General features: G+C 38.6%; 4 protein-coding genes across 6 annotated transcripts; 2 read left to right on the top strand and 2 right to left on the bottom strand.

Annotated features, from left to right (window-relative positions):
- The first annotated feature begins 924 nt into the window (after nt 1-924).
- gata6 (GATA binding protein 6) lies at nt 925-8,953 on the top strand. Of its 2 annotated transcripts, none has more exons than XM_014998300.2 (7): nt 925-1,297; nt 1,730-2,585; nt 3,367-3,539; nt 4,162-4,287; nt 4,376-4,463; nt 4,556-4,653; nt 7,001-8,953. In XM_014998300.2, the coding sequence occupies exons 2-7, from the start codon at nt 1,757-1,759 to the stop codon at nt 7,160-7,162; spliced, it is 1,476 nt and encodes a 491-aa protein (XP_014853786.1). In that variant the 5' UTR covers nt 925-1,297; nt 1,730-1,756; the 3' UTR covers nt 7,163-8,953. The 2 variants fall into 2 exon arrangements, with proteins under 2 accessions (XP_014853786.1, XP_014853785.1); XM_014998299.2 differs by having other exon boundaries at nt 926-1,297; nt 1,693-2,585.
- Nucleotides 8,954-47,932: 38,979 nt separating this feature from the next.
- On the top strand, nt 47,933-70,716 carry cables1 (Cdk5 and Abl enzyme substrate 1). 2 transcript variants are annotated; one of them, XM_014998297.2, is made up of 10 exons: nt 47,933-49,221; nt 59,056-59,127; nt 59,219-59,311; nt 61,328-61,405; nt 64,854-64,956; nt 65,935-66,091; nt 66,186-66,289; nt 67,576-67,682; nt 67,855-68,062; nt 69,175-70,716. In XM_014998297.2, the coding sequence occupies exons 1-10, from the start codon at nt 48,647-48,649 to the stop codon at nt 69,313-69,315; spliced, it is 1,638 nt and encodes a 545-aa protein (XP_014853783.1). In that variant the 5' UTR covers nt 47,933-48,646; the 3' UTR covers nt 69,316-70,716. The 2 variants fall into 2 exon arrangements, with proteins under 2 accessions (XP_014853783.1, XP_014853784.1); XM_014998298.2 differs by lacking the exon at nt 61,328-61,405 and having other exon boundaries at nt 47,936-49,221.
- A 6,394-nt stretch (nt 70,717-77,110) lies between these two features.
- npc1 (Niemann-Pick disease, type C1) lies at nt 77,111-96,941 on the bottom strand. The gene is made up of 25 exons (XM_014998296.2): nt 96,779-96,941; nt 94,373-94,501; nt 93,224-93,330; nt 92,244-92,389; nt 91,875-92,042; nt 91,531-91,780; nt 91,365-91,447; nt 90,715-91,085; nt 89,685-89,911; nt 88,185-88,285; nt 86,365-86,467; nt 86,052-86,241; nt 85,640-85,822; nt 85,392-85,506; nt 84,243-84,370; nt 82,966-83,100; nt 82,741-82,830; nt 81,922-82,112; nt 81,664-81,779; nt 81,175-81,304; nt 80,868-81,053; nt 80,388-80,619; nt 79,831-79,944; nt 79,541-79,703; nt 77,111-78,721 (listed from the first exon to the last, which is right to left on the bottom strand). Exons 1-25 carry the CDS (start codon nt 96,869-96,871, stop codon nt 78,639-78,641), a joined length of 3,834 nt encoding a protein of 1,277 aa, XP_014853782.2. The 5' UTR covers nt 96,872-96,941; the 3' UTR covers nt 77,111-78,638.
- A 2,599-nt stretch (nt 96,942-99,540) lies between these two features.
- On the bottom strand, nt 99,541-142,325 carry egfra (epidermal growth factor receptor a (erythroblastic leukemia viral (v-erb-b) oncogene homolog, avian)). Its single transcript, XM_014998295.2, has 28 exons — nt 141,943-142,325; nt 123,505-123,656; nt 121,101-121,287; nt 120,868-120,999; nt 120,692-120,760; nt 120,319-120,437; nt 119,849-119,990; nt 118,087-118,203; nt 117,333-117,459; nt 117,167-117,240; nt 116,992-117,079; nt 116,512-116,711; nt 116,271-116,403; nt 115,747-115,837; nt 113,859-114,016; nt 113,088-113,126; nt 111,191-111,335; nt 110,964-111,086; nt 109,708-109,806; nt 108,343-108,528; nt 108,066-108,221; nt 106,819-106,894; nt 105,886-106,032; nt 105,369-105,466; nt 105,109-105,276; nt 101,939-101,986; nt 101,723-101,816; nt 99,541-100,927 (listed from the first exon to the last, which is right to left on the bottom strand). The coding sequence occupies exons 1-28, from the start codon at nt 142,043-142,045 to the stop codon at nt 100,584-100,586; spliced, it is 3,615 nt and encodes a 1,204-aa protein (XP_014853781.2). The 5' UTR covers nt 142,046-142,325; the 3' UTR covers nt 99,541-100,583.
- Nucleotides 142,326-144,179: the final 1,854 nt, after the last annotated feature.

Raw genomic sequence — 144,179 nt, 5'->3', positions numbered from 1 at the left:
AAATATCCAGCTGAGAAGAGGTGGGCCCCTTTTAGGGGTTCAAATAATTTTGGACCGGGCCTGTGGTAGTTAACACAGTTTGACAACATGGCAGGTATTAGTAATAGTAGTTCCCTGCAACTTCCGGCTTGTAGAGCCTTTATTAGCAGTAGCATAGCTATCGCCATTTAGTCTCTCTCGGCGAGGCACGTGTTAACAAAACACGCTGAACGGCTCAGCGTGTTGGTGAAAGCGGACTGAAAAACACCGGTAAACGAAGAGAGAATGATTTAATTGACACCTCATCGCTTCTTTCTTTTTCATCTTCTTTCTCGATCACTTCACTCATCATCACGATGTATATTCCAGCTGAGCGAATCATTGCGGGTCAAAGGGACATACAGGGAGCAGTTAACAAGTTTGTGCGTCCTGAAAAGCTGCTTAATCCTCTCAGAGCGCCTTGAATAAACCAATTAATTAGGAGTTATTGATTAACGTGATGAATACAGAGTGGAAATACAAACCTAGAATTAGTTCTTCGCATTAGTATTTCTTTGCAGTTTGACTCCATTTGTAAAGACGATATATAATTTGTAGATAGATAGATAGATAGATAGATAGATAGATAGATAGATAGATAGATAGATAGATAGATAGATAGATAGATAGATAGATAGATAGATAGATAGAAAACGCAGTTTTACAGCTCATTCAGATATGAAATAATATAAAGCCTCCATATACGATTTAAAAAATAAATTATGGTAGGTGGATGAAGAATCCAAGTCTACCATAATTTATCTGACGATTTTAAAACAGTTACATTTCTGCAACAATGCGTTACATTAAGTTTAATATAATATGATGTCGTACAGCAAAATAAACGTTACCAGACTTTACATGAAAAAAGAATTAAACATTCTATCGCTTAAAAAATAATTATAGTAATAATCAAGCAGGTTAATGAGTAAAAAAATAAAAACGGAGACTCAATCTTTAACCTCTCTCTGATTGCATCTTGAATTCAAAGTTTTAGTCGCGATCGAGTTTCTCTTTTCCCCGGCCTCTCGGTTGTTTCTCGGTGTGATTGATTGGAGGAGCTCACAGGCTGGCACCCCTACCGAGTTCCCAGCAGCTCCTCCGCGGCAACCTGATTGGTCCTCCCCCTTCGGCCGCCGCCGCTGGAAGCGCCTCCCCTCATAAACCCAGTCAGAGCGCACCGACGCTTCCCATTACTCCCAGGAGAAGAAGCAGCAGCGGCAACAGCAGCAGCGCAGTATTGAGAAACTTCAGCGACTTTATGGCAAACAAGTAGAAGGTACAGGCGTCTTGTTGCGTGTTTTTTTTTCTTTTATCCCTTTTCTTTCTGTCTCCTCATTTGGGTTCAAACATCCGACCGAGTTGGTGAGCGCAGCGGGAATGAACTCATCATTTCGGGGGTATTGTTTTATCGCTCGGCCCTTATCTCTTTTAAGGTCTTATCAAACGGTTATCTCTGTTGCTGTGAAGACATATTGCGTTTTGTTTCCTATCTGCGATGTGGGTAAACTTGTGAGTGGGAGTGGAGCTATTTGACACGGATGAACCTTTTACGGGCGCTTGATGTTCGCACAGCAGTCATTGCAGGATGACCCTAATATTACTTTAAAGGATGGATTATAATTTGAAATCTACTTGATGGTTCCCTTACACTTTCATTTCTTTTTCTTACAGGGTACACTGCCCTCTGATAGTTTTTTTTTTTTTTTAGTACTTTGTGTATGGAAAGTGCTCCTGGATGGACCTGGGTGAAAACAGCTGGTCCATGGTCAAGCGAGAAGTTTCCAGCAGCCCAGGCTCGCCGGCCGAGCAGAGCTACCTGCCCGGTGACAGCAGCAGGAGGGACGGGCCCACGCCTCCGAGCGAGCTCGACGCTCTGGGCCACCGCCGCCCGGACGGCAGGTCGCTGCATCCCTACCTTCACTTCGGACATCACGGCAACGCTGCGACCGCCGGCGAGGACATCCCGCTGTTTACGGACTTGGATCAGGGGAGCAAGCTTGTTCTCTCCGCCGGAGCGCACAAGGCAAGCCTGCTGGTGGACCCCGCCGACATGTACCAAACTTTGGCAATCGCCGCAGCCCAGAGCCAGACTGGATATGATTCCTCCACCGCTGGTTACATGCACTCCAGCCCAAACTCCCCGGTCTACGTGCCCAGCTCCCGGGTGAACCCGATGATTTCCAGCCTCTCCTACCTGCAGGCCGGTGGTTCCGCGCAGGCCGGCCACGCAGTCTCCAGCCATTCGGTGTGGTCGCAGTCCACCCCGGAGAGCCCGTCGTCGTACAGCGCAGGAAGCCCACACACCTCCAGCCGGTACCATTATCCTCCGAGTCCGCCCATGAACAACGGGACACCCAGGGACAGCAGCTACACAAACACGCTGAATGTGAGCAGCAGGGACCAATACGGCCTCTCCCGACCCCTAAGTGGGACCTACGCTAACCCATACTCCCCTTATGTGGCACCTCAGCTGCCCTCACCTTGGACCGGGGGACCTTTCGATAACACCATGCTGCACACTTTGCAAAGCAGGGGTGCGCCTTTGATTAGAGGTCCAAACGGAGGTAAGAGAAAAATGCAAGCGATGATGATGATAACGTTTAAAAAAAAAACATGATTAACGTTGCATAAATGCTTGAAATGAAGCCAAATAGAGAAAAAGTTATTGGTCTGGTGAAGACGGTCAGAAAGGTCTCAGATGGGGTGACCTGTTGAGGGCTACTGGGAATGTTGGGGGTCAGACCAAAACGAAAACGGAAGGACTTCTATAATGTTGTGGGTAGGACTGGGGGTCTTGGGTATTAATTCAGTCCAAAAGAAAAAAAAAAAAAAGAAAAAAAAAGTTAATGAATAAATAAGAAAAAAAATAAATGTAATAAAGATATTACAACATATCGCACCTTATTCATTCTATTTACAGCATATGTTCACAAGAAATATAATCTTAATGTACTTTAGTGGATAAGACATTTTAAATTCTCCCACCCCACCCACCATTTGTTGTCATTCTTATTATGTGTGGGCAACAGTTAGCATACTATAATAATAATAATAATAATAATAATAATAATAATAATAATAATAATAATAATAATAATAAACTGTAGTCATTGATCAACGGTTAAATTGTGTACATTTATTTAATTTGTACGTAAACGTTCTTTTTTTTTATTTAGTCAAATTTTACTTTGGATTCTGCTATCGTATATAATATTGCCCGGATTTCTGAATTACGAATTATTATTAATAATAAAAAAATCTATTTTAAAAATAATTAAAATAAATATATTTTAACAATATTAAAATAAACGCGTGCTTTCTTTTAACCTTTGCGTTTCTGCTCAGTTTCAGATATCCTGGACGACATGGCGGAGAGCAGGGAGTGCGTGAACTGCGGCTCCATCTCCACGCCGCTGTGGAGGCGCGACGGCACGGGCCACTTTCTCTGCAACGCCTGCGGCCTTTACAGCAAAATGAATGGCCTGAGCCGGCCATTAATTAAACCGCAGAAAAGGACGGTAAGGAGACAGACAGACAGGGGCGCCGCCTGAGCACTCAATTTCCTGCCTAATTGTCCCGAACAATTCCTGGAGGTCATCGCGAACGATGAAAGCAAAAATAGTTATCCGTTCACGGTTTAGTCTTGTTTCGTTGTCAAATAAATAAGATGTTAGGAAATGTACTTTTAAAGTAAATCGCTTGAGCTGATCAGCACCGTTCATCTCAAAAATAATCTCCAAATTCCCCAAAGCCTGTTGCTCCTTTTGCGCAAATGGTTTGTTAAACTATGCGCAAATTGAATATATTTTGCCAACCTAATCGAGACATATCACTTGAATTTTTTTTAAATCATGAAGTATGTTTGACAATTTAATCTAATAGAGACAAATACTTCCTAGTACCATTACGGTTAGTTTTCACAGGGAAATTAGATGTCACGTACCGAGCTCCTTGTGAAGTAGCATGCTGTTAAAAGACGTCCACTTAAAGGGCATATCACAATAGAAAATCTATTTTTGTAAGGAAATTGGGTCTGAATGGGCTAAAGTGCCATTTTAATGGAGAACGGTGATTTTCTTCACAGTTGAAACAATAAAATAAAAATAAATAAAATGATTTATTTTCTATGTGTACCACAAGTCAACCTCCAGAAGAATCGGCCTCTCCTGCGCAAACTGTCAGACCAGCACAACGACCTTGTGGCGCAGGAACGCAGAAGGAGAACCGGTGTGCAACGCGTGCGGACTCTACACTAAGCTTCATGGAGTGAGTTCAATTATATTTAAACATTTCCCTTAAATCCAACTAAAACCCTTCAATTGATGTTAAATTTGCTCCTTCTGGCACAATTCAGGTACCTCGACCGCTCGCCATGAAGAAAGAGGGAATCCAGACACGAAAAAGAAAACCTAAAACTTTGAGTAAAAACAAAGGCTCCTCGGGTGAGATTTTAGCTGGTGTTTTTCCCCTGCGCCTACGCTTTAGGCAAACTGTTAAACCATGTGTAATAATGTAGTTATTGTTTCTGTGACAGGCACCAACAACTCTGTCTCCATGACTCCCACATCCACCTCCTCATCCAATTCTGAAGACTGCTCCAAAACCAGCTCTCCCTCTGCACAAGTGTCAGGGGTAAGATCCTTTTTTTTTTTTTTTTTTTTTTTTTTTTTTTTTTTTTTAACTTATGCTGTCTTGACAGTGTAGACAAGCTGCATGGAGGATAGTGGCTGCATGAATGCAGCCTTTGGAGAGCCCCTACTTTAGCATTCAGAATATAATAGATACACAAAGAGATTTGAACAATATTTTTGGGGAAAAATAAGGATTACATTTTCATTTATTTTGCAAACACGCCTCACAAATCAAATTTGTGCTTAAAGAATCTCTGCAATTAAAATACAATTTAAAAGAATAGGACCCTCTCTGACAGAATGGTGCCCTGGGAGCGAAGCCCTACCATAAACAAACTGGACACTGATGTGTCTGGTTGCCTTACTTTGTTGGGCCAGCTTTAACTCTATGAAATTGGGAGAGAGAGATTTTCACCGTGTTGCAAATTTGTTTGTGATACGTTAAAACTGTATTTAGATCAGGCTACAAACAGGCACAATGGGTGGAAATAATTATTGGGGATACAAAAAAAAACTGGACACAACTTCAATACGGTGAATGTAGTTTTTTAAAAAAGTAGCATAATAGTCCATCACTTAAAATTGTATTAGTCAGATGTCTCAAAACCACATATTTTGTGCAATGCTGCTAAAAGCATCAGGGTGATGCATGTATACTTAAATCGTGTGTCACCATTTTACAATACATATGAACTTCACATTTCTCATCAACTGATGCTTTTTTCTTTCCCAGTTTGCTTAATGCAAACTCACATGTTAGGTTTTCACAAAAAACACAATTTAAATAGGCTTCTGTTATTAATTGTATTGTATTTGTGGCTATAGCAACATAACAGCATTATGTAGCAACATAACAGCAGAATTTATTACAGTGGCGCTCTTAAATAACCCATAAAAGCGCAGGGTTGAAGGTAAACTAACTGTGAAATAAAGTTTCCTTTCAGATGACATTTTGGGTTTTTAATCCTTTGAAAAATAAAGAGTTATTGGGACTAGTATACGTTAAATTTATGAAGTTGTTTATTCACAATTCAGATTTTAAATGTACACAGAAGACTTTTCTGTAAAACAAACCACTCTTTTATTATTTATTTGTCACCTTAATAGCAACAGGCCATGGTTAGTTTTTGATTCTCTTGCCATTTCTGTTGTAAAATATCATTTAATTAAAATACAATTTATGATCCTAAAAATAAGCTTCATTGGTCACCTGTGTCTGGTGACATCACATAAGGCATAAAACAGCTATTCAGGTTTTTATTATTTCTTATTGTCTCATTAAAAGAGAAAAAAAGTTTTTAAATTAAATCTCCTATTAAAAAGGTGCTAATGTGTTCTGTTAACAGCTTATCCACTTGAATCTTGTGCCTTCATCTCAACCCAGATATACACAAAGCACAATTAGCTGTTTTATTCTCTGTTGTACTTCTGAAAACGTTTCTAAATTATTAAACCTGTCAGAGGAAACACGTATTTCATTATCCAGATGGGTTTTCTTTATCAATGCCCAGGTGCCAGTGAGCAAGCTTATTTAAGTAGCTGCTAACAGTAACCAATAAACCAAAAGAGATGGGCAGTAATTTTGTAAATCGAGTAAACATAGGAACTGTACAGAGTGTGATAAAATTCACAATGCATGAATGGCTGTTATGTATCTGCTAATTTAATGTAATTTTCAGAAATATGTTGTTTTACTCTTTTACTTACATCAACAACTATGGATAGAATTACAACAAAAATACAACCATAAGCCAAGTCACTATAGTAACACAACTAAACTCCTATGCATGTGAGAAATCACTGGCAAATTAGTTCAAATACAGCATGTTTCTGTGTTCTGCAGGTATTTCAACAGCTGTTACTGAATTAAAGTTAAAACAATAACTGAATTGCAGTCAGGTTAGTTTAAAATTACACACGTGTTTGAAGCCTGTCATTTCAATATTATGTTAAGGGCTGATGTTCAGAGGGGCCTGAGGAGTTTGAATATTGGTGAATGTTTGCTCTGTGCTAAGATAATAATGAATAACCAGATGAAAGACCTATTTTTATTTTTTGAAGTGAGGGTTAATAATTAAACAGGTAACTATACCTAGGTTGCTTTAAAATGTAGAGCTTTATATATATCAAAACCTACTCTGGATAATGATGAAGTTCTTTTTACATTAAGTAGATTTGAGATGTTTACACTTGAACTATTTTGTAAGCAAAGTTTGTTGGATCCAGCCTGTGAAGTGTTTCTCAGCAGAAGTCGACTGTATCTCTGACCTATACTTATCTCTCTCGAAATTAGTGCTATACATTTTGAATAACGTTCCCAGCTGACATTGCGTTCGCTGCTGTTGCAGGTCAGCTCGTCCGTGCTGCCGGCCTCTGGGGAGGGAGCCGGCTCGGGCTCTGCGGTGAAATACCCTGGACAGGACAGCCTGTACACCAGCGTGGGCCTGACCCAGTCGTCAGATGTAGCTTCAGTGAGGGGGGAACCCTGGTGCCCCATAGCTTTAGCCTAAACACTCAAAGGTTTTGTGTGTGTGGACAGAAATCCCTGACCTCTCCCCCGTTCTTTCTGGACGCTGCGGCGTGGATGTACCTGGAGGACGGTGTTTGCTCCCTACCACCACCGTTCGGCCCCAGCAAGAAGAGTCCGACATGAGGGGAAAACGATGGAGAGACGAGCGTCAGTCACGGCTTAAACCTTGATCTGTGTGTGGAATATCCGGGATTGGTGCTGGCGTCTTGCAGTCAGTGGAAATGTCAGGCCGGACAATCAGTCAGGCGGCCTGCGCAGGATGGTTTTAAGCCTGTTGTTCACTCTGATCTCTCCCGTCAGGGGTTCTTCAAAGAAAGCCATCGTGTACATAACGGATTTCCTCTCTACAGAAAACACTGCTGATTGGACACGAGTGCTTGATGAGGCACTGAGGACATTTAGATTGTTCTTCTTTTTTCTCCCCACAACTGGAATCATGCCATAAGTGCTGAGATGACTTTGATGAATCAAAATAATAAAAAAAAATATATATATATATATATATATTTATAAATCTCCAATTGTTGAGAACGTGGCTATGATTGTTAATAAAGATATCAATATAGAGCAGATGTTAAACCATTCTGATGTCTTTTTTTTATTTTTTTTAAGTGTTTGTTGGATCTGCACGTTTTCCATTGAAAGCTCTTACTGCTTATGTTGAAAGTAGTTTGGTTAAAACAGGGTATAAATGTCAGTGTTTTTTTTTCTTTAATAATTTACTTCAAAACATACAAATTATCGATTCCTTCTTGTTTTATGTATTAAAATGTTGTCAGCTACAGAGAGGAGGAAGGTACTGTTCTTAAAAGATGTTTGCATGCAATTGGATGTTGTGTTTGAACAAAGCTCAGCCGGCATAACTAAATGGCTGCACTACCTGACTCAGCATAAAATTTACACGTTTTGCAATTCTCTACTGTTTCCTCATTTTCAGCACAAAATTAGAAAAAAAAAATTTAGAGAGCGCAGTCACTGAACTTCTTCATGATTAATTATTATAGTGAATTTAAAATGAGCCAATAGAAGATCCTGTGATTTATTTTTAAGAAACAAAATGGCTGGGATCCAGAGCCAGCCCAAGGCATAAGCAAGACAAACCCCTGCAGAGGGCTCCACAACCAACAGGAGGCTGCTGGGAGCTCAAAAGCCATGCATCAGTGCTATTTGTGCAAATTTGTAATGTTTCAAGTGTTTTATGCAACTGAATGTAGCCAGATTTTTTTTTCCTGAGTAAAATGTATTGTTTGCCCTCCACCTTCATACAAAAAAAAAAACAATCACCTGGACTGCAGATGTTACATAGCAAAGGTTATGTCTAATATCTAATTGCTATGACATGGTAGCTGAAATATCAACTTCTGTTCAGAGCCGCTCCCCTGTGTCTCAGAACGGCCTTGGACCGGCTCTGCTGCGATCACATTTCTGCTTCCCGAAAAGAATTGACAGCCTGAGAAGTTTTTTGGATCTTTGTCATTGTTTGTGACTATTCTTGCTAAAGAAAAAAAAAACAAAAAAAAAAAACAAATTCAATTAATTCTAAAGAGACTGAATCCTGGAGGCCGTCTCTTGAGTTTAATGTAAGCTTCGCCCCTTTCCAGAACTTGTTCCATTCTTGCAGAGATCTTATCATTCCCTCCCCTGAACGTATTTATTTCTTTGAGTACCAGGCTCGCTTTTACGTTTCATGTTTTATTTTTTTTCTGGAACATCATGAGAAATTATTATATTTAAATCCAGTCCAATAAATTGTTCTGATGAAGCAAGTAAATTTAGTGTTTGTTTGAAAAGAAGCACACTATTTTAAGGGCAAAGCGTCAGAGATGGGAATTTATGGAGGGAGCCGTGGTGTTGGACATTCAGGCATTCCTTATGACTCACCCATGTCCATGCTTTCACTCCCTGTTTCTGTTTTGACGGACGAAAGCTTTAACTTATTAAATCTTTTTAAGATTAACTAATGGAAGGACAGAATTTTTTTTTTTTTGATAAATCTAGTTGTAAAAAATTATCTCTAGCCAAAAACATAAAAATTGAGTTTTTGTCCCTCATTTCACTTCTTGTTCTATTTAATTAAAAAAAAGACTTTATTCCTACTGAAAACCCTTTCACCCCAGAGTTTTCTTTCCCCACACATTTAACAAAAAGTTTGGGGGTTTTGACGTTGGGATTTGTTAAAATGTTAAAAGTAGTCAATATCTTAGCTGCAGTAAAAATTATTTACTTTTTAAAAAAATGACAGTTTGTAACTTTTTCCAAGTGCGTTTTTTTTTTAACATTGAGTTCCCTGTCTCTGTTTTGCTCAGTTTCCCTGGCCTCCAATATTCCATTTGTTACACTCGGACCGTTCCCTTCCTTCTTTCACATAGTTTTAGCCTCCGTCTGTTTAGATCTAGCTTATTATGCAAGACACCTCGTCCATAAGGGCTCAAGACCAGAGCGGACTTCTGCGGTCGTACAACTCCAACTTCAAAAACCTTGGTGCAACTCATGCAACCTCTGTTTAAAAGCCCTTTAAACTGTTGTTACATTTGCCCTAATTTACACAGAAGTATGACTATTTGTACAGAAAATGAAGGTCGGAGGAAGTGCAGCACCTGTGATCTTCCTATGTGAAACATTACTTAGATTAAAATGTGTTTGTAAGATTAAATGTCTTATATAAAGGTTAAACTTCCCATAGTTCTGAATTTCTTTTCCTACATGTATATCATTCTTATGTGTTTCACCCAGGAAGATCATTGATGGCACACAAATGATCTTTCCAATTTCTACTTTCTGCGTAACTAGTGACAAACTTCTCTGTAAATAACCATTCAAATAAATGTGACAACTTATGAGTAAAAAAAATAAAATAAAATAAATACTATTAGCATAAACTGCTATGATGTTTTGCTCAAGACAGTATGAGTTGGCGGAATAGCCATTAGCTTTAGCCTTTGGGACCAGCTACCATGCTGGTGTACAGGCTGTGCTGTCCTGGGGACGTCACCGGAGAACTGACAAGCTGGTAATCTAGATTCATACGAATCAAAGAAACAAAAAGAGTCATCAACCATGGGTAAGATATTGAGTGCTTACAACCTTTTGACAAAACCCAAACTATCTCTTTAAGGCACAAACCACTTTTCAGTGTCCTCTTGAACCAGCAGCTCAAAGTACCCATCACAATGTTTACTGTACTTAAGAGAATATGGCCTGTGAGTAATACCACATGAAAAGATTTTAGCCATGGTTAAGATTTATTTCCAGGCTTAGCGTTATCAGCCTGCTCTTTGACACATTGATCTAACAGAGTTTATTGAGTGTGGAGGAATGCTCTTTACTGCACCACAGTCTGCAAAGTGTGGAACTTCATTTGCTGCCTTTTGACAGCCGACTGTTATGATTTTGACAAGAGATTATCCTTCATATGGTTTTCCTTTAGCGTTTACGTCTGACTGAACGTGCTAATTGGAAACATTTATTTTAATTTGTTTATCGTTGTGACGAATCCAGCCGAGACAAGGGAGACCACCGGTAAGTCATTTAGTTTCCACGCAGATAAATTAGAAAACCACCCCTAGATATGTAAATTGGAGCGAGTGTTGTACTCAAAACACCAGCAAATATTTATAGGTCCGTGAATTTATGAGGTAGTTTTACCTTGGCACTGCCTGACTGGTATCCACGGTGCTATAAGGGAGATGGGGGCGGATATAAACACAGCAGGAGAGAGGAATCCTCCTTGTGTTCTGGACCGAGCCGAGGGTCACATTTATTCTGTGAGAACGTTGGGAAGGGATGAAGGCGAATTGGATCTTTGGTGCAAAGGGAGGGAATTGTGATCAAAAGCTGGGAAGCTAGGGAAACAGATAGGAACAGTTGAAACAGACGTTGGATAGTCAGACTTCATGGCTGTGCAGGGTTGAAAGTCCTTCCCAAAGTAAACAACCCAGCCTGGCTCAGCAGCAGACAACAGGCCCCATGGCTGTTTTGGCCAAAGGGGCTGCACCGCAGTGCATTGCGGTGGCTCCCTCAGGAGATGCCCGCTGATCTTTCCATGCTGCCTTTCAAACGAGAGCTCTGGCAGGCCTGCCTCCGGAAGAGATGGGATCTCTGACTCAGCCCTTTTGGGTTTCCTCGACAGACACAGTGGCACATTCGGGGATAGAAAACACTTAAATCTGGGATGGTTTTCCACCATTCTGGATTTCTATGAAACACGCTTGTGACTGGAAACATCGGATGACTTTTACTGTTGTTATTATTAATAACCTATGATTTATTATCTTTGACAAATTCTTAGAAAGCTACTCTGGCCGTTGAGCTCCACGGAGTTGTTTGTCCTCTCAGTTAGCAAACAAGAACTGGAGAGAGACGCAGAAGCTCCTCCCTCCGCTGTGTCCTAAACTCTTCCGTCCGTTTGATACACCCAAAGCAAAGGTTCAGCTCAAAACCATAAAAACAACTCTGAGAAACTGTCTATAAAAATAAACTTACTCTGCTGCTTAAAAACCAAATGACAGTAAAAGGTGACTCCACATAAATGCAGGTGTTACATAATACGGCTATGTATAGTCAGTTGTGCAGCTTACGGAAACATGGGAGTTTGTTCAGAGAGGGCTTGGTGCTGGGGAGGGAATGACACTGCCTTCAAAGACTCAAACTCACATTGATCATGAGACCTCGGGTAAAACAAGTGTAGTGAATAACCAAATTGTCTTTGTGTGTGTGTGTGTGTGTTTGTGAGTGCAGCTGAGTTGCAAGAAATAAAAGGAAGTTGTCAGACATCATGTAGGAGTAGCAGGTGTTACTGAATCCTTGGATAGGAAGATTCAGATTTCATTTCAGAGCAGTTATGCAGCAACTTTGGGGAGGCTGTGAAATTGGTACATATATAAATATATGTATACACAGTATGCACATATACATAACCTTGACAAAGTCTTTTATCCAGAAAGTAACTGAGTAACTCTTCTTGTCAAGTTATTGTACACAAATGTGACACAGCAGATTGTTTGTAGCTGGACATCAGGGTTGTGTGAGAAGGTAGGGTGGTATAATTCAATTTTTTTATTTGGTAGTTAGGGGGTGATTGATCTTTTTGGATAATTACAGAAATAGGTATAGTGCAAAGATATTTATCTGATTAACCAAAATAGAAAGATAAAGAATTTTACAAATAAAAATCCAAGATGCTTGCTTATTAAAATGCCCTTTAACCTGGCATCTATACATAAAATCCATTGCAACCAATTATTAGATTCTGCTTAATTACAAAATAGAATCTAGCTCTGTGTAAACTAACACAGAGCTGGATTAAATCCAGCTGCTCTGTGAAGGCTTTCAGATGTTTCCTTGAAAACGGTTTTGAACAAAACACATCATGGAGACCAAGGAACACAGCAGACAGGTCAGCGAGACACTTGTGGAGAAGTCTGAAGCAGTTAAGCTACAAAACAATATCCTGCGCTTTAAAGATCTCACAGATCTGATGGTAACTCTGGAAGAGCTGCACAGTTCCACAGCTCAGGTGGAGCAAGCTGTGGACAGGATAACTTCAAGTTGGATGTACAATCAGAAAATCTGGCCCTTATGTAAAAGAAATGCAAGAATAAAGTCATTCTTTAACAAATGCCATTTTTTACAAGTCCAGTAGAACATGTGCCATGTGAAAGATGGTGACACGGACCCTCTTGCAAAGCACTATATATTTTTGGAAAAAAATAAAAAGTACTTTAAAACTTTTTTTTTCATATTCTTAATATGACTGCTGAAGATCCCATGCAGTGTTTTTCTTTTAAATAATCCAAACTTTATTTTTTTCTTAAGCGGTCTTCACCATATTTTTGCTCCTTTTCTTTGTTTAGTTCAGTGTCCATTAAATATTTAAAATTATATATATATATATATATATATATATATATATTTGTTAGTTTTGTAAGCTATGTAACCCTGAGTCCTGAAACATTTAGGTATAAAAAAGGCTTATCAACTGGAGGATGAACCAGCAAAACACAACTTTAAATCAGACCTTTTGACACTGTTATCAGAACAGCAACAATAACACAGTTTAATTAATAGAGATAAAATAGTATTTTGGCACCAGCAAAGTAATTCCCAAAGAGCCAAATTGCTGAAAACTTTGATGTATCAACTGAAGAATGATGCATCTTTTAGATCCAATGTCAAGTATTATTTTTTTTCTCCCAAAATCTTTACATTTCAGTCTTCTTAGATCCTGTGCATTTACTTCATTTCAGGCCTCTCACTTCATCATTTGTTTCCACTTGACTTATTCATAAGGATACGCAGCAGCATTTATTGTGGAAGAATAGCTATTTTACCAGATTACTGACCAGCACAGCACCAAATTACAGAATATAATTCACATGTGTGACATTCTGGTTATTGATCAGATGTTTGAAAAATAAGTCAAGCTGTGGAATTCATTAAATTAGAAAATTTTTAATGAATTTTAATGGTAATGTCTTACCATCCCATGCCATACCTTAAAAACATGTCTTAGCTAAAAAAAAAAGAAAAAATATTTGTATTTTGTGCTGCAGGTACAGTTAAAACTCTAGTCTCATATGCAAACATGCAAAGCAAATAAAATATGCTTGGATCAGTCTGCCAAGAGAAAAAGAAATGTGCACATTTTGTGTTTGTTCAAGCTGTTGTTCCTCCTAAAAAGGTGCAGGTTTCTGGGAAGTTCAGTTCAGTGCCACACTTGCATTTATTCACACACAACAAAAGGCTTGAAGTGTGAAAAAAAACAAAAAAACACAGTTACTTCTGTAAACTGTTAATTCAGCAGAGAGAGTAAAGGGCTTTCTATTGCTTTGGTGCCATGGCTTTAGTTTCAAGGCTAAGTAAATCCAAACACAGATTCTCATGAGTGGTCAAAGAGAAAAATATTTCTTCTCTTTCTTGCTCTTGATGGTTGGAGAAAAAAAAAATCGTATTTGTTTTTCTCAACCTCGTCTTCTGTCCTTCGGAGTTAATCTTCATATTTTTATTCTTTGTACAATGTTTTGTCGTGATAAAAGTATTCATGAACCCTAAATATTTTTCTTATTTTGTACATTACAGCCAAAAGCATGAACTTATGACACTTGGATTTCATGTGGCAACACAACACAAAGTGCAGCATAACTGTGAAGTGAAGGGAAAATGAAACATGAAGCTAAGCCCTTTTACAAATAATGAAAAGAAAAAAGATGTATTTAGTTTGTATGTGCACCCCTGAATTAACCACCTATTGCTACAGTGACAGCTGCGAGTGTTTTGGGGAAAGTCTTTATCAAATCTTTATCACATCTAAAAACTGAAATTTTTGTCCAGTCTTTGTGAATACCACTGGCTTTGGCAGACTGGATGCAGAGCGTTTGTGAACATAAAGTTTAAAATTTAGGTCTGGACTTGAAATCGTTTTAACACATGGAAACACACTGATTAAACCATTTGATTGTAGGTCTGTGTGCATGTTCAGGATTGATGTCCCATTCAATTGTAAGCTTGTCTATAGCAGTAAACCATTTTGAAAACCAAGCATATTTTTGATTGTGCTTCAGATATAGGCAATCCTAATAAAATTAACAGAACTATGAATCATTTTACAATATGCTATATGTTGTGTTTCCAACAAGACAGAGCTGACAGATATTTGTTTTGTCCTGTTGTTTATGAAGAAGCAGTGTATGTTCCTCACCCCTCATAATACTCTAAGATCTAAACGGATCCGGTTTTCCTGCCTAGACGGACATTATACCTGTACCACGACAGTAAGCATTTGCAGGAACAAAGTATGTAATGCATGTAACAACAAGTGACTCTATTTGAATTTCAAATGACTTCCCCTTTTAACACAATGTAGCAGCAGTGTTGCTGGGTTAGAGCACGGTTACTAACTAATAGAAGGGTTACTTCACTACAAAGCCCAGTTTTAAAGAGGAGTGCAGGCTTTGAAACTCGGGCCGCAAATCATCCAGCTTGTGTAAGTATTTGCTGCTGTCATGATCCGAGAAGTACGCTGGGATTCTTCGGGAGTTCAGTGCAAGGTTACAGCTATCCCTCCTCTCCCGCCAGCCTTGTGTCCAAGGCGTGTTGAATTAAGTTCAGTGCTCTCGTGTATGGGAACTCAAGCTCCACGCCAAATGCAATACTTCCCTGAGTATTTCTGTCAGAGCTCTAGCCTTTAAAAACAAAACACAGTGAAATCACAGCGGACCCTTTTTAATCAATTAACCATATGTCAACAAGCAATATGCTAATCACTGTCCCAGCAGGGAGAGAAAATTCTCCACCGCTGATATATGTTCAGAAGTCAACCATGACGTAAAAGGACAAACAGGCAAATCTGGGTTCAGGTTCAGTTTTTAGATGAGAAGGAAGCAGTGCATTGCCAAAGCTTTATGACAATAGGTAGTGAACCCCCACCACCATACCTTTAACGGATTAATTGTTGTTCTAATGTCGATAAAACAAATGAGTCAGAGATGGGTGATTTCCATGCTCACATGATCTGCCCATGTTTTCTGTTTTTGTTTGTATGTCTGTGTTTGACTTGGATGAGGACACAGGGAGAAACCATGCCTTGCTGGCTGGAATATATTGTTTAGCTAAAAGTCTCCAGGCTTCAAAAAAAAAAAAAAAAAACAACCCAGGACATTTTGGTGGGTTTTTAGATGCCACTCCAAAAAGTCCAGAAAAAACACCTTGATGTCCTCAGCATGAGGCATGGAGTAGGATTTTGGAGGTGCAACTGATTTTCTTCTAAAGCTCAAAATATTTAAATAAATATCATTTTTCAAGGCTTACCACTGATTCTTAATTAGGTTTAGGTCTGGACTTTGTCTTAGCCGTTCCAGCACATGTATCCTTTGATCTTAGCCATTCAATTGCAGTTCTGGCTGCATGTGTAAAGTAGCTGTCTTATTTTAGAATGAAACCCTTCCCTGGTCTCAAGACCTTTGCAGCATCTAACAGGCTTTCTCTCATAACTGTCCTGTATTTAACACCATCCATATTCCCTATCAGTGCAAGTTATACCTGAATTACACACAGATGGATTCTATTTCCCAACCTAGTTTTCATCGAAGGTGACTGGTGGCGCTGGATTTTATTTAGAGGAATCAGTAAAAGGGCCCGAGTGCAAATGCACAGCACACATTAATAGACTGATGTACTGTTTTGTAAAACATGTTGGAAATAATGTAAATGTTTTCTTGCACTTCATAATGATGCCCTGCTTTCTGTGATGGTGACAGGTTTTTGTAGTTATGAGCACTGAAATTCAAGCTCTAAAAAGGGGTTTATTTTCTTCATTTTTCTACCAGATTGAAATCCCTGCAGATTGCTAATTTGTCTTTGTTTTTGTAGTTTGGCTGGGAAGATCAAATGTTGTAACACTTGGCAAAATGTGTTATTAGCTAATGCTGAAAGTTAAACCAAAATACAAATTTCTATAAACAGGCACGTGGACCGCAAGAGAATGGCAAAAATCCCCCCAAAACCTCCAGTAGATGACGATATGTTCCCAAACTGAAATGCCAGTAACGCTATGTAATTCAGAATAATAGATATTTTTATTTTTGATACAACAGAAATATCAAAAATGTCCAGATTACCTTACTTTTAGCTACTTACAAACCCTCTGGTACGCAACAGGTGGAAGAAAAGCTCCATTTTGCCTATGATCCATGGTAGCATGGTCGTCCTGTATTGTCTTGTGTTTACATCGGCATTCGTTGTTTGAGTTTTGCATTTCCATTTCCATTTTGTTTTTATCGGCCTGGTTATCCTTTTGATGCATTTTTTGTTTTTATTCGACATGCATGAAGCAAAATGTGTCTTCGGTTTTTTTAATGAGATGCTGGCAGTGTGCAGCTTAAAACTGAGGCTTATCTAAAATCCAATCATGACACAATACATTAAACATCTATGGCAACTTAAATGTTGCCTTATATGTTCATGGCAAAACAGCCACTGCTTTTAGGAGAATTACAGAAGATTTCATTTGTTGACTCTCTGCTATTATTAACTAAATTACCTTGATTTAACCTGTGGACCTTTTTTAACCATTTTTTTTTCTAAAATGGGATTTATTATAAGCCAGTCTATAATCATTTAGCTAAGTCAAATTGATGTATTTAGTGTCCTAAAAACTGATGTCAATGATCTTTAATTAAGAGGATGAGTTATGCACAAAGAGGAGATTGAGGATTTAAAAATAATTTTGTTGATGTCTGAAAATGGATTTTACATGACATACTTGCTCCAGGGAATGACTGTGCTTATGCAAACAGGAAGCAGAGGATTGGTTGCTTGGTTGTGATAGACACGTCATGGGGGTGCGACAGCTCAAGGAAGGCCCTCAGTGATTGATAACACAGTCAGGAAACCAGTGTGTTGGTCTTTGGCACAGATTGGAGAGTTCTCCAGGTTTCCCTGACATCACAGTAAGAGAAGAATATCTTAATTGTTAAAGACATTTTCCAAAATGTTTATGTTCCAGTTAGTCATTGAAAATCAGAGTTTATTTCACTGAAAGGGCACAAAACGTCATCAAAACTTTCAGTACTGATCGTTATGAACACAGAAGTAAACCTCATCTCACCATAAACTATTTCCTTTTTTATGACAAATGTCATAACTTTGGCAGCTTTTCCTTTTCATCTGTGCTTTTGGCTTGAGGTCTCAAAATACAGTTATTTTCATGTCCAAAGTCAAGAAATCTGTAGCGTCTGAAGAGTGAAGATCTGGCAAGCATAGTGTGACACAGTGGCTACAGAGGAACATAAAAGTCTTCAGCTACAATCTGAGCTCGACGTGCAAAGTGGGGATTTTTGGCAGTTTTCCCGTGTGGAGGGGGAAGTCAGCAGAAATGTTTTGTGAGAGCAGGAGATCTAACAGATCAGCAACCTACCTAGGGAAACATAAGCACTTTGCAAAGTCGACTCTACCGTAGTAGCAAATTACCACTTCTGAAATATTAAGGTTTTAAAGTAGCCCAGATAGAGGCCAGACTTGAGTCTGATTTGGAATCTGTGAAAGTTGGCTTTAAGCCTCAAAGGTTCTGATTTCTCCCCAATTAAATCATTGAATTACCAGTTAAAGAAATCTGGTCTGCAATTACAGCAAAGGTTTGATGGCTCTTTTGACAAAATATATTTTTTTCCATTGATTATTGACAAGGGATGATCTCTGCATGCGATTATTATTTTCTTTTTTATTAAACATTAATTTTAAAAAGCATATGTCTTTTATTAAAACTGAGGCTTCTTTTCTGTTTTTATTTACTTTTGGTATGAAGACCATGTAACGTCCTATGAGAAACAAGCTTTTGTCTTCTCTATATTTTCTGTTCCTCTTCTCACCAGCAATGTCACTTTGGTCAGCTGAGAATCTCTCTTTTCTTTCCATAATCAGTGTTTCCATAAGTTTTACTCAAGAGCAACCATCTTGCATTGTGCTACAGTAAGTACACTGTCAAAACACTGCTTCAAAAACATTCTCTTTCACACCATTCAAATTCGAGAAGTCAGTGCACACTCAGTTTTTTAACAATAACATACATTACATGGTTTTGGACGATATATCTTCATCCACACATGGAAATACCTTAATAAGGGATTAATCCAAGACTTGTTATGTAAGAAGTGTTTTTTAATCTGCTTTTTTAAACAAAAATGGTTCCAGATTGAAGTATCCTTTTTTTCATACTTTGATCATTTTTGGGTTTTCTGGCTCTAGAACACGATAATATTTGCCCTTTGAAAAACTCCTAAAATAGCATACACACTGCACTGCAAACCCAGGGATCGAGTACAACATCAGGCTGCTTCTTTGTGCTCCCTTGACCAGCCAGACCGTTTCTGGCTGAGGCGACCAATTAATTATAGACATGACTTTAAAACTTCCTGTTTTCCCTCCGGTTAATTAGGCCAATCTGCCCTGCTTCTCCGAGCAGAGGAAATGCTTCAAAATAGTCCCCAGTTTCAGCACATTCTATTATTTTGTGCCAAGCACAGATTGCATCAGCTGTTAATGTACACATCAACAGTGTTTGATCAAAGGGAAATTAGGTCTGTCATTTCTTCCTGCTTCAACTGGGAATAATGTGGGAATTGTGGGCAGTTTTGGTGCCAGAGCAGGGCACAGCCAGTGTTCAGATTAGCTACTACGTGCCCTCCGTCAGGCCCATCCAACATCAATCTCCAACTACGATGTTTATTATTACACTCATGAGGTCACTCATTTTGAGAAGAGGTGGGGAGGGAGGAAAAAAATCCCTGATTTAGTGTTACTCTTTCCTGTCCTCGTCTATGAAAACAAAATTCCAGTGAATTCCTCCCGGTTTTAACACTAAGCAGTTATGAGGTCAGGTTTTCCTCTTACACTGCACATAGATACTGGCAGGGCACTGTCCGTGTCACTGTTCAGTTTTTCAATGCATCTTTGCTGGATAATGAGCAATTTATCATGCAAAGTGACAAGAAGAGCCTCCACGAAAGCTTGCAGGCTGATTCTGGCAGCAGACAGACTTCATATCTTTCCGCAGCGTTTTTTTCTTTTTTTTTTTTTAGTCACACTAAATCTACAATGAATGCCAAGTCGACTCCACTGTTATCATAAATGCAGCACACTCTCTGAATACCTGCCAGTGTTTTCCAGTTGTACACCCTTTTCAACTTTGAACTGAAACTCACCTCCACGCCTCACCCTCTGTGTTTTTCACTAAGAAACAGGAAAAAGGAGGAGAAAGTGAAGAAGAAGAAGAGTATGCAGACGAAAAGGAAGGGTTGTAACATTTTGAAACGTGGGGGCGATGTCTACAGTATGAGTTGTATCTGTTTGGAAAGAAAAAAAAATGGAATTAGGAGATCAGGATGAGAAATAATCAATTCTTTCAATTTCCGTATCTGACATATGCAGCCTATTGTTATGTTCCGTAGTTTCCTGACCTCCTTGACCAAAACTATTTAACACTGTTTCCAGAAAGCAGGTAAAACAAACCCTCTCTACTTGACAAAGTTTAGTTTTGATTATTTTTATTGCTACTGCTTAATTGCATTTCAGAGTTACTACTTTCTGTCATAATTCTCATCCAAGTGGTCAAATTCCTGCCATTCTTGAGTCTGAGGAAAGAGATAACATTTTTATTTTTGTTAATTTATACTCAAAGCAACCAGTCTCTGATTAATGATTTACTTGGCAGGTCTCACGTCATATTTTGAGGTGGTTGGTTACCCAAATGTAGCCTGGAGGCAGTTGGAATCACAATGACAGTGACTTAATAAAATGAAAAGACAAAACATTTAATAATAAAACCAAAGCTCCACAGACCATAACAACTCCTCAGGGGATGTCTCTGGATGTCACAAGACAAGATTAGAAAATAAAACAGGAGAAAAAGGCCCAGAAGAAGAGACAGTAACAAAACAACCCAAAAAACTGAGTGGCCTTGGTGCTTGCAACACCGGAGTTCAGGAGGGCACCAAGTGGGTTGCAAGAGTCTAAGGGGTCTTAACGCCCAATGGGTCAGCCAAAGGTTGCCAGATCCAACATCAAAGCTCTGGGTGGTTTAAAGGTAGTTAAAGAAATTCAACTAAGGCTTGACGTCCACTGAAGCCATTGAGGATGTTCGAGAGGGTAACCTGGACTTCCTCAGATCCAACAAGAAGTCTCAAAAAGGCCAGCTAGAGGTTGCTGGATGCAAAGAGGATGCTCTAAAGGGTGTTCTGAGGACAATAGGGAGTGACAAAAAGGTTCTGGAGGGCAACCCAAAGGCTGCACACAAATGAAGATGGAAGTCCAGAAGCTACGGCGTCAAACAGAGGAGCTCGAGAAGAAGATTGGTTGGTACTCTCTTTGGTACAGATGTACACAATGCTTTTGTATTTGGGCTTGTGAATCATCCATCCTACTATCTGTAGGACAAACAATGAGAAGAAAAAGCAAAGTAATTGTTCCATGCTGGTCATTTGCATTTGCATTTGCATTCTATGTGTCAAAAACTAACGAAAAACCTCTGCTTATTGAAATGGGACAAAAAAAATATTTATCTGTAGCAAAAGTAGCCACAGACATTTTCATACTTTGTTAAAGTAAATTATTATTTTAGTTAATGAACCTCAGTTAAATGCTGTTTTAATAAAGTTTGATCAGTTTAAATCTTCATTTTAATTCTGAACTTAGACTTAAACATTTCTTCAGGTGAATCCATTACTTTTTCTATATACTTCAATTGAAAATTAACCCCTATTCATTGTCAGCTTTTTTACAGATAGCTGAAGGTTTTCGGTCCAAACTGATTTTGATGATTTTATGCCCCTTGATAAAATGTCCAGTTCCATCTGAAGAAAGGTAATCCCAGACCATGATTCTGCTGCCACCATATTTTGCTAAGGGTATATATATATATATATATATATATATATATATAATTATTATTTTTTCTTTAATTTTTTTTTTGTCTACTGCATTGATTTTATGCCAAAGATATGTCTTGGAATTATAGTCCAAAGTTGAGCTTTATTCTCATCAGACCTTTACAAGCCTTCATTTTAAAATAGAGATGCAGGAAACTGTTGTCACATGGAGAATACAATCAGTACTCCCCAGATATTCTTTCTTGTTATTTCATGAATTATGGAAAAACAAGAAGTTGCTTCATATTTTCTGCCTATTATATAAATATAAATGCAGACTATATACATCACCAAAATCTTACATTTTAAAGGAATGTACAGACTTTCACTTTGTATATCAGATATAATGTTTTCTTTCATTGCTAAACACTTATTGTCATTTCCTACATTTCTCATTTTAAGCTAAGACTACACAATATGCTATCATGGTTGGTGAACTATAAAAAAAAAAAAAGTTTAACCTTCAGAAGGCTTCAAACATTTACAATGTGGCTACTTGCCAGCAAAGTAACAATACATTTTGCTGTAGTGTAAATATTTTTCACACTTTCTGAATCTGCAAAATTGAAAACGAGGAGCTAACCACGATAGCTCCATTTGAACATCTAGTTCACAAACAAACTGATGGAAAGAGGCACATGCCTGATCAGTTGGGCTGATGGTACGATATCATCAAAGAGGAAACCCAAGCAGGCCGGCTCGCTGTGCTGCTGGGGGGCCCCTTCATAAACAGGCTGGTTATCACATCACTAACATTTATTTAACCCTTCTGCAGGAGGTGTTCACTTAGAGCGTGTACAGGGGAGAGAGCTGTTTGTGACGTCTTCAGCTGGAAGGCTGAAAACTTCAACAAATTCCATACACGCAGACAGTAAATTCAGGCAGATTTGTTTTTAAGTCCAGTTTAGAAACTGAGTGATACTCTTTTCTTAGCAACAAGAAACCGACCTCCATCTCCAACAGCAAGCTTGCTCTCTCTCTCTCTCTCTCTCTCTGTCTCTCTCTCTCTCTCTCAGGCAGGGAACTGAAAACAAGAGAGACAGAGGCTCTCAGGTCAACAAATGAAAGGATGAGTGGATGAAAGACTTTCGGGGTATGCTCCTGTCCTTGCATACAACTCCCCAGCACCATTCCTTACCCATTTTCAGTGAGACAGTCTGAGCAGCCCTCTCCCACACATCTCCTCATCCCCGCGCCAGGCCCCGTGTTTTCTTAATTCATTTCTTAAAGGAAAGAAATGTGGCCCATACCAAAATAAATATAGTGCTCTTGGATCAGGCCGTGCATCACAGCGATAGCTCCTCAGAAGCGGCTGTTGTTTTAACCGGAGGAGGATGAAACTCTTTGGCTCTGCAGAGTGTCTGTCACTCAGCTCTCCGTCTCTGTCACACGGCAAAGAGGAGAAACATGCATGACTCAGACTCAAGCACATCATTTTAAAGCGGAAAGCTCAAACACTTAAGGCTGAAATCGTATTCGCTCTGCCTCACATGGGAATAATCATATGAATAGCGTTGTTTGAGACTGATTTTTTTTTTTTTTACACCTTCGCAGAATGCTTCTGCTAAATATGATGAAATGCAGACTGTAGATTTATGGTAGATGCAATTTCTCTTTTGCTGAATAATGTTTTCGACTGATAATGAACTTGGATCACATAGAACATCTTTGTTCTAAGGAGAGATAAACTTCTCTCAAGTCCCCATGAACTTATGGTTTGGAAGCTGATAGTAAATATTTATTGTATTTTTTCATCATTTTCTATGTATTCACACACATATATATATATATATATATATATATTTATCTTATCTTTATATCTATATATCTATCTATATAATAGATATATATAGATAGATATATAGATATAGATATATAGCTTGCATTTAGTCACCATAGTAACCAAATGCTCCATAAACCGGTGCTTATGCATGGTTTTAGTCTCCCACACAATCCAATCTGTCTACATGCCCTGTGGCAATATGGGCTAAAAGAGGACTCCGAGAGGACAGAAAAAGCCAAATTCAGAGACAAAAATCTTAATGCTTGGAGGGAATATCCTTCAGTCTTGTCCCTGTTTTACTTTTATTCAGTCCTTCCTTAGTTTAAGATCTTTATTTATTTTGTCTAGTTATTCTTTGTTACTCTAGTTTAATCATGTTTCTTAGGTCTAGTTATTCTGTACTGTAGGTCATCTTTTTGCAATATCTTTGTAATGAAAAGTTTTCATCACTTCATATTCCAGGTAGTCCTCAAGGAACATGTTACTGATATCATGCAGTTCAAATTTTTAATTTACCTTTTATGCATTTTAAGAAATAGCATGTTTTATGTCACTACCCCATTCTTCCGTGAGTGGGTCCAAAATGACCCGCATTCATTTCCTATAGAATTTAATGGGAATCTTTGTATTTTACCCACTGTGACTGTCAGGAAAACATTATTTTGTGAACCAAACACACTGAGACCTAAGTGTCACCTCTGAATAATATTATTTTACACAGCAAGAACTCTTACATGTAAGTATTATCTTTATTTTTTATCTCACGAATGTGTTTGTTTGTGTCAATCATGAGTACTGTGACAGTGTCATTGTCATGAATCAACATATTAGCCTTCTTCAAAGTTAGCTAAAACTAGTTATCTAACCAATTAGCCACCTATACTTTATTGTGCATGTGTATTAAATTGTGTGTGCGTGTGTGTGTGTCTCTGTGTGTGTCTGACACCCTGAATGAGAAAACCAAGAGAGAGTGTGTTGAATGACCTGCAAAACCTGTTGATCAATGTGTTCAAGGTTCTTTCTTTTATCATCTCAATAAATAAAATAAAAATTCATACCTATAGAAATAAATGCATAAATAAATGAGCCAGAAAAGTATAGAGTGCCTTCTTTGGGTCGGGGAGGATGGAGTGCCCCAAGTGGAGGAGTTCAAGTATCTCAGGATCTTGTGAGATCCTGAGAGGATGAGGGAAAAATGGAGCAGATCAACAGACGGATTGGTGCAGCGTCTGCAGTGAAGCAGGCGCTGTACCGATCTGCTGTGGTGAAGAGAGAACTGAGCCAAAAATCAAAGCTCTTGATTTACCGGTTGATCTAAGTTCCTACCCTCATCTATGGTCATGAGCTTTGGATCATGCCCGAAAGAACGAGATCACGGATACAAGCGGCCAAAATTAGTTTTCCCTGTAGGGTGTCTGGGCTCTCCCTTAGAGATAGGGTGAGCAGGTCAGATATCCTGGAGAGACTCAGAGTAGAGCTGCTGCTCCTTCATGTCGAGAGGAGCCTCTTTCACAGCCCCTCTCTCCCCTATGCCCACACACACATAATGGATGTTAACATTGTCCATTATTGACATTTCATCATTGTTGTTGTAAAATTGCTGCTGTTGTCATTTTGTTTTAAAAATGTTCTTCAAATTGTCACAAATATTCTACAAATTGTTCTGAAAACGTTTAAAAAAGTGAAAAATGAAAATATTTCAAACATGAAATAACTCTTGTGTGAAATAAAACACAGTAGAAAGTATTATACAAAACATTATTTTGAATCAAAATGACAAAAGTAGCATAAAAACACATTGATAGCAACCCGGGTCAAAAAGGACCCACTCACGGAAGACTGTATAGTCAGTCACTCACGCATCAGAGGGTTAATCCTATTTCTTCTCTTTTGACCCTTGTTCCTATGTTTTTTGTTCTGCTTTGGCTCCCTGTGATTTTTTTGCAAGTTTTTCATGAAAATATTCACCATCAGACTCTCCATGTCTGCCACTTCTGCATTTGGGACCTACCTAAAAACAACACGTCATGACACATTAAGCGTAAATATACAAGCACCATCTCATCACATCGTCCAGAAAATTGAAACTTGGGTGCAAACAGGTCTGCCGAGCAGAGAATAACCTCAAACATGCAACTTCAGTGCAGAAATGTCTGTATTTCTCCCATTTTAAAGAAAGATGACATCGGTTCATCTATTGCAGGGAAGTGCTGCCATACTTCCTGATGACATCATTGTGTACTTACATTATCTGTTACATCACAGATGGTTCCTCTCATGTTGAAAGACCCCACTCTAAAGTAGCAGCTTAGAAAGACCATATGAAAAGGACTCCAGGAACTACAATCAGCCTCTGTTCCTGCTTTCTAATCACAAAGTTGCTTGTATTTGTCATTTCCTCCAACTTTAGTCTCGAGACCTTTTAACAGCTAAAATGCAGCATCTTCCTGATTTCTTAAGTAGGTTTTGCATAATAAAAACACTTGCATGAAAATATGTTGAATTAATGGTAATAGAAAAATATCTGTTTTTGATAAATCGATACCGCACACCATGATCAGGATTTAACACCAAACAATTATTACTATTATTATTTTTTTTTTCTTTTTTAGTCGGAGGAACCCAGGCACTTGTCTTAAGGTGTTTATGCTGTATTAACTTCGGGTGAGGTCTGTTACACGGCCAATTGGACGTTCTGTCAAGCAGAAACTTAGTGTGACCCTATGACACCATATCGCACACAAACACACACTCTCGTGCACAAACATTTACTGCACTGGCAAAGCCCTGCGCAGTCCTTCGCTGCAGCATCAATAGTTTGTTTATAATTAGCCCTGGCACCTCTTGACTACTTAAAGAGAGTGATTGTTTTTGAAAATGGCCCCTGGGGTCCTGTTGACTGATTGGCCTGATGTAGTTTGTGGGGAAACAAGGGCGGAGGGTGGTGGACTGAGGGTCTGCAGCTCAAGGAGTGACTCTGTTGCCGGCCCAGAGATTCAGACCGCATTCCTCCTAAGCTGCTCGGGACTCTCGTCTGACAGGCACTGCGATAATATCCCAGTCTGATAGAGAAGGGGCAGCAAGTCTGAGTCCTGTTCTGAATCACTCAATTAGTGCACAAGAAGGAGCCTGGGGGAGGGAGGACTTTTAAAACCCCACACCAGCAACGCAAGCCAACATACACATGCACACACACACACACACACACACACACACAAACAGCATGAGCTCAATTAATGGTGGCAGTGTTTAGGCCAAGATATGTGAGTGGTAAATACAGTTTGTGTGGTCTGGTGGCAAACTCTCTGTTGGTGGGACGAGGCGTGAGAGTGTTTGTGTGTGTTTGTTCTTACTTTTCGTACTGTTTATGAAGGGAAGCATCATTACACAACCTGACCTGACTTGGAAAGAAAACTCCCACTTGCATCTCTGCAAGGGTCAGATGCCTTCATCAAGGTGTGCCGAGATTTTTTTCGTTCCATCAAACTGCACCTGCAGTTCTAAACAGTACACTTCCCAATCTTACAAAGAAACTAGGTGTTGCAAATATATTTAATTTAAAAGGCAAGGGCAGTCAAGCTCCGTCCATCAATGCGGATAATATAATGCTGCTTTAGTGACTTGCTTTGAGCAGTGTGTCTGTCAAGCAACAGTCTTCAGGACAGCAGGTTTAACGCCCAGTAATGTAGCTTAAATATTATGACTTCATGTAGCTTTAGTTTACAACATTTAGCATGTTGAAACAGATAAAAGACTATTTTTCCACTATCTTAGCTTTAGAGGAAATGCATAGCTGTGTTTCACAAAGAGATGTGTATTCATGACCCTTTTTTTTTCTTACAGGGACATTAAAAGGAAGCGAATCATCATTAAAATGAATAAATCTAAATGTGCTTTTCCTGCTGAGTCAAACTGAAATGTCCATATTTGGTTTTAAGCTTCAGGTTTTCTTTGAGTTCAGTATTTTGGATCAACAAGTGTTTCATGTTTTGTGAATATCACCTTATCGGGAGATTTATTGTAGAACTGCCACATTTTTTTTTTTTTACCCATACAATGAGACCTCGACCTGGTATTTGACCAAGATGGAGGTCTAAATTTAATAACTTACTAGCAGATTGTTGAAGGGAAATTTCTGACAAGAATCATGAGAAATATTCAAAAAAGACACTTAATATTGATCGATCTTATATTTTCCATACGTATCAAACCTGCATATGTTCTGGATGTTGTCAGAATGCCTCTGATAAATAGAATTACACGTTGTGACAACTTGCGCATTAGAAAGTTGAATTCTCTTCTCAAAACAGCTGCCCCCACAAATAACTCCCAAAAACTCCACATTAAGTAATACTTTGGCAGCAATTAAAATTTGAAATATGTAAGAAGAAACTACCAGAACTATTTGCCAGCTCAGCTCTCTTTGATTCTCCCTTTCCCTGCTCAGACCTGCTGTTCTGTGCTGCAGCCGGTGACCGACCCCCTCACCTCCCTCTGACCCGTCACCTGCAGACACCCCCTGTGGCTGCCCTTTGAAGAACTGTTAGCTCTTATGTACAGTAGGGGTTAATCACACACCTTAGGAGAGCCACAAGGCATTCCATACAATGGATCCTCTGGCATTTGTTGTCTGAGGCAGAGTGAGGGATTAGAGATTAAAAGGCAGGCGGTGTTTGAGGTAAACAGCAGAGAACAATATTTTACCTGCTTCAGGTTTAGTCAGCGGATGTGGACGTCGAGGAGCTGGAGGCCGCCAGGTCTGCGAATCTCCTCTTTGTTTTCTGGTTGTGTTTGTTTTGGACCTGGAATTTTTTGAAATATCTTGCACATGAATGAACAGGACTTTCATAAGTATTCACACCGCTCGAAGCTTTTCACCATTTTCCTCATTACAACCACAACAAGCAATGTGAAGCAAAATGTTTTTTTTTTGTTTCACAAATAACATTATTTTGTGTTTGTTGAAGATAAATGCATGCCAAATTATACCATGTTTTCCTTCAACTTTCTATATATGCTGTATTTTATGTTCTCTCTCACATAAGATCTCAATAAAGTACATTTACATTTGTAGCTGTAATGTGACCTGAGTTGAAAACCTTAAATAATTCTGAATTATTTTGTTGGACACTTCAAACTAAAGTCACATAGAAAATTTTACTTTTTGGCAACAAATTATTATATTAAGTACCTTTCAAGATTATATGCTTAATGGTGCAAAATTAATTGCCCTGTGCTTGTAAATCGCAAATATTTGATAAAGTTCAGTTCCTGGAGGAGTCGCCACCTAGCTTTTAATAGGTTGAGCCTACCGACCATTTATGGTTATGCTTTATTCCAGTTACACTTGGCTTAATTCATCCATAAAAACAGCATATAATGCCACATCGGTCACACTAATGTTCCTCTCCCAGTCTCAGAAGAGTTTAGAAAAAAAATGGAAGATAATTTATCCTGTTATCTGGGACATAACCCAACATCTTAGCAAAATTAATTCAGTCTTCTAGCGAGCTGAAGCTTGCCAGTGCTGAAAGATGACCTCTTAAGAGCAGAAAACATATTTTCCTTGATTGGCGAGCAGAGTGCAACAGAATGACAAGTTAATTGTAACATGACACCCCCTGAAGAACCGGGTCATTGGTGTGCTAATTGTGTTTGAAGCACGTGAATGATGGCATGGCAGAGACTCTGAAAACCCACAATTAATTTTTGTGTCGGCAGAGAGAAAACAGTCGATATCATGTTACAGGAAGTCATCTGCAACACACACAGAAGAGAGAGACATACAGAGAGAAGTCCCCAAAGAGGGTCTGATTAAATTAGATTCATCGTCTCTGTAATCAGCACTTTTTTTGCCCTGCAAACCACCTCAAATTCAGATCTGTTCAATTCACGGGAGAAATCCTCACAGCAGCATATTATGAGAAGTGATACTGCATTCAGTTTTTGTAGTACAAAGGAAATTTGCTGTGCCAAGGGGGGGAAATCTGTGATTTATATATTATTATTTTAATTAATGCTGAGTTAATAAGAGGAAATCATATATTATATCCAGTATATTTTACACCTCGAGTGTGGAGAATGACCTCAAAATACATGAATATTTTATTGTAATAAGAATAATTTCATATTGATATATTTATTGATATATTTATTTATTTGGTAAAAAATTCCAATGTTCAAAGAAATACTTGTTTTTAATTATGTTGACAAGTATTTACAGCCCTGGTGTAAACACCTTCTACAACCCCCTTTTACCAAGACAACAGCATCGATTGTTCAAATATCAAATTCTACAAAGTTGAAGCACACAAAGATGGATCTTTGACCATTAAAACTTTGCACAACCCTTTCAAAGGCTGTGCAACCTAAATCTAAATGACCAATTAGTGGTCATTTAGATTTAGATCATCTGAAAGGTTTTCTAAAAGATTTATGCCCCGTATACTCACATAGACATGTAAGAAAAACCTTGTAGAAAACTTTGTACATGTCCACAAAGACTGATATAAAAGAGAAGGTTGTGGCGCCTCAGTATCTGGATGATTTGACAGATGAGTATAGAACAACTCACAAAAAGTTACACTTTAAACATACATATTTAACAAATTAGAACTAAAAAATACATTAAAAAGTAAGAGAAATGAGATGTGTTTCTTTTATTATTATTATTATTATAAAATATGTGAGCAAAGACAGACATTTTCTTTAGAAACAATTTATTCCAGCAGTAATTTTATCAAGAACTAATGTCGATCATGCGCCTGAGCCCTTTTATTTTCTACTTTTGGCTCTAGTACCCAGAAAGTTCCTATGTTAAATCAGCCTCTATTTGTTTTTCTCTAGTCCCGAAGCCTTAGAAATAGTTAGTTTTTTATCCCATAATTAAAAAAAAGCAAACACTTTTGTTCAATTACTGAAAGCATTTAATAAAACAACAAAAGCAGAAATAAAAAGTCTGCAGGAGGGCAGATGCTTTCTCTGCTCTGTAGCAATTGCAATAAAAAAAAGGAGGCTGGATCATTCTTCTTGGAGTGGTGTAATGTAGAAACATTCGTTGAATCCATTTTATAACCCACAAAAGGTAACCTTAAACAGAGTCATATTATTTCCATATATTTCAACCTGTCAGTCAATTCACTGAACAAAAGGAAAAATCCCATTCATTGTTTTCAGTCTACTGGTCAGCCTTGATTTGATCAACGTGTCGATACAGAGAAACACATCATGCCGTTGTCATGGCTGACAGAAGCCTTGGGATAATGAAACTCTGTTGTACGTTAGTCACTATGTCACCAGTGGATTTTTGAGGTTGAATCATGTTATAACAATATTTGCTTTGGATCACAACCTCTCACATGTTGAGCAATGAAACAGGAAATTCATGAGAAGAGAAAAGGGAGTGCACGCAACTTTACATCTGCTGCTAACAAACTGTTTATAGACTTGAACAACTGCTGAGCAGATCATGGTTGATGCATACATTACATGCTCGCCTAGTCACTGTTTGGTTTTTTTCCTTGCAAGTACATTTTTATTCTTAGCTTGTGGGATTAACTCAACTTTAAACAGTTTAATGGGCGATCGTGGTCATACAAAATCGTAGTTTAGTCCTTTTAAAACAATGTGATCTACCAGACAATGTATTGAACCACAGCCAAAGTAACCAATTAACACCTTGTTTGACACACAACGGTGATTAGGGAGGCGCCAGGAAGCTGCTTCACGAGTCCACTTGACAACATTCACAATGAATTTTAATGTTTTTCACATAATGGACGAATGTAAACATTGGGCTTGTCTGAGTCACTCTTGATCGTTTCCCTTCCTTTTCAGTCAGAGACTGAGAGTGCGGGTGTGCAGCAGCAGGGATGTGATCTGAACGGTGACCTCAGATCTAGAGGTGTGGCTCTCGCTTTTCAGTATATATATCTGATATAGTATAAAAGTTATTTTTGAAAGGATTTTTTATTTAAAACAATATTTAACAAATCTATTTATACCTTAAAAGTGAGTGTAACTCTCACCCTAATTAGTATGATGAAAAAGAAATTAGTTTGCCAAATAACTCCAATTTTAAATATGTCATGGCAGATTATGTTTATACCATACAGCAGTTAGCTTCAGAAATATTTGTACAATATCATCACAACGTTATCAATTATCATCAATGGCGATGGAATGTTTCACCTGTTTTATAATTTAAAATGAATTGCCTCCATAAGTCTTCCATTAGGACTTTACTGCATGTAATTTTATGTTACTGGTCATCCACTCCAGAAATTTGGTCTTTGAAGAAAAGTAGCAACAGTAATCTAATTGGTCTAAATAAAGCCGTACATTTCTGTGGGTTGCTTGTCCTGCTGGAAGGTGAACCACAAAGTCTGTGGTTGCAATGTGATAAAATGAACAAAATACTCAGTGGACAGGAATTTTCAACAAACTGCAAAAACAAAACCGACCTACTGCTGATTTGACCAGAAAGTGAAATATCAAGATATTTCATTTGGTAGAATGCATTCAAACAATTTACCTCAAACTCTTAATTTATGAATCAGCACATAAAACTCGACAGAGTGCTATATTTAAACTGCTATAAAAACCATAAAATAATAAACAAAAAGAAAGATTTGAACTGGTTAGCTTGTTTTCATCTTTTTTCTATGTTGTTGGCATTCTACAGAAATCTTAACTTGCTGTATGAACAGTTAACATCTTGTAAAATAAGCAGCAACAAAACAATAATGGAAGAACTGCTAAATCAAATATGGATTTTAAGGTGAATTTGTTTATGAATTTCCAGGATGAGGTTTCAGTAGGAGTCGTAGCAAGTCAGCGAGCAGACCAGGTTGTTCTTTACTCAACTCCTTCATCAATGGCTCCCTCCCTCTGGAATCTGATGACAAACTAGGTTTAACCTCCCAGCTATGAGGAGCTGGGTTCAGTTTCTTATTGCTCCGTGTGGAGGAGTAGCTTGTCCGGAAAGAGATGTATTCTAGTGGTGGGCTACGATTCCCAGCAGTTTGAACTTGCGTCACTTCCAGTAAACCCTACAACAAGCTAACTCAATGTTGGTCCTGCTGAAAACAGGCAAAGAAATTATTCTCTGTTGTTTCCTCTGAATGAAAAATATGCACACCTTTGCTGCAACGCATTAGAATGACTTATAAAGCTAATTTTAGCGTGATGACAGACAATAGATACAATTCAAAGCCAGATAAACAATAATAAAAGTCAACCATCATAGGATTCTAATTAATATAGGTTGAACCTTTTCACTTTTCACCAGACTCGGTGTCTTCAATGTTTTTATTTGCTAGACCAACACAAAAGAGCACATCATTTTATCGCATCAAGTGAAATGAAAATGATGCATGTCCTAGAAGAAAAAAACAAAACAAAAGAAAAGCAACTAAAAAGTCTCTGCAAGCAATACGTATTTTTACTTAAGCCTTCTGAGTCACTACTTAGTAGAATGGATTTTATTAGAGTATTAAGTATTCGAGACAAATAGGCTAAATACAAATGCACACCACACGTTTTATAATCCATCACAAATTATAAAATGGCTTTGTGTTCATCTACCACAAAAACGATCTCATTGACTTCTCAGTGAGGTAATTTCTGTTGAAACTGAGGTAAACTCCTCCTTTGGTTTTTCTCCACCTGCTTGATCATAACAGGATTCCAGCTGTGATAGTGCATATTTCCAGTGACAATGCAGCATGCAGCACTAATGAGTAAGTTTTGGTTAGGAAAACATCTGCATCAGCAGTGAAGAGGTGAACACACAGCTGTGGGTCTTTTACAAGCTGTCTTTTCTCCTTTTGTTATCACTAGGAAAGCTGGAAAGACTTTACTTCCCCTGTTGCATTTTGACCTGGCATTGTGTTAACAGTTTTTCCCCTGTTGGTTTTGTCACTGAGAACTTTAAGTATTTTAGTTGCAAAGTTGTGGCCTTTTTTGAAGCAACAAAACATAAGATAGACTAGGAGGCTTTTTGATATAATAATAATAATAATAAAAAAATGACAAAGAATGGTTATGAAACATTAACTGGGAATTTATTTTTCTTGTGGGACTTTTCTGCTCATGCACATCAAGAACATTTGCTGAAATTCTCTGGGAGGGGCTGCATGAGAATGCAGAAGTCCACAATACTCTTTTAAAATTTCTTGCTGAGATTTTCCATCCATGTTTTTCATAAAATCTGTCAAATTCTGGGACATCCTGGGAATGTAGCAGGTTCTCTCAGGCAAAAATGTTCACATTTCTTATGTGTGGCCTGGCAGCTTCCTGTTCTACTAAAATCCGTTCTACTTCCATTACTGGTTGTGAGAATACAAAATCTGCTGATGCATAACAAAAATTCATCTATATCAATTTTGGTAACCAACACAAAGTAGCATATTATTATGGAGTGAAATGAAAATGATACACAGCTAGGGAAATGTACCACAAAAAAAAAAACAATCTGCAATGTGTGATGTGCATTTATATTTAGCCCAATAACAACATTTTGGTAACAAATTAATGAAAGTCCTTTCAGAACATTTTGCACACTCTACATAAGCTGTTCATAATCACGTGGTTGGTCCAAGTTAAAGTAATCTATAACATGCTCAAAATTATTGTTGGACACATTTTTAGATGATAAAGTGATTCTCTATCATTCTGAAGCCCTTTGTTGAAAAATACATCATATTTAAGCAAATGTTAAATTTGACCCTCTGTCTTCTGCAGTCCTCATCGTATTGTGCATGGATTGTTGGTAGAAGTTGCTGATGGAGGACGTTTTTACACCTTTCTTTACTCATACATGTGTGCTCAGGTAGAAATGTGATTTTCCTTGGATGAGAAGCAACACCATGCATGGAATGCATCAGGATACCTCCCTGTTGGCATGGCACAGATGGCACACATGGTCGTGTTTTCTTTTTTTTTTTTTTTTTTCCTCACACAAATACTTATTTTAGATGTCCCACACAATCAGATGTTTAGCCATTTGATTCAGATGTCTTGCCGAAGTGAGACACTTCACTCGCCTTGCCTGCTGGTGGCGGACAGAGGGCCCGGTGGTGCTGCTGCATTACAGACTTCCTTCTGTCAGACTGTCTCAGAGCAGCTGCAGCTACTGTCCAGTAGCTTGCCACCATCAGTGTGTGAGGGTGTGCGTGAATGGATGACTGACTGGATGTAGTGTAGTCTGCTTTGAGGTCCTATGGACTTAATAAAGCACTATACAAGACCAAACCATTTACTATTTATTTTGAAGCATGAGGAGCCTCTCTTTTCTAATCAACTCATTCAATTTTCTAAGAACTGTCAAATGATTGTTTGCATGTGTAACAGTGATTATTTACATAGTGTTTTTTCTTCTGTTTGTGCCACATAAAGGATAAGGCTAATGTCATGAAACATGTGTGCTCCCTTCAGTTGTATTTGGCGTAGAAAGTTCTCCTGGCTCCGTCACTCTGTCTTTAATAGTCTTGTTCCTGAACAGTCATTAACCAAGCTACTGCTGTCATAAACTATTTGTACCCTCTTTACTTATCTTTACTTTCCAAAGAAAGTACCCCTGGCTTGGTAATTTTGTGTTCAACCGTGTGTCTTTCATGGGTGGAGCGATTAAACAAGAGATTGCTGCCATAAATTGTGTCCTCTCTTTGTTTATCTGTGACGTAGACAGTGCTCCTACTCAGTGCTTCTGTGTTTAGTTCAGTTAAGTCTTGAACAAAACTGGCCTCTACTTATCTGGTAATGAACTGAACCTGTTTGAGTCGTGTTTCTTCCCTGAACAAAGCTGATGAGAGCCACTGTTGCCAGTGATGTTGTGTACTCTTAGCTTTTCTTCCCCATAAAGCTCTCTCCTCACTCAGTGCCCATCTGTTTCTTTACTGGATTGAGCCAATCACAAAGCTTTTGGTGCTAGTAACTCTTTTTATTCATTATTTTTTATTTCCCATACAAGTGCTTCTGGCTCTGTGCTTCTGTGTTTTTTTTTTTATTATTTTTTACTTTACAGAGATTATAAGATTTAATACCTGCACTGAATTGAATCATATATACAGTAATTGATCGGCCTGAATTACACTCTATGAGTAGATTGTGCTGAAAAGAACTTGACTGAGTTGAACTGAAACTGAAACTGAACTAGGTTCTGTATCTGGATATGATCTGAACCTGTTTGAACTGTAGAGTTCATTGAGATAACATCCGTTGTGAATTGGTGCTCTATAAATAAACTGAAATGAATTGATTTACAGTATTGTTGTTTGCAAATGTATGTCTACTGAGCTACAGTCTAACCACTTTTTTTAAGGTAAGCGCTAAATGAAGCTGGCCAGTGCACACTGGGTTAAAAATAGTCTCCAGAGTAGATAAAAACCAACAAAAGCTCAATTATCTGTACTTCAAAGCAGCCAAATTGTCAATACTCTTGCATGGTATTTTAAGTTGTGCCAGTTCTTTCATCTCTGCCCATGGTCCTAGGGGGCAAGGCATTTAAATGGAGCCAGGAAGCTATTGGTACTAGTAGGGATGTGGAAGGACTAGCAGTACTCTGAGGATTTAAATAGACCCAACCAACCATAATTCAAGCATTTGGACATACTGTGCTTCTGTGATTTATGATTTTATTTATTTATTTTTTATGTCAGCTTTTTGTCTGATTGACTAAGTCTATTCTAAATTGAAATATTGTTGTTAGACAAAATATATATATATATATATATAAAAACTTTGAAGATACGCAAACTCTTGCAGCTTTCTCTCACATTTAATGTTGCGTGGCACCAGCTACGCTTTGACATGACAAATCATTCACATTTCCAGTCAAGGAGCTTCCTTTTAAACCATTTCAGGGACAAAAGAAACCTAAAAGTGCTGATGTGGCATGAAGGATGGTGTTTTTGTAAGAGTTTGGCGTCTCTGTCGCACAGTCCGATCCATTCTCCCTTCGTGGGACAGGGGAAGTGATCTTGGGGACCTATTGTGTTTTCTGATTAAGTTTTGACTGGCTTTAAGTGTGCTGGTGGGACACTCTCAACTGGGGGAGCTAGTCTTCCCTTGTGTCCCAACAAGGGAAACCAGAAAGAAGGATGGAGGGGGTGGAGACGGGCAGACCTGAAGTAAATGAGCAGAGGAGGTGCTGCGCTGGCTCTTGCCCTCTCACTGACAGGATCTGGTCAATGTCCTGCCGCCGAGGGTCGTGGCCCAGCTTACGCACACAAACTTATCTCCAGTGCATCTGCCGGGCCGCCTGCGCAGTCAGGCTGTCTCCACTGCAGGCCACGAGCGTTTTCCTGCTGGGGTGGGGGGGTGTGAGTGGTGCACGATGGGAGGATAGCAGAAGGAAGAGGAGGGGGCTCAGGAGTGTCGAGCAGAGAGGGAGAGAGGGTCTCAATGTGAAACTGCCCCTTCTGAGACCTTCTAAGTCACTGAGTTATATGGAAAACACAAGCCGCCTCCAGGGTAACAGGACCACTTCTGAATTTCTGCTTACAAAAATAGCTCTGATGTCTGGATTCGACCGTTCTGTTCTTTGGCCCTCGACGCTCTCGTCGTGTCTGTCGCGTAGAAATTCCCACACCAAGACCAAGCTCATTTTCAGTTCCTAATAACCCATCAGGAACAGCTTCGCTCATTGGAGAGTTTAGGAAAAACACACAAAGTAATGCAATAACTGTGCCGAGTTGAGCGAATTTATCATTCTTGCCCTGAATGGAAATGACCTCTGGGTGACCAATCATGCAGACCTCAGCCGAGGTCCCTTTGGTGAGCCATTTCATCATTTAAACAGCACAAGTTCCAATTCTCATGACCTAATGCGTTGTAGAATGCCTGAAATCTGCTGCTTGTGTTTTCTCTTCTCTCCCTCAACCTTCTCTCTTTATCTGCTGCTGCGGCACGGATAACAGGACAAAGCGGTTGGCAGGAATGAGTTGGTTTTGGGACAAGGTGCTAATGAATGACATGTTACAAACTCAACTAAGTTAAACTGAAAAAGTGATGTTTTGCACTCAGAGCGAACATGTAGTTACATGGAGTTTTGACAGTAGAATGGCAGATTTGGTTTATGTTTTTTGTTTTTATTTTCTGAACATCTTTGAATTACTTAAGGATGTTTTCACTGGAAAAACAGAAGCCACAGTGGGGTTAAAAAAAAAACAAGGAAATGACCATACAGCAAATGTCCTCTCTTGGCTAGCTTGGGTCTCAAATAGCAAATTTATGCTCAAAATTTTGTAAACATTTGCAACATTAACCAGAGAGTTTGTTTTCAGCAGGTGATATATATATATATATATATATATATATATATATATATATATATATATATTATTTTTTTATTTTTTTTATTTTTTGCAGTTTCTCCCAACTTCTCCCTGCATGCCCACCTTCCACAGATGAAGAATATGAAACAAGCAAATGATTGAAGTATTTGTTTCTGTCTTCAACAGACATGTCATCAGGAAAACTGGTGCTATTCTTACTGACAGCTCTCACTCTTTTACATGCTGAGTTCCAGTTTATGCCTTCTGGCCTCCGGCTCAGAAAGGTAACAGGTACAAGCACTCCGATTTCTCTTTTTAATGCAGAACAAGGTAGGGGGTTTCCATCTTATTGTTGGGATTCATTGGTTGATTTCTGTTTTTATTTGTCCCATTTGTTTCTTATAGTATTAACTATCAGTCAACGATGATATTCACTGCTGGTACTCTTGCTGTCATTTACGGACTAATATTTGATATTGTTTTGACACACTTTATTGACTCTTTGTCATGAAGTGCGGTTGGTGGTGGTGAGGAGAGACGCTGAGACCCAGGTTATAGTGATGATGATGAAGATATTTAATGATGAAGATGCTCAAACAGTCCAACAACAGGCAGCACGGCAGAGAGACAGGCACACAGCCAAATACCGGTAGCAACTGATAAACAGGACTTGGAGACGAGAGCTAACGCAAACCAGGACTAAGCAGTACAACTGGCGCGAACATAAGACACAGTAGTCAAACGACGACGACCCGACGAGGAACACAGACGACAGGTGGGTTTAAATACACACGGGGTAATTAAGGGAATGAGACACACCTGGGAGACAATCAACGGGGGGGGACAGGACAGAGACTCACAGGAAAACAGGACTGAACACAGAGAACTCAAAAATAAACACACAGAAACACGGATCGTGACACTCTTACTTTATTCTAACTGATTTTCTCTTAGTTTTTATGTCTTAAAATATATCTGGATGGGTCTAAGTATGTACTTATTGTAACATTATTTGCTCATTTGGGATTTAAATAAACCTGAAATGAACTGGTGTTTTATGATATTTTACAATCAGTTGCTAAATAAAGGCCTGTGAAATTAAAAGATTTATCAAATTAATATTTTTTTTTTAAACTAAGAATGTGTGCCTGCACAGTGTTTTTGATGTCTGGTAGAATTCATGTTTGAGTCTGTAATAAACATTGACATTTCCACGTCCATGCTTCACGGTTGGTATGAGGTGCTTCTCCTGGAATGCTGTATTTGGTTTAAGCCGAACATGCACTCTGTTTTTGGTGTTCAAATAACTCAGTTTTGGACTCACCTGTACCAAGAACATTATTAACATTCCAGAAGTTCTGGTCTTTCTCCAAGCTTTGTCTGACTTTTATGTTTTTCTTAGAGAGCAAAGGTGAAAGTTACATTTGTGCAGACGTTTTCTGATTGTACAGTGCTTGTACTTTCATGTTGAAACCCTGGTGTTTCTTGATCCTCTCTCTGGCCATTCATAAGTCACAAATGGAGATGTCAACATGCTGCACTCCTTCGAGCTTTAAGCAGTGAAAATACCAGCAGTGTTGGTCAACTTCGAGGGGTTGTGTTGCATTGAATTCAACACTGTATAAAATTTGTGACTTAAATCATCTCATATCGCTCTTTTCAAAGTAATAATAATGTGACAATCAGTGTCACAGTCATACTTTAAATTGTGTATCTTACCTTCTTACTGTTCTCAACAGACATTCAGAAGTTATTTCTGGCACTTGTTTACACTTTTAAATCCTGAAAAAAATGATGCCATTAATCTCGGAAAATGTTGTCAGGCCTTTGCATATTTAATAGCATGGGAAATGTCTAAAAAGCATCCATAACAAAATCTTCTTCTCAAACTCTGCGCAGCTCTCAGGTTTAAACCTGTGTTTTAGGTTTAAATAGTCTACACTTGTAGCACCATTTAACTTTGTCCATATCTTCTCAGTCTTTTCTATTTACTCTCAATGATAGTGATTGGATGCACGGGTATAAGATAAATGCTATTTTATATTCATGCATGACAGTATTTCAGTGCTGAACATTCAGCACTTATTCTTTTCACAGAAATATTTAAAACATTAATTTAATGTTTTCTGCAAAGCAGTTTCATAATAAACTGCACATAATTTTAAATCCCCTTTATTTACTAAAGCTTTCATATTGGTTTCCTTTTGACCAAAAACGATTAAATTTAACAGCCCATGTAAACATATATGCATACTTCGTAGGGTTGTGCTTTAATATCTTAACATTAATTCTAATAGAAGCTTGCTACGTACGAGATGTCCCTCTTTGCTGCAGTTGTGCAGAGTGGAAGGTGACAAAATAAACCTGAGTGTTTGTCACAGCTCCTGTTAAACTTCTTATCTTACTCCTCCATCTGTAGATAAGAGTAAATTAAGGTAACCAGCAATTTTCTTGTTGCAGTTTATTGACTTATTAAGATCAACACACATTTGCTTGATTTAGACGACACACTTTCTCTGCTGCAACCACCATATTTTCTTGTGAGAACAGTTTGGAAAATGCTTGACACATGCTTGCTTGCAATGATTTTACTTAAAGGAAATAGAGTAAAAGCTTGAACACAAAGTACGCTGCAATTTTATGACTAATTTGGAAAAGAAAAATGAAAACAGTGTGTCCTTGTACTCCCACTGCATAATAATTCATTTAATTAATTTTCTTTAACAACAAATTCCTTGCTTCTACAGAGTAATATTGTAGAGTGCAGCTCGTCTTAAGGTTCGGTAGTTCAGCAGAGAGTTACCTGATCTCTGCCAAAGTCTGGGCAGACACAACCCAACCGCCGGTCAGGTGGGTGAAGCAAAAATTTGCGTTGCTCTATTTGTGTTCGATGCATTGAAGTTTGTGGTTGTAATGTGAGAAAATCTGAAAAAAAAATAAATAAATAAATAAATAAATAAATAAAAAATCCAAAGGGTATGTGAATTTAAGCAAGGCAGTGTAAAGGCAAGAAAATTTCTGTTTTTTTTTTTTTTGTTTTTTGTTTTTTGCTTTGGATTTCTCTGTGGTCTCTAGGTCATGTACCTTTAGCAACAATATTTCACAATTTGGCACTTAAACAGAGCATCACTCATCCGCATATTAACCCCAAAGTCCTAAGACCTGGATCCAATCCTCCCAGTGCCCACACAACAGCACTACCTCACACTGAGACATGCACACGCGGCTCCACTCATCTGCTCCTCATTGGGCGCACAGTTAAACGCAGGACCTTTAACACAATGGTAAAACCCTCAAAGGGGTGTTTACAAGACAAAGTCTCATCGTGTGACCTCAAACGTGAAGCCGTTTGACAGTGACGGAAAGAGAGGGAAGAAGCAGTAGGGCGAGGGCTCAGTTATGGCAAAGTGTTCTTCAACCTTTGCTCACTCCTTCTATTGCTCTTGTGCCTCTTTAATTTGGGATGCGAACCCTTCCAGATGTCTCAGACGTAATTAGTATTAAGCTAAACATTTAAAATATATTTGGAGTAAGTGTGGCTTTCAGAAGAAAGAAGCGAGAAGAAATGACCTCCTTAATGTACATTCTGTTCTGCTTTGGCTGTGATTCCCAAGGTTGCCTCTCTCTCTCTTGTGTGGGTGTGTGTGTGCGTGTGTGTGTGAGTGTGCGCGTGTATTTGTGTATGTGTCGCCGTGCCAGGCACTGCGTCTCCTCCGGCTCGTACTATGTTGACCCTGCCATGTACTCTCCTCCTACTCTGGGCGAGGCTTGGCGATGCATCACGTAGCAACACTGTGTTAACATTGATATGTGCAGACGCAGAAAGGCGTGTGCACTCGGGCCAACAGACACAAACACACGCCTACACACTAAGAGAATATGGATCGTGGAGTTTGCTCCCGCAATGCATTTTAAGACGTTTTACTGCAACAGTCCAGCATTTAGCGCTAACAGCAGCACTAGCGTAGAGGTGAGACTGACCCAGTGTGGGTCACATTTCTTCTCTCCTGCTTTAGGAGAACAGCAGAAGTCAAATAAAAGTAATTTTTCTCCAGTTCCTCACTTCTCCATTACCATCAGCAGACACTCTCGAGCCCTGATTTTTATAAGTGAGACAAATATTCCCATGTGGACTGCAAGGTATCATTCCACCTTGGAAGCTACATTCCTCGGGATGCTTTGCCCTGATTTAAGGCTCTCTTGCCCAAGTTCGGGTCTTAGTTCATTTAAACCCTGCAAGTTCCACTGCCTTGATTGTATCTCACCCATGCACCACTTTGTCCCTCACCCACTCATTTCCAAATGAATATAAATGAGTGTTTTCATTGTGAGACAGACCAAAAACAGCAAAGTATGTTAGCAAAAACACTGGCTAATACGTATAAAAGGAGCTAACTCTCGTAAAAGGAAAACAAAAGTAGGAAATTCTTGGGGGGAGGAAAAAAAAGAGACTGTTTTTTTATGTCTGCATTTGACTTTTGAAGCAGGCTGCAGAATAACCCGGTGGAGAAGAGGACAATTAGGAAGACAGTTTATTTAGCTGACACATTAATTTGCTCTACACATTTGAGTTTGTTTTTGCATGCAAACTGTTAAATTGTCCCTGTCCCTGCAAAAAAGAGCAACAGTGAAACGAGCCTGCATTCCTTGACCAAAAAACTTTACAAAGTGACTAATAGGCAGGAGTGTAGAGGTCAGAGAAACAGGAACGAAACCACTGGATGTGACAGGGCTTTGTAAAAAAAAAAAAAAAAAAAAAGAAAAAGAAAGTGGTTCAAGTTTCATGTACATGATTAACTGTTACGTTCCTGCTTACAATTTGCAAAGCAAACAGGAAAAAATAACTGACCCTAATGTTCCCAAAAAGAGATTTCATCATGACTGTGGAATCCTGAAAGATGCCAGGAACATGTCAGTGTTCCAAATAATCCGGGCTGCATTAAAGATTAAAGCCTGACAGAAAGCATGCACTAATGTGTTTAGAGTGTTGTACGATGGAGCTCTGCATTTGCAAAAAAAACAAAAAAAACACACACATATGTGCATAGGCAACTCCCTTACCATTCATGGCAGACAATCATGGTAAAATTTAGAGGCTGTGGTCTCTTTGTTTGGGTCTTACTATGCTCTGAAGCTTGGATGAGTTTAAATCTTTCAGTTTGAGATTCATGTTGACCTTCAGAGCTTGAATTTGTTTGGCAGAGGCCTTGGCCTCCTTTAATCTCATGAAGAGATAAATTCTTTGACGGAGTTGTCCTCATTGGGTCTCCATAGATCAATGTAATATGGAGTATTTGATGTCAGGGGCTGTGACACAAGGGCAGGCATTTCTTTTTTTTACGCTATGACCTTTCAGAAAGTCGCAATTACATATTCTATCACCTCTCATTGCAGCTTTCTCCTCCAGCAGGTTTCAGTGCCAGCTTCTTGAACAGCTATGTGCCTCAGCACCAACAGGCATTGCGTCTTGGCATAAAAAAAGTTGTCACTAAACACGCACAACCATTGAAAAATAATATATATTTAAATACATAGACATTTAAAGGGTGTAGAATGCTTTATTCAAAATTTCATCATGTGGGCCAGTAGAAGTTGACTCCACAATCCACCTGAGCACTGTTGTTTTACTTTATTTGCCATACTTCCTCACTTTTGCTTTCCAGGATATAACTGAGCTAAATTTCAGTTTCCATAGTAATGCCGCAGAGCTTTCTACTGAATAAAGAGGAAGAGTTTATTGCTTTTTGAGGGTACATAGTGGCACAGTTGTGACTGCTACCTTGCAGCAAGAAGGTCCCTGGGTTCACACCCTAGCCTGGGTTCTTTCCTGTGCATGTATGGGTTCTCTCCTGGGTACTCCTACTTGACAATCCAAAAACACAACTGTTAGATTATAATTGGTCTATCTAAATTCTTCCTGTCTACCACATAGTGTATCATCTAAAAAAAAAAGCATTTTCTTCCACACATGTGTTGTGTCCTCTCATCTCTGACTCATCTGGCAGCGGGTTTTTGAATGCATTTGACGTAATTTAGATTAAAAGATGAGGAGTACATAATAAATGCCACACTTTTCAAATGTTTCTTCTTAAGACAATTCAAAACACATTTATTATTATTTTGTAACTGTGTTACTTTATCACATCAGATCCCCCAAAATACACTGAGGTTTTTGACTGTACAGTAAAGAAGTGAAAATGTTCTGCGGTTATGAATACTTTTGCAAAGTACTGCAGGTTATCCACAGGTGTGTCTGGGATTTCTTCCAATTGTGTCTGTGACTCTGCCGTTGGTGATCTTCGCAGGGGGAAAAGGACTTCAGGAAGTCAGAGCTCCAGGAAAAAGTTACAAACTGGAATGTGACAGACAGGATTCATCTACCATCAACCATCCATTAAAACAAACATCCCCTAGTTTCCTGGATCCTGGTTCCAACAGCATACATACACTGCTGGGTAGTTCTTAAACATGCACATCAGTCATTAACCAAGAAAGCAACTTTTTCCATAAGCTCAGCGTCACGATCAAATAAATGCAAATACTTTTTTACAACAGTTTTATTACAAATTTGTTTTATGTTACAGATTAGAAAACCAACTTTGTTGTCTACAGAGGACATATTTTCAGCTACAGCAAGTGCCTTCAATCGTATGGCTATCTTTACAACACTTGTCCATTTTGTCATATTAGAACTACTAATTTTAATGTGTTTTATTGGAATTTTATGTGATAGACCAACATGAAAAACATGATATGCATTTCAGTATTTCTTGCTAATAGAAATCTGGAAAGTTGTATTGTGTCTGTTTCTATTGAACCCCTTTAATAAGGTAAAATCCCATGCAACCAAATGTCTTGAGAATTTTTGTCCTATTAGATTATATTTAGAGTGTAACTGATGTGCGATTTCATCTCAGTATAAAGCCAGCTGTTCTGCGAAGGTCTCAGCAGACAGGAAGTCATGGAGAAGTCTGAATTTGGGTTAGATGATAAAACAGTATCCCAAGCGCTTCATCTTCTGAAATTAGAAGGGATTTGGCTCCACTGGAAACCTACTAAGACATACGGCTGAACCAGGCGGCTGGACAGAGAGAGCATCATTTAGGGAAACAGCCAAGAGGCCCATGGTAAATCTTATTCACATCTCAGGTGGGGAAATTTGCCACAAGAAGTTTGGTTTGGAGTTTACCACAACCCAAGTAGAGGACACGGTAAATATGTGGGAAAAAAAACTGAGCTGGTCAAATGAGACCAAAACTTTTTAAACTTTTTCGAACTACATCCCAAACACTATATGTGATGGGAAAACTAACAATACGGCACCCTAGAGAAACCAACCACATGACGAAACATGATGGTGTCAACATGATTTTGTCAGGATTCTTTTCTTTAATGAGAACAGAAAAACACATGGAAATGTGGAAATACATGAGACTGAAAAGAAGGCTCACTTTAAAGCTGGCCGTACAGTACTTTTGAGATCTTATACTTTTTGATGTAAAAATTGGCCTATCAATTTAAACCAATACCAGGTTGTTGTTATGGTATGAAACGTGAAAAAGTTCAAGAGGTGTGAATATTTTTTGCGAGGCGCTGCTTGCAAAATGAATCGTATGCGTGTCCTCTTGTGAAAGTGAGTGGTCCTCCCTCCAGACTACATCACTGGGCCATATATGTGTCAACCGAAAGCTTGCGGTTAAACTGGGGTGAACTTCAGGGAGCTCTTTAGATTCCTCTGATAAGACCCCGGTCCCATTAAGACGGGCCGTCCCCCGTTTGAGAGATCAGTGCTGACCTCACACGCTCACCCTTATCTAAATCCCTCATCACCACACACCTAATCTGATCACGACTGCTAATGTTGATAAAATTTGATCCTGCGTGGGGAATATGAAAAAAAAAATATTGTCAGGAATTAAAGAAGAACAAAAGATTTAACTGAGTAAGAGTTAGGTCTTAATGTTCTGTCCATTGTGTGTGTGTGTGTGTGTGATATGTGTGCATGTCAGCAGTGTGTCACAGCAAAGACAACTCAGGCCAGCAACAACATTAGCACCCCTGAAATAGCTTGGCAGGCATTTTAATTGCTTTACTCTGCAAAGCCTCAAAATATTGCTCAAAAGAAAACATTAAAAGGTGAAACCTTTCCCAGGGATGGCATTTCCAGTAACAGCGACTTCACATCACCATTTCTAAAAAGTGAGAGCCAAACGCCACGATTCTGATTAAGCAATAAATATTTAGATGTCAGAATTTTATTTCCCCATTGTTGCCTCTGCTCTTCGCCCTCTTCCTTCCACATTCTGTCCTCTCACCTCAGGAACATTTTTCTTTCGGGCCTCTCCTCGGGCTGTCGTGATCCTGCACCTCTGCGCAGCTTCTCTGCACCCATTAACGGCCGGTGAGTATTGTGTTTCTTCTTCTACCGCAGAAGCATTTTTGTCTTTAATCATTGTGAAAGTAAGAGCAGAGTCATGTGCATGGAGCCTCACAATGAGGTGCCGAAGCACTTCATGAGTAGGAAACTTCACACAAACACAGGAAGCTCAGTGTTTCTCACCGAGGGGCAGGAGTCCGTACTGTGGAGCTGCAGGACCGATGGGCTGCTCAGATTAACGGCAGCCAGCGATCCTGCAGGTCCTGCTTTTTTATTGTTGCCAAGCCAAAGATCCACAGATCATGCACCACAGATCACTGTTCTTAAGAGCTCAATATTAAATGTAGAACATACATTTTCAATTAAAGTTCTGCATTAAAAATGTAATGTTTTTAGGAGAACATCTTGAATAAATTTATTTTTAATGCAGATTTTTAGGGACAAAAATCTGCATTATGTCTGTGTATGCCATCACATAAGAAATGAATAAGACAATGAGAGTCTTTGCGATCCGATTCAATATCTGTAACTTGTATGAGTCCCAGAACAAACACAGATTTTAAATTAATGGTTCTGATTTGTGCTATTGTAACACACATACTACAACTGTGAGATTTTCTACCAACAGCTAAATGCACTTTCAGGAAGCAAGACACGTAGTGCAGCAGGGACCTCTAGTGGCATTGTCTGCATGTTTTTAGCAGAACAAATATGCACGTGTTTGACTTTAGAATGTATTAGACTAATTTGTGCAGTTGTGGGGCTGCATGATTGAATGTTGCATTGGAGCAAGAAGGTTCTGGGTTCGAATCCTGGCCTGGGGTTTTTCCGCATGGAGTTTGCATGTCCTCCCTGTGCATGCATTGGTTCTCTCCTAGATGTACAGTTGTGTCTGTTTTACAGAGGTCTTAACAATGTGTCACCTGGCTGGGACAGATTGTCCTTCCTTACAATGTTGCTTCAGCACAATCAAGTTTGTGCAGATTTGTTAATGGACACGTTTCCCAACAAGCATTTCTATCACGTTGAGATCTGGACTTCAACTAAATCATCGCATCATGCTGAATATTTTTCAGCACCTCTGTTGTAGGTTTCATATTATGTTTGGTTCTGTTGATGACCCAGTTTGACCAAACCTCAGCCGTCCAACACATGGCCTCACATTTGACTCTAGATTGCTTTGGTATGCAGAGGAGTTCATGGTCAACTCAATGGCTACAAATAGTGAACGTCCTGCAGCTGTAACATGAGCCCAAATTATTACCTGTTTGCTGCCATGTTTAATAGTTTACAAAGGTGTTTGTCCTGAATTGCTTTTTGGTTTTCACCAAATGTGTCACTGAACATGTGGTACATTTAGATCTAACTTTCTAAATAAACAAATATGCTACACTGCTCTTATTAGCAGGTTTCTAATTTTTGCACATGCTGATTTTTGGAATTATTCAGTCCTCAAACCTGCTTGCAGGGTTGTTGGTGCCAAACTCCAACATTCACCTCAAACATTAGTGCAACAAATCTAGGGCTATTGTTCTAAGGGTCTGATATGTGAAAAACCCTCAAATTAAATCCCATGCTTTTCCAAGACTGCATGAATCCTCAAATTAGGAAAATAAAACATATGGCAATAAAATATGGTAAAATTAGGAGGTTTGCCGTATTTTAAAAGCAATAACACAAGATTTTTCAGGGACTAACAAAGATTTTTCTAAGACATTAGACATAGACGTTTTTAGTTACTTTAAGATATCAGGTTACAGATCATTAGATTAGATTTTTAGTCAGACCTAAATTTTAAGATCAGATAAGCCAACAGACCTAAATAAAACTTATCTGTTCTGGCTTTTGATTTAGGCGCCCACACAAAAGATAAGTGGCCCTCTTCTGGTCACCCCAAACAAAACTTTCTGGAAGCGTCCTTGCTCATCCATTAACATTTTCTCTACACCTCTTTGCAAATAGTACCACTAGATGGCATATTGAAGCCAGTGAAAAAAAACTGCATACACAAAGCATGTCAAGCAGACAGATGGCGCAGTTGCTCCAGAGATGCTGACTCGCACAATTCAGAAAACGATCTATTTTCTAAAAACAAACTAAGTCAGGCCCCATTCTGCCAGCGCCCATTGATCACAGTGCAAACATCTGTACCTTGTGGGTATTAAGCAAGCAGAAGGTATATTTAATCAAGCCTGAGTGGAAAAAAAAAAAAAAGAAAGTTTGATCACCTTTGTGTTTAAGATTTACTGTTTAAACGAGTGGACTTAAATTGTTAATGAGGAAGGAAAATCTATCTATCTTATCCATGCTTGAAAATATCCTGATAAAGTTCATGTAATTTTGGTATGCTCTGTCAGAGAACAGAGAAGCTTCAGCAGTCAGGAAAAGGTAACAAAAAAAGAAAGAAAAAAAAACTGGACTTCCTCAAAGCTCATTGGTCCAGATTTTCCCTGTGCTGCCACAATACTGCACACACGTGACCTCCCTGTTTTCACCCAGTTAAACGCATGTACTTAAAAGACTGGCTCCTCCATTCACCCACACAAACACGATCAGAACAATATCCATGTCCACAAGGTAAGATCGACACTCTGATCGCTGGGAGCGGACCATGGCGGCTGCCACGAGCAGCAACACATCCACAGCCACGCTTCAGCAGATAAAGCACCCCAGCATTGAGCATACACGGAAACGCATAGACCCAAGGAGGAGGCAAGCAGCGCTGTCCTTTCTCAGCAACATTTCTTTAGACGGCCGACCCGTGCAAGACGATGCAGACGATCAGAACCAGGAGGATAACTCGCTGGAAGCACGGACTAGACAGAGCCTGGTTTCTCTGGAGCCCTTCGGGGCGCATGGCGCTGCTGGCACCGCCGAGGCTGCAGCTGCCTCTGCGGCTGCCGCTGCAGCGACCACGGCCACCCAGGCGCTCGCTTTAGCAACCCAGGCTCGGCTCGCCAGCTGGGGCAGCTGTGGGACGGGTTCCGCCGCTGCCCCGGCGGCTGCAGACACGGAGGGCGACGCTTTTATGCCCTCCACGTTCAACTCGCCTTTCTCCGCGGTCCCAGTGGCAACCAGAGGGAGGCTGCAGACGTACACTCAGGGAATCATTCCTGCCGCCTATTCCAGGCAGTTCTCCCCGAGCTTCAGCCTGGAGGGCGGACAGATAGAGCAGCAGAGGTCAAGGTAAATGTAAATAGTGGCTTTTCTGCACTGAGTGGTGTGTGGAGACATTCCTTGCAACACGCCTGCAAAATTTTGTTTGTTAGCTTAATACTTAATATTCTGCATTCTCACATCTCAACTGGTGTTTCTAACTTCTTAAGTGTCTTTGCATGAATGCATTGTCCCATTGCATGTTTTCCAAGAGTGGCTCAAGGTTGCATGGGTCCAAATTTAACATAGTGATCCAGTTGAAATCACCATCTACCATAGCATCACTGTTGCATGTTTTCGACATTACATTTCTCTCAGTTCAGTTCAGGTCACTCGTGCAAGTTTTTCTATAACACATTTTTCTTATTTTTTTTTTTTGTGTAAATTTCCTTCTTGCTGGACAACTGAAGTCATCTCATGTAATATTACAATTTACCATTCTATGGTGTGTTGCGAAATGCACTGCAATCTGTCTGATAATATTTCTCTGAAAAGTTTCTTGATCATTTTAAACGATGTTTCCAACCTGTAATCCTCACATGTGTTAAAAAAGGCACAAGCTTTCCCAAGGTTGCATGGGCCCATAGCAGAATTTTATTTTCAGGGGGTCCCAGTTAGACAGTCGCTCTGTCTGCCATGATGTCACCATCACGTCTGCCTGATAGTAAAAAACACAATTTGTTTGCAAAATTTTCAAAACTTTTATCAAAACAAATATTTTCATGTGTTAGAGCAAAAAAAACTAAACACACAGACACCGAACGTTTAAGTGACACAGTAGATATAAAAATGATGACAGTTCAATGAAGGACTGACTGCAGCTGCAGTCCAAGCCTCATGAATCTTCCCCAAACTGTTGAATGTGCTTTGCTTCACAATCACATCCAGGTTGTGATTATCCATGTTGCTTTTGAACTTTTTGTGCCACACTTTGTCCTTCCGTTTAACTTTCCATTTCTTGAATAAAGCACTCTGGGGACATTCAACTTCTTTAGCAATAACCTCTTGTGGTTTAATATTCAGGTGACGGGTGTTTGTGATTACTATCTGGACAGTTGTCACATCAGCTGTCATTTCTACGTCTACGTCAAAGCATACAATTTCTCTAATAATCTATTATTAATTAATCTTAAGTAATATTTTCATTATATACTAACTTCCATGCTCGTAAACAGACACGTTCTAATGAGGTATTGTTCATTCACAAACCTGATGTCTGCCTTCTTTGACAAACTGAAAACACAGAAAACTCATAACAAAGAGACATCAAGTACCTTTGGGGCTAAGATAAGTAGTGAAAAATAAATGTTTCATTTTATGGGTTTACATTTAAAGTTGGCTCTTTTGTAACCGAATCACAATATCTTCTGACGGATCATTTGAAACCGTAACAAACCAAAGGAATTTTCAGCGATTCTTGTTTCATTTCCTGCTTTTCCACATGAATGAACGACCGTTCTGACCCGTTTCCGTGAAGATTTGGTACAGTCACCCGCTTCGAAAAGTTGCACTCAGTTCCAGTCAACACACTACTTGGCTTGGACACAACAAAGCGCAGCAGGACAAGAGTTCAGCTGCACTCCATGCAGGTGCTGTCATGGCCATGACTCACCAAACTTCATTGGCTCCACGGGGAATCAGCTGGTTTCAGTTTTATTTTGTTCTCTTTTGCTTTCTGTGCATCTTTTTTTTTTTTTGTTTCCCCAGTGTGTACATCTTAGCACACACTTGCTTTTTGCTCTGTGTGACGTAAACATCCTGTAACTCTACACCCTTGTCCAACTCTACGTGTAGCAGGGGCTAACCGTTTCACGCGCCTCTCTTATTTGCCCCCTTTTGTCTACTTCATGTTTGTGTTGGAGCGGCGAGGACAGATTGAGGGAGGGTCTCGGCTGACCACAAAAGCAAGACAGATGTCAGTCCTCTAATGACTCTCAGCCTGCTTTCATCTCCTTTCTCCTCAGTTTTTTTCCATTCAGAGCCCCTCTGGTCAAACCCCCACCCCACCCATCTGGCTAGATCCTCTCCACCCTCTGGTGTCTCTGCCACACTTCTTCAGGAAGCTCTGGTTCATGGCGAAACACTCAGTAAACTGTTATTTCCCTTTCTTGGCTGAGTGGAAGTTACACAAACTATCAGGCTGTAGTCCGAGGTGAAAATATGCTTAAAACTCTAAATACCTAAACGTTCTGCAGTTGTTCTGACTCAGAAAATGCTGCTAATGAGGAAACAAAAGCTCATGAAATAAATCGCTGTCAAAAGATGACTTTGGATAAGAGCAGTTTTTCAGCTTGCAGTCTTTACATTTTCATCATTTTTGTGCAGAGAACAGTGGAGGATGGACGCTGCCAAAGTCTAGCGCTGCTTTTTTTTTTTTGCCATCATTTTTGCTTTTATGCATCTTTAGTGGTTTGAGCAAATGGTGAGGAGGTGAATCTTTCAGATCTTGATGTGGGCTGAGATTCTCACCAAAGTACCACACTGCATGAATCTATTTTTACAAATCAGTGCAAGAAGCTGGAATTAAAACCATTTATATTGTCTGGACACTATCTTCCTTCATGCATAATGAATATATGCAATCAAGTAAGATGAATGATATAGAAATAAATTCACACCATGTGAAATAATAATGTGAGAAGATGCAGGGAGAAAATTTAATTTGTGCACATTCTAAAAAAGCTTACAGTTAAGTTATTAACTTAACCCTAGTACAATAATAACTACACCCATCCATCCATTTTCTTTTCTCCCTTGTCCCTTAGTGGGGTCGGGAGGGGTGCTGGTGCCTATCTCCAACTAACGTTCTGGGAAAGAGGTGGGGTACACCCTGGACAGGTCGCCAGTCTGTCGCAAGGGAACACAGAGACAGACAGGACACACAACCATGCACACACACACCCCTAGGTGCAATTTGGAGAGGCCATTCATGTTTTTGGACTGTAGGAGGAAACCAGAGTACCCAGAGAAAACCCACGCATGCACAGGAAGAACATGCAAACTCCATGCAGAAAGACTGAGGCCGGGAATTGAACCCAGAACCTTCTTGCTGCAAGGCAACAGCTCTACCAACTGCACCACTGCCCTAATAACTACACAAATATCTTTAAATATTGGTCCTCTAAAACCTTTGCCCTATATCTTATAGATGTCCACCTGGTGCGTCATAGACAGGCTTCTGTTTTCACTGACAGCTAGTGTTGCAGAGTCAATGTAATCAGATGTCCAGTGATATAACTAAGACACACAGGACACGCATAATGTCATGGAAAAAAGGTGAATTCAATAAGGTTGTTGAACGTCTCCATCCATTCATCCTCCCATTCCCACTTGTCCTGGCAGGGGGGCTGCCTATCTTCTGACATACATCTGATCACCAGACAATTTACAGGGCAACAAAGCACACACACGCACACACATTAGCACATTGAGGAGCAGCATGTACATGAGTGTGATTGATGGCACTAAGACCTTCCTCCTGGCATGATTGGTTGTTTCTTACCTGGAGCGGTGCATTTCTGCATGCGGCTTTTTTTTTCACGGATCATTTGCCTCGTGGTGTACTATCACAAAGTAGTGACAGTTTTAACAAATATGTTAAAATATATTTTTCTAAACATTACATACTGCAGATTTAAGTAGTTTCAGAGTGTTATGAAATGATCAACAGTGGATTGTAAACCAGACTGTAGCTCTTATCTCCTTCAAAGAATACAGAATTTACGCTTATTGCAGTTGCATCTGTCTTTGAACTTTGAAGTGACCATATCATTTTTTCAAAGTGTAATCACCTTGACAAAATTGCCAGTAATATTTCCATAGATTGGTAAAAGACAACTAGTAAGCTTTTACGAGGACTACAGTATTCATGAATTTTAACTTTAAATGTCTATTGAAACAAAGATTAAGAAAACAAATTAAAACTAAATGCCTTACCAGAAATCTCAGGATTGATAGTTGTCCATGTAGCCTATAAAACATTTCCCAGTGTCCATTATGACCCCTAAACCTTGCAGAAGAATAACTTTTATTTAAGCTGAAACTACATTTATGCTTACTTTAAAAAAATAAAATAAAATAAAAAATTCAAGTAGAATTTTACGAGACAAGATATCCTTAACGGAGACCTGGATTTTGCCAACCCTACTACTCTCACCCCGCAACAACCTCAGTTGCTCCATTAATAAATTCAGTATGCAGTTGCTAAACTCTTGACCGTGTCCTGCTTTTGAAGGACATTCGCATAAAAGGAATTCTAATGCCAAGAAATGAGTAACCTGCTGTGGGAGTTCGACCGCGTTCTACGGGTGCGTGAACAGACGAGCGCTCTCCACACAGTGCCGGGTTTGTTTTTCCCTGGGCAGCTGGTGGAAACATGACGAGAGGTCCCTGGCTGGGAGAGGCAGGATGCCCATGCTTTCTGAGAAGCAGCCTGGCTCTGTATTTTCTGCTCTCCGCTTCCTCCCTCTGAGGAATTAGAGACACACTCTCCCTTCAGAGATTTTGGCCTCGAGTCCTGCTCCCATTCAGGAAGTCGCAGAGGCTCAGATGTGTCTCCAGAATAGATTCACCTAGAGGCCAGGGGCTTCTTCAAACCCTCAGAATCTAATGTGGAAATATGATGATTAACTTTATGTTCTTTACACTCTTCAGTATATATTCATCATAAATTGGTGAGCCGAGCTTTAAATATAGCACCCCATTCTTCCATCTGGTGCTGTATGCTGGAGGTGTAGAACAATTATCGCTATTTGTCTTTTACTCCTGCATCACAGTCAGACAAAAGCTTCTCGCATCCTGTTTTAATTTCATTCACACCAAACAGCAGCAATCCAGAAACTTGTACTTTCAGTGATTTAACAAGCTGGCTGGAAACGAGGGAGTATGAGCCAACATAATAGTCCGCTCATGTTTTGTGTGATTAGGTCACATACCTTTGGTTATGAGGTCGATTGTTGCGTGGTGAGGTCATGGTTGGCATAATCACAGAGTTATATAAGAAGGCTTTATTTTCCTTCAGAGTGTCTTGCAGTGTCTGGGCTGTGAAACATATGGTCAGAAAGTCCCCAAGGAGCTGAATATGAGACAGTGTAACAAGGTCCAGCATGTGTTTAACTATAAACTTTTTTTTTTTTTTTTGAATGTGTGAATTATTGTAGTTTTATTTTTGCTTTATCACTAACTCATTTCTCATAGTTTGTGCTTTTTAACCATTTAGCTTCTACAATATTCCTCTTATTAAATAAATATATGCTTTAACTTTATACGTTTTCTTTTACATTCTTAAAAAACTTTTTCTCATAAAAAAAATTTCAGATCATTCCGAGACACTGCTCACTTTGAAAGTTAACTACTTCTTCATAACTTTATGCGGAAGCACAATTTGTACTTTAAACGGATCAAAAACAATTACTAAGCGATTTAATTTTTTAACATATTTTGCTATTTTATAAAATCAGTTTCATTTTCCCATCACATGCGACTTTTTCCTGCCACTCTACTGTTTAGCTGAGTTCCAACATTCCACACATTTTGCAAGCAAGTTCTTATTGTCGCCAGACCATCAACAACACATCAATAATTTATTCAGCAAAATGTAGGAAAAATGTTCCCCTTTCACATGGTGTGAATTTGAAATAAAACTCTTAAGTGATTTGAACTACATGCCTCAGACCCAAGGAATCCCCTCCACTTCTCTACAGAACTTCATGTAAAAATTGGAGCCGGTTTTCTTTTTTTAGATGGATAATCGCTGATTTGTTATTTTCATAAACATCAATGCCTAAATGTCTTTTGTGGCTCCAACTGTGTCAAAATATTGGTCATATATGGTCCTACTCACAAAAGTATTATTTTTTTCAATTTTTCCCAGATATCAAGATTTTATTATTATTATTTTTTTAATTCCCATCAACATTTTAAAAATTTTACTTTGATGAAGGGTTTTTATTTAGTGGTTAAAATAATAATAATAATAAAAAAATCTGATAACATTATTTTCAAATGAAATTAATAAATGTCAGTCGACACATAATAGTCCTTTTTCAGTCCAAATGTTATGTTTGTTAATGTACATTGTCTATTTAAAAACACTAAAAGAGAATTTTAAAGGAAATACATTTTGCTTCCATTATTTTTAAATTATATTATTCATGTCATGCTTTTTTTTATTTGAGTACATCCATTTATCTCAAAGCAATCACACTTTCACTTCATTCGTTTTTTTTTTTTTTTTTTTTGTCTCCACTAACAGTTTCAGTTGTGGATGTTATAAGACGCTATAATGAACTTTCCTTATCGTCTTTTGTGCCCAATTATTTTTTTAAGTTGCCTCATGTATCCCATTTGTTCCGGTCCTTTCGAGGATCAGAGAGGCTCAACTCCCTTGGATTATTTTTTTTTTTTGTCCTCTCATCAGATAATCAAACCCCTCTTCCCCCTGGGCAGGGCCTTCTATGTGTGAATAAATCCAGACCTTAACATTTACTTTTACTCTGTTGCAAAATGGAAGACTGTGTCCTGTGGCAAGCTGCCAACAGGTCGTACGTGTGAAACCTTCTAATCTCCACTTCCAGCCCTCTGTTGTTTTATAACTCTACACTCACCTCCTGCTCACCACTGAGCAGGATTGGAAATCCCTCTTATGCACATTTTATTACAAGATAATTTCATTGCATTCACAGCAGAACTGATGTAACGCTGCATGAATTGAGGTCATGCATGGACAAAATTACCTTGGGCAACAATAACAGGGACTGTTTAAAAGAGACTGGAGGCTACAAGCCATTTTTGAAGCGCCGTACTCAAACCAGTTAATGTCTAACTGAAGGGCTAGACACTGATTGTTCTGACCCTTGCTCTTAGACCCTTGTGTTGAGAATGAATGAGTGGCCATGCTGTTGTTTTTTGTCTCCAGGACTTCTGCTGGCCAAGAAAACATCTTTTGCATCAAGAACACCAGCTGTTCATCCACAGTGGTTGGATCAGAGTTCAAATATGAAAGCTGGAGTTGCGACAAAGCAAACACGAAACATCACGGTCGGCTTGCTAGAGAATAGCTTTTCAAAGTTTTCTATTTACAGAGATTTGAATTGGAAGTGGACAAAATGTCTCACAGAAGAGACTATTTGTTGCAACCATTTCCTATCAAGATCGGTTTTTGTCACCTAAGATGAGGCATTTGCAGAGTCCCCAGTCTGATATTACTTTAAAATGAATACAATATATGCCATGTGTACATGCGGAAAGTCTGCATATTTAAAATTCAGCAAGATAACCATTTCAACTAAAGTAACTCCCACGCCAACTAGCTTTACAATTAAGTTTATCTATAAAACACTGAATTTCAAAGCAATTTACTGGAGGAACAGAGTGAATTCATTTCTGATTACACAAAAATATACAATAAATCAGATTTATATAACTACAGTGCAAACATACGAACAGATTAAATCGTATGTGGTGTTCCAATCTGATTTAATGTAGTATTAAAGTCTACTTCAGTTGGTCAAAAGTTACCCAGTAACAAAGCTGATAAATCATATTATAACCTGTAATCGATCTGCAAGGGTCTTTTTCAAATATTCAACATGATTGTTTAAAAACCAACCATTGTCATGTTAGCTTGACGGTAAACTTTTAAATGGGAAATTCACCTATCTCTCCTTATCTCTGTGATACTGAGAGCAACAAACCAGTTAGACAAACAGGAACAAAATTAGCTTTTTGTGCATGCAACAGATATTGCAAAATTTTCTTAGAAGAAACATTTGCTTAATCATACATTGATTAAGCAAACCCACATGTCCTTAATCCTGAGGCTGCAGGAATCCAGAGATAAAAGTTAAAATACCAAAGCAACAAACTGTGTAGCAATTGAGAAAATGTCACTGTTTAGTTATAAATGCATTGCAAAATACCAAGCTAAGGATCATTTAAAATGGCTCCAGTGGCTTTTTGGAAGATTAGGCAATTCCATAATTAAAGTGATTCAGTGAAAGAAAGCATGCCCCGTGAGGAAGGCTGCAGCCATGGATCATTACTTTGCCTGTCCGTGTCTGAGAGGAGGATGATTAAAGACTGGCCATAAATCACATGATCATTCTCCTTCAACCCTGGGTCAGAGGTCAGGCCAGGCCCTCTTCTATTATGACGCATAAGCAGAGTCCCAGTGGATGTCTCTTCAGTTCTGTTGTTCTCACCGAAGTCAGAAGAAAAATGTAGTATTTCAGTTCTTTAGATCATTAACGGGTTAACTTCTCACCATTTAAATTTTGGGGGGGTGGGGGGGGTTGTAAAACCTTTGAGTCCGACTAAATCGTTAGACAGCATTGTTTTTGTGACGCTAATCGTGCAATTATAACCTAATTTTGGAACTGCTTTGGGATACTTAGCTTTCACATGTGGGTTTTATTTTCTGAAATTGGCAGCTGATCACATACTGAAAGCGTTGCGGCAGCAGAATTTAGTCAAGCAGCTAAAGTGTGAAATAAAGGCCATCTGTGACCAAATGTGTTACACAAAAGGCTCGTGGAGCCAGCTCGTTATCCTCTTAGCAGCTCTGGTCCTGGGAAATACTATGTGCTCTTTATGAGACTGAGGAGATCACTGACCACAAAAGCACACAGTGCTGATGTAACAGATGGCAGACATGATAGTCTTAGTATTAATCAACAGTCATTATTTGTCTTTTAACTTTTTACGTGAGAGCGTTTAGTCACATTCTAAGCTATGACTTTTTAACAAAGATATCTGTCTACCAACATAGCAAACAATTAAAGGCAATTAGCCTGGTGTAGCTCTACCTGAAACTGACCATGAATTCAGGAATATTGGCTTTGTTTTGCTTTTAGTTTAATTTTCACAATATCTCTAAATGTAACTTTTATCAAAACATCCATTTTGCGGTCATTTTATATTTACGATCATTTGGTAATAATAGGCTTGTCGCTCTGTGATGCTGAAACTTGATCCTCAAATTCTGTCAACAAAAATGCTTCTGCTCACAAAGAGTGATGGAGAAAATGTGATGTTGTGGAAAACAAGAAGGAGGAAGAACATTTGATAGTCATAATTAATATTGCGTTGTGTTTTTAAAACAATCATTTCTTTTCTTTGTATCGTGGAGCTTTAGTTGAACACGAAGCCACCTTCACATGTCAATATGCATCTATTAGTGCCAAGTGTTATGTACAATCATGTTCAATATATTAGAAAATTAATTATTTCAGCGGGTCATTTCCTTTTGTTCTTTTGAAGAGTTGGCTTTAATCTTTCAATTCAGTTCTTTGGAGCATATTCTGATTTATTAAATGTATGTTTTGAAATTTCCCTATGTTTTGGTTTTTGTTGGAAAAATGAAAAGAAATGTAAAGACTCATATCTGAGTTTGAGATGCATGATTTATAATATGTAATTATTTGGTGAATGTTATGTTAACAACATAACTTTAATAAATAAACAGATATTTGAAGATTGTGACAGTTTTTCGTCTTTGGTTCCGGGGCAGAGATGGGTCCCAGATTGTGAGTTGAAAATCTAGCTACTGAAAAATAAAATTATTATTTCTAGCTCAACCAGGATTTCTTGAAAAGTTTGCTTCTGGCCAACAACTGATGTTTGGGAATGTTTTTTGTTTCTTAATGAGTTGGCTCCTTACTGCTTCTTTAGCTTCTAAAACATTTTATGGTGCATTCGACATTGTTTGGCCTTCAGTTAAGTTTCTTTGCCGTGTCAGTTGTGTCATATTTGTAGTCATTTTGCTGGAGCTATTCCACAAAATCTAATTTGTTCTGTGTTAATACGATGGGAGGGAATTTACTTCACATCCTCTTAAGTTTAAGGTATTTCTGCCTGTTTTCACAGGAGGAGACTCATCTCTCAGCGCTCTTCACTAGAAACTCTAGAAGACATTGAGGAAAATGCTCCATTACGCAGGTACAAGCAAAAGTCCCCCACATTAACTTGAGAAATGCCTTCCACTTTTTCCTTTTTCCTGTTCGACTGTTATGTTTGTTTTGTGCTTTAGATGCCGAACCCTTTCGGGTTCACCCCGACCAAAGAGCTTCAAGAAGATCCACTTCATAAAGAACATGCGGCAACACGATATGCACAATGGAAGGTATGAAGTCAAACAGAGGCGTCCTCCAGTCAATGCAGAGTTCTCACTTAATGATGGCAGGCTGCCTCAGTCTATGAAGTGCAGCTTGTTCTTTTTTTTTTTTTTTTTTTTTTTTTTTTTCTTGCATTACAGGCCCGGTCCATTCACAGCATGGTGCTCTGACTCTTAAACAAAACTGGAAATCCCATCCGGTTGTTCATTTATGTAATCCAATGAACTTTTTTTTTTTTTTTTTTTTTTAAATCTTGATCACTTTTGAGTGTTCTTTAAAACCACACAATATGTCTCACTACTGAATGCTGAATCACATATTAGTATCACAGTTCTCATAAGCATGTTTGCAGCACAGAAATCCTTCACGTCAAACAAATTCTGCTGATCTTCAAACGAGTACTGACTCGTACTATTTCAGAGACTTTCAGTATTTTATTGCTGGTCAGATAGTCTCAAGAAGATTTGAGATCTGGTTGAATGCTGGTCTTTCATCCAAATAGTTTATGTTCTTTTTTCTTTAGAGCATTGTTGAACATTTGGCTTATACGAAGGGAGCAATCTTGTCCACAGCTTGTTAGAAAAGACGGTGACTTTGATTGTATTTTTTAAGATGAACTCATTCTTGCCCAATTATGCTTAGTGTTAATTAATGTGCCAAAGAAGTTGGCAACTTGGTACTGGTGTTGTTTACGGACTGGATTTTATTTGATAGACTGACCTTATGTCTATGAGAAGAAATTCTTCAAGTAAGCTTTTCACATGTTTTTAAACATTTTGGTCAGCGTTTAATGGGAATAATAAGTCATTGGAAAAATGCATCATGTTTCTTTCTATTTACTGACTTGCCATATAAAGTCTTTAAGCAACAATTTTGCTTCTCTGAAGATGTTTTCTCTTTTTTTCATTTATTTTTGTTACAGTCCTCATGTATGACAATTTTCAGGGAAATGCTGTTTGTTTAAACCATTTATTACTTGCATACAATGTAGTTAAAAAGCATTTTCTCCCATTTACAGGTTTTTGTTTTTAATTTTTTTTTCTCACTTATAAGTTTCAGCTTTTAATATCTGAAGAAGATAACTTGAGTCCAATTCTGGTTGGCCTAATGTGGAAAACGAATTATCCCCAAACCTAATAACTGGTTGGCAGTGCTACCAATGTTTCTGTTTCACCAAAGGGCCAAAAGTTTATGTCATAAACTTTGAAAAATATTATTTATAAAGTGCACTTGAAGCAAGTCTTTTATCAGGGGGAACTGGCAGAACACTGCAGACCAAACACCAGTGACGGGTACAAAAAGATGAATTTACTGAGTGACTCTCTGTGCAGGTCGTTTAGAAATGTCCCGATCTGAACACCGTTTCACTTCTAGGGATTGGATTGAGACGCACAGGAACCAATAGGCATCAAATTCTTCATCGCAACGCTTAAAGATACCCATTGTATAGAGTATATTTTGGAAGAGATTCCAGAATATGGCACATCATGCTGTTAAAAGCCCAGTGTTGGGGTAGGAATAGTGTTATTTTTTCCAAAATAGCATCATCTTTGTTTTTGAGTCTCTAGCATTTTCAGGGATAGCCATAAAACATCTAAGTTAAAATGTCTTTGACATTTTCTGTATTGCATACACTCAGCAGTAGCTAACTTTTTCATTGTATGTACCGTTTGTTCTTGAATTATGTTTCAAGCAACTTAATGACAGCATTTCTCTGACTATGTCAGGTATGGGGACTTGTTTTCAACAAACCATTTTTTTTGCATCTGGCTTATTGGGTCTGAAGATTTGTTGATTACTGTAAAACAGTAAAGTATTAAGTATTATTTCTCATTAGAAGTGAAATATTGAGAACTAGTAGTGATGCAAAGCTTTTGCACACGTCACATACCAAAGTTTCACAACGAAGGTTTCCAATCTTCTCTTTACTCTGAAGTTTTACCTGCCATCTCTCTCCAACTTCAACCTGTGGATCTTCACCAGATAGATGCTCATTAGCTTGTTCACCATTTTCTTTTTCATAGGATAGTCCTTATCAGTGGCAGAAGATCCTTCTATAGTGTATTTTCTGTCCTGCCCTATCAAGATTGTAGCCAAGCAGGGTATGTATCAGACGGCATGCCGTACTTTTTATGACTCCGCCCACCCTGTGCTCCCTCTTTCCTTTTTTTCCCCCATACTTCTCCTTTGTCGACACGCTCTCCCTTCAAAGCTTGATTTTGGCCAATGCATTTTTTTTTATCATGATGGTGTCATAAATAAAAAGTGGGCTGAAAAATGGCTTTAAGGGCTTAATTGTGTGCATACATGTGTAAGTATTAATAGACTCAATAGCTTTTCTGCTTGTTGCCTCTGTTGCTTTTTGTCATAATTGCTCTGGTGGCTTGTGGGCACTCATCCTTCCTCCCCCCCACACATTATTTTTGTCCATAGCTGGCTTTGCTGTCCATCCTGTTTACCATTCCTGTGGTAATAGCTCCTCTTAGATGTAGTCCTTTTAAGCCTGAAACAATAATACTGCATTATTAGTTGGCTTAATTTTAAGCCATGCTTTTTTTTTTGTTTGTTTCTTCTCTACCAATTTTGAGATCTCCGCTGTATAGAAGAGCTGATTTCTAGCTAACACATTTCTGTTTTTAGAATTCAATATAAAGGGGTTCTACCTGGTTTGCATAGAGATCGGTTGTATTGCAAAACTGGTTCTGACCCCTATCTGGTGACACGGTTTAGAGGAAGCGGAAAGGGAAACAGGGCAGGTAAACAACCGAGAATACAATGCACCGAAAGAAAAGCTCCATGCTGAGGTTTAGCGCAGAGCACAACAGGCTCAGAGTATTTGTGGAATGTCCTAAACCAGCCAGTCAGTGGCAGGGTCAAAGGTTAATAAGCCCCCTGTGCTCTGTCAGTGTGCACATTTGGCTGCGTTTTGAGGCACACTGGCAGTTTTCAGTTAGACGTCTGCTGCTTGTTTTGTGCTGAACAGAACTGCATCAGACAACTCGGTTGAAAATGTTGATTGAGATTTAACACCAACCCATCTTCTCTGAATATTTGCTTTCATGTTGCGGTAAAAATGAACTCCAAAAAGAGCTCTACTGAAGATCAGCATGTCCTCCTCACATTTTGTAATTAAGTTCTTACCATAAATTTGATTATTTCATTCACCCTTTCCGTTTGAGCTTGCATCTATGTATCATAGAAAAGCCGTATTGAAATCAATGATTTGTGCGCTAAGTTTAGCGGCTGGAAAAGTCTGCTGTACTGACATCATTTCTGCTAGCTTAGAAAAAATATTTATGCTAACTGGGCTTGTATCTTCCTCCCTGCCTGAGTAAAAAAAATATTTTAGCTATTAAACAGTTGAAATTATTGCCTCTTAAAAGCATGTCTTTAAATATAGTTACGTAGGCTTTTGCAGGTAAACTTCATCATCAGGGTTCTAAAGTTCTGGTTACAAAAATCTACTGCTCTTCTGGTCAAAAGACAGACAGTGCTGGAAGAACAAGAGCTGTCTCTGGCTGTATGTGCATGGCAACATGAACTGCCCCCGCCCCCCCCCCAATACTTTGCTGCACACTGTTGGTCAGCTGGCTGAAAAAGAGCTTCTAAGCTTTTCCTTCTCTTACAGCAACAAAACTATTTCAAAATCAACTGTTTACATGAACAGTCAATTAAATTATAGCTAAAATTACAGCCGTAAGACTACTTTGCTATATAATTTTAGCATTGCCTTTCTGCTAGTATATAATATATTACGTTTTGATCTTAATTTTTTATGTTAATGCTATGAAAGGTAGTTTTTTTTTAAGTTTTCTTTCTATCTAACGAAGTCCAGACCATTTCACCAAGTCAGTGACTTGGCCACAACCCCATACTGGCAGAATTTACAAGCCCCTGCTTAGATGAGATAGGTTGCTTGTAACGGTCTGCATTTGGGGAAAATGATGGCAGAACAACATACAAAACTGAACTGAACTGAACTCCTTAGATCAAGAGTCTGTCTGTTCTTATAAGAAAATGACGAATAAATAAAGATCAAGTTTTAAGTTGAGCTGAGGGGAATCGAATATTTATGTTTAATGGGATTATGAAACCACATATTCTTAATCATGTTTTCATGCTCTGGGTCGTTGGGCTATGATGTTGGTTGTGGGCTGTGGTGGAAATGTAATCCTATGTAAAAGCCTTAAACTTGTACAGATGTTGGCAATAAACGCTCTTACAGGTGAAGTTGAAGAAGCTCAAATCTCCTGTAATTGGGGGGGTTGTGACTACTCTATATGTTAGAGTTTCTTTAGATTGTAAAGTGTTTATTGAGATATCTAATAGCTTGAGATTTTTATTACCTTTCTTGTGATTTTGCAACATGATAAGAACTGAAACACCAACAAACAGATTACATAAAGCCTGAGATCCGTGCATGTTGCTGAATAACTTTTTCTTCTCATTAATTCATTGTTCGTTCTCAGATTAACAAAGGAGAAACTTTTTTCTGTTTTCCGTCTTTATCCTTGTTCTTGCTTGTATCCATTCATCTTTTTCCACATTCTTTTTTTTATTATTTGGTTAAAGCTGCCATGCTGCACTGGGATCTCCTTTCCTGCGACGTGTCAACATTGTGCCTTGCCCTGCTTGTCTGCCTGATAACACAGTTTTTATTGCGACTGATTAGATGCCGTGTGTCGCCAAAACACAGGATTTATGTGTGTGCATATGGATACAGAGTTAAACAGAAAGCGAGACTGAACCAGGGACGATAAGGGGTCAGAAGACAAACAGGACGGTGTTAGCACGTCTCTTTGGCTGTCGAAGTGCATTTGTGCTTAACATTAGCGAAAAATTATTTTGGCCGTAGGCATGGGCTGTTTGTTTGCTTTGGATACCAAAAGTAAGAGTGATTCATTGCCTAGTTAAGAAGCTATTTATTATTAGTTTGTAATCGAACAACTTACTTGGAAATAATAAAAAATATACTTATTGAAAAAACTGCAGTTGCTTTTCTATAAATAGTTAATTATTTTAAGCCCAGCAAAAAAAAAAAAAATCTGTTCCATCGGCGTGTGGCCGTAAAACAAGTATTTACAAACATCGGTATGGGTATTGTGTGTTGTGCGCAATCTTTTCACAGAAATATTTAGCTTATTCAGCATGTGTACAGTCTCAACCTGCCCACACGTTGCCCCACTGACACACATTTGGCTCTGCAGCCATCTGTTTTAGGACACACTCCCGCATCAGTATGGCGTCTCAGGCTTGGGAGAGGCAGCAGCTGACAGAGTTTGGCTCAGTTTTCTCCTCCATCCTGCCTCCCCAGGGCACAATTTATTTAAGAGTGCTCAGAGAAGCTCCTGAAAACACGAGCCGTTAACAGAAACTAGGCCGGCCGATGAGCGCAGATCGATACCGGGTCTGTATGTGTAAAGCAGAACTTGAGTGTGTAAGGAAGATGAGACGGAGCAGGGCTAAAACGGGAGGGAGGGAGCGTGGGGGTTGAACGAAGCTGCAGCACAATTTGTTTGGTTTGAGTTCTAAAACTCTTGTCCTCACTAGGGACATAAGGGCGGAAGGGCGTCAGCGTCACCCGTCAGGAGGCGTAAGTGCCAAGGAAATGGTGATTGGACTGGAGGGAGTGGAGTTGGGAGCAGATGGAAAGGTGAGAAACCAGCAAAGATCTGCGAAGATCAAACTTGTCTTCTTAACTTGGATTAGAAGGTATCCAATATTTTGAAGTATGTGCAAAAGCTTTCATACACCCTACATGTTGTTGTTTTTTTTTTGGTTTTTTTTCATTTTGTCACCTTACAACCATAAACCTTAATAATTTTAGTGAGATCCTGGGTTATAGACCAACACAAAGTATTTTTTCTTGTTTTTTAAGAAATGTTCACTGTAGCTTGCATCTGTATTCAGCCTAATAAAATCTACCTGACACAAACATGACCTTCAAGACAAAGCCGCTGTTGAAGGATGGACTTATGGGCAGCAACTGTTTGTAGTCTGGCAATTAAAAAAAATAAAAAGTTATCTCAGTTTGTGGTTGTAAATGAACAAAGTGTAAAAAAGTTTAGATGGTATGGATGCACTTGAGGGATGTTTCATGTAGATATTTTAAATAAATGACCTAGCTACCCGGACATACTGATGTAAAGCCGGGTGTAAATGGGATGAATGCATTTCAGGACAAACTGTAAATAAACCTTTTTGATACTGTATTATGTTGCATCATATGCGTATGAATGTACATAATATCAAATGTATGGACTGTATATCAAAAAGCGATGTTGTGCAAAATATCGCTTAAATAATTTTGAATATCATTTAAGCGATATGCACATTCAAAAATCCCCTGGATCAGATCATAAATATCTACTGTACAAATCATAAAATAAGATTTTAACATGCGTGACATTTCAAGCACACTACTGTTAGTCTGAAGACGTTTTGTGGGACCAAAACATCATGGGAGCTTGATCTGGTGTGCCTATCTATTCAATGCTGTTTTTTTTTTCTCTACAGCATTGAAAACAAATTTCTCTGGTATATAAATAGGCTGGGATGTCTGGAGTTTAGCATTCCACCTCAGAAACCTTTTGGTACTTTCTTACTCAGAAAAACACTCTTTTGTTTGCAGACCGTTTCGTACACCCAGTTCCTGTATCCCACCAACGTTCTGGGCGGTCGAAGGAACACCATTGACTCCACCTCGTCCTTCTCTCAGTCTCGGAACGCGAGCCACCGCAGCCTCAGCCTGGGCAGAGCCAACAGCAACCAGAGCAGCTTAGACACAGGCGAGTGAACTTAGGCACTTTTTAAAGGAAGCCGTTCACACGCAAACTCCGGCTTTAAGCTCACGTGGTTTTTGTTTGTTGGTCCTCGCTGCAGGGAACGACTTCGGAGACTTTCGCGAGTATGACCCCAACCTGCTGGATGACCCTCAGTGGCCCTGTGGAAAGCACAAGAGAGTGCTCATCTTTCCCTCTTACATGGTGAGACGATGCTACGTCACTACAAGCAGCAGCAGCAGCAACAACAACAGCCTCCGAGCGGGTTGGGAAGGCTGTTTTCATTCAAAACAAATAGGAAGAGGCTCGTCTCCGCTTCGACACGTAGCCTCAGTATTCCACTGCGGTTATTTTTTGACCTTTTGTGCTCAGCATCCCCCGTCTTCACCAGGAACAATAACACCGGAAAGATTTGTCTGCAGTTTATTCCTAAAAAAACAACTTAAAGTATCAGCTTTTTTTCTTTTTTTTTTTTTAATATTTTCAGACAATTTCTAATCATCAAGGTCAGTGATTCTGTTTCCCACCCAATGGAATGCAGTAAATAGAACAATTTATCTCTGCTATCGTTTAGCGGCTTTAAGAACCAGATCATCTCCGGTTTTTTTTTCCTCATAAAAGAGCGGATGTTTTATTGTGGAAAAGGGATTACAGGACTAAACTCCCTCCGCATATTTTCCTGCTTTGCATTATTTTTTCTCTGACTTGCTGAACGAACAACAAGGACTGATATAATTATAACGTTAGTCAAGGCCACTTTCTCTTCCTTCGATAGCAAAAGCCAGCGTCCAGCAACAATGGCTATTGTGTTTACTACTGGAATGGAACAAGAGCGTTCTCTGTTTCAAGAGCATGGGGTGCTTGGTAGACAGTGGAAAGCATGGTTTGGAGATTGGAGGAGGACTGAATTATGTGTGAAGTAAATGGTTGCTGAAGAATTTCTATTGGTTTTTCAATATTAGGCTAAAGATTCTCACACAAGTTATAGGAACCCAAAATCCTTATTTGTAAAAAAAAAAATATTAAAAAAATGCATATTTACCTTTAACTATACAATTCTGCATTTAATTGTGTTTGTCTACAACAAAAATTCCCAATATCTTAAGTTTGTGACTCTAATGTGACAAAAAGTAAAAAAAAAAAATTAAAAAAAAAGGGTGGAGATATTGATACTTTTGCACAGCAGTGTTCATTATATCAAACATTCAGCAGCTGATGTGGCCTGTTGTTTCATTGACAAGATTTAAGAAAATCCTGGAAATAAAACAAGGTTCTTATCAACAAACAGAAACAGTCAAATGTTCATTGGTTCTCTCACATTACTAAAACATCAGTGTCCCAGATCGACCTTTAAGTGTTCTGGATAAAGCCAGCATCCACAGAGATTCTTCATCGGTGCTTGAAATCCAACACTCACACGTGAGCATGTTGAGTTATCCACAAAGATCGCTGGGTGACACCGTCTCCGTTTCTTTTCTTTGGCCTTCCAGACCACGGTCATCGAATACGTCAAGCCCTTTGACCTGAAGAAGGACATGAACGAGACCTTCAAGGAGAAATTCCCCCACATTCGTCTCACTCTAAGCAAGATACGGAGGTAAAACAACCAGAATGTCAAGAATTTAAGTTTTTTTTTTTTTTTTTTCTTTCAGTTTGCATTTGAAGTTAAATTAGCATGATGAGCGTCGGATGTGTTACTTCTAGTTTATCTTAGTCAGTATTGGCTTTTCTTATACCCTTCTCTCCGTCAAACTTAAACTTTTTCACAGCTTGAAAAGAGAGATAAAAAAACTGGCCCAGGATGAATGCGGGTACGAGGAGCCGACTGTGGCCATGGCTTTCGTCTACTTCGAAAAACTCGTTCTTCAAGGCAAGCTGAACAAACAAAACCGCAAACTCTGCGCTGGAGCCTGCGTCCTCCTGGCAGCCAAGATCGGCGGTGATCTTAAGAAGCACGAGGTCAAGCTTCTTATCGACGTAGGTGTTCTCGTCCATACGACCAGAAAACAAATGTTTGCAGTTGCAATCATAAAGTCCACTGAGGTGGCTGCTTAGTGCATTCAGTTGCATCACCAGCTGCAGGCTAGTTAATGGGAGAAAGCAAGCTAAAGCAGGAGCTAACATGTACGGGCAGATGCAGCTGAGGGTAGAGCACAAATTGCTCACTTTGATTTATTTGGTGAAATAAGTCTAAAGGGGGTAATAAGTGTAAGAATTTTTTTTATAGAGCTCAAGCAGAAAAGGAATGGAAACATCTGGTTTTATAAATTTTAAGGAAAAATACTGACGGATGTATGTCAGCCAAGGTGTTTCTGAACCTTCTCCAGCTTAGCAGAAGTGACTAGTTTGCTGCAAGACGTGCATTTGCGATTTCAATCTAGCTAAGTAGTGCACAAACAGGGAGAATTAAAAGTAGAGGTTTTAAGGATGAGTTTCCCATGTGGACATTTTTTAATATGAAAGTCCCCGTTGATCTTTATCACATTTAGCCATTTTATGAACTGGAGGACGGGTGGCGAACTTCAGTCATCGAGGGCAGGTGTCCTAGAACTGAATCCGATAATTAGGTCAACAGCAGGACTCTGAGCAAACTTGGTGGATTCAGCCACACTTTAAAGTTGCAGGACCAAACCGCTGGGGGTTTTGATTAGAAACCAAAGCTACACGCCATCACAAAGTAGTACATAATTGTGGAGTTGAATGAATTCATGGCTTTCAAAATTCTTACAAATAACATCTTTACAATACATTTGATTTTTTTTTCCTGCTAGTTAACTGAAAAGAAAACTGGATAGACTATTAATAGAATGTGTTATACATATCCAGGGTCTGAACTTTCAATGCTGTTGCATTTTTGATTCAAAATGGTTATTAACAGCTTTCTGGAATTAAAATACAAGATTTAGTCTAAGACAGTAGACGGGTCCATAATAAAATTGAAACGAGCACAGCCGCAAACCTCCCACCTAAACCGACAGACAGGCAAAGACAACAATAATGAGAGAATCTGCCATAAAGGCCGTGGTGACGCTGGAGGAGCTACAGAGATCCACAACTTGAGTGTCCTCTCGTGTCAATTCTCTCTGCAGAAACTGGAGGAGCGATTCCGGGTGAACCGCAGAGAGCTGATAGCGTTCGAGTTTCCCGTCTTGGTAGCACTGGAGTTCAACCTGCACCTGCCTGAACACGAGATCATGCCTCACTACAGACGCCTGCTGCAGACCTCTTAGCATTGGTAAACCATCAGGAGGACAGCAGCTGGGTTCTCCTGATCCGCCCGCCCCCCAACCCTCTAGGATTCATCCTTCTCCTCCTTGTGACCACTACAGATGAAACCCTTCTATTCTCTCATTTCACTATGATTCGCCAAAAAGACTCATTTTTATTTTTTGATACTTACTATCACTACATGAACTTCTTACCGGTTTGTATCTCATCTGCTTTACTTCAAATACATTTTCTCTTGTTGATTAGGAGAACATTTATTTTTTATTTCTTTATATTGTTTTGCTTCTTCATAAATCTTGTCTTACCTCTTCAGCTGCATTAAAATATCAAACAAAAGCCTTTTTTTTTTTTAAAGCTGCTGTTTGTAGCAGGACTGTTATTCCTCGGGAGTGACTCATCTTTTTGCAAGTGTTTGTAATGAAAGTGCACTTTTTGGCATACCACGAGATTTTCTTACCCATCTCGGGAACTAACCCAGAAGAACAATAAGCTAAACGTGTGTAATTTAATTGGACCTTTGATCCTGTCAGAACACTTTCTAGCCAGAGAAACCTGCATGGACATTTCTTAGTATTTGTACACGGGCAAAGAAGATGCGGCCTCCTTTCCGTTCGGATCGTTTTCTACCACTTAAATGTTTGCTACAGACTCCCTGAGGCCAGACACGCTTTTATCAGTGTCAGATTTCCTGTGCTCTATGTTAGAGTGTATTGCTGGCACGTTTACGGTGCTTTTGTTGCGGGAGCTGTTAACGCGTGATAAAAATGCCATTAACCAGCAGACGGGACTGGCAGTGGTGCGCTCGGACGTCGAGGGTGGGGGGGAAGCGTTACGATGCAAATACATGTTCTCTGCTGAAGTGTCCTTGAACAAGACACCGGGGTTCCTACAGGCATAAAGAGCCATTTGTTTTTAGCCCGCTGATGACCTCTGTGAGGAATCCGTTTAAAACGAGGGAGAGCGGAAAAGTCGGATCAAACATTTGCTTTAACTTAAATGTGTTGCTTTAAAACGTGCAATTAATTTTTTTTTTTTTTTTAAATCAACTTCAGCTGTGTAACAGTTACTTTTACTGGTCTGTTTTTAATAAGTCTTTAAAATGTCTCGCGCACTACCAGAGAGGTCACTGCATTAGAAGTGTAAACTAAAATCTGCTATTTGGTGCTGCTATACAGATAAATGGTGTTTTAAGGTGTAGTGATCATAAAAGCGATTTTCATCAGAGAAAGATTGATTGTGTTGTTTTTAAGGTAAAATAAAAATGCTTCTTTCTGTCTGCAAGCCCAAAGATATTGTTGTATGATGCACTCAGAGTACTCTGTGAGTAAGGGCTCATGGGTGTCATGCTTAGCCTGTTTGTTTGTAAATAAAAAAAAAATAATTCTTTGCTTGTTCAATCCAAACTAGACTCTTTTTTTTTTTTTTTTTGGTGCTCATTTCACTGCACTTTATTTTTTTTTTTTTGTCAAGAATTATATGTAATTGAAACAATGAAATGCTGTCAGAAGCAAGTTGACCATCACTGGCAGGTCGTCAGACTATTTTAGAAATTATGGGATGTTCCATTCATTTCAATATGGACCAAGATGATCACAAAAAGCTGGATGTTTCATTAACTATACCGAAAGATTGTAGTCATAATGTCCTGAATTAACAGAATACGGGAAAAGCTGAATGCTTGAAACAGCACAAAGTATGCAGATATGGATAAGTTGCGAAAAAAGTGGAGGAACAGCATTCACACTAGTTATCGTCATTAGTCCCCCATATGAAAAAATACAATATACACTTTGGTCTACTTACAAAATTTTGTGTGGCAGAAAACTTGCATCTCCCTGAGCGTAAGGTCCCAAGCTGTGAAGCACAGTAGCGGCACCATCATGCTGCAAGAATGCCTCTCTTCAGTTGGGGCTGAAGATTAATCATTATTAGGCAGGTAAATATAATGCCATGCTAAGATTAATTTTGCTGGATGAAGGTGGAAGTTTATCTTACATATTTATGATGTATATAATGCTTATATGCACCATGTCCTTTGCAAACAAAGAACAGGAAATTATTTCAGTCTGTAGATGTGTACAGGTTACAGAGACATACACCAAAACACTTGCAAGTATTCTTAACCACAATAAAAGGAAGTTTTGAAAAATGAAAGTTGTATATCATTTCGAACTGTATGAATCTGCATGCAGTTTGCATGTTGTCTCTGTACATGTGTGGGTTCTCCCTGGGTACTCTGACTTCCTCCCATAGTCCCAAAATAAACAGGTTAGCTTAGCTGGTCATTCTAAATGGCCCTTTAATCTTAATGTGCACGTGTGGAAATCTTTCTATGTGTTGCTCTATACAGGTACAGAGCGTGGATGTATAATATGCCTTCCTCTTCACAATTATATATTACTTCATAGAATGAACCCTCATTAGATGTTCAGAGAAATGACAGGTTTTCAAAAAGTGTTGGAAGGTGTTGGACATAAGAAACTGCTCAATGTTAAAAGTGAGCCCATTTAAAGTTTAGATAAAGCTTCAGCAAATGCTTGATTCCTTCTTTGCAGTTTAATCTTTTCCTTCCAACATCCAGGAGCATCTGCTCTCCCACCCTCAGTGATTTTTTTAATAGTGTGAAGAGTTTAAATGTCAGGGAGTCAAGAATGTGCTAATCCATTTAGTGAATCCAAAAAAAAAAACCCTGAAAGACTATATAACTTTATCTGAAATCAGTGGGTAAGACAGTAGAGGGGCTCAGCTTCACTTACATGCGTCTGTCTAGAGGTTCTTTGAAGGTGGAAGAAAAAGGTTTTGCATAAATTCAGGGAGAGAAAAGACAGCAGTGGACAAGTAAAAAAAAAAAAACAGAGAACATTACCTGGAAATGAAAACAAAAGAAAAATGCATTTCACCAGGAGAGAAAGCATTGGAGAAAATTACTTGACCACAAAACTTAACAAATCTCCTGCAGCCAACGACAAAGAAATCAAAACTAACAAAAATATTTTTTTAGAACACACACACAAAAACATATGTGGACTAACTATTGTTCTAAAACTACATGGAAGATAACTTATGAAGGCAAAACCACATCTTTACTTGTAGTTGCATCCAGGAACCCAGTCAGGGCCATTCACACAACCTGAACTTTGTTCATTTGAATCAGGGGTCCCCAAGCTACGCCCGTGGGGCCGGATCTGGCCCGCCTCCTCATTTGGTCCGAGCCCCTGAACAATACCAGAGAGCATTCAGTGTTTTTTTTCATATATATGTGGATCTATCTTCAACCACCAGGGGGGCTCTTGAACAGATATGAAACTTAGTTTCCCTCAATGGAATATATACTAGTCAGTATCAGTCACCGTTTTGCTCACGGTTGTTTTCCATTTGCATTCTGGGTAAAAATCTATCTACAAACGCGAATATGTGGTCGGCAGTAATCAACCCCCCCCCCCCCCCTCCGTCCACAGTTTCACTCTCCCTCCACCCTCCCCCCTCCAACAAAACTTTTCTAAGGTTTCTTTCTCGAAAAACTAAGACTGGCCCCCGACCAGAAAAAGGAACAGTCATGTGGCCCTCGCAGGAAAAAGTTTGGGGACCCCTGATTTAAATCCTTGAGACGTGAAGATTTAAAGGAGTTTATCATATGTCTCAAATATTCTAAAATAGACACATTCATTCATGTTTATCACATCCGTGTAACATCTGACTGGATGCTTTTTCCCAAGGAGACTAAGTAATCCTGTCAAACCAGCTCCTGATGAGGTCAGTTTTCAGCTACAACAGTTACTATGTTGCCTAACTTCAGGGTGAACCGGTCCTAAACGTCTGTCTGCCAAACTGAAATGTTATTTTTTCCCACATCTTTCATAATCATACCTCTTCCAATGTGGCTCTGAATGAATGCTTATCAATCCCATGACAGTGGCATTTCTTCTTTTTTTTTTTGACATGAGCTCCTACTACTTATTGAAAATCTTGTGACCTGCATTTGAAACAGCACGTATCACCCTGAATCACCATCCTTTAGGTAAAACATGAGATGCTTTTCTTCAGCAGCGACAGAGATGGTGGTCAGATTCGGTGAGAAGACGCATGGAGCTCAATACAGGATTAAATAGATAGGCTAATGTACACTGGAGTGGTCCAGATCAAAATGTTCTCACGTGTTAGAATGGCAAAGTCAAAGTCTAGATTAATCTGTGCCAGGTTTAGAGAGCTTAAATACACATAAGCTCTCATTTCTGTGAATTTACTGATCTAATTTACAAAGAAGAAATAATGTAAATTTTAAGATGTCCAAAGCTGCTTTTATGGGCGTAAACCATAACGTGGTTCTTTAAGGTAATCGCTCAGTGAAAGCCATGCCTTATTTTCTTTCAACTTTATGCACTACTATGCATTGGTCTATCACCTAATTTTCAAATACGGTACATTGAACTTTGTGGCTGTGATGTAACAAATTGCAAAAAAAAAAAAAACGGTCTTCAAGGACTACTAATTTTAGTATAAGTTTTAATTATTTTTCTCATTAAAAACAAATGAAATCAGAAAATTTTACTGGTAAAAAAAAACAGAATTGGAATTTTGCTTTAAAATATTTTCTCAGAAGCTTCTGTGTTCCTGTGACACTTGAAACTCATTTTCAAAAGAAAACCCTGGGATCAGGTGAGAGATCAGGAAGAACGTGAACAAACAGATCTCAAAATGAGTTTGCTGTTTATATTTTTAAAGAAATAACTTTTTTTTTTCTTACTTTATGGTCAACCAGCCAATTACATATTTTTATTTATAGATCTTCAGAGGTTGCGGGTGTTTTACCATTTAGAAAAAACTTTAGTCATGAATTGGTTTCATCAGACATATTCGTTTGGATTTTACTGGAAATGATTGCACCTGTTGTTCTGATGCAATCTGAGAGGTCAGTTTCTCACCAGGTGGGATCTGTCCTCAGCCTCACACACATCCAACGTAAACACCGCAGTCCCGTGCTGCCTTCAAAACAAACAAGCCGGCCCGATGGTGGACCAACACCATACATGGCTTAGTCCCACTCTATTGAGGGCCTAATTCCCCCTCACTGTCTCATAAAGGGGGCTATTGACAGGCCTTCCTGAGTCCAGCTCACACATAAGTGACCCTCATTGTGAAAATATTTGCTCCAGGGTTGCGAGAAGTCCACCGCTCTTCATGTTAAATTAACAACACACAGCTGAAATGGCATTTTTGAACTGTTCTTGTCACAATACAGTGACTCGAGTTTTTTGTTTTTTTTTCTTGCACAGTTTGTAAACATTGCTGCTGTGTCTATTTAGCTGCTGTTCATTAAAAAAATTTGATTAGTTGATTTCTGGTTAAAATCCACCACTATCATGCAGAAACTGAATTGATTTTCTGAAGCTGGTCTGAGTTCAGCAGGGGGTAAAGCACTGCAGGTGGACCTGAAAATCTGATCCGCTCACAAGGCGGCTACCTAATCCCTTCTGTTCCAAACCAAGGTTCAACTGAGCCCAGTGTAACTGAAAACCACTGACGCAAAGCAGACACTTCGAATACTTATTTATTGATGGATCTTGGATTGAAATAACAAAAATATGTCTGCCTCCTTTGAAGGTGGAAGTAAAACCAACCTATTTGTGAGCCTAGAGCAGATGTTCTATAATGTATTAGAGGGTAAAATATAAAACTGGGGGAGAGGGGATCCCATAAAATCATAAAATCTTGTTTACTTGTTTTCATTGTGTCTGGGATGTAATTGTTGTGATAAAACTAATATTTGGTCAGTGCTTTGAGCAGATGTTAGTTTTATCTAGTCAAACCTTATTAGTTAGGGTTACTATGAAGGGCCATTCGATGTCAACCACATACTTTTAGCAGCCATCAACAAACTTAACATCATTCTGTTTGGTTAATTGACCACTAGTATCGGTATAACGAACTTAAATTGGTCGGTCTCCTGGAAAGGCCAAGCTTTTTAACACAGACCTCCAACAGAACTGCTGGAACCATAACCTGCTGGGCACAAAGGCATTTCTTTACACGGTGTCAAAGTCAGACAAATTAACAAAAAGCTTTTCGATTTTGATTTTAGTTTTTTATATATTGTTAAAATCTTGAAAAAAAAACATGCATAAGAAAACATGTTTGTGAAATCAGATCCTTTAATCAGCAGACTTCTGTTAACTTTCAGGTTTATGAGGAAACGAACTGAAAGTGAATTATTGCGGTAGAACAAACCTCATCCCTTGAGATCTGACTTTAGGAACTTTATGTACATTTCCTCTGGGGGGCGCTATGTTCTGCATTTGTCTCCTGATTTTGCTTTCTAGTCACACAAACGTTTCAGAAGATCAGACAAAGATCATTCAAATACAAATATTGAATATATAGAGAGGAAGACGGAGCACCTTAAGAGCTCACGTATGCATAACATGCCAACTCCATTAAGGCACATCCATTATGGAGTTGGCATGACTCCATAAAGGGTTATGGACTGACTGTGGGCATTGACTGTGGGTTCTAACACACAGTCAATGCAACAGTGCTGTTGTTTGTGTCCGGGCAGCACACTGATGTTTCAGTGTCTCCCATTTCTCTGCAAACTTCGATTGCTACTGGTGTCTTCCTGAATTTCTAAACCAATTTGGACAGATTATCCCCGCTGGTTAAAATGCGGTTGCTCCAACACGACAATAACTGAACTTGTATATCAAAACAGGCTTGGAGATCGTCTTCTGTGAGCCCTGATCACTTTAATAACCCATATTAAACTGAGCTGCTATTCTTTGCACTATACTACACCTCTGTTGCCTTCAATTCTGGAATTTTATTTTTGTTACTTAATGTTTAAAAATCCTCTTCGTATCCATGCAACTGCATAAGTTTAAGCAAACGTGTCACTTCCTAATACTTTCATTTCTCACATGTCGGCAAAGACTGCACTCCCCATGCTGTGCGTTTCTCTCCTCCTCTGCTCATAGTGTTTTTCATGCCTGACTGAACTAGAATACCCTCCTCTGTTCAGTGTGCCTGAGCCTTGATGGAAGACAGGGAACAGGTCAGAGTCAAGAGAGAGTGGGGAGCCTCTCCCTTCTTACATAATAGCACTCTGGCAACCTGCACATTTTCTCCTGTACACAGCGCCGCAGACCTGCGGAGGAAATTAATATTTTAATCTCTCAGTCACACTGAAAGGACAATCCCGCTCCCACGGGGGGAGGAGGATAAATAAGTCATGAGCTTGCGGGGTTGTGTGACAACAGGGCTGAGCAGACAGTCACAACAACAAATGCTGAGAGGAAGTGGACAGGTCTCAACTTGGCAGCAACTTTCGGATGGGATGTGAGCGACTCGACGGCCTGTCAAGATTTGGGGAAGCAATACCAGGGGGTGACCAGTTATCATGGAGAACAATGGGTTTTGCTGCAGCTGATCATTTGGAAATATATTTCTGCACGTGTGCGACCTAAAAGCACTTGCTGCCCTGCAGAAAATGTAAGTAAAAGCACTGCCAGCCTCTCTTACAGTGAGAAAAAAAATGAGGTCACTCCCACTAGCACTACTCAGAGATCATGCAGGCTCTTCTCAGTGAATGGGTTCAGGCGCCACGCTGTGGTTAGACTCAACTATGTCAGTCAACGTGTTCTGCATGCAGCAGGGAAAATAAGCTCACAACAGGTCAACGTTTACCCAACCAAAACGTTTTAGTGGGATTGTGCATGTAAAAATTTTAAAAACCCAAAGTAATACAAACATACAAAGATATCAGAACAAAAGAGTTCATAAAATAAACACAAAACAAGCTTTGCATTTTTGTTGAGTAGTTTAATAAATGTTAAAAATGGTTAAAAACTAAAGTATCCCATGTTTCACTTCATCAGTTTTTTTTTCCAATGTCAGACAGGATTCAACAACACAAAACGATAACCAAAATTGTTTTTTTTTTTTGTCTTGCACATTCAGGTGCAGCTTTTTCTCTTATTATGCAAATTATTACTCCATCTCTACTAAGTAATAAAAACAAGGAAAGGTTCACTGCTCTAGCAGAACACAAATGGCTACAATGTCAAGACATGTTGAGGTAAAGGTGGCAAACATAAACAATGTAAAGCTCTGATTGGTCACATTACGCTTAAATTATCTGAAAACACTCGTTTGTTTAAAGGGGCCTCTAACCGTAAGCTAGAAGAGGTTCAAAACAATATACAGAAAAGCAACGCTAACAGTTAAAACAATAATTTAAAAGCACATCTCAAAACTGCCGTAACTGTAATGACCATAGAACATATTTTAGTTAGTCCTGTTAGCTTTTTCCAGTTATATATATATATTTTTTTTATCCTCTTTCATTTATAATGCTACAAATGTTTTGTTCAGTAACCACAAAGCAAATCAGATACACACCAATCAGAACCGTTCAGTCCTACATAGTCTTCAGGGAAAAAAAAAAAAGGACACTTCTATGTCGGCACAATTTAAAGTGAAATTTGTTGTTTTGAAATAAATAACACGTGGGAAGGAAGACGTGAAGCAGCATCTTTGGGACCGGCTGCATGTACCTGGAAATTGTTTTTTTTGTTTGTTTTTTTTTGTCGCCCCGATTATCTGATTTTTAAATACGGAAAAAAAAAAAAAACTGAGTATGCATTTAAAAGAATTTATCCTCATCAGTGGAAGTATTTTATGCATCACCAATCTGACGTAGATGTCGATGTGTCTAAAAGCGTCACTGTTTGATTGCTACTAGCTGCTGAGGAAAAAGCTGATCTGCGTCACGACAAAGCAAAGAGACGAGTTTTCCAGGTGTTGCAGGAAGAGTCGCCGCTGTTACTAGTTCCATTAGATAAATGTCTAATAATAGTTGTACAAATACTCAACGTTTTCATGACAAAAAAGAAACATTTCATATATGATTAATCTGGTCTGGACAGCTTTATGAAAACTGACCAGTTTGTCCCCTTTTGCATCTTCTCAAAACTACCTGCTCCTCTCCATCAAAGTGTCTGTTCCTTGGTGTGTTGTTCCATTTGCAGATGCTAAAGCCTGTAGTGCGAGAAGGTCGACGATGACGACAACGATGATGACAGCAGAAGAGGAGGGCAGCAGTTTTTTTATTTTATGTCTTAAGTCCTCTAAGGAGAAATCTACTTGTGCTTGTGGACTTGGCCTTCAGCGTTCCTCATTTCTGATATCATTCCTGAGTTAGATCCACGCATAGTAGCTGGGATGATGAAGAGTGTGTCAGTGGTTGCAGAAGCAGCTCGAGCTCACACTCTCGAACAAGTCCCTCACAGGTAGTTAGTTAATTAGTTTGTTGTTCGCCGTCTCAACAAGCCAGCTAGTGTTTGATGAGGGGCTCCCTTTCTGTGCCGGCGAGGCGCTGGTTTGCGGCAAACACCTTCGCTTTGTTCGCCGACGGACCTTTGGAGAGGATCACAATCTAAGTAAATCACCCAGGTCAAGACTGTCCAGGTAGGAAATGTACGTACACCAGTCATGATCATTAATGAGATATTAAATTAGAGCTTTTGATCGTTTTAAGCTGCTCTTTGTTTAGAGGGAGGAATGATCACTTGATGTGCAAATTCAATGAGTTTGGTGCTTATGTTTCTGTATAACAGGGATTTACTCCAACTCACGCACGCAGTCAAAATTATACATCAACCCCCACCACTGTTTTTATGGGATTTCTCCTTGACCAAATGGGCTTTTTAATGAACAAGCTTCTGAAACAGTTTTGTCTCCATATTATATGACATTTTCTAGATCCCAATCAGCAGAGTTAAAAACTTAAAAATATCAAAAATCTACATAGCATTCACACTAGTGATAAGTGTATGAATGCAATACAAAAACACAAAATCTTAGCAAGTATCTTTTGTCTAGTTTCTACTAGTGTAAATTTTGAAAAGGACAAAACTAACTCACAAGTAACTTCAGTAAAATATAAGAGCTTGTTTTAGGTGAATAATTCCTTAATATTGATTTAAAAAAAAGTATAAGTTCCACTGGCAAATTATTTCATTTATAACATGGGGAAAATGTCTTGTTTTTAGAACTAGCGCTTTATCAGTATTAAGGAATTATTTAAAATAAGCTGCTACATCTTGCTAAAAAGTTACTTTTAAGTTAATTATGGACTTTTCAAGTATGCTACACTACACAAAAAAATACTTGACATAATTGTGTGTTTTTGTTGTGCAGTATATTATATATTGCTTGTTGTGTAATATTACTGACCTATATAGCTTAGAAGAACTGGGAGGAAGACGAGGCCGTGCGTTGCCCCGAGCAACACGATGGCCAAGTACATCCTGAAGTAGAAGACCTGGAAGATCTGCGACTTGGACAACGCCAGGATTAAAATCCCCCCAAACTTTGTTAATGTGATCCCACTGAACACCTGTTGAGATTTAATAAAAATACAAAAATAGAATAAATTTAAGGTAACACTAAAAACACAAGACGACGACATTTTGACAGAATTAACGTCCTGTTGTGCATTTAAAACGGCGGCGGCTTCAACTTACGGAGCTGCCCATATGAGCCAAGGCCTCCTCCGCTCGCTCCACTCTGCTCTTCTTCGTGCTGACGGAAAACGCTCGCACAATGTGACTGCAGAACTCCACGGAGATTCCACAGCTCTGCAAGTCCAGGAAAAGAAACATACAATTTAGAGCAGAAGAAAGTCACACATCTGTTTTATTTCCCCCCCTTTCAAACTGATTATCAGAGGTGACAGTAGGTCATCTGTAAACTCTAGTTTCCTTTCGGTCATTCTGACACGACTTGGCATCATAATTGTTCATGTGACATTTTCAGAACAAAGTGCATCAAGTGAGAGGGTTTCACTTTATACACATTTACTGTAGTGAAATTTTTTTTTTTTTTACCCCTTTCACAGATTTCCTCTGTATTTTTTTTTGTCACATAAAGGGTTTCAGATGAAACAAATCTTCATATTACTTAAAATAAAACACAGAATTTTGTTTTCCCAAAGTAATTCCCGTGTCTTGGGGGGGGGAAAAACTTTTGCTCTCCCATTGATGCTCCTTAGAAAAATTGCTGAATGTTTGTTTTCTCTCACCATAACCAGGTTCACTAGAGACACCGCGTTGAGGCTGATGTCCCACAGCCACATGACGCCGAACATGTTGACCAGAATCATGGCGATGGTGATGCTGACCATCAGCGCCGAACACAGCTCGAAGCCCAGCAGCACCGTAGTGACCACAAATATGGCCCCCAGCGACACGCACAAATTCAGAGCCGTGTCGTAGGCAATGGTGAGGTACTGCTCATAAAACACGTAGAAGACGCTGTAGAGGAGGAAAACATTAATAAGTGAGCACATAGTGAGTAAGATACTTCTGAAATATGTAAGCCAGAATTATTGACACCCTCAGTAAATAGCCTTGTATTTTATTTCTATTACAAAGAGACAAACAAACAAAAGATGGACATGTAGAAAAACAAGTCATGCCTACAGATAAGTATGGCAGAGGACTTGGTATCATGAACAAAAACGTATTATCCAAAAACAGAGCAGCTCGTCAGCAGAATGTACCTGTAGGCAAAGACTTTGTGATCCATGGACTGACTGATATTCTTGGCCAGGATTCGGGCCATTTTCAAAGCATCTATGAAGTCTGGAGACTCCTTTAGGATGGTGTGGTACGTCATGAAGTAAGTTGCTCCGACGCCCGTGTTGTTGGGATACAGATCGACTGCTGTGGCATAAGCCGCATGTCCGCTGGAGAGGATTAATGGAGAGGGGTAAAGAAAAAGTTAAAGCGAAAGGATTTAAGGACACATGAAGTGTTTTTGTTTTGTTTTGTTTTTGTTTTTTTTGACAAATGCATGTGATCAATTACCCTTTTCCACACTTGGGGTTAGGATTGTCGGACAAGAACATGGGCAGAAAGTGCATGAAGTCTTCGCCTTCAGGTCTCTGCTTCCCACTCGGAGTCATGGGCCGACAGGATACACAGGACGAGTTCACAACTAGTGAATAGATTTAGAAACACGTTAATCTGTATTCAAAGGATTTGAGAAAATATATGACTGGCCTACGATGAACTCAAGACCAGATATTTCTATTTACACTTAAACGTGTAACCTGGAAAAAACAGAGACAAGAAAGGAGGGAAGGAAGAAGACAAAGAAAGAAAACGAAAATAGAAGAGCAGAAGAAATTAAGAAAGGACAGAAAAGTTTATGATTGCCTACGAAATGTATTTTGCTGCTTTAAGATATTTGACAAAAATAATTTTTCCACACAAAAAAACTGGCTAAAATGTTGCATGGCTTTTACATTCTGATCTCTGAATCCACTAGACATTAGTTTGGTCGCTGGATAATACCTGAGGCATTGCAGAAAGCTCCAGTGTTGTTGTAGAAGCGACAGCAGGTTGACTGAGGCTTCACCCAATCAAAGTAATCATCCAGCCAAGACGACGGCGTGTAGGCAATGGTTGTGCTGGGAGCAAATAAAAAGTGAAACTGGTTGGATGAAGCAACAATTAAGATGAGATAAGCAGTTTGTGAAGTTCTTTAAAGCTGAACAGCTGACCTAATTAGTCCTACATACAGTATTTAAAGTTTTTACAATGTCGACTTACTAATTGCTGATAAGTGAGGCTGAATAGATCTGCTGCACCAAAGAGTCGTTGTTACATCCCACTCCTCCACACACAGAATTTTGGCCCTCTGGGCTACTGTAGTTGTGTCCATCCTCCACTACAAAGTAAACCGGCGCTCCGGTGTGGAGGTACTCGCTCAGGTTCTTGAAGTAATCCAGAACATACGAGTCCTAAATGAAGAGACGAGCTGTCAAAACTAACTGTTTATGATGGGTATAATAATTAAGGATGAGCGGAAATGGACTTAGACTTGAGGACACTGTAAAATCAATGCACCTTGAAAACAGTATCCCAAGCTTTAAACATCTCACAGAGTTCAGTAAAAGTGATAGATAAATGATAAATGATAGATAAATGATAGTCTGGAGGAGCTGCAGATCCACAGCTTAGGCTTAGGTCTTCTGTAAAGAAGACGGGGCAAAATGTTTGGTCTCCAGATGTACAAACCTGGTAGGGACATACACTACAAAAGACTTGCAGCTGTAAATGTTCTGCAAAAAATGTCTCAGCAAGGCACAATGCAAATGGATGAAGATTTTCATTTGACTTTCATTTTGAAATACATATTTAATTTTCATTTACAATTATGAACTTCTTTTAGTTGTTTTTTTTTTTTTTTGAAAACTTCAGCAAAATACACTGAAAATTTAGTTTGCAACGTGACAAGATATTAAGTTCAATGGTTGCGAATACGTCAAATAAAGAGCAAGGCAATGCAGCTCTGGCTTCTTGCATAAACTCAAAGTCTGCACTCAGAAATGGTGAGAAAGAAAAATATGACAAAAACTAAAAACTTACATCAGGCATAGATAACTTCTGGTCTAGTCCAATTTCCACTTTATTGACAACTGCAATACTGAAGGACAGCATACCCACAAACACCGCCACCTGTTGACAGGAACAACACGGTCACATCCACTCAAAAAAGAAAAAAAAAGAAAGAAAAAAAAACAATGGTTCCACTTGAACTCATTGGTGAATTTAAAACAGGAAGGCAGGGACGGTTACTAAGGTGTGACTCACAATGATTGGTCGAACCCACTCCTTAAGGATGAATGGAGCATAGAATTTCTTGAAAAAGCGGAAGAGCAAGCCTTCTGTCTTGGCTTCCTGACGTTCGGGCAGCTTCACGCAGCAGCAGATGTCAAGTCGATTCCCCTTTTTAAACATGACAGACACACCGCAGTGTTTAAAAAGTGTAGTGTAATGAAGAACCTGTTGCTAAAGTTGAATTATTATTGTACACGCTGAACAGGCCAGGAGGATCTGGAATAAGGGAATCTGTTATCTGTTTGCAGATAAATCTGTTCACATTTAGTGTGATTTGTAAATTAGAAAGTTTTAGATAATAAATATATTTGCACATTACTTCTTCATAGAGAATTTCATAAAAGGAATCACTAAAAAGTACTTTAAAAAAAATTTGATTCCGCCGAGTACAAAATTTGTTCCAAATGTGATTAAACAAACAAAACTATTAAATTACTCGTAAAGCCTGGAATGGTTTCTAACTTTATGGTGCATAATAGTATACCATCACTGTTTACTGCTAAAATGTCTAGAAGGAAAAGAGAAACATGACTCAACAGTTTGGTTATAGAGAAAGACTCCTGACAATTAACGACCTTTAAAGAAGTCAAATGAAACAGCTGACATGGAAATGAGGAAGTAGAGAAAAATACCACTAAAACATCAGAGTTTCTGTTAAAATGGTCTTCAGAGTTTTACTCAAATCTAACTGCAAATGTCAAAAGAAAAAAAAAAAAAAAAACACGTTATGCTCAGAAGTTATATGGTCAGGATTTACGACCCCAAAAAATTTCTTCTATTTTAATTTCATTAAATGTTTGTGTTTTTTTGAGGAGTTTTAGTCTACTTCATGATTTTTATACAGGTGCAATTTACATGACTTCTTCAATATGCAGGCCGTACAGTAATCAACTCTATGGGTACTAAAAGCAGGACACAAAATGTGTTCACCCACAGTTGAGATTGGGAATAATTACATTTTCAGACACGATCAGGTTGTTTTTAAAGCTTTTGTCCCCATCATTTGAAAGATGTGTTTTTGTATTTTCTCAGGTTGTATTTAAAATCTTTCAAATCAAATACAAAAATGTGATTTATTTTAGAGCAACATAAAATCTGGAGGGGATGATTACTTTCTTGGCAGTGTAAATCATTTGGCAGTTAAGTTATTTTTATGCTAGCAATCTAATTGTTAACGCCAACTAACGTCCTTTTTTTGCATCTAGATTAAAAACACAACAACAAAAAAAAGTTTGTTGCTGAACTCCCACCTCCTGTCTTTTGGCGTCCAAGCCGAGCAAGCTGACAAAGCAACTGATCTGCAACAGGAAATCGATGAAAACAGCCAAGCCAGCAAACAGTGAGAAAGTCCTAACAGCCGGCATGTTGGACAGGGCACCTGCATGATAACCCAAGAAAAAAAAAAAAAAAAAATAGGTCAGTTTGAGGCTCGGCAGAAAAATGAAGCAATCCATCTGTTAAACGTTGTCATTCTGGTTCTTAAAATTCAAGTTTGTTAGTTTAAGCTTAAACATTTGCAGTTCGGTCTGTAAGGATTTTTGCTTAGTCAAATAATTAGGACACGTTTTGTCAAAAATATGTAGACAGGTTCACATTAGATAGTTCTTAATGGATACAATCCGATTACTTTATCCTCCAATCCATAAATCCATCTGCAATGTCAGAGATATAACAGTGTAATATGACACAGACGCTGATTCGCATCCATTTCTGCTGACAAGATCATGCAGCCACAATCACTGCCACAATCTGGCAAAAATGTGTAAATAGCCTTAAAGGTGTAGTTCATGTTCACTGTGAAAATTTTAGAGATAACTCACCTTTAAATTTTTGGTAAGCATAATTAAGCTTGTAAAAAACCCCAGACATGACGAGGGTAAGTTGCTAACAACTCATTTAAAATAAAAATATTTTGTCTTATTCATGCTTTCTTTTTACGCTAATATGAATTTCTAGGTATTTCCAATTAGTAACTCTTGGCTCTTTGTGATCCCTGATCCATAAACATATAGGCCCAATTTCATTGGAGAGCTGCAGCAAAGAGGGATGAAATATCATAAAATATCCATAAAAACCACAACATACTATCTAAATACCAACAGGTTGGAAGTGGTTCCTATGCAAACCTAAACATGGAGATGTTAAGGTAGAGTAAACTCTACAGGAAGTTTAAAATGAAACCATTTGCTTTCCTCAGATGGGACAATGACTGACCTTTTTGTCAAAAAAAAACTGAAGTTGGGTTTGGTTTGAAGCACAGAATGGATAGGTGGAAAAGCAGTCCATGCTGAATGTTAAGTATGGTGGAAGATCTGTAATACTGTGGGCCTGCTTCACCAGTGAAAGCCCCAACAGTTTAATGAGTACGTTGCACTCATTAAGCAGGAGATTCATCTTACCCAGGAAGAAGGCCACAGTCTCTGAGAAGGAAGAGAGAAACATGCTGGGAGCTATGTCTCCAAGGATACGGCCGATCTGATGGTGAAGCTCTTCCTGAGGCATCCGCTCATCTCTCTGTTCGCAAATGCAAGCATTTTCAAATTTAGCATCTCTTCTTTCAGAGGAAGCCACGCACAAACATTATTCCTTACAAATAAAAGTTACGGATCAATGCTCGTTAAATATTAGCACAAAAGATAACGTTTACCTGGTAAGTCTGCACGATGATGAAGATGTTGTCGACCCCAACAGCCAGAACGAGGAAGGGAATGACCTCGATCACGATGAGTGTAAGTGGGACACCCGCATAGCTGAAGATCCCCAAAGACGAAGACACAGAGCTGAGCACAATCAGGATGCCGGCTATACCTAGAGATATCTTCGAGTCCACCTGCACCGATTAAAAAAACCCCAAGATGAATCATCTCCATCCTTTCGCCAGATTAGTTCCATGCATGAGTAACAAGAGACGTGACCGTGACTCGTGCTGCTTCATAGTAAACAGGCAGGACAAGCTAAAGGTGTGTCATGTCTGAAACTATTTTAGCTATGTGTGGCAGCAAGTGGCACCGGAAGCTCTGATTAAAATGCTGAAATCATGGCAGGGTTTTTCCTATTACCAGCAGCCTTCTGAAACTGTGGATGTGGCCCAAAGCCAGGGAGATGTAGATGAACATGATGGCGTAGCTGATCACGATGGTGCTGATGTCACTGTTGCTCTCTCTGTCGATCTCATCTTCAACGCTCCTCTCTGCACTGAAGGCTACGGTCAGATTGGGATTGTTGAAGTTCTTCATAAACTTGATGAACCTGAAAGGCACGGACACACACAAAATAACCAGACTGTACAAACAACACTATATGGAGAAAAAGAGAGAAAAAAAAAGATAAAACTAAAGGCAAAGGAGTTTGTCGGATGGATTGTCATCTTACTCTTTTTCCCAGGCGAGAGCTTGGCCCATCTTGACCGAGTCGTTCAGGTAGTTGTTGAGCGGGAAGGTGATCACAAGAGCTGTGGCATTGTTGTAGTTTGTCTCTGGAATTTGAAGAAATACAGCGTATATTTACTGTCAAAATGGATTTTTTTTACTTCTTTACCATCCATTGAAATAAGCCTATTTGAAGTCTGTTATTTAAAAAAATAATAATTAGAGAGCTCCTAAAGTGTTACAGTAAAACAAAATTAATAAAATCACAATAAAAATGTTTTAAACAAATGAACATTTTACCAAATAAATTTCAAGTTGACTTATTTACTCCTTAATTTAATACTTAGATATATGTACAAAAACACATAATTCAGTTTGTACTTCTTTTTTTATGTTGAAGGTTCCAGTGAGGTTTTCACTACTTATTGGTACAATAAGGATCTGTGATTTTTCCTTTTGACAGGTAGGTAGAGATAGTCTTTGTTGTCTCACAGAGAAAATCTATTTCACACTCATTACATATTCCAAGCTGCAGATACAAATAACTTGGGCTTCTCACAAAAAGTGTGACATCACAAATATAAATTACAACATAAACCGCATTCAACTCATACACACCTTTACAGATATAACACACATTGCTTACTCCCCTTATGCACACCCACATACACGTCACAAGAAACAAAAAAAGGAAATGGACGATTCTCTCTGGAGTTTGTTCACTGATAGTTGAGGGGACAAAGCTTTACTTGCATCTGTGGCCAGAAGGGAGTAAAGTGAAGAACTGGTTCAGAGGATGGCATGTTCTGTTGGCTACAGTGGATGCAAGACGTAAGGTTTGTGAGTCATTTGTCGTAATCAACGTTTCTGTTTTGTTTTTCTTTTCATTTCCTGCCAAATGTTTCACAATTTTGAGTATCTTACTCAGACCATTGATTCTATTTGTGTCCAATTAAATGCTTTCTAAAAAGTTATGGGCAGTGCCTGGTGATCAGCCCACAGAAAGCTGGCCAATCAGAGCAGATGAGGCTTTTACGGTGGAGGAGGGCGGAGCCTCCTTCACCTTTGTTTTTATTGGAAAAGGTGTGACGAGGGAGGCGGCGGCATAGCAGGCAACAGCTGCTTGACAGTTCCATACTTTTTAGTCTGGGAAAGAGGTACGACTTGGTTTATAGAGACACAACTATGGACAAACACTGCGACAAAGTTATGGAAAATGTGCTGAAGGTGAATGACCAGAGGGGTGCTGAAGTTTTCTTTGTTTGCTCTTTCAAAACAAGTACCAACTACAGTTTGTCACAGTGCCTTGCAAAGTTACTCCTGAACTTTTTCACATTCTGTCACACTTCAACCACACACAGTGTGTGTTATTGGGATTTCATGTCACTGAGCCAAAAAAAAAAACAAAAATAAAAACACAATGCATAGTTGTGAAGTAGAAGGAAATGTTCACAAGCAGAAATTAAATCTTAATTTTTCTTTCCCATCAACAGCTTCCCTCTGTCATGATACCGTCTACACTGCACAGGAGGTCTGTGCTGGGTGAAGTGCTAGTTTCCCTCCAATACACCCAAGATTGTGGTTGCAGTGTGACAAAATATGACAAAGAATACTTTTTACTGTAGTTAGTCACCCTCTCCTGTATGCAGTTGTGCTAAAAACCAAATACAAATATCTGATTTCCATAGGATCCAGCGAGTCCTATCGCCTCAGATGAATCTACTTCCTTTACAGGGACATGCTTATGTATGAGTTTTATCAACCACTCATAACTGTGCAAAACAGCCTTAAAAAAACAAACAAACAAAAAAAAAAAAAACTTACCATCATAACCTCCGAGTGCCAGCCAAGGGAAGACGGGGCCACCAAAGGTTCCTAAACAGGGATCATGAAGGAGAGTGGTGTCGTTGAGTGATGCTGGAGCGCTGCAAGAGGGAAACATATGTAGTTAAGGGTTTAGGACAAAAAACCTAAACACAACAACAAAGTCACTGAAGCCCTAATTGCAGAACTGAAAAAATAACCCTACATGACTGGTAAGGAGGAAATCTGCAAACACTATTCTAAACAGGAAGATTATCTGAAAATGTAACACAGGGGAAAACCCTTGAAGGAGGAGGTGGTTCATAAACTTTATCAACAAAAAGAAAAAATATATATACATTCAACTAAATAAGACACCAAGCTTGTAAGAAAGGCAAAAAGATCGTACGCAGTGCATGGCCATCAAAAACGTCATTGAATTTTTTTTTAGGGTTTTATGTGATAAACCAGGAAAAAGGTTGGACATTTGTATACTGCCCGCTCTACTCGCATACTCCTAAATAAAATACACTTCAAAAGCTTGTTAGAGAGCATTCGAGAAGAAATAACATCATGAAGCACTGGCACATAAGAAACAAGCATATGTTTCTTTCTTATCTTATCAAATTTTCACTTTGGACCCAGAACTTTTTTTTTCTTATCGTCAGCACCAAACACCTAGACAGAACAGGAATCCTCTCAGTTTGCTGCTCTCTGGTTTTAGAATCATTTGTAGGCTGATCTGAAACTAAAGGAGCCAGTCTGATTAATGTCTGATATTTTGGGAGCAAGAATTTTGCATGATCAATATACTGATGATCAGTCAAAGATAAGCTTTAATTTTTAACCGCTCTGATGCTCAAATGAACTAACATGTAGACTTTGATTAAGTTGTTAGAGTCTGTTTTCTAACTCTGCATCAATACCAGTCTTGGCCAGGATGGCCTTTTAAAGAATTCTGCTGGTAAAGGAACAGTGGAATATTCTTTAATCATAAAAATAAAACGAACAATAACACAGCAGAAAATTAAGGATAAAGTTTTGAAATCGCAGTTAAGTTATGAAACAATATCTAGAGATTGTAAACATCTCATGGATAACTGTTCTAACACCATGCCACACTTTTCAGATTTTTATTTGTCATTTTCTTTTGAAAATGGAGTAATATTTATTGGTTAATTAAAAAAAAAAAAAATCTAATGAAACAGAATTCTATGGCTGTAAGTTGAAAACATACTTTTGTGTTCTCCAGGAATGACTTTCAAAACGCCAAAAGGTGAACTGAAAAATTGCGAAACAAAACTGAGTCGGTGGCTGTCTGCTGACTATGTTCCATGTTCGAAGCGTTCCTCTACAATTCTATGAAAACGCAATGAGGAACAGGTGTTTTTAGAAGAGTGCTTCTCCAAAATAAGGACAGTGAAGCAAGAGAAGATCACAATGAAAGATTAAATATAATACAAACTGTCAGCTTATAGAAAAAAAACAAAAAATACAAAACTGAACTAAAGTAAAAAATACCTGACGCAGTAGAGGAAGTGGCTGTGATAGTCGGCGTACACGTAAAACTCATCTCCTATGCTGTGGTCCAGCACCGAGTGGCTGTTCTGAAAGTAGTTGAGAACACTCAGGATGGTGCAGTTGTTGTTGTATGGCGCCAGAGGAGCCAAGCAGATGTCCTTCAACGTGACGTTTTTGCCGTCGTGTTCAGCTACCAGGTTTTCGATTTCAAGTTGCAGGTCCAGCACCTGGAAAAGTGAGGTTAGAAAAGAAACATGAGTGCACAAATAGAAAAAAAAAAAAAGAAAAACTTGGAACCACAGTTCCAAAACCTTAGTTGCACTTCATCTATATTAGCAGAAAGAAAACAGAAATGCAATTTTAGCGGTTCCAGGTGCAAAATATTAAAACTCTCTCTTCTTCTGCACTTTGCAAGAGCTGATTTGAGCTGTAGGAATAATTATAGAACATGTAGGTGCTTTAATGCTTAGAAATTGCAATTTGACTCTAAACCTGATTTTAAAACGTTTATTAAAGCTGCCTTTTATAAAAACAGATTTTTTTTACATAGTTCTTAAAACTGTCACTACACCCAGACAAACAGTCTAATATGAGACAAATAATTTGAGGGAGAAAAAAAAAGAAAGATTTTCTTCCTCTTCCCAGTGATCCTACTGCTATCTGCAGAGATACACCACTCCCGGTCAAAAACAACCGATCAGAACAGGGAGGACGGTGTTAGTTTCAGTCACGCTTTGTGTAAACAGCAGAGCAACAAGGACAAGGATTAAGCTGTGGTCGTTCAAATTTTAAGGCCAAGTCCACAGTTTAAGTTTATCTAAAGATTTTAGGTTTTGCTGAGCTTTTTTCTTTGGAAGTTCTCTGCTTCACTGTGACGGAAAGATAGCAGAAAGTCTTGCACTTTAGTTTTCATTTACAGAAAAAACAAAAAAAACAAAACAAAACAAAAAAAAAAAACTGATGTTTTCTCCAAACGTCAGAAAGATGTTTCAATAAATTAGTGTTGCTCACTGTTTCCTAAACCACCAACCTGGTGCAGGATGTCTTTGAACAGGATGGCTTTAAACGGGACATCTGACCCTCCGAAATACGGGGAGTAGATATAAGTGTCATTGATGGGAGTGGTTATAATGAGCTGCGTTGTTCTGAAGAACGGTCCAAAGTGCTCATCGAAGTAGTTCTTCTCTTGGCGAGCCTGGCTGGCGGGCGACGACCAAAGCTCAACGGGATCGGTGGTGATGCGCATGTAGACCAAGCCTCCGCTGCAAGCGGTCACTAACACCAAGCTGCCCAGCAGGACCACAGATGGATGACGAACACAGAAAGAACCCCAGGAGCTGAAGAAAGTTTGCAAGAGATTCTCAAAGCGTTCGCCCAGCGTCTCACAGCACGATGCATTTTCTGAGAGGAGAAAAACAAAAATAACAAGAAGAATAAATCTTGTTATGTGTATATCATTTAAAGAACAAGAACATTATGGATACAGGGCCTCCAATTTGGTTCATTCCATAAAACCACAATAAAGCATTCAGGTCTGTGGTTGTAGAAAGGTTCAAAAAGTAAAGATAACTTGATAATTATGTTGCTTCTATGTATTGTTCATAATGCAAGGAGACTTTAAGAGTCTTTAAAGATGCCTATAAATAAAATGAATTATTATTATTATTAACTTGGCCTTACCTTGGTTATGATTATCACTATTGAGGGAAAGCGGGTTGTTGCTGTCCAAAATGGGGCCGTACTCTGATGTGATGGTCCTTTTCCTACACATCAGTTAGCAACCAGTTCAGAACAAACGTATGCATCGAATAATATTCATCACACATAACGTTCCGAAGCGCGTTACCTGAAACACCAAGCCCCGACTAAAACTCCGGCAAAGATGAGCAGGAAGGCCATGTAGGAGATCCACATGATGACCGACATGGCATCCATACCGAGGATGGTCCAGGGAGGGGGCAGTGGAGGGGGGACGGGTTTGGGGCCGCATGCCGCCGCGCAGTCCTGACAGGAGCACGGACCCGAACCGTCCTCTAAGCCTTCCGTACAGGCATACGTTTTGTTGTTCATGGGCGTGTAACCGGAAACCTCCACATCTGGAATAGTAACAGAAGATCTGCCTTAAGAAACGAACCCATGTAATGGTTCTGAATGTCAGTTTGTGAGTCAGTGGTATGAAGAGGTGCTTACCAGAGAACACGGGGATGATGGGAAATGGAGTCTGGCCATTGTCAGTGCTGAACATGTACTGGATCCAGTTGGTTGCATTGCATTCTTGAGCGTCCTTGCCACACAGCAGCGATAAGGCTTTCACATTGCTAGAAGGTGCCTGCACATCCTGACAGGCATTGTACATAGCTGGAAGAAATCATATAGAGAAAACTATTAAATGATTCATAAGTTCCCTTCTGTCTTCTCTCGTTTGCCACAAAGCAGAAAGTTATGACAGGAAGTTTCCATTGGCATGACTGAGAGCTCAGCTTCAGGAAATAATTATGTTAACTCAGCAGATTTCTTACGCAAGCCAAATGCTTGCATGTCAACAGTTGAAAAACTCACCATTAGCGAATGTCTTTCCGATATAGTACTGCACTTCTACTACATTATCCTTCTCGAACTTGGTGGCATTCATAAACTGACTCTGATGCGGACTGCATGTCAGCTCACAGAACAGGTTCATCAGATTGTAGAAACACGAAGGACACCTGTGTGCAGATGGAGAAGTCAGAGTAACCCGAGTTCTTTTGTGACCACCTGGATGAGTCATTGCTCATGAGCTCCTGGAGCAATTTGAGGAGGCTAGCAACTCCTGGGAAGATTCGCCATCGTTCCATGTTTCTTAGTGGCTTCCAAAGATGTGATAAATAGTTTTGTAATCCATTCCAGACCGGGTGTTCATGGCTGATCTTTTGTTGAATTTCTTTAGATTGTGCCATGATGTGTTGCTTTTCAGGGTCTTTTATCCACTTCATGTTGTCTGACTGGTTGATTTAAATTAGTTTTTGATTCTACAAGTCTGGGTATAACCTTGCCTGAGTGTGGGAAGTGAAACTGATTGAAAATAGGAATTACTCATGGTTAAGTCATGATGCAACAAAGTGGGAAAATTGCTTGTTTTACACAAGGTCATGTTATTCTGGTTTGTTTGGTTTCAGCTCATCTTTTTTTTCCTGGTATTAAAATTTGTTTGATGATCTGAAACAATTAAGTATGATTTTTTTTTTTTTTTTTAAAGCAACAATTGAATAAATCTCTAAAGTAGCAAACACTTTTTCACAACTTCGTACATATAACAGTAGTAAGATTTTAAAAACGTGAAAATGAAAATTTGAGGTGAAGCGAGACAAGCTACAAGTGATAGAACATGCTAGCGTTAGCAGATAACCACAAGGCTATCTATACTTAAAAAAAAAAAAAAAACATATTTTGTTTTTACCGGCAAATACGATACATTGACGAATTTATCTTCAGCATTTCACGAAGGCAAAGATAATGCTGCAGGAATGTCATGTGCTTCATCGACTAATCTTCTCACATACCGAGACAAGAACTGAAGGGGCAGCTGGAGACTCCCTTTGAGCGTGCGCAGCTGGTTCTCATCGCAGCAGAGGCTTCGGTTTCCATAGTTATACCCAGGACAGAGCTCCTGCACATATAAAGCACGGGTTGTGAAAAACACTTTTATACAATGCCTTGCAAAAGTATTTATAACCCTTGAGCCTTTTTACGTTTCGTCTCATTACAGCCATTGGGATTTTATGTGATGGACCAACACAAGGTACTGCACGTACAGGGGAAGGAAAATGACACACAGTGTGGATACATGACCTCCAACATGTATCCATACTGGACGGTATTATAAGATTATTTACAGAAGCATCCAAGATGCTCATGGTAACTCTGAGGGGGATGCAAAGATGCACAGCTCAGGTGAGAGAATGTGTCAAAAGAACTATAACTAATCATGCTCTGCAAGCCTTTCTGGAAGAATGGCAAGAACAAAGTCATCCCTGAAAGAGAGCAATAAGAAGTTTCCCTTACAGTTTAATGCAAACCACGTAGGGGGGACAGCAAAACATGTGGAAGAAGCTGCTCTGGTCAGATAGAACAAGAATGGTATGTTTTGATCTACATGTAAAACTGAAACATGGTGGTGGCCGCATCATGGTATGGGAATGTTTTTTCTTGAGCCTGGACAGGGGAGCTCAGCAAAGTTGATTGGAAGATGGATGGAGCTACATACAGGGCAATGGAAGGAAATTTGTTGGAGTCTGCAAATAGCTTGAGGCTCAAGTGAAGGTTTATGCTCCAGCTGGATGTTGCTGACTCTAAACATTCAGTCAGATCTACAGCAGCATGGTTTAGATCAAAACTTCTTCATGTGTCTGAATGGTCCAGTCAAAGTCCAGACCTTAATCCAACGAAGAATCTGCAGCAAGACTAGAAAAGTGACGATCACGGATGCTCTCTATCCAGACTAAATGAGGCTCAGCAATTTTGAAAAGAAGAATGGCTAAACATCTTGCTGTACAAAGCTGGTAGAATGAAACTTTAAAAACAAAAGCTTCTCATAAAATCCCAATAAACTGAGGCTGCAATGTAACAAAATGTGAAAAGTTGAAGATGCATGAACACTTTCTCCACAGAGCATCACCAACAAAGGCAAAGCATTACAGTAGTGAACGTACCGTTAGAAGCTCGTAGCCCTCAGGTTTTAGTGGACGAGGGGAACCGGTGTAGTTACAGTTATATTTTTTGCCAGGAACCTTTTCAGACTCATCACACTCGCCATACCAAACACAGTGCTGGGCCTCAACCTGACAGCGAGACAACAAAACAAACAAGATTATGAGTGAACAGGATGTTGGCTGGTGGATGAGAAATAACTTTTAAATCGTGTAAAACGTCATCTATTTTTACCAAGGCTGAAATGTGTCATGTGCCTTAGTTCATTAGGCTTTAAAACGTCTTCAGAGATATAGGTGAAGAAGCACTTTATCTTTCTTCCTTTTAAGAATTGATTTCCTGTCTTTTGAACATCATATGCTCCGTGTACTTAAAAATAACATTTTCACTTCTGCAAAAATATATTTGCAATACAGGACTTCGAAAAAAACCTGGTGACACCCAACGCAGAACATGTTAGATATCGATTTAAAATGTGACATGTGATAGCCTACTGTCTCCAATAAGAGTTAGAATAAAGCTAAACATGTTCTTTAATCTGCCTGTTCAGCATCAGAGCCATCACGTGCATTTTGTTACTAAGGTCATGTTGGGGAAGTTAATTCACTTACTCCACAAACTATTTTATGACAAGACTCGGAGTTAAACTTTGTCCTATTTTTGTGGGTTTTATTCACAAGCATATGATATTCAGGTGAAGTTATTTCTGGAAAACAACCTTTATGAAGCTGTAGGCTGCTCCTGCTACCTGGACTGTGGTACCATTTGCTAAGTCCTGTTTATCTAGGTTACCAAACAGGTCTCCATAGTGATCCTGGGCCAGAAACGGAATTTCTGCCTAAATACTCATGAGTTTTCTTTAACTTTTCTGCTTACCCACAGCAGCTTTCAGGTAGTCAATATTTGCGCTGATTCTAGCATTCTTTTCAGTTTTTTTTCTTTCTTTTTTTTTACCTTATCTTAAAACAGTAATGATTAATGACATTTCAGACGTTTTAGCTCAGTTTCAAAGCAGATCTGTGCGTTGCAGAGGATCGAACTAATTGCATCATGTAAAGAAGTGCAAATAATGTTGTGAGAGGTCACTGAGAACAAGTGAGTATTACCTACAATTGATTAAATTAAAGCAAAGGGACAGAGTCACTTTCTGTTTAGCAATACCCCTGAACTGGACAGACATGTTAAAGTTAATGAAACAGGACCGCCAGACAACAACGCTGTGCAAAATCTGGCTTTTGCATTTAGTTTAATTTTTGTTTATTCTTTTGTGCAACTCTTAGCTGCAGCTGTCCGTCTGAAGAATTTAAACTACAAGGATGACCGTCCTTGATGTAGTTTCTATTGAAGATTAACCAATCAATATTCCAGTGATTTTTGTCTGCATTTCAAATACCGAAAAAACAAACATTTGATGCCCATCTGTTAAATGTATAAAAACAAAGACCTCCCAACATCTTCAGCCTATAAATCATTCAACCAACATTGTACCTTTGATGCACCTATTTTTAGTTCATTATAAGGTTAGGATAATATCCATAAAGCAGAAATAAAGGTTACAGTATTGTTCTAATCTCTTAATTTTCTAGTGAATTTCAAAACTACTATCACAATTTAAGAACTTGTAAGATGTCTTTTTCGTCTGTAGTTAACAGGAAAAATAGAAGGGGTACAAGGTGAGAATCACAGAACATGATGTTTTCAAAAAAAAAGTGGGATGTGTTGCTTTTCACGATGGATTTACTGAATAGATCAACTGTGATTAATGAAATATCTGGCCAATTCTGATCACTGGATGACCATGCATTTTAAATTCACTGAAATAATTTGTTAATTCAGCTTCCAACAAAGACAAGCGGTAAACATTTTATTTGCTTTTTGTCATCAAAAAAGTGCTCAGTCTCCAGAAATATACAGGTTATACAAGATGGTGTTTTAATACCCGCCTGGTTATTTTATATTTAGCAGTGAACTTGTGCAATGTTGCGTTTCGCTCAGCTAGCAATTAAACTCGTGTTTTGAGGTTTCAATAACTAATTTCTTCTTCCTAAAAAGCAGTTTTGCTTTTCTGATGATTATAGGTTTCGACAGCCGCGAATTTAAACACAACCAGTACAACCAGTCTTTTAAAAAGTAAAGCCCGTCTCCCTGAAACGATTGATTTCAATCAGCTCTCAATAACGAAAGCACGGCTTGTCTTAAACCATTAAAAAACATATTTTCAAGCGAGCATAAATCCAGTAAGTTGAAAAAGCTATCTCCAGTCTACATTAGGTTATAATGCAGACTGGATAAGCATAATATGTTTATCCAGTTTCGTTCTCCGCCTCGGATAAACATCACAACAGCAGCTGTAGCCAAGGCTGAGTCACGGAACAGTCACGAGTCCGGGAACGTTCAGCCACACTCACCCATCGATAGTATCCTGACAGCAGTATAATGAAGAAGAGAACAGTGAAACCGAGCCTCCCTGCTGTGGGCCCCATCCCTCTCTCTGAAATCATCGAAATGAACTGACAGTCCGGCTAAACTTTTGCATATCTTGTTGATGGTCTCTTCTTCCTGTGACGTTTTCTTTAGGGGCGGAGGCCAGTGCTGCCACCAAGCGGCAGAGAATGTTCAGCGCTCACAGTGGAATCATGGGATTCTGCAAAGGGAAATATAAAGCGACATCTGCCTGTGCTTGGTTGTCTAGCCAATATTTGTCTCTTTTATTCTTGTAGAAAAAAAAAACACACACCAAAAATCACATTTCATTTATTCAATCTAAACTTTGCAGCATAGAATCAACCTCCAAATTTGAACCCAAGAAAATGTAAAGAAATAGAACAAAAATTTGTCAAACTTTAGACTTAAGCAGTTATCTCAGGATAGTCCATAATATTAACATTCAACATTTGTTTCATTTTACTAATCAATTATTTAATTAACTTAATTAAGCAATTAGATTTAAATGTTAATCAATAATTTCCATTTATAGAATATTTTCGAGAGTGTTTGAGCTGCAATAGGCATCCATATGCAATACTGCTTATGGAATTTTTAAGATTCTATGTTCATTTAACGGTAAAAACACTTAAACTCACTTTACCTAACTTCACTGTAAACATCATAAAAGGAGTAAATGTATCATCATTTTCCAACCCCACATATACAGTCTGTCCTTTTCAAGCTACCGTTCAATTTTGTATTTTAAAAACAGTATTAACTCACTGATTACTGATTAATTTATTGCTCCACAAACACAGATTGATCAGATAGTCAGTTGCATTTACTGTAATCAAATAAGACTCGTCCTTAGACAGGAGATGTTTAGTCAATCAGGATCAGAGTCCGACTTTAGACCTGTAAAGCATTCCCTGTTATCAGTTTCTCATTGACAAAAAGGGTCATAAAGGTCTTAACTGATATATTGAGTTTTTCATACAAACCTTGCTATGTCTTGAGATGATAACACAATATGGTGTTATGCAGTAAAATAAATTAAATACAGCTACCTAGTAGCTACTGGTTACATATATTGACTAGTTCCTATTCAGTAAATATTTGGTAAGAAATTTAATTTTCAGCATTGAGACTTTTTTTGTTTTCAAAAGAAATTAAAACATTTTAGAAATATTAAGGTAATGACCATCAATAATTTGAAATTGCACTGAAATTCACCGTTCCCATTAGACTTCACTGCAGCATGTTCAACTACCACTTAAAAAAGTGGTACAAATAGTGTTTTTTGTCTTTTATAGTATGATAGGGTTAGTAGTAGTTTGTTTGAAGTATTTGCTTATCAGAACTAAATAATGTTGACTGGTGGTTTCTAACTCCTTATGTTTATGAAGTTGTGTATTTAAGTAGTCCTATAAATCTGTTCAACAAAATAAAAGACCTTGACCTTGATTCTCTTTCAAGTGAGGGTGAATATACCCAATTAAACCATTGACTAATATTTTCTACTTGTCTAAATTGTTGCACTTTGCCCAGAAAACACAAAATGCCTTCCAGCCCTGCGTTATGAGTCAGACAAGAAGTTGATGTTGTGACACTGATCTTCTTGGAAAATAGGCTGATGTTTGTTTTGAATAGGTTGGTGTGTTGTTATGCCTCACATGTTATTCTGTTTTATAGTGCACATCCCCTTTTGATGTATTGTAACATTTATTTAAGTTTTATTATGAAGAGAAGTAAAAATAAATTTCCCATTATAAAGGAGTGTTTTATACTCCATCTAAATCTACACCATATGACTATAAAACTATCACTAAGGGTTTCAAGAAGTGTGCACAGATAAGAAGTGGCGAGGCCTGGGTGGGTGAATAACCTTAATGGGAAACACCATTTTCTTCCTCCTAACAATAATGATTAACTGTGGTTTTGTAACTTCCAAAGACTGTTGCTGTATTACAGAACGAAACCAGCCATCCAGAAAACTGACTGCTTTTGTAACATGAGCAGTACAACAGTTGGTATGTTCTGGCATTTATAGAAATGTTATGTTTGGCTATCTTAATGATAGTTTTTTTTTCTAGATTGTTAAACACACTAATGCTTTTAAACAAAAATAAATAGGACAAATGCAAAGCTGAGAAGCCTTGTGATCTCACTGGAACAGCTTCATTCGGTTGCATTCTTCCATGTTTTCATTCTAGTTATAGAAATTTAAATAAATACTTGTACATGTGATAATTAATATTTTACTTTGTAAAAGCTTCTATGTCTCAATATTTTTTATTTGCACTATATTAACACAACTAAGGGCTACTAATATTTCTGGTCACCACCATGTCCAAAAATCTCAATGTAATGTAAAAAAGACAAAAAAAGACAAAAAAAAACCATTTCGTTAACCTTAAGTTGCTGCAGCAAGCCTAGTCAGCATTTTCAACATAAATACAAACAATTCACAAGTTCTTAGCTAACCATAAATTAAAAAATCATTACCTTTGATAGTGCTGGATAAGTTTTTATTTTATGGATATTCTTAGTTGCCTTGTAGCCTAAATTTAAGACAGCAAGAAAGTGAATAAGGATTTTGAAGCTGACCATAATATGATTAAAGACTTCATTAAATGGTTGACTGAAGTTACCATATATAACAGGCTCAGCGGTTGAATAAATCAGGTCCTGTGTTCTTGCATTTCAACATTCACATGCAAAGCTGTGACACCAAAAACATACCTTTCTGTAGAAAGAAAATTTATTCACGTACTTTGTTGAATTATATGGTCACAATCAGAAACAAGTGCATATTCACATAGATGTATGACAAAACTTTATGGAGTATTCATGACAGCTAATTTTGAGTATATTTAAGGATATTAAACATTGGCTGTACATGTACCTGTGTAAATTATTTTTTTTAAAAGATGCTACATTAGTTTATTCCTTGAAAACTAGGAACAACATTTGCAGAGGACTGACTATAAAGCAAAGAGGCGGTCTCTCACATATGGCGTCAACACCATGTGAAACATCTATCTTATAAAACAAATAAGAAAAAGACTTTTGAAATCTTTTTTTTTTTTTTTTACACAGTCTCATTATTTAAAATACCGCACAATGAAATTCTACACCTAAAAATTACACGCGCATGGCCTCAGACTGTTCACCCAGCTTTTTATAAACATTATTCAGACAGAAAACAAAATGCATCTGGGATAAAAACAAATGTTTTTGTGCTTGTGTTTGGCAAGCATAAAAATAAAGACAGGCTCTGATTTTAGATAATTGTTGTAGGGAAGCCCTCTGTCAAATCTGGAAAACAAAAAAAAAATATATATATATATACTTTCATGTTACAAAGTGCTGCAAATTATGAGCCACAAAACATCAGTGTGAAAACCACCACAGTCCCATCAGTTGCATTTGCTCACATATTCAGTGTTTAATGGACACCAAACTGAGAAATTTTTGAGTCCAACACAGGTCTGCAGCAATGTGTACCACTCGTTTCAGTTTCAAGCAACAAAGGTTCCAATCCATTCTGCAGCCGTCCTTCACAGTTAGAGCCAGCAGTTCAAAGGTTGACTGAGACACACTTAACCCATTCGTATTCCTGCTCTCAGGCGAGAAAAGTCATTTAAGTTTGGTGCTGAGAAACAAACTCTTGCATATGTTTTCACTGATGGTACAACATACTGAGTTTCCAGCCACAGAAGATAACTTTCCCAAAGGAAGAAAAAAAAACAGACTCTTATTCACAGATTTACTCAATTTCCTTCCTCAGTCCGGACCAAGGTACTCCACGTTCTCTGCTGCTGGTATGTGTCCATTTGTGTGCGTCTTGAAAGTGGGAATGAAATCCTGTTGGTAGTCTGGGTTGTCCATGCTGTTCTGAGGCCTGTAGTTTTGACCGCCGATGGCCGTGTTGTTGGAGTTGAGGGGTAGGGCGGTGGAGGACGGGAGCTCATTGAGGTATTCAGGTCCATTGGCTCCGTTCTTAAAGTAGTTCAGGTACTCTGACTCTGTATCGTCTGAAGAGATGGTTGGAAGAAGGGTGCGAGGTGGACCTGAATGTTGGTAGACGGGATTTATCACATTGGAGACTCCGTTCTGGTTCATGTAATCTGCAGAAAGAAGAAAAAAACAATTGATAGCTTTTATGACACATTTTATAGTTTTTCCTTCTTTTTTTTAGCTGAAATGACAATCAGTGGAAAGATATTTTCAGTGACAAACAAAGGGATCTTATTGGATAAAGCAGTAAGATGATGCTGCTTGTTGTCAGGGTACTCCACTTTTGTCTTGTTACAACAGCAAACTTTAAAGTAAAGTATTTTCTTGAACTATAATGTGATAGATTAACATGAAGAAGTCCATAATTGTGTGTAACTATGGACCCTTTTTCTTTTATTGCAAGTACAAATCTTTTAGAGTACACCTCTATCAGTACATATCACACAAATCATGTACAAAATATTTATTTTTTTTGCCTGTACTTCATTCCATAACATATCGAGTTCACTCAGATTGGATGAAGAGTAACTGTGAACAACACTTTTTAAGTCTTGCAAGAGATTCTCCATTGGATTTAGGTTTGAACTTTGAGCCATTCAAAGATGTTCCTTTCTATTCATAAAAATAAAACTGCTAGGCTTATTGAAAAATGATTTGCACATTGCTTTGAATTTTTCAGTTTCTCAATAGGTCAAGTTTAACTATCAGGAGATACTCTTTAATCAAAGAAAATGCAAAAAAACAAAAGAGAGTAAGCCTATCATAAAAGGCATTTTCAGTCCTTTTTCCTCACCACTAGATGTCTCAGTTTTTACTGTATCAAACTGAAGGACATGGAGAAAGCTCTGCAGAGAATCTACAGACATCCACATTTACACGTTCACATTTAAAAGGCAAATACTCGCCTGGAGCCGGTTGGAAGGCCTCGTCCAGGAATTTGTCTGTGGGGTCAGGCATATATCGGAGAACCACACTTCCGTCTCTGCTTGGGACTCCGTTCTGAAACAAAATACATACATTTTCAATAATCTGAAACAATTCCAACTGAAAAATAATGCAAACAGATAACACAAGGAGGTAAGCACAATTATTAAGGAATTTTAAGTTCAGTTTTTGCTTACCATTAAGCCATTTCTGGTTTTGCTCGTCCCTATGCTGCTATTAGTGCTCTGAAACAGAAAATAATGAAATTAATTTCTCATATAATGTATCCTAAGATTTTTCTTTCACTTTTGATCCCAACAATTTTTTTTTATTTTTATTTTGTATTTTATGTCTCCACTGTATACCATCACTTTGCTGTGAATTACTTTAAAGTCTCTCAGGGGACAGAAAGGTTAATGACAATTAATGTGCTTTTACTTAAATTATAAAAAAGGGCAAACTAGCATTTTCAGGAAAACACAAAGATCAAATTAAAAATCCACAAAGCAAATTTACATGAATTCATATACCAAGCCTTGTTGCATCTGTCTGGACTGTAAACGCTTAAAAGGAAGCAAGAATGAAGACGGGAATGACAGGTGTGACGATGCAATTACTTTCAACAAGAAAAGGAAATTAAACACAGTGAAGCAGAAAAACATTTCTGCCTAACAGTGAGTGACATAACAAAAGAAGGCTCGAACTGAGGCTTTACTACAGTCCTCCTGACTGTCTGCAAAGGTAATCGAGCTTGAAAGCTCACATGAACCGACTGGTGGCTGACAACAGTTCCAGGAAGAAGAGTCTGGTCCACTGATGGCCTACACAGAAGGTCCTTATCAATCAAAAAGCCATCTGGGAGGAAACGTGGGTGCGAGGCAGCTGGAGGACGCCGTGTGGGTGAGATCAGGCCAGGACAGCTGTCAGAGGGAGGGCGGCTGCTGCCAATGTGGGTCAATCCAGGTAACGCTGGCCACTTTTCCAATTTTACTGGCTCCAGTTCCCTGATTAGTTTAGATGCTGATGTTTTTTTTGTTTTTTTTAAATTGCTGCCTTACGGTAAGCAAAAGATATTTTTATTCCCTTGAGATGAAAGATGACTGACTTTTTCATTCTGACTTGCAGAGTAATGATTTCTGCAGAAATCTGATTTTTCCAAAAACACGGTGAAAACAGCTCTGTTAACTTTTCAGTTTTAAACACTTGACCGCATCAAACTACTACAAGATCGTCCTAATCAAACCTGTGTCTCAAACGTTCATCTACTCTTTATTAAACGTAATAAAAGAAGATCAAAGCAGATATTGTTAGTTGATATGTTTATAGTTCAAAAATGTTTTGTTTTTTTTTTTTTTTTTTTTACTTTTGAAGCATGAACTGAACAGGACAGAAAAAGAGTGAAAATTGGACTTCTTTGTGTTGGAACTGTCGATCGTCAATCTGAGATGTTAAGTAATTGTCCAGTAAAAGTTTCTGGCTGATTGATTTGCTCATGTCTTATTTTGATTAATCATGCAGATCAAATCAATAAATAGCTAATTTGAATTACTAACATAAAGATAAATTATCACAAATTCGAAGCAAATATTTTGAATGAGATGCACCAATCATGTTGCCGATGGAAAACATCTCCTTCATGTTTATCATGGCTGGTACTGAATTATAGTTTTCTTTCTTTGACCTGCCCATTCAGATTTCTGCTTATATGTTATTTTTTCTGTCAAGATTTTAAAATATAAGAAAGGAAATCTGTGCCACGTGTGACTTAAGATGTTGTAGTTTTGACTCAAAAAAAGAAATGAGGAAAATAAAAAAATAATTACAAGATTATTCCAGGCCCCAGTATTCATTTGAACCGGTAATTATGATGAACCAGCTCATTACGCGCCTTTTATTTAAACGTATTGAAAGGAAGAGCAGTATTAATGAATATCAGGTACAGAATTTTGCATCAAAATGCACATAAATACAGTAGATTAGGGTCAGATTTTGTATAAAACAGCGCCATCTTGTGGAAGGCAAAGAATATTAAATTGATGTGCAGTGTTTTTTTTTTTCTTTTCAGGATCATTTACATTTCTTTAAAAACAATTTCCAGATTGACTTGATGTCTATATATAGTTAGCAGTTAGCTTAAATAGGCTAAAAATTCACTTTGTACAAAAAATATATATATATTTTTGCTCTCAAACAAAATAAATATGCCAGTTTTTAAAATTATTATTATTAAAGCCACATTTACAGCACAACATTAGAACTATTAAAGAGTCGATCTATCTTATTAGCAGATCAATTTATATAAACAATACTTAAATGTGCTTGACTTTATTACCATTTTATGTTAGCAGTTGTGTCCAAAAAAGCTTGTTACCAACTTTACTATGCACCAAGATGGACCCATGTACAAAAAATAAATAAATTAATTTAAAAAAATGCTGCAAAGAAAAGTACACATTAAGGAACGCCTTCAATTTTATTCACTATCATAAAGTTGAAGGTGAGATCTTCAGAGGAGCTGACCTAACCTACTTCTGAAAGATCTGCCACCAGTGCAGAGCTTGCACAACAGTTTGAGCAGTTTGGTGAATCTGCCGGTACAATCTGGAAAAGACTTTTGGACCAAAGTGAGGCTGCAAAGAAAACACTTCTGTCCAAAAAAATAAATATCAAGCACAGCCTGAAACTGTGCAGGAATTACAAGTATGGACATTTGAGAATTGGCAGGGAGTTTGTTCATTTGATGGATCCTACTTCTGATTACTTTTGACACTTGGAAAACCATTTGTGGTGCCAACAGTGAAAAATCCATGTGTGCAGCTGATTCTCATCCAATACACTGGGCTTATTCATAATTCTGTTGAAGAGCTCTGCCACAAATAAATTGGACCACGAGGTCTTCTAAGAAACCTAAAACAATATCACAGTTATCTGGGTATTTTCCAGCACAATGGAGCAAAATTCATTAGGCAAAAGTGTTGAAGAACTTGTTTGAAGATCAGAACTTTGACATTTTGAACCCGAGAACAGAAAGGCCCCAGATCTTAATGGCACTGGGAATGGGTTGTCTGTTTTCAAAGAACTTGGAGCTACTATACTACTAAACCGTTCGTCCATATCAGTAATTGCTTTGCCTCATATCAGACCAGAGGAGCCAACGGCGTGTTCTTTTCAAAGTAAAAAAATAATTGCAAAATTAAGCAGCAATGTGGCCACATATTTCTCAAACATCAGAGCGAATTTGGGAGAAATATTTCAATTGGATTTGCTTTTTGAGAATGTATATCCTTTTAGTAATATGAATGTTACCTTTATGAAAGAGAAATAGCTTCACCACTTGTCGCTGCATTTTGCGCATGGAGGAACATACCGTGGAGTGAAGCAGCGGGGTGTAGGAGGTGCTTGGGCTGCTGAAGAAGCTGTGCTGGGGCACCAAGTATTCATCTGCATCTACGCCATCATCCAGATCCCCCCCACTGATCAGGCTGCGGTAAAACTTGGTGTCCGTTGGACTCGGCAGATGCATGCGGTCATCGCCCTGAAAAAGAAATATGCCTTAGTTGCTCTAACACACCAGAAAAGTCCTTCAGCGGACTTACAGCACATCTGAGAGGTGAGGTACATTTTTACCTGGATGACAAGATAGCGCGGAGGATCTCGAGCCATCTTCGTGAACTCGGCTATTAGTTCTCGAAAATGAGGCCGGCTGTCTGCATCAATCATCCAACCTGCGCAGACACATTCGTAAAGATAATTAATGTTACACTTTTAAGCATGAAGGTTTGAAGTTGGAAAAATCCCAACTTATTGATTACCAGGGCCAACAAAAACGCAGGTATGTAAAATTGCGATGTTGTAATGTTTACTTTTTCACTTTACAAACACAAAAATCGATATATTTTAACAGGACTTTATGTCAAAGATAGTCAAAGTTAAGAATAATCTGAAATCTGAAAGTCATCGGTATCTGATTTTTATTTGTAAACATATAAAAAAACAATGTGTCATTTTTCATCCTCTTCAAATGTATGCACTACTTGGTGTTGATCCATCATATAAATAAAATGCATGGATTCTTCCGCTTGTAATGTGAAAAAAATTACTTTTTCAAAGTTGTGTAAATAGAACCTCAAGAGGAAGTGCTTACATTTCACCATGATCATGTAGACGTCTATGGTACAGATCGGTGGTTGAGGGAGGCGCTCTCCTTTCTCCAGGATTCCGGCTATTTCACTGGCTGGAATCCCATCATATGGTTTGGTACCGAACGTCATCAGTTCCCAGACGGTTACACCTACGAGACAGACGCGAGAGGCAGTTGGTAAATGTTAGGGCAATGAGCTGTCATTCACTTTTCTTTTTGCCCCCCAATAAAGGAGAAGAAACAGAAGTTGACAGGATGTACGCTCCTCAAATATCACATGCTATCAAAACATGGACAAATTGGCTCCACATGCAGGAGTGGGAGTTGACAGGATGCATCGCAGGGCTGGAGGAACCAAAGGAGGGGGAAGAAAGGAGGAAAGGAAGTTGAACACTTCTGCCAGGGTCTGCTGATGCTTTTGCCAGATTGAGCGGGAGGCGCGATCAAACCCTCGGGAAAGGAAATGTTGGAAGCAGGCCTCCTCTAAAAAAGCCTTGCTGTGTTTGGTTTGGGTGTGTGCGTGTGCGTGTGCGTGTGTGTGTGTGTGTGGAGGTATTTCTCCGTATGTTCAGTCCTGAAGTGAAGGGATGAATCTGAGTGGGATGAGATAACGATTTCCTCTGACGTAAAATCATCCATCTGAACCTGCTGCTGTGTAGGTGAGTAATACCTGTTTCACATGCTGGAGAGAAATATTCCCTTTTTATTGTGTTCTAAAATGTTTAACAGCTTCAAAAACTCCAAAGTCAACATCCAGCGAGAAACAGAATCTGCTCTATGCTTTGCTTGCTGCTAAAACACTTTATTCAACAATGATTTTCAGTGAGTCTGCCATTAATACTCAGGAAAAGCACACAGGCTCAGCTGTTTTAGCTATTCAAAGCTCAATCTGGGACACTGGAAGTGTTTGCTTTAAATACAGAGCATTAGTCTTACCGTAGCTCCAGACGTCGCTCTGATGAGTGTAAGTTCTGTTCAGGATCGACTCAAGAGCCATCCATTTTATCGGCACCTAAAGAACAAAAATGGGTAAAAAGCGTAAGATTATCTAAAAAGCCCTGAAACCTGTTTTATGAGTTAAATCATGAATGCCAGGAAATGGGGGTTAGTCCAGCTAATAATTACTTAACCAATCGTGTAGCACAAAACTGTGCACCGCACTGAACTTTCAATCAAAGCCGGTCAGTTGATTACTGGATGCACTTCAGTCACTTATCAAACCAATACTATAATATGGGAGCATTTGAAATGACACATAATTTGAAGATGTGACAAAGACTGGATGTTTCACCAAATTCCTTGATTCATTTTCAAACAATATTTTTTTTAGATATGGCAGTATATCTAGCAAATAAGAAATTAAAGAAAGTGAATCACTTATAAACAGTTTCCACTGTAAGAAAGCTTTTAGAGCCAGTTTGCCAGATATTTAATAATGAATGAAGTGAATGAGGTTATTTGTAAGTTTCAGTAAACCTGACTCTGCTCTACAGGTCAAAAGTCTCAAGGGAAGCTCAATATAGGACAAGTATTTGGACACAACTTTAATTTTTTGCTTCTCTTAAATAACCCTAAATGAGCTTCACAGATTTTGGGAGATGTCGACTGGATAATCGGATTTTGCTTTCAATAATTTACAGTTTTTCTTAATTTATCTGTAAGTATAATGATGCTATGAGATCTTTAATAAATACATTTTACAAAAGAAAAAATGTCAAGAAGATTTTCCTGAGTCACAACTACAGTGCAAAAGTATGCAAAAAAAAAAAAAATACAGTTTGCATTTTAATACGAATGCCATGATGTTCTTCAAGTCAGAGAAGGTTAATAAAAAGTACGGACAAGAAAAAGAGTCACTGAAAATGGTAAAAATTGTTCTGAAAACAAATTTTAGATTGATAGAATAATCATGTTTATCTTGTTCCAAAATATACCAATGAATTAATCCTAATTTTGTATTAAGTATAATCATCTTTCAAAACTTTTAGTCTGTAGTTTATGACTATTTGAAAGTACTTCAAATTCTTACCTTCCTCATATTGTATAGATGTAAAACATGAACATGAAAAGGTGCAACAACGTTGATAAAAATAAAACGATTAACGTGGTGCCACCGATGGCCCAGTCCCATCATAATAAAAAACAACAAAAATAACACACTGCGCCTTTAAGACCAAACCGACCTTTCCTCCATCTGCATGGTATTCCTTCTCGTCTGCGTTGAGGAGTTTGGCCAGCCCAAAGTCAGTGATCTTGACATGATGAGGAGTCTTGACCAGGACGTTTCTGGCTGCTAAGTCACGGTGCACTAGGTGGCGCTCCTCCAGGTAGTTCATACCCTTTAATAAAACAAAAATGAACTAATGCATGAGAGCAGATCGTTTAACAGAAGTTCAATGTGGTGGGTGAAGCACTGTTTTATATAAAGAGCAAAAAGTAAATAAAAAGTGATTCGCTCACCTTGGCAATCTGAACACACCAGTTGAGCAGGTGCTGGGAGCCAATATTGTCCTTTTTTTCTTTGACGTAGTCCAGCAGGCAGCCGTACGGCATCAGCTGCGTTATGAGCTGAACCGTCGAGGTGAGGCAGATACCCAGCAGACGGCACACATGCGGGTGTTCCACACTGGCCATCACATAAGCTTCCTATAATGCACATGAACATATTGCATGTTATATCTGTTTTTTAAGGGTTGAAACAACACTGCAAAAACACAGCAAACAAGAATTATGTGTCTTGCAGGCCATTTCGCAGAACCCCTGGTAGAAATGTTCATGTTTATCCAAGCAACTGATAGCTTGAGAAACATCTGTGGGATACAGAGTGTTGGGGGATAAGTCTCTTAGCAGCAGTCACACACAGCCTGCTCTATTTTATTGCCTGAGAGTGGAAACTCTCAGTCATCATACCAGAAAAGCTGCTTTAGAAAAAATAAAAATAAAAAAAATATGGACAGCCAGCACAAAAAAAAAAAAAAAAAAGGCTTCTGCTTCTCGCATGGAGGCGTGAGCAAACAGTACTTTAAATCAAGCTTTACTTGGTATGTTCCCTGTCACTGCTATAATAATTGCAGGCCAAATATTTTCTTCATGCTTATTACTGCGTGTCAGTGCTGTTCAGTAAATAAACCCTTGCATGAAGCTTTGTTATTCTGACAGCAAGATAAAAAAAGGAGGCTTCAAAGATCTTAATCTTTTCTTTTTTTTTTCTACATGCCCCAGAGTTAGACTTTGATGTGAATTCATGTACATGGCAGGATTTATGCACAAGGAAAACCCAGCAGCATGACCACATAACACAAGATTTGAGACACTGATTTTTCTGTTTGTAAAGGTGAACTAGAACGGCCCGCGGCTTCGAAGCTGCATTTCATTTCCGAGCACCATCGTCTTCTTAATTACACACCAACGCCTACACGTTGCCCTCCAATGAATGAATCCTGTTTCACAAAACTCCACAAGAGACTCTGTGTGTAATGTGACACACTTTATTGCAAAGAAAACAAGCCCTCGCTAGCTTAAAAAGATCGTCTGGGTTTGCTATAAACTCCCAGATAAATTGAAGTTCTTCCGGCAATCGGCTGACAGTGGCTCACCTCAATAAATAAAAGCCTAACCTCATCCTTGCTTTCTTTTTTACATTACACGAAAACATTTTGATATTTCCTTTCACTTTCGTTTCCAATTAAAAACTCGGGCACGACCAAAATAGGCGAGGATAAGACCACATTTAATGAATGCATCTTATCCCAAGCACCTCCTTCAACTTGAAGACCACAAATCCCCATCCCTGCAGAAAAAAAAAAAAAAAATGACAGAACCTACATCCAAGATCTCCTGATTGGCTTTTGGTGATGTGGCCTCTCTCAGAACCTTGATAGCCACTGGGATCTTCACATCCTCTCCTTCTGGGACCCAAAGACCCTGCAGGAACACAGTGTTTCTGTTGTATCACTTTCTATGCTTGAAATGTCAAGAGACACAGGAATATTATACAATGTATAACGTGATTATAAAGATTTGTATACATGCACATTTAATAGCTTTCTCATCAACAGCTTGCAGTTTTGTTTGCAATATTTTGGAAATTTTAACTTACTTATTTACTTTTTAATCACAACAACCCACAAACTGTTTAGCAAAACTCATATTATAGAGTCATAACACGCAAACTGATATATACAACCAACAGAAATATTTTGTCATGACCCACACAATTACGGGAAGACTCTTTTGATAGTTGTCCAGCAGACCATCGCTGACAAACTATTAGGAGAAGAAGCCACAAAGACTCATTGACAAAGAACAGGCTGAACCAGGCCATACACATAGGGTTGAATTTAGAAAGTTGACTGGAAGAATAAAGTGTGGCAGGAAAAAGGTGATCATTTTGTGATGTTTTGTGGACCTGAGCCACTTGCTGTTGTACATCCAACAACAGCAAGTGTTGGATCTGTGCTGTTAAAACACGGCTGTGCTGTGTTTTAACAGCACAGCCGTCACCTGAAGCTTTCCTCAACTCTCTTTATTAAAATATTTTCATTGGTCTCTTCAAAAATATTCTAAAATTGTGAATTTTGAACCTTCAGTAGCTGTAAGCCATAATCATCAAAACAATCTGAAATAAAAGCTTGAAGTATCCCTTGGTAGATATAAAACCCAGATTCTGTCTCGGTTTCCCATTTACAGAGGCATTACTGAAATAAATTAACTCTTCATTGACATTCTAATCAGTCCTACAAACACCAAAATACACACTTGCACACTGGATTTGACTTATCTGTCCTCTATTAGAAGATTTACCTTTTAATTATGGATGGAAATAAACAGACAGTCCAAAGGGAAGATTTTTGTGTCCTAAATACAAATCCCCAAATGTGATTAGAGCAACGGCTGTGACAGAAACACTGAAGCTAGTCATGCATGATGTAGCAAGTTAAAAATGTGTTGTAATTGAAAAATTGAAAACACATGTAGATCTGTGAAAAGTCAGCATGACGGAGCAACTGAGTTTCAGAACTGCTCAGCACTTGAGCTTCTATTTTACAATAAGCCATTATGCAAGCCAAACCTGTAATTACCTTGTAAACTGTACCGAAGGCTCCTGATCCCAGCACTTTAATTTTCTTAAACTCTGGTTCCTTCAGTATCCGCAGCAGAGCTTGGTTTGGTGCCTGTCCACTCGGAGTGAGAGGTTCAACTAGCTGCATGGAGGGAGTGGGACCCATAAAAACATGACCGGGAAAAAAAAAAAAAAAAAAAAAAACCCTGTGCATTTGTGCTTTGAGCTTAAGCCGTCTCTCCTTACCTCTCTCTCCTGGAGCAGTCTGCGCATTGTCCTCTTTCTCTTGATGTGGCGGCGGCGTAGGAGCACAAAGACAGAGAGGCCTGCGATCAGAACTGCCAGCAGCCCACCAACAACCCCAGCTGCAATTATGGAGAGACCTGAAGGCCTTCCAAGAAATATATATAAAAATATGTAAGTATATTAAATATAAAGAACACTAACATACAAGAAGACACAAGAGAGAAGAAATAAACTGATAGATAAACTGAACCAGAAAAAAACTGATACAAACATATGTTAAGCAGATGGGAATTAGTTTGTTGGCCTGCTGAAAAACAACAACATTAAAATTAACTATTATTTTATTACAGTACAATAATTTCATATTAACTTTGTTTGAAAATTTTTTCCAGGCGTATAATTTCTAAAGCTAAGCTGAAAACGCGTTATCTTCAGCAGATTTATGCTCCAAAAGAAAACACTAAATCAACATTAAAATATTCACCAGACACAAAGTCACCCTTCTTCCACGGCCATCTCAGTCCAGAGGCCTGAATCTAATTGAAAACCTTTGTGGTGAGCTGAAGAGACCATTCCAATGCCTATTCTTTTGACTCCGGATCAGGTTTCCTTGTACTTACAAAAATTGGTCTGTTCTCGTCTCTTTACAGTATTTCTTTTGGCTTGAAATTATAGCACTGACTCAGTCACCACAAAAGCTTAGTTTGTCTTCTGTTGCACGAATTGTCTGCTTATGGGTTTCCTGCTGCTTCTCAAAAGTAGTTCAAGTCCAATATCCAGCACCTTGAGCACAGTTCCTGTGACAATCCGCGCACAGGTAGCAAGGCTTGTATATTTGGCAGGCAGCAGCTTTTTCCATGAACACCATTGTTGCTCAGTGTTCACAAGATGACGCCCTTAAATCTTAGCCAATGCGGGAAAGGACTGCTCAGTTTCTTAGAAGTTATACTGGGTTTCTTCATGACGTGACCGATAGTCGTTGGTCAACCAGTTCTGGTCAGAGTAACAATGATCTCGAGTTTCCCCACATTTGTACACAATCTGTCTGACTGCGGATTGTCGGAGTCCAAACAGATCCCAGAGATAAATTAGTAACATTTTCCAGCCTGATGAGGATTGACTGCTTCTTTTTTGGTGGTCTTCAGAGATCGGCTTTGTTTGAGTCGTAGTACAAAATCAATCAACTTCTTTTTGGAAGTTCAAACATTGATAAATGAAATGTGGTGGATAAAAAATGTTTGTCATTCTATCAAGGTTCCTGAACAAATGTTATATAAAAATTCAATACACTTTTCAAACTCCGTTCTCCGGAGTTCAACCTCCTTTAAAGTTCATTTCAGATTATAAAATACTGAATTTTCCTTAATTATTTTTGATAGGAAGGAAGGAATAAAAGGAGGAGGAAAGGAAAGAAGAAACAAAGAACAGAAAGGAAGAAATAAGGTAGGGAGGAACACAAAAGAAAAAAAGGAAAGAATGAAAAAAGGAAGGAAGGAACCAATTTAGGACAAAGGAAATAAGGATGAAAGGTAGAAAGGAAAAAAGAAGGAAAGAACATGAGAATGGAACAGAGGAACATGAGGAAAAATGAAAACAAGGAAGAAAAAAAGGGGTTGAGGAAGGATAGAAATATATGGGGAAATGGAATAAGGACAACATTTTCCTACTGGAAAAAAGTATTCAAATTGCATAGTTCTCCATACTTTCACAGTTTGTTCAAGAACCTTGTCCTACTGATTGAAAACACATAATTCTGACTAAACGGGTTCAAATTAATCAAGTACATTTTTTTTTAAATGAGTTCATTGCGTTTCCATTTGTCCTACGCCACACTTAGTTACACAGTAACATTCACACTGTGAACGGCTCAAATGCGTTCAGTCAAATGTAAGCTCACCTTTCACCTTGGCAACCTTCAGGACCTGGTCCCACACACCTGAGGACACAACAAATCTAATGAAAATATGGTCCACAAACACAACAACATGAAGGAAAGCCAGGCTCTGCAGGCGGTAACCATCAAAAACCTATGACTGTTGCTACACGTCCTAGTCTTCTTTACTTCTGCCAGCAAAAATATTCAACTCAGACTAAATATTCTGAATGGATTCATAAATCAACTCAGTTCAGCTGGGAACTATTTATTTCCACATTTCCAAGCTATTGAAATGTTTTAGAAATATGTATCAGTTTCTTCTTTCTTTACAAGACACACACAAAAGGCCCAGTATCATGACTGCTCTCCGTGGTCTGAAGGTATGTCAGACCCATTTTCCTTCTCACTCATCCATATACCACCAAGGCTCAGTGTTGATTGTATATCACAGGGAACATTTGGCTCGCTTTCATTTCAGATTTGTATTGGTATGGTTTTGCTCCACAAAAGGACTACAGACCACTAAAATTAAACACTGCAGCTAGAGAATAAATAAATACAATAAAAAAGGGAAACCAATGGAGACTTCAAATGAGGAGGGCAACAATATCTGGAAAAAACACACCAACATACTGGTCTGTTTTTTTTATTTTTTTTATTTTGTCTCCAATAAAATCTCCTGTCTTCTGTAAACTTAGCGAAACCCTTTCAGATTCATGTCATTGTTCCACCAAACAAACATTTTCAACTCAGAAACTTAATGTTGAGCTCTCTGGTATCAACCGTGTTTACCCCTTGGTGCAGTTCTTGTGGCACAGCTGGCACACTCGTTTCTCATCTACGTATTTCCACACCAAGGTGTCACCCTCTCCCGGCACGCCTTGGGGACAACGGGGCACGCAGTACAGTCCATCCTGAAAGTTGGCACACTTCGTACAGTTTCCAGGACCCTGGAAGAAAAAAAAAGAACCAAAAACATACTTTTCGTGTTTACAACTCTAATGACAATTGCTGCAAATATTATATTGTCAAATATTACAGTAATAATTCTTGAAAGGAAGCAGCTTTTGCCATCCTAATAAATGTGGAAAATGTTTGCATGCAACATGGTGTTGGCAGGATCATGATGCGGGGAGGCTTTTTAGCATATATTGGCCTGAGTTCATTAGAAGTAGGATTGAGTTAAACACAAAGCAGTCCTGGAGGAAAATCTTGTAGGTGTAGCAAGCAGACACCAGACAGAGACAATGCTATAAAGGAATAGTTTAAGTCAAAACAGATTCATATGTTAGAATGGCCCAGTAATGCAGCACTGGGCCAAATAAAAAGTGCATTTGGGCTGTTGTTCATGTTATGGACTTATTGACATTATCAAGTGGCGATGACAAATTGCATTTTTGTGTTGAATTAACTTAAAAGTTACAGCTTTTTAACTGAAAAGAACTTTTTACTTTGACTTAACTCGAAACGATTAAGTTCAATGTCATGTTTGTATCCTACATCTGGCGTCACGATGCAAACTTCGCCAGGGACAGATCCTGTACCAACCAGAGTGCTGTGGTGGCGCAGGGTAGAGCACAAGCCACATAAGGAGACCTTAGTCCTCGAAACGTGTGTCACAGGTTCGATTCCAGTACTGATCACCTTTGCTGCATGTCTTCCCCCTCTGTCATTACCCACTTTCCTGTCTAACTAATGTCAAATAAAGGCAACCTGAGCCAGAATATCTTTAAAAAAGATCCTGTATTAGTTTGCTTATTTATTTGAAGTAAACTAAATGATTTGAGTATGACTGACTTAAATTTGCCAAGTTAAACCAACTTAACAAATTAAATTGGATAAACTTAATTTGATTAATTGTTACCAACTGAAGAAATTTAATTAAGTTTTTCAACTATTTTCTTTTTTCAGTGTAGAGAAACACCCTCCAAAAAACAAAAAAAAACATCAATGTTCACTGATGCTCTCATTACAGAGAAGAAATGAACTTTGGAAAAAATAATTTGCCAAAAGATCAAGTTTCTATGTTCAACGCTAGAGACTTACAGTACTCCAAAAGACTTGCAGCTGTAATTGCAGCAAAATTTCATTCCACAAGCTCCTGCCTCGAATGGATGCCAGTGCCACATATAATTTTTCTTCCACTTCACAATTATAAGCTACTTTGCAGTGCTCTGTCAAATAAAATCCAAGTAAAACATACTGAAGACTGTGGCTGTAATGTGAGAAAACGTGAACAACTTCCAGAGGTGCGGATCATTTTCCAAGGCGCTGTGTTTGCCTTCTGCACAGGATTGCAGTATCTTAACGTCTTAATGCCACAGGTGAGCATCTTTACTCAGTCAGCATTTCTGTTGTTGACAATGATGGCATACATTTCCCCTGTTATATTTTTAACAAAAGTAGAGGCCTAAACTTGCTTTAATCAAAATACAGGATTATGCGCATAAAAAAGCAAACAGTTAGCCAACTTCATCTGACAGTCACACCCCTCCTTCAAACACAACATGTCTTGCGGGCTGCCCTGCAGGCTGATCTGCTAAAGCTGCCGCTGATGGAGAAATCGCTGACACTTCTGGAAGGGATTTCATGCAGCATTAATGTTAAGATGTTCATCAATTATGTTCACAAATGTGCTAAGCGTGAGTGTCTTTTCTTTAACTGCACAAAATATACGTACCGGCGCCCGACAGGTTGCTGTCCCGTTCATGCGTAGACACTCAGGGTCACACTCCATGCAGGTTTTATTCATGACCGCCTCCCGTGGCTCGCTGCAAAAAAAATTAAATAAAATTAGCAAAGCTGACAAGACTGTTGCTGTAGGGCAGCTTCAATTCAAACAGCTTCATTTGATCTGCTTTTTGGAGGGCCAAGTTAAACTGTAAGCATGTCAAGATTCAATGTTTGACAAATATCTCCAAAGATAAACAGATGTGAGTGCTATGTGCCATATTTCCAACAATGTTTGTCTTACATCTTCTGGAGATTTAACTTCAGAAATACCCTGGATCTTCAGCTTTCTTTCAATAATCCTCTAATTTATCTAATGACATAGTCTGGAAATACTCGTGGTATGACAACAGACTTTGAAGAAATGAACCATCTCGCACCGAGATCTGATGTTTCAGACTGTTTGTTTGTCTGACATAGAGGACAGCAGATTTCAATGCTTAAAAAGGAATCAAGCCCAGATTCTTCCCTTACCCCTCCAGGATGTTGCAGAAGTCAACACAACTCCCGCTGCGGCTGTAGTCACGGCAGGCGAAACACATGTCCGGGCCCGGGCCCCAGCAGCCGTCTGCTGTGCACTTCCTGTCACAGGTCTTATTCCTCAGGACTAAAACCAGATGTAAAAATTTAAACAGAGTTCTTGATAATCGCCCCAGTTTTGAAATTTATTGGTTCATTGCAAAATTAAATGCCTGAAAAGCAACGGAAATCTCACCACAAACGGTAGCATTTGCATTTTCATTGACTGTTGCAGTTTGGCCTCCTGATTTGAAGAACCTCTTCCAGTGGCTGTCATCCATGTAGCAAAGGTTGTGATTTTTGATAATGACCACGTCTCCGTCGCTGATCTCCTTTAGTGACCGTAAGCCAAGGTAGTCGATATCGAGCTGTGTCACAACCAAGCTGCGGCTACCACTATCCAAAATATAAGTGTGAAAAAAGGATGAAATTAAAATGACATCCTCTGATAATTTCGCATAGTACATAAAATTCCAAGTGTTAGTCCTTTGATGCTTTTTTAGCGATGAAGAGTCCACTGGGATAAGAAATTAAACAGGTTTAGCACATAGGAAAGGAGGAAAGGTCTCATAATCCTCTGAATGACTGATAATCTAAAACAACAGCTGTAATAAACAAATTTCACCATCTTGATAAAGAAGCAGGGGATTCATGGGGGTCTTTATGACAAACATACCGCTTTGTTCGTCCTCGAATGATTTCTAGATTTTCAAAAGGCGAGAGCGAGTTCATGCTCTGCGGCCAATCTTGAATCCACAGGTGTCCTGAAGGGACAGATGATTTGTTAATTATGAAGGCGTCCAAGGTTCATCGGGTATGTCATGCATTAGTCACATCTTATGTAATCTTACCTGTAATTTCCCTAACCGTTTTAAACACATCCAGCTGAGCTGGCTCCATCTTTGGTGTTTTGGTATAGGGATCACTTAAAACAACAACAACAACAACACATTAAAATGGTCAGGAGAACAAATGTTGAGATCAAATATTGGAGCAATATTAGTTAATTCATCTTACCCATGAATTGATGTTCTAAGGATAGTAATGTCACCAGTGATTTTAGTGCAGTTTTTAAAGGAGCCGATGTTGGTGGCATTGACAGATAGTATGTAAGTCAGGTTTCCATACCCAAGTCCTTTACACACTGTGAAACAATAATGTGTTGAAAATAGCATTATTTCCACAAAGAAAAACTAGCAGAGATATTTAAAATCCCCAAAACACAAATCACATAAGACATTATTTTCCAGCATTTTTCCTAACAACTGGAGATGAATCTGGTAAACTGAGATGTCAGCTGATGGAGATCCATGCCAGAACGACAACACTGATGTACGCTCCAGACATATAAAAATTGAAACATGTCACTTTTGTCATTATTTTCTGTTTAAATATTAACAATAATAATTCATTCAATTCATGTAGTGCTTTGAAGGACACTCAAAGTATATTGGCCATATATCGAATATAAGAGTATTAAACTTAGTTATACTTAGTCATAAATTACTCTTAATTACATTATTATACAAGTTGGTTTTAGCTAAAAAACAAAAAACACACAAAAAATAAAAAATATAAATCAAAATGCATCAATTACTGTGGTGTATAGTGACTAATGCGTCTAAAAAACATGTATTTGCATGCATTACTAAACATTTTATATAAAACAATACATGTTTTTTAGAAGCATTAGTCACTGTACACCACAGTCATTGCTGCATTTTTGTCAGAAACATTTCTTCATTTGGATAGCAAAAGTTCAACCTCAGACCTTTTGGGCACAGTCCGTTACACTTGGCACACTTCCTGACACCTCCTTCTTCCACTTCATATGTGTTACCGCTGCACGTCCGCACACACGCACCATGATCGGTCACAACATAATTATCTGGAACGATTGGAAAATAGAGCTATTCAGGCCAACACCGTCACATTTATCAAACACAGTCAGACTATTAGAACAGAAGACAGAAAACATAAATATTCTGTAGATGATTTTAAGGAGCATAGCTGGAGGTACATCTAGTAGGTCACATGGACTGAATCATGCATTAAGTTAAACTTCTAAAAGACGGGATGTTGCATTAACACACTCTGAATCACAATAGTTTTCTTTCCTTGTTTCTATAGTTTATTATTAAACTTGAACAAACTCATCTTTTAATGTCTAACAACCCTCAAGGACAACCTGAGCAAATGTTTAGTATTGCACAACATGCAAAATATTTCTTATCATGTATCATATGTGCTACACATACAACCCGCTAATTTTATTTGCAGTGTGTATCCATGCCGGTGCAGACACAAACGTTTTTTTGTTAGGGTAAACAGGTGCAAGACTTTATTTCTGTTATTTCTTAAGACTGTGATTTGCAACAGTGTTTTCCAACTCTGGTCCTCAAGATGCATCACCCTCTGTGTTATAGGAGTGTTTTCATATCTGATAGTCCAGTATATTCGGTTCGATTAGGGACCAAAATTCTGACATATGTTACATTTTCAGCTGCTGTGGTTCACCTTCACACTGCACTGTGTCAAATGACCCAAACTAGTTGAAAAACCTTTTGCCACCCTCACCTGTTGTGGCGCTTCACAGAGAACTACTGAAGGAAAAGACACAAAAACTTAATTCTTCACAAAATGTAAGCAAAAATGGAGTGGCGTCAGAAACTGATTTTAATACAGAGATGCTATGTTGTGACCTTGTTATGGCCTGCACAGTAATAGGGATTTACTGCCGATTTCACCAGTTGTCCAGCAGACAGTACCAGACACACTCCACAAGGACAGTAAGCCAGAAAAGGTGGTTGTTAAAGAAGACGCTTGTTTACATAGTCTAAGAAAATGTATGTAAAGTGAAGTGGAAGGAAACAGTGTGGTAAAATAAAATGCAACAGGGATAGAAACAGCAGGTATGAAGTGGTCCTGGAATCAATAACTTTTGTTGGACTTGTGTAATTTACTAGCCTGGTAAAAGCCAGATAGTCTGCTGAAGTTTTTAAATTGTAACCAAATGCTAATGATTGGCCATGACATACGGGATGTGCTGCATCTGCACCAACTATGACGTTTACGAGAAATTGGGTGCACTGTAAACAACCATTTCCCACTGCGAAGAGTGCTACCCCGAGCGGAACGAGGCATCACTTAATATTAATTCAATATTTGGAACCATGGTCGACACTGACTTCGTTCACTTCCTCCGCTGCCACTGCGAACAGACTACACTTCTGAAACAGCACAGTCATCGTTCACAACTTCTCTTGAAATTCCACCAGAGAATGAAGCTCAATGGGAGAAATCCCAAACAGAGCAGTGAAGGCAGATGAGAACTGAGCAGAATTGTATTGAAAGCAATTCTGCTTCCAGGCTAGCAATATAAACATTTTCTGAAAAAGTTCATTTCGGGTTGCTAAGTGATAGTTATCCCCATTGAACAGCTTAATGATACTGTATACACAGCCGGACGGATGGATGTATTGATGGATGGATGGATTTGCAACAAGAAAACAAACTGAAAACTATATTCTTACGTGGGCAGTTTTTCACGCAGGTGGCTCCAAAGTTGTACTTTCCTTGGGGGTTAGGGACCAGCTGGTGTAGGTTGGGATCATAGCGCATGAGACCAGGGCAGGAGTCCTTACAAACCCCGTCATCCTGGAAGTCCCGACAGGCCTGCAGCACAAACAACAGTCATCTAGTGCAGCGGGACCAAAACAGAGCCCCTTCCTAATGATAACACTGCATTCCTCTATCATAGCCTTGGCTTAATTCTCAAAGCTGTACAGAGCGAGTGTGCAGACACTGGTGCTCGAGGCCCTGCCAAATAAAAGATTTAATCAGTGGTTATGCGTCTCTCTGGTATTAAAACAAAAACATCATCTCCAATCATAAAAAGCAGAGGTTGCTAGGACAGTACTGAGTTTTAAATAGAATTCTCAGCCAGATTGAATAGAACTATATGAAATATTGGGTGCATCATTAGTTGTGTTCTTTATCTCACCAGACAGTCAGCGGCTGTGGGCCCTGTGCATCCTGCTGCACAATGCTCATTGCAACAGTCGCTTGGTGAAGGTCCTTTGCACCTCTTTGAGCACTGCTGTGCACAGTTCAGCTTGGTCACTGGAGATGACACAGGCACAAACACAGTGGGAATACCCTTTACAAGAGGTCCTTTTCTTATTCTGATAAAGAAATTATTTAAAAACACCAAATCCTTCAATGCTTAAGATGTTTGAAATACTAAAATGATGATGGAGTGTGTGTAAACACGAATGATAAAACTAGAAATACACAATTGTGCTATTTAGTGGATAGGATAGTTTGGATTCTGACTGTGATAAATATATATATTTTTTAAATCAACGAGAGCTTACGGGTCTGACAGTTTTCTGCACCAGGTGCCCAACATGAACCATTGTAACAGCTCGAGTGGCATTTGTTACCTGTCAGAAGAAAAGTAAGTCACATTTCACCTTAAAAATTATCACAAATTAACAGAGAAAACAAAGTTTTGCTTGTTTTTCCTTGTGCCGTGAATGGAAGCGCTTACAGAGTGGGTTGTTTCCGGCCACTGGAAGTTCCATGCTGGGTTTAGTTTCGGCATTGACAATATCAAACCACTGAATTGTTTCTACATTGCAAAGCTTGTTGTTCACAAACTTTACACCTCCTTTGAGAATTTCTGCAAACAAACACAAAAGGCAGTTCCAAATTATGATGCTCAACTGTTCAGTGTCAAACGTATCGTCATGAAATATATGATCCTTTTAGGGCTCCATCTACCTGTCAGGCTGGTCAGTAGAAGCTCGGTGGTTCCAAGACCTGTATTTTTATCAATATTGGCAAGCACAGAAAGTGCAAACTTTTCCTCGTAGAGGGAGTGACCCCGAATGATGCGCAGATTCTCCAGGGGAATCCTAGAAACTGTGTTGAGAGCAATCAGAACGTAGCCACTCACTTCTTCAATTGACTGTGGAGAGGGGAAAGAAAAGAAGACTCCTAGTTGTTAGCGTCATGCAGGCTCTGACAATTCAGTTTTTGTTTTTCAGCTATGTCAATAAAACTGAAGACATGGTGAGTAATAATATAGTTACAGTTATTATATTATATATGCACACATTAGGGCTGCAGCAAACAATTATTTTAGTAGTTGATCATTGTATCAATTATTTTGATGATTAATCGCAATCTGCACATTCAGCTGATTTTTCATTTAACTACTTATGCTTATTTTATATAATATGTGAAATATATTAAAAACTAAAAGTAAAGAAGTAATTAAATTTGGTTTTAAATAAGAAAATACATTTTTACAGAATTTGAACCTGGTGAAACTAAAACTATGCCACTTGAGTTTTGTCTCAACCTTTTTTTGAATTTGTACACCACCTGTTAACAATTAATCAATTACTAAATTAGTTGACGATTGCTTGAAGAAATGATTCATCAAGACTATGACCTTTCAGGAGAATTTGCCTCATTTAAATTTCTTCAGTTATTGATTTTTTGTCACATTAAATGTTTCTGATCATCAAACAACTGAAACTGTCAGACCCCATCTTACGGAATATTTCCAGAAAACCATCAAGGGGTTTTAGTTGGCAAGACTGTGTGTTTGATGATCTCAACCTTTCAAGAATAACAAAAAAAGCAAAAGAAGAAAGCTTCAAGAGTTTCCACAGCAAAATATAAGGGTCAATGTATTTATTTTGTTTGTTTGTTTGCCAATTTTAACATTTCAAGAAAGGTTTCAGTAGGAAAATGTTTTGTTTGTCCCATTTAAGTATGTCATAAATGCACATCCGTTTTCATGCTCCCAGAACAAAGCAATGAAACACAGGAAATCTGTTAAACACGAGTCCAAGGTTTTATATTGCTTTGGGAAGAAGGAGAGCATTTCTTTTGTTTGACGTTTTAAAAATAAATTCCAATTAACATAATAGTTCCAATAACTGTTTTATGATACTGACACACATTGATGTGAAAATGCCAGCAATGTCACAAATGAACTGAAACTGTTCCTTTCAAAAACATGATTTGTTTTGTGGCTCCGTTATGACTGGCAGATCTTTCTCACCGTCGGCACAAAGTTAAAAGTTAGGCCAACAAGTGTGTTAATCCAGGGTTAAAATGCCGCTAAGAGAGATATCCATTAACTCAAACATTTAACTCAGATTCGCATTTGGTTTTTGACATCTGCACAGAGAACAGTGAACAAGGTGCAAATGGGACATTAAAAAGATTACCCTTGAAACTGCTGTATTGAATCTGCTGACTATTTTACTTTGTGTTTGTGTGGGCTAGCCTGAAGCCCATGAGCGTGTGTGGTCCCCTAACACATCTCCCCAGTGCTCAAAATCTTGCAGTTACAGCTGATCTTTGAACGAAGTTTTAACCAGAGCTGTACAAACACAATGAATCATTATAAGGACTTGTTCTGCACAGGTTTTAGCCAACTACAACTGTGAAGAGTCTGCAGAATTCAGTCTAAAAAGTGGAAAATATACACTCACATTCAATAAATGAGAAAATGCGTTTGGATGGAGGCAATTTGACAGATTCGAAGTACCTTTTGAAAGCAACCTTAAAGCAGGTAATAAACAAATTTCATCAACGTCCCATGTGTATTACTGAGAGAATTTAACTACTAAAGTAAACAAAATGTTACATAATCCAAATAATATTTGTATATGACATTTTGTGCATCTATTGTTTTCCAAAGTGGACAGGTTAATTTAAAATGCACTTTTGTTAAACATAAAGAGCTATTGTTCATAACCACTGAACTGGGGAAGCACTGTCATATATGAATTATGAAGTTTTATCTGTACTGGCAACCACTTATAGCTGGTCACTCTCTATTGCTGTGGACAGATATTCTTGAAGAAAAAAGTGCATTTTATCTGGAATGTGTCCTGTCGAGGAAAACGTTGACATTGAGGGTGGACTTTCCTGTGTGAGAAATACTTTTTGCCTAAGGGTCGGGGAACAACTATCGTGTATTTAAGGGAAAGAATAAACAAAAACAGAAGAGAAATTCTTTGGTATTATTTGGCAGTTTGCAAAATTAATAATACCTGACCTAAAGCTGGAAACCTTTATTCATATTTAAGTTATTCATTTTATAGAGTATAGAAACGACTACATCTTGTTTCAAATGTAATAGTAACATAGTGTAGGCTTTTACCTTGAGGAAGGATAAGTCACGGTGCTCTTCTACGTAAGTGATCTCCAAGTTTTCCAGGACGATAGTACAGTTGCTGTAGGTCTTCACCATGTTCAGGTAGTGGTCCTCTTTATTGTCCATAAGATTGACGCGATTGGTGAAGCCCTGGCAAACTGGGAAGAAGTAAAAAATAAGAAAGTAATTTCATTCTGTGAACACCACAAAAGCACTGTGGTTCTCATAATTACACACATCTTCTTATCATGAAGCAATTTGGCTCAGTATCATTATTGGTAAAATTCTGTCTGCACAGACACAACTGTGGTGAATTTGACTCGAAACTGCTAATCGGGGGTTAATCTACAAAAGACCTCAAATCTCAGTAACGCAGCAGGTTCTCGCTCTGGCTTTGTGTACTCTGGCACAAATCTGAATATTTCCTGAGAATAGTTGGGGGAAAAAACAGAACAAGTGTTTCCAGGCATTTCGATCAACTTTCACTTTCACAAGTATCACTAACAGTATTGCAGTATTACAACCATGGGCAGATAATGTAGGCTTGTTTGCTGATAAACATTATTAACAAGAAGGCAATAATATTGATAAGAAAAGAAAGCACAAAAACTTGTTCTGAATAAAGCTTTCAAACATTTTCTGAAACTTGTTTCCAGTCATCTTATCAGTCATGGACAGGTCCTGACTGTCTGTGATGTCGGAGTTATCTATCCTAAATACTGGCATGCAAAACCTACACAGCCATAAGCATAAAAAATATTCTTCCTCCTGCTTAAGTTGTGTCTAAGCAGCTCATTTTTTGATTCATGTTCTAAGGAGGATGAAAAGAGAAACAAGTTAAAAAAGAAAAACAGACGACTGTGTCTTGTTTATTAAAAATGCAGGGGCCACTGTAGTGTCCCAGACACATTCCTCAACATGTCTGCTCTTGAGAGTTAAGAAAGTCAAAGCATGCAATCTGAATACTGGGACACACCTCACTTCACATACAAACATGGAGCTCAAGCAATTGTACTGAGACCAAGCCACAAATAAAGAGGTACACTCTCTTCCAGTTAAATTATTTCATACTACATTGTATCGCCATATTCTTTCTTTTCCCACACAAAGAAACAACAGTTCTCACCAGATCAGTAAGAATTAGGCTGAAACATCTGCCTACTGCCCTCCCTTTACCTAATCCTCATTAGTTCATCCCCCAGGGATCTCGGTGGCATGAAGTTCAGACCCTAGCAACAAAAGCAGATGAGCCAAGGCAAGCTGACTGCTTTAATTAGGGTAGTCATGTGAGATGTAATTATCCCCATAATTATTAGTCAAACTGGAAACACTAATAAGCGCAAGGTTTTTCTGATTATTCAGCTGTGAATATCTGAGCACCCAAAATGCAAATTTACAAATACAACTTATCACGATTACTTGCAAATGTATTCACATTGCCACATAAAAAAATGACCGTTTTAACAAACCTATAGACTTCCTTAAACAATGGTTTTCTTCTATTGTGACTGAAAATCTTTAGGTTTTAATTGTTGGCTTAAAGAAGCCAACAGATTCTGTGTGCCTCAAGTTTTCAGCGAGTTTATTCCAGAAGTGAGGAGCATAAAAAAATAAAAAAATAAAAAAATAAACGCTGCCTCATGTTGTTTAGTTCTGGCCTTGGGACAATGAGTAAGCAGGTCTCTGATGACCTGACAGGTTTAGTTATTTCAAGAGCTACAGATGCCTTTGTTTCAGCTACAATGAGTTTTAACGGCCAGCTGAAACAGGTGACTTAAGGTGCAGCAAGCTTCCTTTTACTGAAGCTCACACTTTGAGCCCAAATCGAGGAAGGAAGAAAAAAAAAAACTGTTTATTGCTTAAGCTTGCAGGCGTATATCCACAGTAAACATGCTGCTTTCCCAGTTCGTTTCATAACCGAGTTGCAGGTGGTGAATAACCTGAAGTTCCACAACCATCAACGCGCCTCCTCATTCGACTGCAGCACATTAGAAAGAAGTGTATATATATATATATATATATATATATATAGTGAAATTTCTTCTTGAACAACACAACCTGTACCTTTCTCTACAAGGGAAATGACTCTGATTTTTATGGGATGAAGCTCACATCCCATAAAAGCTTGCGCAATATGCAAACTACCCTTATAAAAGCCAAGATGAATGAATAAAACAATGTTTACTCTCTTAGAACTATTTTTTTCACATAACCTGACTCATCTGTAATAAACTTTAGTGAGCTAAAAGGTGTACGATCCAGGGAAGGGAGGCTTTCTCAGTGACGCAACAGATACTGTGACAGCGACTAATTACAGATTGCTTCACTCACTTCCAGCTGTACTGTCGTCACTAAATGTCCAGAAGGTAAAAACCGAAGCAAGGAGTGGCAGGTCTGGTGTATCTCTGCTTCAGTGCTTCATACATGAGTGTGTGCAAGGGTGTGTTTGCGTGTGTGCGTGCGCGTGTGTGTGTGTGCAGCACCGTGTGCAGCACAAAACGCTCCCTGGACTGAGCTGCACTGATCAGCACTCAGTCAGAGCTCAACAATAGACTCAATAAACCCTGTCATTAGTCATCTAAGCTTGCTGCAATGTGTGGCTGCACATCACGCTTTTGATGTTTACTTGGGGACTAATGCTGTGGAAGTCAAGGGTGTGGGTAGATATTTGTTTCTTGAGGCTATAAAGTCTGGACAGCTATAGAAACAGATACTGCGTGTGATTATCACTTGGAATAATTAGTTACTTTTTAAGTCTGTCTGATCCTACACATGTGCTTTTAGCCAAGCATGTATTCAAGTTCAAGGTATGAGCAAGGCCTCAGTCTCAGCATGACATAATTAAAAACTTGGAAAGATCAAGTCATGAAAACAGTCAGACGTGCAGTTCAGATCAAAATGAAGAATTCATGTGAAGAAATGCATTTTCTGACTCACGGTTTCGAAGTAAACCGTGATTAAAGAAAGGTGTTTTGTTTTCCCACTCTACCCTACTGTCTAATGGTTGTGAAATACTTGCAACAAGCTAGAGGTATCTGGATCTATAAACAGTTTACAATGCGAGTGGGCAGATCTGGGGTAAATTAAAGTTGCACATTATCCAGGAAAATCACAATAGAGTAGGAGAATGGGTCGTGTCGTAAAACGGTTGAAAATAATTTGGATATTTAAGTTGGAACTATTTTGTCACTTTGCAGTTTGGTGTTTTTGGGGGTATATTGCTGTTCTTTTCTGATGCATGGGATAGATAAGAGAGACAAGAGTAATTTAAAATGCTACCTCAAGTCCTGATCATAATTTGTAAGAGGTTTTACAAAGACACATCTGCAAGAATGATAAAAATGATTAAATAAAGTATTCTATACTAGCTCACAAAAAGGGCAAGATCTCTTTTCATAAGAATTTAAAGCCCATGTGCTTTAAAGTCAGATATGTGATGGGAATCCAACAAATTCAAATGAGCTATAGCATTTCTAACAAGAAGAAAGAGCCAATATCCAGAACTTAGGATTGGCTTGTCCTGGGCAACTGGGAATCTATTCCAGAGACAGGAGAAATCGTCCTGCCGCTTCCACTTCCTCTGATTCACCAAGTCCAATTCAATTAGGTTATGTCCAGAACCAGGTGATTGCATTACATGAAAGCTCACACATGGATAAAGAGAGGTAACTATGCTAGCTGACAGGACTCGTTTATTTTTGTCCCCAAGTCAACAGCATTACACCAAAGAATCTTACATAAGCCACTCTGCAGCGTTCTTCTGCTGATAAGAGGTCGATGCCAAGATGAATTCCAGTGTTAATGTTAAATTATGGGCAACTCCCTTCTCTATCTTGGAAGCGTAGGCTGAAGGGGAGATGAGCAGAGAAAAAAAACAAAAAAACAGAGGCAATCTGCTTTTATTTATTTAAAGTTGGGGCTCCTGTGGGTTGTCTCCTGTTTCCAAAACTCCAGACTTTATGGAGATGTAAATCTTCCAAAGCCGATTTCCTTGATTCTCTGCCCATTCAGCTCAAACTTCCTGCTCAAATGTTTTTATATATTAAAGAGGACATGAGAGATTTTATGTCACATCAAGATAAAACCAGTTGAAGAACTTTAAGTTTTGAAGTTTAAATGTCCTGCTCTCTGACCAGGGGAAATGCAGACTTCCTTTGTGTGGGAGATGAAATATCCCCTTAGAGAAAAACGTCATGTTGAAAAGAAAGACAGATCCCTTCCTAAAGGCTTGAGGATACCTCCTCTCCACCCCCATTCTCTGAACGCAACAACACTAGCCATTCTGGCATCACGGGAAGCTGGTCTTTGCACAGGGGTCAGTTGAGAAAGTCACCCTACAACACTGGAGGAGAGGTAGCTGATTGTTTTCTCTGTGGGAGAAAGGCAAAAGCATGATCTAAATCATGCTCAGAGAATGACTCGTGAAGCAAAACTTACGGAAAGGACACGAGAGAAAAAAAAGAACCCTCAAACGGTATTTTAAAAAATAGTCTGCTGTGGTATGTGGTTCGGTTGAGACTTGTAGATGTGGGAAACAGACTGTGGCTGTGGGGCCAAACAGTGGAGAATGGGATGTACGGCATCACACTTGACGCATGAACGTGGATGACCTTTCCTTTAAGGCCGGCAGTGATGCAAGCGAAGCATCATTACATCACGTGTCTTCTAAACATTTAAAACCTCTGAGATGACACTTGGAGGCTCTGCCTCGGCTCGTGTTCAGTGAAGTTTAGTCTGTGGAAAGCTCAGCAAAGTGACCAAATAAAGACCAAAAAGGCTTGTGTTTACTTTCCGCTCGCGATGAGTGCCCTTTACAGTCAGTGAGACACTCCAGATACCTGGAGCTGCAGCCCTCGTGGTGTTTACTCTCAGCCTCAGAGTGAGGAAACCATGGATTTAGGTTCAGCACAAACACAGGAAAAAACAAAATGTATGCTCACTCAAACTCCATATTCCCTACTGCAGTTTTTAAACACCTGGTGAGATACTCTTTTTAATAGTTATAGAGCTGGTTAGTAGTCAGTAACTAGAGTGGCTGTCAAGTGAATTCATACCTCTTAGATTTTTACCTATAAACAGAATTGGAATTAGGTCTGGACTTTGACTGGACCATTAAGTTGCACAGACAAGCACTGAGTTAAATATTCCATTGTAGATCTGGTTGTTTGTTTCTACAATGCCCTTCTTTTTTTTTTTAAATCCTGAACAACGAGATCTTCCAAGCTTGAGATAATGTTTCAATCCTGATCCAAACTTCTCCGCAAGTTTAATGGTCTCGTGTTTTTTTCTTGGTCTTCATGAGGCTGTTTATTCACAATTACCGACACATTGAAGTTTTTAGTTGCAACAAGACAAGTTCGTCGTTGCACAGGGGTCAGTTGAGAAAGTTACCCTGCAACACTTGAGCAGAGGTACCATAGTTGATTGTTTTCTCTGTGAGGGGAAGGCAAAAGGATGACCTAAATGAAGCTCAGAGAATGATTTGTAACATAAAACTCATGGAAAGGAAGTGAGAGAATAAAACAAACCCAACACAGGAAACTGTGTGTATGAATAACAGAGCTATTTGAACACACACACAAGAAAAAGTGAACATTGGACAACTTCACTGACAGCATCCAGGGTCACCACAGATATGAGAGAAACCCAAAGTGCTGAATATTATTATTTTTTGGCTCCTATTTCCTTAGAAAGTCAGTGAAGCAAAAATAGTGACCTTTAATTGTCTAAGTAGTTTCTATGACATCCATGCGAACTGAATTTATAAGGTATTTACACAACAGATCAGAGTTTCTTCCCAAGGAAAAAAGTGCACTAGACCTACTTTTCAAAGTTTAACTTGCTCTCACAATAATCCACAAGTGGCACGTTGTTAAAACACAACCTGATCCCACTTTTTACGACTGGAGTAAGGAATACACTGACCAACAGCAAAAGGCTTTCTACACCAAGTCTCACAACAAGGTTTTTATGTGGGGTCAGTTGTAAGAAGTGTCACAGATCAAAGATCAACCACTGGGGTTGACCATAATGTGGACTTTACATGTTCAACAACACCATTCAGAGAAAGAGTTAAGGAAAGAATGACTAAAACCCAGAGAGACTTTGGAAAATGATATATTCAGCAGGATTTAGTTTAGATTTTAAGACATGGGTCCAGAGTGTCTTTCTACATGAATTGCCTGTGCCAAATTTGTATTATTCTTGAGTTGTGCTTGGGGTCGGGGGGGGGGGGGGGAGGGGGGAGGATCATTTCAGTGTGACGTGAAATGATCCCTGGCTTAAATAATCGAGTTTTAATCAAACAATTCTCCATCATTCTTTGCTGGAAAGTTCATTATTGTTGTATAAAAATCACCATACAATCTGCCTGCTGGTTCTCTTAACTTACATTGGAAGTACAATAAAGCAGCCACCATCTCTGCAGCATGTTCCAACATTCAACCACTTCCTCTTCAATGTCCAGGCATTCTTCTATTTGAAGTCCATCCTAGCCAAGATGCCACGCCCCTTCACCAAACACTTGTATTTTTTTTTCTTTTACTCCTTCCTCTATTAAAACTTTACTCTTCTTACTCCCACAGGAAGACTGAAGGGAAGGCTAGAAATGCAGTGGGCGTACGTGCTGTGCAACGCTAAGTCTATACACCCCCTCCTTAAAACTCTCATTCCAGCAACCACCAGTGAGCCATGCCTGGAAAAGAAGAACAGAGTGGAAAGAAACAGAAAAAAAAATCCCACCAACCACAAAAGTGTTCCGACCCACACATTTCACACATTATTCTAGAAGGAGAATGCAGCTGTAATTTGGGAATTCCCTGTTGGTTTAAGCATTCCCAGTGTGAACCAATGGGGTGAAGATGGAGCACTCGAACAAGGAGGAAAGATAACTCTCACTTCAACTATGAGATAGACTCTCTCTGAGGCAGCCTTTCTACTCAAGAGCTTCTTATTTTTAGCCCGATAAGTGACTGGTCCCTTTCTGTGTAGATCTAACCAATGTTTCAGATTGTCGCCTGCCAACCAAACTGTTAATTTATACCTTAGTCATGTTTAAAGAAACCCAGAGTGATCCCATAAAAGGAATATAGCACAAAAGCCCTGGGGTTTGGGGTATTAAACCTCACTGCTGGTCAGACGTTACTCACCACTTAAAGAAAAAACTTTGCACATCATTGGGCCGGCAAATCCACTGCTGAGTAAATTCTTCCTCCTTGATCCTGGCAGAGGCCAAGAGTCAGAAACTGATAGAGTTCAAGGGGAAGGATTATGTGGAGTGGGGAACATTACATAATTTCTAGTGTCTTAGAACTGTTTTGTGTTAGATGTGCTGTTGTTCTCATCTAAAACATGAGCAATTTATTAAGAACAGGAAAAGCTTGGAAACAGAATGATGACAAATACAATGAAAATGTCTGAAATGCTACAGAGTACCGCTGCCAAGCTTGCCTGCCCCTGTGGAGTTCTAGTAAAATTCACAAGAACCTGTAAAACAACAAAAAAAAAAAAACACACACACACACACAGGCGCACACATTCAGCTGCGGTGTGAACAGAACAGAATGACATAAGGTTGTAAGGCTTTGCAGCTAGCACCTCACCCCAAAGCTCAAATTGCATCCATTGTTAATGTGCGAGTTGATATGCTGTTGACCAAAAGGAGAAAACAAAAGGGCACATCACGCATGTTTAGCACATCCTCACAATGATGTCTAATGCTTGTTTAAGATAATTATGACTGAGGAGGGTTGTTGTTTCAAGGCCACCCTCTTAACTAGAAACACACTGAGGCATTTAGCTCAGGCAAAGGCTGGGCTGCTTTCCGTCAGTCATCAAAGGCAAGAGACTTGGCAGACAAAACCCCTTTTCTCACTATCAGCTACACTGCTGAACACAAGGACCCTGGCTTGGATGAAGTGTCTATGAAATACACAGTGAATCCTTGACAGTCAAAGTACAAGCAAGGATTCATAACCTCTGCAACACTAAAATTCGGTTAAAGGTTAAACTGCACCAATCTGTCTTTGTTGAGGAAAAAACTTTCAGCCTTTTGCCATTTTTAATGTGAACAGATTGGATCTCTCATCAGATATGTTACAATACTGTCAAAATTAAAATGATTAGATTATCAGTGTGACTGGCACATCAAGTACTATTTCCATATTCAGTTTTTCAGGCAAAGCACATCAAAAGTATTTAAAAATAGAAGAAAAGACATGTCTCAAATGCAAAGCCTGCTTCCAAAGATGTTTTTATATAACTGTGAGACTGCCCTTACTTCTGTATCAACAGGAAGGAGATGTCAGGGTAAACAGACCCCATCCAACATTTTCAGGTTATCTCTACCTATAAAGTATGATGGTGTGATAAAAACCAGCCGTATATTATATCATTAGCTCACTCCACCAGAAAAAAGAAAAAAAAAAAAACGTGGACTGCTCCCTTCAGGTCATGGATCAGTGAAAATGCTCACACATTGATTAGCACCTCAGTAAGCTACTTGGCATCAAGAGCCTTGCCAAATGGCACTGTAATGTGTTTGTTGAAGTTGGATTTAAATCCTCAACCTGATGAATCCAGGCATTGTCTGCAGGAATGCGTCTGTCTGTTGTTGCGATGAAGGAGCAAGCCAAAAGGCAAAGCTCTTGATTTACAGGCTTATCTATAAACAAGATCTTGCATTCAAGCAGTCTCATTGCTCAGCCTTGGAGATACGGTGAGAAGCTCAGCCATCCATAGGGAGATCGAAGTAGAGCTGCTTTCCCACTTGTTGTCAATCAGGCATGTGATTAGAAAGCCTTTTGGGCGTTTCCCTTTGGATATTTCATTGGAAACGGCTCCCTGAGCTGACCCAGATCCCACTGCACTGTCTTGTGGCCTTGTAATCCCTTGTGATGCGTTTTAGAAATGAACAATAGGAAAAAAAAGAACCTTATCTCCATTAATTGTAGTTCTAAATTACATTTGAATCAGATAACGGGTCAAAACAAAAGAGCTATTAGCGACTTCCTGCTTACATGTACATCATTTATTGCTACCAGAGAGCCTCCTTCCTTTAACAGCAGATCATTGGTTGTGAAAGCAGGTTTAAAATGTTCTCAAGGTGCGTACAAATTTACAGAAGGCTGGTAAGAAATATCCCATGAAAGACAACTGTGTGGGGAGATATGTGGCTTCCCTTATAATTAATCTTTATAGTACAATAAGGACATAAAACCTTCATTGATATGCTGGTCACTTCAGTCCTTTAATTTATTTGTTCTCCTCTGAGTACACAATTGACCAGAGTTATAAAACAGTTCAGTATCACCTCTCCACTAAAAATGTATTTTTCTGAGTACAATGTAGGAGGAATGAAAAGTCATCGACGTCCAAAGGATGTACAGACCTTCAGTCATTCTACATAACTAATAATCTTCTTAAACATCACCCTAGAGGAGACCACCTTCGTCATTCTAAAATTGCTTCCTTTTTTTTTTTTAATCACAGGATTAGGTTGACCGTTAAGAACAACTGGGGCCTTTACTTCTGAGTAAATTACTTTCTGGTGACCTCTCACCCCGAAAAGGGGAATTAGGCAGAACAAAAAAAAAAAAACCCTACAACTTTTTCCTCATTTAATTTGTCTCCCACCCATACCTGAACTTCAAAAGCCCAGCCTCAACGGTTAAATAAATCCAATTCACTCAGCTGTTGAAGTCTCCATTGACCTGAAAATCCAATATGGTTTTCAGAGTTTTTAATCTTTTGCAAATCTTCTTGGCACCTGATCATTGCAATAATGTTCAGATATAAATAAATCCAGTGGATACATATTAAAAAACTAAAACACCAGGTTGCCAGTTAATCAGCTCAGGGGGAGGTTGTTGATGTAGTGGATATATTGCGGGTCCAAAGGGCTAATCCTTACTTCCTGGCTCAACTCCAACAATACACTCTAGAGCATTTCAACCCTTCCAGTTTTCCCACTAGTCACACAGCCATTAAGCTTCAAGTGATTTGTTATGAAATTAAAGTACAGTAGCAGACAATGGCCATCTAATGATGCTTTAAGTGGCACAGAGCTGTAATATGATGAAGTACTTGGTTACACACTTAAAATGTGTGGTCTCAACTAACAACTCAGGCTGTTGCAATAACAGGTTTATTGGTTATGACCCTGCAAATGAGAAAATGAGAGTACAGTTCTCTTTAGTGTTATTATTTTGATCATGATTAACGTTTTATTTGTTTATTTTATGTGTGCCTGACTTCACTTATGAAAAACCCCAAAACAAAACACTGTAATAAAGATGTTCTGCTCAAAGTCCCACTAGGAAATTAATTCAGAGCTCAGTGGAGTTGTTGAAATCCACAGAGCAATTTCAAAAACGTTCAGCCATGGGGATCTGAAGCTTTTTATATTCAAACTAGGGGAGTTAAACTAAATACAGCAGCAAAATTAGTGTTGGTAGGTTAAAACTTCATCATAGTAAAGTGGCCACAAAACTGTGACCATTGCAAATTCAGTTTACACATTAAGATTTACTAGTCAGACTGGATAACGTTTTTTGATGGCAATTTGGCACGTCTACAAAGGGAACCCAAATTGACTTTAATAGATTCGGGGATATGTTCCTAGAACTTTAAACTTTGAAAATTTTGAAAATGAATTTTGAAAATGGCAGAAACTGTGGTATAAATGTCGAGAACACAATTTAATAATCCTACAACTCCAAAAGTTATATTACATGTGACAAATAGCTGGCCATGAACAAAATAAATAGGGGAATACCAAAATCTCCACACTAACTGAGTGTGATATTAAATATCTGAGAAATATTTCCAGGAACAGGTGAAAATTATATGGCTGCTTTAATCCAGCAACCATATAAACCCAAGCTTTTGTGCTCATTAGTCAAACTAATTACTTTGTCACAAGCAGGTAGAAATAGTAGTTGTCATTGCCTTTTGCGGTGTTATTTTGATTTTCTCAACCATTCTCGGTCTTGTTTCTTTGGTGATATATCAACTTAAATACACTCTTAATGCCATCTGAATGTCTTTTTGCCTTCTAACCATTGTAACTTTCAGCTAACAGGATTTTCTTTCTCCTCTCTGTTGACACAGTCATGTCTACAAGGCAAGTTAAGGTCAAGGAAGACAGATAAGCCAGTGTCAAAGGAGACAACAAAGACCTAAATAAAAAGCCTTTTGTCCAAAGATTTGGGCTTCTGCAGTCATGTGTGAAACTGTTTTCTTTTTCTTTTTCCTTTTCTTTCTCTTTGACATATTGTCTGTCTTGGTAGCATGTCATTATCCAATCTGGAAGTGAGTTTGAAAGCCTGTATTTATGCTGATTAATTTTCAGTCTTAGAATTTTGTGTAAGAGACACTTCTATTGGAGAAGCTCAACACAATAGGAAGTGTAAGCTGAGAACTTGTTTTGGACTCTGACTCTGACCGTTTAAAGATGGAACAGGGTGTCTGATCTAAAATCCAGTGAAGTACTACAGGCTTCCGATTAACATCTGGGTTTTTGTGCAGTATTTGAAAGTTGTCATATTTGTAAAAGCTCATTACAAAATGCAGTCTTATTTTGTCTGGTTTTTGTTATCCATCCCCTGAAGCAAGACCTTTCTCTTTTTTTTTGTATTTGGCTCATTAACTCTCTGAACAACCTCAGTTTCCGTGATTACTGAAAAAGAGAGGATCTTGATTGACATTTGACCACACCTTTGTAGTGAAGCATGTAATGCCTTAATAACAGTTGAGGAGAAAACATTATTTTAATGGGCATCTGGGTGTTAAATGCGATGGGTAGACAAGTCTGATCAGGATTCATTTAGAAAGGTACACAAAGTTGAGTTTGTTTTTTTTTTTTAATCAAACATATCTCTGCACTCGGGTTTACAAAATCCTGCACTGTCTGAAGAAATTTCAAGTTGAGTCAAGCCATTTTACCTCAGTGGAAATAACAGTTAAATCTCCATGTCTGTCTTTGATCTTAGGCATAAGAGAAGTAGTGTGGAAACTTCTTTACAACAGACTATAATTTTGTCACCCTCATGAGTCAAAACCTCCTAAAACTGCATAACGGGGCTTCTTTATCTGACGTCGGAAAGTCCTCCAAACTAATGAGGAGAATATGCAAATCCCGTTTTTTTTTTAGTTTTTTTTTTTTTTATGTAAACTGGAAAAATTAAGTTTAAAATATGCATGGAAAAAAATTAAACTGTTAATAAGAAGTAATCCGAAAACATGCTAATCCGCATTAGGCAAGCCAGTTTCAATAATCAGGCACCACCCTTCAAACAATGGTTTCTTCTGAAATACTCTAGGATGGAGGTTTGTTTGTGAAGCCATTGTTCTCCTCCCTGTAGGGGATTTCTTCTGCAGGCAAGCGCACATTGTAGCTCTGCTCCTCAGAGCGACCTGTGGGTCACGCGAGGAGATGACAGACCGACAGGAGGTCCGCGGGATAATGGGGAGAGCCTCTCACCTGCAGTTTGGATGCTTCCATTGAAGCAGCGGTAGCTAAAAGCAGCAGGATATAGGCTCTCTTTGATGGACATTTAAACAATCAAAGATATGAAAAAACTTCTGTCTGATGTTTTGTTTTTGCACCTCCTCCCCCAATTTTCCGGGTTTTCTTCACTTTAATTAGCTCGCCAACACTGTTCATCCATATAGAGTATGTTTTAATGCAAATAAAACATATTTGTTCATGGGAAAGAAATGCGATTCTATAATTACCACAAATAATTAAAAATATCTGGTGTTATTGCAAACTAACGTTAAACATTAGAAACCATAAGAACGAGCGTGAATCGACTGCAAAGCTTTGTCCTAAATTAAAATATTTCAACATTTGTAGCAGTGCAGAGCACTAAAAAAAATCAAGACTTGCCTTTGTCTTCTGTGTAGAACTACAACCCATTTCATTTTTATGAATTAATCTCAAAGTAGTAGTTAATTGCGTAGTTAGTAATATTTAAAACATGGCTTGAAATCAGAATACCAAAAACAGCCTGGGACAGTTATTGGTAAGTAAGTATACTGACAATTTAAAAGTTACAGCTTCTATGACAACCTTCCTACACAGGTAAGTGAAGTTCAGAGTGACCAAGTGCATAAAGTATAGAATAATGCAGTCCCTCCCTTCTTCAACCTGCTGCTACACACTGTTTGTCAGCTGGCTCAAAGAGGGCTACTACCCTTTTCCATTTCTCATACAAGTTTGAGAAAATCGTGTGTTTGCATTTACATTTAATAGTAAAATACATATTTGTAGCTTAGTGGATCTTTTTTAATGGTTATTTCACTGCTGTAAGTCTTAGTCTTTTTAACCCACAGTAAAATAAGTTAAAATTGCATAATTTTTAGCCTCTAAATTCTGTCCTAAAGTAACCTAAATAAGAAATATTTGCATAACTATGACAAGCATGCAGAAATCTTTTTAGCTTTCACTTTTAAACATTCATGCAAGAACAAAATGTTACTTTGGGAACAGACAGAGAGCAATGATTTGGATACAAAGATAGCCAACAGTCATGACTGTAACAGTAAGGCTATTTTAAAGCTACGATTAGCAAAATGTTTAGAAGATATACTGACAGTTTAACATGACACTGCAATATTGTTGTTGCTATTGTTATTTTATAGATAAAGGTTTTAAACAAGCTTTTTGATTTCATTCACCTCTTCCTGATGGGCTAAATATTTCTTCTTTAATCTTTCAATCTGCGGCAAATAAGCAATCATAGATTTACCTCATTTAGTAATGCATTGCTTAAAATCAAAAGCAGTAGATTTTGTATCAGAGCTTTTCATCAGGAGTTATTCCTACAGTAAAAAGGGAACTTATGTTTTAAGAAATATTATTATTTAACAGTACATTGGCATGCAATAAAAATATGCCCGCGAGTAAAAGAATCTCTTTCTCAAAAGCAAAAACATTCCCCTCACACAGAGGGTTATTAATTTAATTAGATGTAGGATGTTTTTCCTGTTAACACAAGACTAAAGCTGATGAGAAGATAGCACAGGGCCTTTTTTTCCAGCCTAGACGGCTGGGTCTCTTTCCACTTGACACAACCGGACGATCATGGAAAGGCCATAAATGCTGCGGATGACTTTGTTACCATGAACAAACAAAGGGAGCAAATCTGTTCAATGAGTAACTACATATTCACTCACTTATTCCATGCTGGAGGTATACAAACTACTGAAGTGCAACCAGACACACAATTAACACGTGAATAAGTGCAGTGTCACTTGACTTACACTTGATTCACTGTTTTTCAAAATCTCCTAACAGTGAAAAGGAAGCGAAATAATGAAACTGTTGATGCAGATTGACCTGCATACCCGCTTTCAGGTGTGTCTGCATCAGGTTGCGGATCTGTGCTGCTCTGCAAAGTATCACTGATGCCAGATGACCTGCTCTCTACAAAGCCACTATTGTCTTGAAAATCTGCACCTTGCCAGCAGTTCTATAAAATTACTACCAGTCAGACTTGATGCAGGTTCTCAAAGCTACGCTGAGGATGACCAGAAATTACACTCCATCCCCCACAGTTTCAACAAAAAAATCCTTTCTTCCCCAACAATGGCTGCAGCAGATGTAAGTCTGGTTTGTTCGTCAGAGGGACAGGAAACTGAAGTTGCAGTAGCATCAGCACCAGCAGGACCTCTTGTGGGTCTAAGATTACACTGGATCACAAGCTACACTTCACTATCGCTCTTAGGAGATTGGCTTTAATGAATGGAAAAAGGCATGGTTTATAGGGAAGCTGGGAAAAAAACAGATGGACCGATGAAAGAAGAGGGTTTTTTAAGACTCTAACTGACCACACCAGGAAAAACACTTAGCTGAAATGTTGAATTGTGCTTCGAGCTGGAAACTTCTGCCATGAATCAGCTCAACATTTAACAAAAGAGAATATGTAAAGCAACGTGAAACGTGTACCATCTTTAAATTTCATTCAACTAACTAATTTAGACAAAACATACTGGCATCAGCAGGCTACACTTACCCAAATCATGCTTCAAGCATTAGGAATTACTGATTTATCTTAAACAAGCTCATGTGACTAGTCTGATCATTCACAGGTAAACTTTTTGGCAGAGGCAGGATAATCACCACTTTAGCAGCTTTCTACTGGTAAAACACTTCTCATAGGAACAAAATGCAGCAATCACTACCAGTTCCACTCCAGTCAGAAATAGACTAATCAAATAACCCCAATGGACCTGTCCACATTTTATAAATTCAATATACCAGAGCCCAAGGTAAGGATTGTTTCTACAAAAAGAAGCTTTTACACTCAATTGAAGACACTCACAGGGGAATGCTGTCCGACCACACACATGACAAGAGGGACTTCAGTGGGGAGAGCGTCTGGCCCGGCTCAGATGTAACGTCAAACTAATTCACGTACAGGCTTGATGTGTCGCTTATAAAATAAAATAAAGATGAGATGAACTGAAGAGTGTGTTAAATTTATCCTGTATGGAAAAGGGGCAAGAAGAAGTCCATTGTTGAAAGAAATAAATAAAAAGGACCTGCTTGCAAGAGACAGAGCAAGCACGTGGCAGAAGGTGCTCTGAATGGATGTAACCAAAACTAAACTTTATGATTTACATACTGCTATGTGCAGTGGAAAGCTAGCACTGGTGAAGAGGATGGATGGAGATATATACAGGACAATCCAGGAAGAAAAACAGTTAGAGGCTGCAAAATACTTAAGATAGAGATGCACATTCAGCAGAACAGCAGAATGGGCCTAATGGCCCGTTCCAACCTCACAAAATTGACCTAGTTAAAGTTCAGACCTAAATAAAACTGTCTGCATAAAGCCCCAATGAAATGCATTGAAGTTTGTAGTCATGACATGACAGAATAGAAAAGGATATTTTGTTCACATGAAAATTATCACTACAACAGCAGAGTGGTACAAATAGCTCTAAAATACCAGCAATACGAAAGAAAGTAAAGTGGAGTGTTAAATGTTTTGACAATTATTTCTTAGATACTTGTTTTTTTACTAAGAAATCTGCTTCAAACTCTTCAAATGTTATCGATTGATTGAAAAACGCTCAGGACGCCTACTGCAATTAAGAGACGGAGAGCAAATAAACAACAAAGTTATACTGACTGAAGGTGGGTGGATTGAGTTACACCAGATTTTAAAGGTATAATCTTCACCACGGTTCTTTCTGTTGCGGCAGACAGCAAAAAGGGAGCCACACCAGCCATTTTGTTGTTTCTTCAAACACCCTACGATATTTATTTCTTTGTCATGAGCTGAAAAAATGCCCCGCTTATTAAACACACAAGATAAGTGCAAACAGGTACAAAAACATCTGATTTGACAAGAACAAGTAGAAGTGTAGGATTATGTTTTGAACTTGAGTTCTTCTGTTTTAGATGCTTGGGAACGTCTGTAAAGTATGTTGGATTTTCCTAGAAGCAGACTCAAACTGGCTGTGACTGCAACCCATAAGTTGTAAAAATCCATCTCAGATTTAGAAATACTCTCAAAATCAAGCTCTACCCTATTTGCAAAGCAGAACTCTCTCAAAATATAACCATATTAAACTAATGCTATAAGGATTCACTTCTCATCTATGGTAAAATATAAATTATATATAAACAGTTTGCTATCAGGTGCAAACCCAAAAATACACTGAGCTGCATTTCAGCTCCTACCATTTTTAATGCACACCAATATTTCTTCGGTTCTCTGTTATGGAACCGTATAGCAAGATTTACAACATGCAACATGGAGGAGGTTTAACATCAAACTGGGCACTGAGGATATTTGCCACATGGAAACATCTGTCCTGCCCCAGAACAGCAATAAACCAAATAGTGCAACATGTCTGTCGGTACAGCTGCTCATTATTCACCTCATCTGGTCTTAATAAAATTCCTAATTTATTATTTATGGTGGGAGACATGTTGCTGCTTGAGATATAAGCTGTCTTCCCACAAGCAAGACAGAGAGGACTGTCCTTTTTGCTCACAAATATGCTTACAATGGTTATGGTTAACAAGTATATAAATAAATATATGACATACATTGATTGGAGCAAAGACGCTCATGTGGGCTGCTGGAACTGAAACGTGGTCATCCACTCATTGGGACAAACAGCACAGAGACGATGTGAGCGTTGGACCATTATGATTCATGAGAATAGGAAGTTACAGTCATTAGGGAGTAAAGTGATACTACTGGTCACTTTCTCCCCTCACATCTGGCCTTCAAGAAGTCTGATTCACTTAGACTAACTACAATTATATAAAACATATAGACAAAACATGAAAAATAGCTAAGTACTAGACAAAACCCTGCTGCTTCAGGGCCATCAGAGAACAGAATTTCAAGTAAACATGTAAATCTAATTTACCTTTAACAATAAACTAAAGGTAGCTATTTGCATACATTTTATCTAATCAATGTTTCTGAGGAGAAGTTATGTAAGTTTAACAGTTATAATAATTTTTTTCTGATCTGGTTTGGCCTAAATGTTAAGAAGAAACAAAACGTTTGAAGTCGTCTGTGATTAAGGCATAAAAGACGAAGTAAAACATAAAGAAAAACTTTTCTAAGCAAGTTAACCAATAACTAAAGCTAGCATGTGTAGTTCTCTTCACCTGAAGAGTAAATAAAGTAAACGAGATTAAAAGTTTGACTTTAGCATCTGCAAAGCTGATGAGCTGAACTTTCCCTTAAAACCTCTATTTCACCAGGTAAGTTAGTTGATGTTTATACTGTAGAAGAAAAGAATATCATTCTTTAAGAGATATGGGTTTTTTATTTGTTTCAAAACTGGATGAAGTACTTAAGAAAAAAAATTATATATATATATATATATATATATATATATATATATAGTGGCCAACTTTTAAAATATCAGTTTCCTTGTTTATACATTTATATTTAATTATTCACAATTATTTTCTATTCAACTAATTGTTCAGAATCGCAACATTTTATCTAGAAAATATGATTTTCCTTAAAACAATGTCATACAGTTTAAAGGAAGAGTGGAAAAGTCCAAAAATGTTGCTCAACCAACATCATTTCCCATCATCGTCTTCATCACCACCACCATCGTCATCATCAGTCTAGTTCAAAATTTCACACTTGGATCCTGACAGATGGTCACTTCCTCAATTATTCAATTAACCAATTAATAATAGCCTCTGCTAATCACACTTTCAATTGTCATGGCGGTTACTAGGTTGTACTTTCACTGAAGGCTCAAATCTAGCTTTACAACAGGTCACAGGGTGAACAGCGGGGACTGTGAGAAACTTTTCTCCCATGCAGGATCAAGTTTCCGCGCAGCTCCGTCTCCGTCTCACTCAAATTTAAGAAAAAAGCAGGACAGGGAAACAGGGAAGCGAAAGCCCCGCTGGCGTTCTGCCTTTTGAGACCCATTGTCCAAGCATACCTTTCTTTTCCGCCAGAACACAGGAGCCAAAGCAGAGCAGAGAGGTGAGGCTGATCCACCGCAGAAAACGGGCTGCCATGGTGTTTTCGAAGCGCGGTGTCATTCCATGTCAACAGGACGCGATATCCCGACTGGATATAAACAAACACCTTAATTTAATCTAATTCCCGTGTCGATGTGTGGAAGAGTTTTCCTTCTCCGAGAAAGTCCAACTTTGACAGCTCCTCCTCCTCCTCCTCTTCAGATATCTCCAGCAGTAGTCTGCCTTCAGCCTACGAGGGCAAACCTCCGACTGCTGCGACGTCAGCAGCAGGAGGAAGGACAGATGCGCCCCTCAGGTACACACGCACACAGAGGAGGAATCCAGGACACAAATCTGTTCACTGCGCTGACGCTGCACGCTTTGCACACCGCAAAGACCCAGATGATCGGATGTAGATGTATATTTAAGGTGAAAACTTCGAGGTTTTTCCAACTTCGATAAGCCTCCTGCAATGAAACCCTAGCAGTTGCACTGAGTACGTTTTTATGGCCGCTTTCCTCTGGTGGTTGAACGCAAAGGCACAGCAAAGAGAAGCAAACCCATTTAACAGTCTTTCAACAAATTTTATAATCTTCATTTTAGCTTAGGTTGTTAAAAGCAGATGCAAAAGCAAAAAACTTTTTAACTGTGTCGAACTTAAAAAGACATGTTTTATATTTGAAAATAAAGAAGTTAATTTGTATCTGTATGTTTAGGGATTAAAACAGCCTTAGCTATTGCTTTAACATCTTTGTAAAGCATATTATGTTTGCATACGGTCTGAAACGTAAAAATGTAACTTGTATGTCAGTTAAAAATGTTATTATTTTGATTGAGCATAGCTAAATTTTATGCTCAGTCACTAAAAGAAGATAAGTCAGACTGCAAGTTTTGCCCCATTCCACGTGGGCTGACAGTGTGTCCTATGAGTTTGTTTTTCTGTGTTTTTTGTGACATAGAGCACTTTGAAATGCCTTGTCAATGAAAGATGCTATACAAATAAAATTTGATTAACTGATTTGGCTCAGTGTGACTGACAGCAAACAGAACCTCTATTCTCATTTGCAAGCAGGGAGATATGGGTGTTTGTCCTCTCGTATACCGTATAAAAATAATACTGATCCAAAGTAAAAGCCATCACAAAACAGAAACAACAGTAAAGCATTAAAATGACCACCAAAAGTCAATTTATCAAGAATGCTTAAAAGTGCTGAATACAAATAAAAATGGATGAAATTATTTCTCTAACATATAAAAACATTTAGGGAAAAGATTCAAACAAAGAAGTAAAGTGATTTTTTTGATGAACTGTCAATAATTCTGATTCTGTGCTGCATAAAAGGGAAGAGGAGCAGCTGAATGCTCTGTCCCCTGTTTCTTTAACGTACTTCTGGGAAGCTTTGGCTGGACCTGGGCTGGTAAAAATCTGACCTGATCTGCTAAATATATAAGCACTCTGTCTCCAAATAGATGTTCCTGATTGCTGTGACCTCTTTCAGGAGGGTAATACATCCTGCTTCAAAACAAAACAGGACTCAGGTAGGGTTGGAGCAGCACTGAAGTAAAAACAAATTCCCCCAATCTCAGTCCAGTTGATTATCTGCGAGTTGTCCTGGACAACTATAGGGATCTTCCTGGCAGACGCCACAACTTTTTGAGTCTAACGGAGTCCGCACCTCGATAGGTCAAGACTTTTAGGGCTGAAAAAGGGGGAAACAGCATCATATTAGGCATTTTTCATGAGTAATCTGTGTAAATCTTTAAAAAGAATTTTTTTTTCTGTAAGATGTAACTTACTTAATGGTAAATGATTTTTTTTAACATGCCCCTTTATCAAGATTCAATAATGTTCAAAACTGTTCACATTGTGTTGTTATAGCACTAAAATCCAAATAAAATATAACCCAAAGTTTGTGGTTGTAATTTTATAACATCTGAAAAAGTTCTCTGATGTTCTTCAGTGTCTTGGTAATTTTATTTAACCTTTACTTGACAGATGCAATTTATAGGAGCTTTCAGTGTAAACATCATACTTAAAAAAAAAAAAAAATCTGGCACTATTATGGCTGCATGGTCACTACAGTTGTATTGAATCATTCTAAATAAATAAACACTGACATCCCTGCAGCTTTTTTTTTTTTTTTGGTGAACGTCTATGAAAAGTGTCCATGGTGATGATTCACTCAGAATGTCATACTTCAGATTGAAGGTTTTA

The sequence above is a fragment of the Poecilia mexicana genome, unplaced genomic scaffold (genome assembly GCF_051168715.1).
Source record: "Poecilia mexicana isolate PSO_F unplaced genomic scaffold, ASM5116871v1 scaffold_17, whole genome shotgun sequence".
NCBI lineage: Eukaryota > Metazoa > Chordata > Actinopteri > Cyprinodontiformes > Poeciliidae > Poecilia > Poecilia mexicana.
This window is presented reverse-complemented; position numbering and strand designations above follow the sequence as displayed.

Excerpts from the sequence above, each read along its gene's own strand:
- npc1 (XM_014998296.2), bottom strand. The coding sequence starts at position 96,871 with ATGATTTCAGAGAGAGGGATGGGGCCCACAGCAGGGAGGCTCGGTTTC. Across the intron at positions 91,448-91,530 it reads GTCGGGGCTTGGTGTTTCAG|GAAAAGGACCATCACATCAG; the intron begins GTAACGCGCTTC and ends ACTGATGTGTAG. Across the intron at positions 80,620-80,867 it reads CACAAAGTCTTTGCCTACAG|CGTCTTCTACGTGTTTTATG; the intron begins GTACATTCTGCT and ends CCTCCTCTACAG.
- cables1 (XM_014998297.2), top strand. The coding sequence starts at position 48,647 with ATGGCGGCTGCCACGAGCAGCAACACATCCACAGCCACGCTTCAGCAG. Across the intron at positions 66,092-66,185 it reads CCAGAGCAGCTTAGACACAG|GGAACGACTTCGGAGACTTT; the intron begins GCGAGTGAACTT and ends TCCTCGCTGCAG. Across the intron at positions 66,290-67,575 it reads TCATCTTTCCCTCTTACATG|ACCACGGTCATCGAATACGT; the intron begins GTGAGACGATGC and ends TTGGCCTTCCAG.
- gata6 (XM_014998300.2), top strand. The coding sequence starts at position 1,757 with ATGGACCTGGGTGAAAACAGCTGGTCCATGGTCAAGCGAGAAGTTTCC. Across the intron at positions 3,540-4,161 it reads TTAAACCGCAGAAAAGGACG|TCAACCTCCAGAAGAATCGG; the intron begins GTAAGGAGACAG and ends GTGTACCACAAG. Across the intron at positions 4,288-4,375 it reads TCTACACTAAGCTTCATGGA|GTACCTCGACCGCTCGCCAT; the intron begins GTGAGTTCAATT and ends GGCACAATTCAG.
- egfra (XM_014998295.2), bottom strand. The coding sequence starts at position 142,045 with ATGACACCGCGCTTCGAAAACACCATGGCAGCCCGTTTTCTGCGGTGG. Across the intron at positions 121,000-121,100 it reads TCTACTGACCAGCCTGACAG|AAATTCTCAAAGGAGGTGTA; the intron begins GTAGATGGAGCC and ends GTTTGTTTGCAG. Across the intron at positions 119,991-120,318 it reads CCACAGCCGCTGACTGTCTG|GCCTGTCGGGACTTCCAGGA; the intron begins GTGAGATAAAGA and ends TTTGTGCTGCAG.